We start from the raw sequence: 142,589 nt of genomic DNA, 5'->3' as shown, positions 1-142,589 counted from the left end.
GGGTTTTAAAGAAATCAAAGGTAGTCAAGAAAGAAGCTGATGGAAGATGATATGATTAGATACTATCACTTTTGGCAGAAGCATGAACTTACAGGAACTGAAAGAAGCAGTTATTGACAAACATTTTTAATATATATAGTTTTATTAAGAATTTTGATTATAATAAAATTTAATACAAACTAAACTTAAAGAAAGAAAAGAGAAAGAAAGGATAAAAAAGTACAGGGAAAAAGAAAAAAGAAAAAAAAGTAAGAATATAATAAATAAAGAGAAAAGAAATATATAAAGAAGTGTCTTCCAGTCTTCATCACAAGTACAAATTTAGGGATTCTTCACCCCTTCTAAGATTACAAACAATTATCTCTTCAACCATATCCATCCCTTATCTATAGGAAAATCCATAAGGCATCATCTTTTCAGTCCTGGTGTCAGCAGAAAGTCCATAAAGGGGTTGCCAGAAGTAACAACATATCTTGTTTTAACCTTGATCAAATAAACCAACTTTATACCCCTTCCTTTTACCTCCAACAGTCTTAATCTTTAGTTCATTCAAATATTGTCGTAGGATTTGACTTCTCTTCATTTCTTCTTTGTCCCATTGCACAGAGTTCTTCAAAGCTTTAACAAACCTCTTTTGTAACTCCACAGGAAAAAATTGTCCAGGTCACTCTCTTGGTTTATCATTTGTATTTCCCTTTTGAATTTTAAAACATCAGCCAATTTCTTTTGTAGATCCAATGAAACATCCTTTTCCAAGTCATTTTCTTGGCCTATCAGTTGCAAATCTACTTTCAATACCATCTCTATCTTGTCACATAAAATTTGTTCTACATCTGTCTTTTCTTCAATAACATCTTTTGGACATAGTCTATCCATAGAAGCAGACATCATTACTGACATTGTTGATATTGTGGCTACTAATTTCTGACTCCATTCTTCAAAAGTCTCCTTCAGTATTTTCATTGTTATAACATTTTGCATTTTATAGGCTTGCACTTTTTTCCCTCTACCTAAAATCTTTAGTCCCCTCTACTGTCCAGTTTTTAAATCATGAAATTGCTTATCTCTATTATGTCTTCCAAAAACCAAAACAGATCTATTTCCCATGAGAAGCTGTTTGTCCTTTATAATTAATTCCAAAGTCTTATTGTAAAAGTTTCAATATTCCAAATTTATCTAGACCCTTCATCCATTTATAACTTTCTAAGATCAAAATCTTATTTGGCTTTTTGCTGTTTATTTTAGATTCTTAAGCTTATAATTAATTTTTCTCTTGTTCAGGGTTGAAGATAAACTTACCTGATGAAGACTATTCAAACTTGTTCTGAAGGTCTCTAATAGCGTTAAAATAGTTAATAGACAATTTCTGAAAGTGATTAGAAAGTAGGTTTGTGAACTTAGTGTCCTTTAAAAGGCTTTGCCGTGGTTGCAAGCAAGATGGCTAATCCTTTTGTCTCCTGGCAGTCAAACCCATGGAAAACCACTATCCTGCATCCTCCTCATGAGAAGCAGTCATCCAGAGCACATATGGGCAGTCTCCCATCTTCTCCTTATCCAGAGAAGTTCCAAGGAACTGGTCTACTCACCATTTCCTTGATCTTTGCCGTGGTTATCAGTTTTGCTTTTGCAGAGCCATCTTTAGTTCGCTATCCCTCTCCTGGAAGTCCCTGACAGATGTTTTTTAAGAAAGGGTTCATGAAGACTCAGAAGCAACTGAATGATGGAACAGTTCTAATCTGACTAGGTCTGAATGGAATCCATAAAATATCCACTTGTATAGTCAATGACATATCACTGTATTCTTTTATTAATATATAGTGTGAATCATATCTATATACTCACTATATGTACGCACAAGTGCTTAAAGTTTCAGACACATCCAAATAAATAGCTTTTCTGGATCCGTATTGCCAGAAAAAACAAAATTACTTAATGACTATAAAAATCAACAAAATACTATGAACATCTCTTTAGCTCATAAACCACAAAAGTAAGGTCTTTAAAGAGTTTGTAGCCTTAAACTGTTTCTAATACTGAACTTGGAACCAATGGTTCTATAGGTTCAGTGCACTTACTGTGATAAGACAAGTGGTTTATTTATCCTGGACTTAACATAATATATAAACCCACTGTGGTTTGTAACTCTGGTTTAGCATGTTGTGCAAACTCAGTCAGTTTTAAACAAACCAGGGTTAAATTATGCTTTAATGTGATATATTAATACAGTCATAGACATAACTTGTTTCATGTTAGCCAGAGTACCTTTGTAATGCCAAGATATATCCCCCCAATGGTGCAGCATTCATGTTCCACATGTTAATTGGATTCAGATACTCAATGCGAAAACAAAGGAACCAACATTGTGACTTAGTTCAGCATAGGAGCTCAGCTGTAATGACATCGCTTTGGTTGTAGCTTGTGGTAATGGTTGTGAGCCAACAAATGATTGAATAGATCCCAATTAAAACTTTCGCAACAATTTTAAAAAATGTTTGGATAACTTTTTACATAACCAATCCATATCAATATAAAGGCATCGCTAATTGGTTTGCCATCTGTATTTACAAAACCATGCACTCAGGAGGAATTTCACCTGAAAACTGAAGGCTTACAAATACCATGCCCTTGTACTCTTCAGAAAGAATACCACAAACAAATACTGCAGAAAGCCACGGTCTAAGAATTAAGGCTGTATATCCTGTAGAACAGTTTCTGTTGGCCAGCGTGTTTTGAGCATAACTCTCACGGTTGGGGGGAAAAGACTGACCATGGACTATTTTAGATCTTAAAATCCTGCCAGTCACACAAGTTTTAAAGCTTAGGCTTCATATTGAGCCAGATAAAACAGCGTTTGAGCTGCTTTGGAAAAAATTCAGAGTTCAAGATTGTTCCTGTTCATTTCAGGTATTCTAATTCATATGCAGCTAGAATGGAACAAAAGGTATTACTGCAAACTGACTGAAGCATTACATTCCCATTGTATCAAATGTCAATACTGAAAAATATTTAGAATATAGATTAGGTTGTTGAATTCCCAAGGAGATTTAAGTCAAGGGAGACACAGGGGCAATATTGTAAAGTTAAAACAAAATTTTATAGGGTAAAGCAGTTTCGTAGTATAAATTCTCAGTTTAGGTGAGTGATTTTTTTCTGTTGCATGGGGAAAAAATGAATTCCTGTTGTCCAAGAAAACACTTTGTTTATTATACTTTCCTATTTGTTTAAATCATTTATACATTACTTTCCATAAACTACTTTGAAGGGGTTTACAATCAAGTTTCCAGACAATAATAACATTAAAATAAAGCCATTCATGTAAAGCAATATTATCTGTGCACGATTTGACAATTATTTGGAAGAAATGCTTCAGACTTGGAGCAGCCTCTGCTATTGGTAGACCACCCTGTCCTTTTTCAAGCTTCCATGTGAACATGAAAGAACATGCCAGCATCTCAAGAGGTGAACTTATTAAAGTTAATGGAACTCTTAAAGCAGCCACATCTTTTTTTTAGCTCACACAGAAGCCTGAAAGAGGCAGGCTGTTTAATTAATAGCACAGGATTTTTGCACAATGTCTGAAGCATTTCTTCTAAATTATCTTGTACATTCCTATAAAGCATATACATTAAAAATAGGTTCCCACCTATTTGAAAATGAAGAGAAAAATACTCCTCTTTTGCAAAGGGAAGCTCTTAATGAAAAGATAGGCCTTCTCAGAAGGCCAAAACAATGTATCAGTAGGTGCTTCTCAATATTGGCCAGGGAAAGAATGGCAAAGAGCAGGTGATACCGCAGAGAATTTCCACTTGCAAATGATCACAGAAATCCACAGGTTCTTCTACCTGAACGCCAATATTCATTTAAAAATTAAATCAAATTACATTGTAGGATGTAATAGAAAGATTGGAATCAAGCATTTAGCAAAACAACAAGAACTAATATGCAAGCAAATATTAAATGCTTATATCCAGGCAATTTCTACAATTTAAATTACATTGAAATGAATCAAATTTAGATGCAAATGTATGGATAACAATTCAGTACTATAGCCATGGGCAGGAAATTCATCCTAAAAAACATCTTAGGAGTACAATATGAGTAATTCCACACAAACATATTGTGCCAGTTTATAAGCAACTTGGGTCTCTAACCCCTGATAGAAGCTGACTTCAATACCTGAGACACTTTACTTCCAGCTATCAACACTGATCCAAATTGCAAATAATGTGGTCCTTGTTTTTGCAGTGGTGAACCTGTTTGTGAATGGTCTGTCTCTCTCTGCTTGCAGGAACACATGCTCATACTCTCCCCATTCCTCAGATTCAAACTGCCCTAGCAAACCCATTTCAGGACCAGGTTCCATCTGGGAAAACGTAGATCACTTTCTGAAAATGATTTTGGAATACCACTTCTGGAAAATGATGACTTGCCTCTGAATGATCAGAACAGTGTATTCTAAAGAACACTGGGATGTTGTCTTACCAGACCATGTAGTTTTGCACTCAACTACTGGCTTGCCTTCATGAGGTGAAAATATGAGAGTTCTGTCAATTTCCCCCTTCTCAACCCCAGAGCTAGGTCAGAGTCCTTGTGCAGCAGTAGAGAGCTACAGTATATACATTATTTGGGAAAATATAAGATCACTGAAATACTTTTAGTTTGAACTCATGCAGACTTCTTTCAAACCCTTTTCCCTTTTAAATTGCTTTTCCTTACTAAATGCATTATGCATTTAGAATTATTTTGGTTACCTTTTTCTTGACCAGATCAGAGTTTATGAAATCATTTTCTTATTCTGTATTATCATTCAAACTCTCATTTGAAAACATCATACATTCAGAGTCTAAAATAAAATTCCATTTGTGCTTAGCAACATGGTTTTGAAAAACTTTCCTTCTTTAGCCAGTCTTAAATCACATTCAAAATGGTCTTTCTTTTGACCACTTCATTAAAAATTCTCATAAATCTATTTCATGTCTTAAACTAGCAGAACTCTCTAAGGATAAGTGCCCTTAAAACACACATATACGCATGTTTCTGTTGCCTAAGATACTTCTAAATCAGTAGTAGAGTAAAAATATGTTTTAATTTAAAAAAACCTCAGGTTCTTATACAATAAATAGTTCACTATCTTTTTATCTTTTCCATCTGATTCACATGCATTCCTAGCACTAAAATTGTGCCCCCAAATGAAAGATATTTGCTTAATGTTTAACAACACGCTGGTTCATATGCACATATCCGCTTAAACAGTGTATGAAATACACAGTCTTCAAAATACATATTGAATTTCGACAAGATCAGCCTTCCTCTGTATGGTGGAGGTGCTGAACTACAGATAAATACAATGATACAAATACAGAGGTGCTGAACTACAGTTCCCACAATCTTCCAATCATCATGGCCAGTGACCATCCTGGCTGGAAATTTCAGGAATTATAGCTCCACAGATCTGGGTAAGAGTCAGGTTGGGAGAGACACTCACTGCTAATAGACGTATAGCTTTAATCTTACTCTGGTACTAGCTCATTTACTTAGAGCGATGCTGAAAAACCAAACTCCCCCCCACCAAAAATTTTTCTACTTAGAACACTGCAGGGTACATTCCCAATACTAACTGAACACCATCATATAAAGAATCTAGTTCTCTATTACCAGTCACTTGTATTATCCTTTTAAAACCCAGGAGAAAACCTTTATAAACTGATCCCCTTATAAAAGGATAATTGATGTTTCCTTTAATATGTTAATTAAAACTTTTACAAGAAGCTCCCTAGGCTTGTAGCTGAACACCCAGAGTAACCATTTTGGTAAATGTCCAGGAGATGAATTTTTAATATGGCTAATAAAATATAAATGATTAAAGTGTAGAATACTTTAAAAAAAACATGTTTATTCATTTAAAATTGTACAAACTATTGTTCAAAGCAAAGTTTTCCCAGTTTGGCTTACCATATTCTAAAAATATAATTTAGAGTTAAAATTTACACCAAAACAGCATACCAGAAATAAAGATCAATTAAAATGCCTACTGCAGAGCAAATGTTAAAATATTATAGTATTAAATCATTAAAAGGCTTAGGAGTATAAAGCTATTTCACTGGATGCCAAAAATAAATGCCAGGCACGCCTCCCTTAAGACAATATTTCAGAAATGGAGGGGACACCACTGAGAAGTCTCCTTTTGTAGATTATGTCTGTGAATGTAATATTCATCACTCCATGATGAATGAGAAAGACCATTTTCCATATATATGCCTAGAGCACTAATCTTCTATATCTAGGCCTCTACCATTAATTACATTCATTCATTCACTTTGTTAACCAAAGATCAGTATATATTTCTTTTTCATTTGACATTGTAATTTTTCCCCCAATGTACTTTTATACCAGATGCTCTGCCCTGTTACAGACTGGCATGTTCCTTTGTTATTCCTGTAAATAAAAGCTTCATCAACATACAGAGACAAGTTACTTTTAAACACTGTGCTAAAACATAGCCAGGTTTAATTAATATGTATTGACTAAGGCACAATCGTTGGGCTGATGCAGTGCTAAACCAATTTACAAACCAAATGCTTAGTTTCAAACATGGCAGTAAAACAAAACTCAAATGAACTGCTTTATGGCTTAACACAAATGTGAGAAACCAGGCATACATATACAGCAATACATTCAAGAGCTTCAAATGTACGTTGTTCTTTGCTGATGTTGATGCACAAGGAATTATGCAAAAGTACTTAAAAATAAGCGCTAGTGGTTCATATTAATTTCACTATTAAGTGGAATTTAATACCAAAATATTTGCTATGGCTAGCCAGGTGAAATACTTATTGCTGGTCATATTATCAATATGCTTCATGGACAGGAAAAGATCCAGTGAAATATATATATATATATATATATATATATATATGTGTGTGTGTGTGTGTGTGTGTGTGTGTGTGTGTGTGTCTAAGTTTACATGGGAAAACATTGCCCATAGCAAGACTGGAAATTTGGAAAGAAGCTAAAAAGAGGGGGGAGGATGAGAAACCTGTTCTGCAATTCTCTTTTTTAGGAAGGTAAATGAGAAGGGGTTTTTTTCCCCTCCATAAATGACTTAAAATTGTTTTGTTGCAATTAGCTACACTGCTGAATGCTTGTAGATCCAAGACTCAAAGACTCTAATATTAATGGTGGGAAATTGCTACCATGCTTATCTGGAAAACTTATTGGAAAAATATTTTCGGAAGTTGAACAAAGGCTCTTCAGGGATTTGATTAAAACTAATTTGGTCTCCCAGGGATATTGAGTGAAATCCAGTGGTGGACTTTCAGTGACAGAACTTTCTCAGCAGACAATTCTCAGTCCCCCTGAAGTCCCCATTCCAAATTTTTCTCTGAAGGGGATGCCAAGGGAAGAAGAATTCCCTCTTTCTGCCGCCTCTTCCATCCACTGCAACTGTATCAAAAGTCCCAATATCTCATGGTAAAGTTTCTACTCCCTTTTATCTCTATCCCTGACTTACCTCAGATTCCTTTACATCCCACCATGTGAAAAGCTGATGGATGTTTGAAAATACAAACATACTAAGACTAAAATAACATTTAGGGTTTGAGAAGTTTTGGGTTTGTTTTTAGTTCATACCACACTTTCACATGCTGATGTGAAAACTCCATAGTTTCAGATAATTTTCAAGAAGGCCCTGAAAACATGGTTCTTCCAACAACCTTGGGGATCTCATGGGGAGCCTATGCAATGGTTATACTGTGTTGAGAAGGACGTTCTCCCACAATCTTGCTCTTATTTATTAAGCGTTTTAATAGTTGTGATATTGTTTTTAATTGTTGGTTGTATGCCACCCAGAGTCATGTTCAGTGAGATGGGCAGCCATAGATATTTGTAAAATAGATAGATGATAGATAGATAGATAGATAGATAGATAGATAGATAGATAGATAGATAGATAGATAGATAAAATAATGACATTCCATTTGGGCTTCTGAAAGTTCTGTGTGAATTAAAATTTTTAGCATTTACATATGATTTATTAGATGAGCAATATATTTATAAATAACTAATATTATTGTGGCCTATTTGAGCACATTCAACTAAACTCAGTCAGATGTAGAACACAAACGTCTACAGCTTCGCTATATATTATGTGATGATAACCTGCTGCTGTCTAGATATTTTGGAGCCCAACTTCCATCAGCCTTAGTTAGCATAGTGAATGGCAGATGTTTGTGTTTGTGTCCAAAACACCTAGAGGTCATTAGGTTGGTTATATCTGCCTTCTGGGATGCTAATATCAATATTTTTACCATTTTGTGGCGAAGCAGAACATAATTTACACAATCATCTGATTACATAAATGCACCATTCTTTTTATGTTAGCTTTGCACCAAAAGACTAAGCTATCTATTTGGAATGAATTTATTTCACAAGACTTTTGGGGGAGTTTTCTATTCCGTTCAATTCAATAAATGTGTGCAAAAATCCAGTTCAAAGATTCAATTTTGCACAACCCTATACATTAGACAAGGAGATATGAATACTGGAAATGCATGGGTCTCAGTGGGATAGTCATCTTGGGAATATTCCAAAAAATAATGGTGTCCTGGATTTCTATGAGTTTGCTTCTGTGACATACATCTCCATCTGACGATAGAGTAATTCTGCAAGAGATGTGGGTACCATGTATGATAGCCCGACATTTATACATTCTACATGTGAGTGTCAGGCTGATATAACTACAGTAACATGCAGAAATTTAATGAACTTTTCACATAGAAGTGCCATCAATAAAGATGTATTTGATATTTACAACGAAACGACCTCTGAGACCAGCCAACTCACTTTATACAAATCAATTCAGTTAGTGCAATGAAGTAGCATGGAAATGAATTAGTAGCATCTAATTTTTCCCAAAGTGTTTAAAACTACAGAAAACTAAAAGAGATTGCTCATTATACAATATTAGCTTCATTATGGTAAAAAATGTAGCCAGTGTTTCTCATTAGTTTTAAAAATCTATTAATTATATAATTGCATCATAGCCATAAATCCAAAAAGAGGTTGTCACAATGAGAAATAGGTTTCCACTATTAATTCCACTATAATTTCACTATAAATTCCACTATTAAGTTCCACTATTAAGTGGAATTTAATACCAAAATAGTTGCTATGGCTACCATAGTCAAATATTTATTGCTGGTCATATTACCAAGCATTTCTTCCTCCATGGGCAGGAAACGATCCTGAAGAGCAGAAATAAAAAAATTCAATAATTCTTTTTCTGTCTTTTCCTCTTTCACTTAAAATACCTAAAAGCAGATTTCTTATGTGTATATAATGAAAATAGTGGATTAGGGTATACCCTTTTTAAACTCAAAAATCATGCTGACCCAAGGGATAAAATGTTATTAAGGCTGAAGCCGCCTCACTCTAGCTGCAATGAATTGTTGTAACACAGCACCGAAGTAGACAGCACACCCTGAACAGGTAAGTAGCAAGCAGCAATAAAAATAATGTGCTGAACTCTTCTATTCCATGAGGCTGCCCCAATTCCTCAATCCTCAAGCACACACACACGGGAAAATGAATTCCTGATTCCCTCCTTTTAAATTTGATGAAATGATTTCATCATTTGCTCTTTGTTTTGTTTTTTGTGAAAGTTGCTGCTTCCTTGCCAAAATCTGTTTAAGGGTTAAGCAACCGAAACAGTTTAAATCAGTTTTTCTCAGTTCAGCCTTGGCCTCTGATAGCCACCCGCATCTGGGCAGAATAGCTGGTCTTGATTTGAGCTACCAGGACTCATTATTGAGAACTAGTTACCCACCCAAAGGCTTAACCCTGAAAAGCTCTGAGCTTTCTGAAGAGAAACAAGAATACTTTTCATCCTAAAGCCAGTCAGGGATTATGGCAAAATCTGGCAGGTCAGACTGCATCACATCCAGACAATCTGAAATTCCAAAAACGTTCCGTTTAGAAATAATGTTGGGGATAGGATTGCCAGATCCTTCTCCTTCCTCATAATAATCCAAATAAACAGCAGCGTGCTGAGCGTAAAGTTTGCAAAGTGCTGGCAAAGTTTTCTGTAATTTCTGTTATATTGCTTTTCTTTTTCACTGTTTGCTATATTTATTGATTTTTAAAATTGTCATTAGGGTTTATTGTGATCGCTTTATTGTAATTTATTTATTTATTAGATTCTTTTGTGAACTGCTCTGAGTGACTCAGAGAGGTTCAGAAATGGAGCAATAATTAAATTAAATTATTTGTTATTAAATTATTCACTTAAAATTAAATTAAAACATCCATCTGCTGCAATTTTAACCAACTGTGATGGTGATGAAGTAATTTTAAGTGACAATAGATGGATAATTGATTTTCTTATCACAGTTTTTGCTCAGGCAAACACTTTTTCACTTTAATTTTTAGTAAAAAAAATTAGACATGTCATATTTAGTGCTTGGGACCAACGTTTACAGTGGATGAGTACACGCATTGTATCAAGCCATCACCTGATTTGTTTAGTGGCATGCTCAAGAGGTAAAGAAAGAGAAACAGACAAGAGGAAAAGGAAAGGGAAAGGATCAACAGGTTATAGAGGGAAAGTGAAGAAAAGACATGGAAACCAATTTAAAGAATCTTTTTTTAAAAGATAAAGTACAAAGAGATCTGTTTTAGACATTTTAATAATTTTGACCTGAAGGGAAAGGACTGAGTTTTTTTTTTTAATTGGTTAATCAATTACAATAAAACAAAGATCAATTTGGAGAGACTGACCCTGTCAGTTCAGAGCAGATGTTCAAACTACACACAACAAATCCTTGGATGGTGTATGACCAGCACATGTAGCAGAATATCTGCATGTAAGCATATTCAGCAAGATTGTTTCCCAAGGTTTCCAGCCTCAGAGATACAGCTGATTCACAAGCAACCCTCCATGCAGAGCTTCAACTGAGTCTGAATGAAGCAGATTTTGCTGCCATGTTCTTCCTGTCTCCCCTTCCTGTAGCCAGTCTGATTGCTTAAATAGGGCTTATTGATCATTTGGTATTCCTCCTTAACTGGCTCTGCACTCTTCTTTTTCTGTGGCAGTCTTCACCAGGTTGAAGGACTGGGACAGCAACTCCCAGAAGTCTCAGCCAGCACTTTCAAAAGCAGGGCACAGGCCAAAGTCCCATCATTCAGATTTATAGCTGGCTCAAGACACATTCTCAACATTCCAAAGTGCTCACTGTGGTCCCAATTCAACATGCTCCCTTATTAAAAAGGGATTTGCAAAGCAACTGATGATATAAGACAAATCTCCTAAGTAATTAGGAGCAGAGGAAGATTATATCAAGTTACATCTCCAGAACTGCGATTGGTTTTCTCTGACCAAGAGTTGTAAGGACTGACTAATCACTCTACGAAACCAATGGCTCTTTAGAGCTCCGAAGCAGTAAAGTTCTCACATAAAGGATTTGTTACCACACCTTGAGATAGCAAACATTCTTAGGTGTTGAAACAGGTGAAGATTTATTACAGAACAAAGACAAACGTGGATTAAATAATTCCTGAGGTGGCGGAAGTAACATGGGGTTTTGGGGTTTGTTTGTTTGTTTTTAATCAATAGCATTTTTATACTGTAAGAGTTAGGACTACATCAGAGGGTTGCATAATAGGAGTTGAATATTTTATGTTTTTAGGTAAAATTAGTCTTCCACATTACGGCAAGATATATGTTATTTCTTTTTAAAACACAGTAATTTTGTCCAACTTGGCATCTACTTATATATAAATTAATGCACACATATTGTAGATATTGTGCTCTTTTTAAATAGCAAGATATAATTGGCCACCATAGCTGAGAACTACGACAGCGTTTGTGGTCAAAACTTCCTTGGAGCCCATAAGAGACAACAAGTTGTTGCCCAAGATGTACAGTAGAATGTCCAAAACAAAACCTTTTCAGAACAGTAATAACAAAGGGTGAGCAAAATACTTCCCCCAAATCTTTCTTTACTAGTGAGCTTCCATCTTCCTTTTGTCCTAGAAGAGGGGATCTTGAATCCTTTGCTGCATTTCTGGTGTTCCACATGGAGTCAGGGATTTGATGGCATTTTGGGAAAGCTAAGGCTGCAGCCAGATGGAGCAATGATATAAAGTGGGAAGGACTTTTTCCCTTTCTTTTGATGGTAGATAAGTTTATTATTTTTAAAATTATACTAAGCCTTTATACAGTTTACATGACCATTTTCTGGGGTTTTCTACCTCAACATGATGGGGGAAAATGCCTCCAATTTTCACTATAGTGTCAGAATGGCCATGAAGGCTACAGTGAAAGGTCTGGGGACTGCATGCAACCATGGTTGCCCACCTCTGTTTTAGATCCTGCTTGAGCTGATCAGGTAGGAGTACCTGAACAAATTTATCTAGCCTTGGAAGCTAAAAAGATTCAGGCCTAAGTGGTACTTTGCTCTGAGACTACCAGGAATATCAGGGCCATAGGATAGAATGTAAAGTTTAAAATAAGATCCAAACACTTCTCTTATTTTGCCAAGAAAACAACATGGATAAATTTCCGGGGATCAAGTCTGACTTGAAGGACCCAGAAAGTAGAGTACCTTTGAAATGGACTTCCAAGACCAAGAATTTTTAGTATGTCTGTAAAACATTGTATAGCACTTTCTGAGTGTTTGGGATAACTTTTCACAATAAATGTATGAGACGAAAAATAAGTAAGAGGCATACTTTGGGGGTAAAGTAGATGTTTCATCTACAGCAAGGCCATGGGTTCAGTCTGTAGCATCTTTGGTTCAAAAAGGATAAGCTATCAGTTAATGTGATAGGTTTATGCTGGCAAAAAGAGAATCGCTACCATTCAGAGAAAATCAGCCTTCTTTACCTTGCTCTCCTCCCTGTGTATGGAACCACAGATCCTTAATTCCAAACCAGCATGGCAAATGGCTATGTTGGCTATGCGTTATAATAATTTAAATCTCACATGTTTTATAGGTATAAGGTAGGGAAAGTTGGAGCAGACAATAGATGCCTCAGTTAGAACTACCTCTAATATGTGGCTTCCTGGCTATCATAAAATGTTGGATAAACAAGATATATTACTATTATAGGACAAGAAGCATTGTTGACCAGTGAGAACCATAGAGAGAAGTAATGTCATGATCCATTTCATATTCCCCCTGGTTTCAGAGCTGTTTAGATTCTGTTCCCATCATATACTATGGTAACACAATGGATTGGATTTTTAAAATTCATGTACTCTGACACTATTTTTCCACCCTGTGATTGGACAGTAATCTTGTCAAATGCCTTTTGCATTTTACTAATGGTGCTTGATTTCTAAAGCTACATATGTAAAAACCACATGAGTTGGGCTGGAAAATAAAAATATAAAAAAGCCTCCTTATTTTGATATAGTAAAATCAAAACCATTTTGTACAAATGACTGTCAGATGTTTGCATTTTGTTTATACTATCAGATACACTCCTTGTCAGAGTTGGTACTTTTCAGTAAATATCATTTGTTTAGACTAGGAGAAGTTTTAGAGGGAGAACATTTTTTAAAGCCGTCTTTCAAAAGAAAATCCAGCCGTCTCATGCTTGCAAGTATTGAGAAATTACAAATGCTTTAGAATGCATCAAATTTAGTTGGTGGAATAATTTCATTATAGATACTTACAATGCTGAAGGCCAGTATTTAATATTAGGCACATGTAAAACCCACAGGTGGAATTCTGCTTTCAGATCAGTTTTCTTGGCCACAACCAACAAATTCCCACAGAAAATCCACTCCCCTACTCAAATTTCAGAGCTGATTTGTTTCTGCTGCCATCCTTCAATGTTACCAAATTGTTTGATTCAGTTAGGCAGCAATCTTACACATACCTTCCTGTAAATAAGCCTTGCTAACATTAAAAAAAAAAACAGTAACTTCTGAGTAAACATGCATAGAACTGCACTGTTAAGACCCTATAAATTCTTCAGCACATGTTATGGTCAATGCAGATATTATCATTCATAAAGCTCTGTAAAATGTGTTATTTTCCCACACAACGTTTGTTTTATTTGTGAGAATGAAAAAAACCTTGGCACAAAAATTAAATTGTCACAGGAATGCTGATGTGAGAATAAGTAATACCCATTGATACGAACAACATACTATGTCGACTGGATGAAGGCACAACAGGTTTAAGAAAGAGCATCAAACATTTCCTTTCTGGATCCAAAAGTGACACTCAGGAGACAAATAGAGAACGTCAGCATCAGTTCTGATTCTGAATTTTTGTGGCAGTCTTTTTGACACAGGAATCTCAGAGCACTGAAGCTTCTGAAGTGACAGGAAGAGAAGTATCTGTCAGCTTCCCATGCAGGTCTCTGGCTGGGACATTCCTTTTTCCCTCTTGGACACTTGCAGAGCCAGAGCAAATGTCAACTGTATAAGCCTTGCATCCCATCTCAGCTTCTTCTTAAAGCCACAAACTCATGCAACATGCCAGTAGGTATTGCAGGAAATGCATGTCTGAACATTCTGATTTTAGGGCAGAGGGAAGGACTTGGAGAAAAATGAGTAGAAAAAGAAGCAAAGCAGGGAATGTAGTTGATTTCAAGTGTCCCTGAAATAAGTAGCCTCTTATTTGGGTTCAGGCCTTCAAGTTCAATAAGAAAAGCCCAACCTACAAATTTTGGTGCTGTAAAATATGCATTACTGTAAGTAGTTTGGCCATTCATGAATAATCTAAAACCCATTTTCATCACAGCATTATGACAACTCTACATCCATCTATAGGCAGCTTTGATTTAAGCCTGCCTCTTCCGGTAAGCTTCCCAGCCAAACCTAAACCAACAGAACAAGGAGTGTGCAATATTGACCAGGTGCTTTGGACCTCTAACAAACCTGTCTTCTAAGTTAAAAGTCCCTATTTCTCAGCTATCAGTATCTCAGTACTGTCATGATCAAAACCCCAAACCAATTTGGTCAAGAGGAGTTTTAAAAGATGAGTTACCCCATCCCTGCTGGAGCTGTGTTGGACTAGTGTGATTCTGTCATTGCTTCAGCCTCAATGCACTCTTCTGGAAGGTAACCTGATTCTTCTTCCCATTTGTTCTCCATTCAGCCACCAAACCTCCAAGCTTCCAGGGAGTTCTTTCATGAGCTGCCTTGCCAAACATCCATCAACAATTTAGGCTGCATCAGAAATAGATAACAGAACAGGTGCACATCGTAAGGTGCCTTAACATCTAATGGTTACATACGTGTTTTTTTTAAAAAAATACACAAACCAAGCCAAATGCAATGTTGAAATGACTGAAAGAACAAGCTTCCTTCTGCAGTTAACTGAAATTAAACAGACACAGTGGCCACTTATGACTTGCAAAAAGAAAAAAAACGGCTTTCTTGCCAAAAAGAGAGGGAGAAAAGGGTATATATTTTCAAGAACGTTTAGTTAATTTATATATAGATGCAGAGAGGATGCAAATTTAGAAATAATTACTGCAATTTAAATATTGTAGGCAGAGAGTCATGTTAGTGCTAACTGTTGATTAGTACTCTGAGCAGATTTTTCAAGTAAGCTGTGGATTCATTTAATAGATTTGCCATCTAACCTATACTTAACTGTTGGCTAATCAAAATGGGTATTCTGCCACATGCTTGCTGAAGTCAAGAGATATTATGTCCACAGGATTCCTACAGCTGACTAATGAAATTTTCCTGTCAAAAACTGAAACAGATTAGTCTGGCAAGCCCTGTTTTTGACAAATCCAGTAGGTCTCTATGAAGCCTTGAAAGGATATTTTACTTTGACCAAAGGTACAATCAAGACATTCCTTTGAGGCTTCTCACCACAGATACTACCAGAAGCCATTTTATTGGCCCTTTTTTGATATTCTATGCTTGCTTCCACCAGAATATCCTTTCAAGTGAAACAGCCAGCAAAGCAGCGTTCTACCTGAATGCCTGAGTTGGAGGCTCTGAGATACAGCCCTTTACTGTTTGGACTTGAGGTACCTCTTTGAAATGAATCTCTACAATGACAGGTCTCAACGTGGCTCCGTGAGGTGAAGTATTGCCCCTTCACACCAATCTAATGAGTAAATTTCTTCACTACCACAGAATGTAGTCCATCTGGACCTGGGTCTCTGAACTTACTTAAAATCAGTTGTATTCCTTGATCATATTTCTGTTATGTTTAACCTAGGATCCTGCTCATTTCACCAGTTCTTCACAACTGCCAATATAAGCATATCTTCTCAAAGAAAATTTAATTATAATAACACCTGAATAATTCTACCTTTTCCTTGCTATTTCTTATGTGTTTGCCATCTTAACTAGGCTGCCAGTGTGCTGTTTCTTCTCTCTTCCTTTTGTTTTGAATCAATGCACAGCAGTCTGTTTTGTGGTTCTTAGCCTCCCAGCAACCTCAACACCATCCCTACAATTGCAGGTTACTTGTACCTGCCCTTCTTTCATGAGCAGCCCATAATAAAAAAAATACCTTTCCTTCCATTGTCTCCTTGCTTTATGCTAGCTAATTTTAGAAGAAAAAAAGATTTTAAAAATTGTTCTCATAGTACATTTTACACAATTTAACTTTAAATATGTATATCACATGAATACTGACTATTGTCCTCATCCTATTACATCATTCTCATCCCAACAGAAATCTCTCATATTGAATTAGGGAGGAGGAGGTGCTAAAAATAATAAATCTAAACAACAGCCCAGATTATTTTACAGCAGGGTTTTTCAAAATTGGCAACTTTAAGATGTGTGGACTTCAACTCCCAGAATTCTGGGAGTGAAAGTGCACACATCTTAAAAGTTACCAAGTTTTAAAAACACTGTTTTAGAGGAAGAGGAAAGATGTCTGGCTGGAGCCACATTAAAAAGTCACAATACACACACACAGATAACTGTGCTGCTCCATTGGGAGTGGGGGGTAGGGAATCTTCATATGAGCAGTTCCTTTATTAGGACTAGCCAAAATGTCTGCACAAAAGGATTGCAAGCTTTTCTGGTGCTGGTCATAGATGGCAGCTGTTTACCAGGCTTCTTCTTATACCACTATAAACATCACTAACAATGATGGAAAGTGCATTTTTGCATGCAAAACAGCTGCTTTATTTCAGTCAGATAACCCCATGGGATCAAAACCAAAGCTTTCATAAATATAACCTGTAGCACGAAACCACAAAAACCACTATTTGTATGAACACATTCATAGGTCATTTCTATATGTAGAAGTTACAGTATAGCTAGGAAAAACGCTAATGCCTGTAGCTATCAGAATGGCTCCTGGGAATGAAAAAAGCAACATGTAATTTAGAACAGCAGCCTCAGCCACTTTTATTCATTAAGTGCCATCTTAATTAGGCAGGTCTCTAATCATCACACCAATGGTAATTGGTGGTTCTACCAAATCTAACTATGTGTTTATGAACGAAGAACTGTAGCAACCACTAATAAAAGTGCATAATGTTCACCACATCAAGACTCTAGCTGTCTCTCTAGCCTTAACTCTTAGAACTCTTCCCAAGGTTCAGCCATAAGAGACTGCTTTGGAATGTCCCCACTCTTGAGGACAGTCTTACTTAAGAAGAGCCATTCACTTGTAAGGAGTTCTGTTCCTTGTATGGGCAATCTTTCACTTGAGTATGAATTGAATTAATACCTTCTGCTACCTATACTCTTCATGGTGCAGAGAGGTAGCTCAGCTGGTAGTTTTATATCAGAGAGATCTCTACAACCAGAGGAAGCAGGTCCAGTGTGTTCTCCCCAAAAGGATTTGAGCTTCTTATTCCACTTTGGGGTTTCCAAAAGTACCCTACTGCTCATACTAGCATGAGAAAGTTCTAGATCCTCCTTCATAGAGAAATCTGTGAGACCACTCTGCTTTTAGCCCTGACACTTTATATTCTTTAAAACTAATCTGGGCTGTAAAAGTCCAGACAACCACTAAATGGAAGTAAAGAATTAGAATTTTCTGTATCTCACTGGATGTCCAGATTTTTGCTACTGCTACAAAATGATTGTTAACTTTGTGGAATACTCCCATTTTAAGCCCATCTGAAGATTATCTTATATGTTTTTTGATAAACATGCAAGACTATTTTTAAATAGTTTAAAAATACTATGTATTTACATGTAACACCTCTGCTGCACAAGCTTCAGTGACTACCAGAAAGCTTCCAGGTTCAATTCAAGATGCTGGTTGTGACCTTTAAAGTCCTTCATGGCAGAGGGCCTGGCTGTCTGCTGGCCACCCCTCTTTCCTTGCCTTTGCCCACCTGGTAAGACCTGAGAGATTGAGCATACTCCAGGTCCCATCATGGAAATGGCATAATCAGATGGGAGCTAGGGGCACTTCTCTGTCATAGCACCTACCCTCTGGAATAGGATCTCCTTGGAGGTTCAAACAGACCTGACCTGGCTGTCCTTTAAATTGTCCTTGAAGACCTGGCTCTTTTCCCAGACTCTGGGTTAGGGGAGAATGTGACTTCTGAATGAACTATAATAAAGTATTGGGTATGTTGGCCTGGATTAGCAGCATATTTTATCTGTTTTATTATACCGGGTTTTGTTTTTAACTTGTACGCCATCCACAGTCATTATGCATTGGGTGGCCTATAAATTTTATTTGCAAATAAATTTATAAATAAAAAGCAAAGCAACTGATAATGAAGGAATGATCTTTGGAAAAGCAATTTAAAAGGCTTTAAAACAATAAGATTTATCATAATTACTACTGAAATACTTCCCTTGTTGCCCATAATGCTGAATTATGCTCTTGTGATCCACTATTTTTTTTTAATCTTTAGTGAAGTAATTCATCTTTTTAAAAGATGTGTTGGTACCTCCCAATTATTAATAATTTTTATATTTCTCATTTTATTCTCAAGGAATAAAATGAAATAAATATTGTCAGAACATTTGTTGCCTTATTTAGATAACAGAAATGGAGCCAAAGCAGGGCCAGTGAAAAAATGTTTTTAAGGAATCCTGAAATCTGTAGAAGTACTTAAAAAAAAAAAAAGGAACTAAGACACCCACGTTTCAAAGCAGCCTAGACGATAATCAACATGTATACTAGCCACAGAATGTTGCATATCAACTCAGTTGAAAAATATAAAAATAGAGGAAGATTGGAATGGCCTGAGAAAATATTTGGCTGAGTGAGTATTTTGAGTGGAATAAGAGTCATCTCAAGTAGGCACAGACGATGGGGTAGGACTGTGGCTAGTATACATGTTGCCATGGTTTCTACCAGAAAGAAGTCAATATGGCATTTTGCCAATGATAGCAATGTCCATGGTGGGCAAAGACATTGCTGATGTTGCACCACATAGGGTGTCACCACTGTCATGCTTCTGTGGTTCCACAATAGCACTCAGAACCATGCTGATGGCTAGAACTTCACACAAGATTTTGTCACTAGATTCAGTTGTTTAAAAGGTAAATGTAGAAATGTAAAATATCAAACAGATACTGGGGCATACCCATTTGCTACATCCTGTGTGTGTGTGTGTGTGTGTGCACTGTTTCTGAATTTCCTTTGCTTCTCTGGGTTGCAAATGTGTCATGAATATCCAAACATTTCAAATCTACAGATCAGATAAATGTATGGGCACTTGTGCCATGTATTCTGGAATTTACCCATTATGGAATGTGCATGTAACCATAATTACAAACACTGGAATGTCAGACATGTACTTGCCCACAGAAAATTGTTGTACCTATGCCAAAAAGACAGCAAATATATCACAGCAAAGCTGAATGACAGATAATGTGAAAATGATTATCACTTGTAATCTTATACACTACTGCAGTTTATTGGTTTTCATTCAGCTGCATGAATTCATTTTACTTATTTCAAATCAGTATTAGTAACACCAAGTTTGATACTAGTTTATGAAAGTTGTGGGGAGGGGCTGAAACCATAGAAAGAAAAGAAAAAGGGCGAAATCCAATCCTAGCCAATAACTAACATAGATCAATAACTCCAGAAGCAGTTAGTTTAATGTCTTTATATACAGGGGAAAATTTCATGGGTCTAAAAAGTGCTTTCAGTTGCAATAAATATATTCACAAGGAATCATAGAATCATAGAGTTGGAGGGGACTTTGCAGGTTCAACCTCCTGGCCAGGGCAGGAGTCTTCAGGCCATGTCAGACAAATGGCTGTCCAACCTGTAAGACCAGATAAATAAAAAGATTTATTTCATATTAAGCCTGCACAGGATGATATTGTTACTATTACAGGGAGTCTCTTGAACTCTGGTAGAAGAATTCAACCTATGGATGGTGATTGATTGCATTTATCAACTATTCTCAAAACAACAAACAGTAGTCAGAGATATAATTTAATCAAATGAAACCTTAGAATGAGGAAATAAAAAGCAAGCCCAAATGGGAAAAGAGCCACCATACAGGCTAAAATACTAATATTTTTCTGTGAAAGAGAAAACTGAATTCAAATATTACAACCATTAATACAACAAAACCATTAATACGAAAGAGGTTTTTGTTTTGTCTTGTTTAAATTCTCTTTTGGAAAATAAATAAATCTGTCTGGTGCCAAAGAGATGTATATATCACAGAACAGATTGTAGAAGGAGAGCCATGTTAGCCTATGGTTGCCAAACATCAGAAGGAGTTGGTAGCACCTTTTCTGACTAACACATTTTTATTAAAAAAGCATAAACTTTTGTGAGTATGGATCACTTCATCAAATGCTTCTGGTGAATTGAGCTACAGCTTACGAAACCTTATGTTTCTTAATAACATTTGCTAATCAGAATAGGTGCTCCCAGATCCCCCCCTGATCACAGGAGAGGGTATCGGTAGTCCTGATTTATCAACTGTTTATAGTTACGATGGTGATTAAAAAGTAACTTTACGACCCATTCTTGCATTTACAACCTTTGCAGATCTGTCAGAAAGCTGGAGCAAGATTATAAGGACAGTTGCAGTTTTACCTAGCAACTGCTTCACTTAACAACCAAGTTGCTGGTCCCAGTTGTGGTCACTAAATGAAGATGATCTGTATTCTATAACAAAGAACTCCAAAACATAAATAACTTTTTCTCATAGCTACTTCCCAAACTTTCAGTCAAGGGAACACTTGGAGGAGGGCTTGTGTTGATGATCTGCAGTTATCAGTAGAAATTAGGGGAAAGAGATCATCCTAAAATCCCAATCTCCTCTTTTCTTCTTGAGATATATATTTGTGACCAGGACATTCAAACAAGTAGGATAGTAAAACTGGCTGTATTTTTCAGCATGTATGCATTCTTTCTTTCTTTCTTTCTTTCTTTCTTTCTTTCTTTCTTTCTTTCTTTCATTCATTCATTCATTGTCACTTGTAACAAAGCATAAACTTTTGTGAGTATAGATCACACACCTGTTTCACATAAACTTATGGAGGATGTCTCATGACATTCTACAGAAGTAAGTTGGCTGCAATACAGTAATTGGTTCAAGGTCGCTCAAAGATTGCAACCTTTGTCCTTCCAGTCATTATTAAGATATAAAAACCACATAGCACAGGAGAGAGTGAATATCAGCCACAGTGATGGAGTCATCTTAGAATATCCCCGTTCCTGGGGAACACCCAGGCCTGATGACATAGCCAGGTCTTGAGGGACTACCTGAACATTAACAGGGATGGAATGAACCTCACTTCGGGGGGGGAGAATGTTCCATAAGGCAGGTGCCATGGCAGGGAACACCCACATCCTGGGACCCGCCAAGTGTAGATCCCTTACAGACAGGACCCTCAGCGTGCCTTCTCTACCAGATCTGATGCCCTTGCCAAGAGAGTTTGCAACTTGAGGTGGAACAACAAATGTCCATCTGAAAACTGAGATGCCTTATTTATTTATTTATTAAATTTTTGTGCCGCCCATCTCCCCCAGCAGGTGACTCTGGATGGCTCACAATTAAAACCAAACCTCAAAACAGTTAAAAATATAAATATCCACAAGAAAATACATCACATTTTAGTCAGACATTATGGCATTATTATGGCATTATGGCATTCACATTATTTCAATGTGAAATTATTTTTCCAAATCTTAGATTCCAGGACACTGAACTAAATGCAATTTATCTGATGTTAAGCATGCTTAATTTGTATTAATGATCAGGCAACTGGATTCAGTAGCTTCAGTGTCCCCTTCTAACCCTGTTATTCAATTATATATCCCACCTGACCCACTACAGAAAAATCCTAAAAAAGCACTTAACCAATCTGGAATCTTGAGATAATACCTGAAACCTTATGCTTCTTGCTATAGATTAGAGGACTGAAATTTCTCCATTTAGCTGAACTTGGCTGATTTTGAATAAAGCTAAGCAGGGTTGAGCCCTGTTACTACTTGAATGGAGACAACCAGGAAATCCAAAGGAAGTATGTGAGACTGGACTGAAAAATGTATCAGAAGAAGGCAATACCAAATCCCTTCCTTACAGATGCAGTGCAACTACATGGAGAACTCCATGTAGGGTCTAGGGATCAAGCTTCTCATGAGAGAGTCTTTATCTTAATTTCCAAAAGAAATTAACCTTAAAGCAGGTCTACATTCTATGGAAGTGTTTGTCTGAACAAGCATAGGGTTAAAAGAAATTGGAGGGCCCAGGAATGGTTCTGCAGCTAGACAATTTAAATGGTCTGATGGAAGCAGATGGCCATGAAGATTATTTGGTATGAGCAATATTCTTATATTATATATGCAGAAAAGAGTAAAATGCATTTTAAAAGTAAAATAATAAAATGAACATCTGTAACATTCCTTAAGGATCAACACTAGGTTTGTTTGCTATGTCCTTCATCACCTGCCACTGTTTAGAGGGTTATCAGAGGCTCCTGTATGATATAATTCCACTAACGTTGCAACTTTAATCCCCCAAAAACTTTTATAAGGCAACTTTAAGCCATCAAAAGGTTGCCCGCTGCTGGCTTAGGCTGCTGCATTATCTCAATTATTATGTAATCAAGCCATATACCAATACTGCTTCTGGAAGTATGACATGTCACAACACTTAGTCCCATCACAGCTTGTAGGGCAAGGGGATAAGAGGTGGTGGGGAACTTTAGCCTAATGAACACATTCCCAAAATCTACTGAAAAGATGAAAAGGCGATGGAAGCATTTAGAAAAGCTATTTGTACAGGTAGTCAAGCAGTGATGAGCAAAGCTAGAGTTGCGTAGTGGTAAATTTGTTAGAACTAGGACTGGAGTAATCAACGTTCAAGTCCCGTCTGAGCCATGGAAGCTCACTGGCTAATTTTGGGCTAGTCATTCTCAGCCCAGCCTATCTCAAACTTACCTCCTGACCTCCTTGCAAGCTACATCTAGATTTTAGACAAAAGGCAGAATATAAATTTGACAAATACAAAAATAAAGGCCATAGCCAAAAATCAGCTTGAAAAACTTGATGAACTTGAAGTAAGTGCTGCTGCTTCTCATCCCAAATATTCTTCAATTTGGCTTGTATGGCAGTTTCAACAGAGGGGGGGGAAAAAACCAATGATTTTTATATCCTGCACTTGAAACAGAGAAGTAAATTTCCATATAAACTCTCCTGTACCCTGGGAGTAAAGTCTGGAGAGAAAGTCTGAAGAGACAGCTAGGCGGTCCAGCATGAAGCAATTTATTTGTGGCATTTGGCAAGGCTGATGGACCGTCAGCTATGTGGTTTCACCTGTTGTTCTGGCTCACAGAGCACATATGCAGAAGCAGCAGGGCCATGACAGCTCTGAGGAAGCAGCAGCAGCTGCGGAATAGCTGAGAACGGAGGGGTGGATTTCTCTTCATCTCACTGTCCCAGTCTCTCTGGCACAAAGCCTACATTGCAAGGCTGTGCAGTGGAGCCAAACCCTTGGTCTGCTAATGTCTGAAAGGATTGGGACATAGGGGTGGGAGAGCATCTACTTTGCAAAAGTCCCTAACAGGAGAAGCCTCATCATTTACTGAACTGCTTTGACTGAATTGCTATAATAAACTTGAATGGCGCCATAAATGTATGTGTGGCATTGTATAAAGTCTACCTTTGGGTAGCTCTTGTGTCACATTTTCAGAGTCATTTCTCTGCTGCCAGCATAAGGCATCCTTTCCTCCTCCAGTTAACCACCTCATGCAGAGCCCAAACATTATTAGCATTGCCATTGAGCAGGAAGCAACAAAACATTACTCCTGTTAAGATGTCATGGTGTGAATAGTGAGGATATAAAAATCTACTTTCTTCAGAAATATATAGACCCGTGCTGGAACATATATCTATTCCAGGGGGAACACCTGGAGATTTATAGCATTGCATTGCTGTACTGCACAGGTAACAAAGTTGGGTTTGAAGAAGATTTGGCCAAGATCAGAAATCAGAAGGTGGAACTGCTCTTAAGGGATCCTTCTTAGAAGACACATATCAAATATCAGACCTAAAATCTGGAGCTGCAGAACAAAAAAGGAAAAGAAGAAAACTTTATTTAGAAATGTAATGAAGTGGATTATGACATTACAGAACCTAGCTCCCAAGGGGGCCTAATGAAAAGATATAACAGTTGCCTTGCCTTTCATACCAGTGATTGGAAGATCCATTTTGGCTCTTTTTTCTTTGCTTCCTTTTACTTATTAGCCAGTTCTGGCAGACTTACTTAAATAGCAAGTAAATTGTGAGAAATACCCATTATTTTCCCTAAAAAGCAATCCAAGGAAGCTGTGATTTGCAACTGAGGAACTGTAAAGGGGTGGGGAATGGTTAGCCTGTTTTTCTGACTGTTCCCCCCGTTAAGTTTGCTGCTACTGATGTAAACACATCAGAAGGACATGGCCTCTTTAAGGCTTTCCAGAAGTCCAATGTCATGCTCTCCTTCCTTAATCGTTCTGCTCAAGCTCAGACAAAAACATTGATCCAGGAGACCTTCTGGGACTTTTCAGGCTGGAAGGTCTTTCTTCCTCACTGTTGAGGACATTATCGTGACATCCATATTACAGGAGCCAGAAGCAGATTCAAACTACAAACTGAAAGCTCCTTTCCGGGAACATGGGCAGAAACAGATCACCTTAGCAACCTCTAAAGCTCCTCTAAAGGCTTCTGTGTCTTGCTAAACCAACAGCTCTCAGCCCACAACTCCTATTGCCTTTATAAATGATGCACGTATAAGGTTGCAATCCTAGGCACATTTTCTCATGAGTAAACCCAATTGAATAACTGCAAAATAAACATGTGTGAAGCTGTACTACATTATTTGTGATAACTGCAAATCTATCTAGAAAAATGCATGTTTTGAGGCTCTAATGGCCATCCACTAGAGAAAGTGTCACATCTCAGGTTGAAGACAAACCAGCAAAGCAGTACCATATTTAATGAACAACAGTCCATTTTCCTATGCAAATCTCAATAAATTGTCTACAAACCTGGATATAAACCAATGTGTTTTTTTGGGTGTGTGGCCAAAATATGTAATTCAGTAATATTTTACCAACATGATGCTGCAAGCCATTCCTTAAAAAGAAAAAGAAAAAATACCTTAGATGGTGCTGGCAATACTGATCATTTTGGGCCAAGTGGGGTTTTTTTTCCCCCCCCAAATTATTTACTTGTAGATATTTTCTGTTTTATTGTTACTTTCTTCAAAACTACAGCAGTGGGGACATAATGTTTATGGAACTATTGGTGTTAGAAAACAGAATAAACTTTTGCATTATTTCTTATATCTTAGTTTTAAGCTGCTTGAGATTTTATTTTGAAATACTCAATTGAAAGGTGGTGTCCTTGAACATATTATATGGTTTGAGGTTGTAGAAGATTTACATTTTGAGATAAACTTCTATCTCTCACTCTGAAGACCTCCAGGCTGCCACTTTTTCTAGTCTGAAAATCCCTGTGAAAGGATTTCTACATAGGGTCTTACTTTGGGACTTACTGTATTTGAAATATGGAAGGACAGAAGAGCTGCAAATGTTTGGAAAAACAATTGTATGATGAAAGGCAGGACAAAAGGGGGACTCCTGGACTTGGAGAAAGAAAATAACCCAATTATGGCCCAAACTTTGGTCTTATTGTAGAGGGCTGAAGGGCCAGGAAGGCACTTGATGGATGGCCAGGGCTTGCGGATAGCAGACTGAATATCTTGTTCAGTTTATTCATTATATCAGTATAATCACACTGTATTCATAACCACAGATTCTTGTTTCAGTCCTGGTTTACCCAACTTACTTTTATTTGTTGACTCTTTTTTGTCATGTTATCTCAATAATGGACAGTCACCATAGACATGGAGGGAAGGGGCCATTTAGACCACGGAGTCCACCCCTGTTCTATCTACAAGCCAGTGATTTCACTCAGTACAAGGTAGCTTCTAGTGTTCCTACATAAAACCCTCTTCACACAGTGCCAGATTGTTGCTCCCTTCCCCTCCTCCTCTTGATCTTCCCTCTGCTGCTTTCACAAATCTCTGGGCTGACCTGCTTGTCTCTAGCTTAGAAGGAAGTGAAGGGCGGCAGCACCTTGAAGGATAATAGTGAAATCTGAGACAGGGAGCTTTTGTCACAAGGCTGTTGGAGAGATGAATTCCCCTGCAGCCTCTCAGATTTCAGCTGTGTGGAGAGACATATTATGAGATCCCATCAGCGGTGACAAAGGTATAAGGATGTGTGCATTGGCGTTCAATGGGATATACATGTTTTCTGTAATAACAGTGAGGATCTTTGTTTCACCCTTAAAATATTGGGAAATTTCCTTTCAGATATAAAATAAAATAAGATGACAACTGCTGTAATAGTAAACATTTCTCTACATATTTTTGTTTTAGATTATTTATATTATTTTACAGTTGCAAATTTTAAAAATATGAACGACTTATTTGTACATCGGCATAAATGTGTCTATTGCAACAAGGGTCACATTCCATGAGCAATCTGCTGAAGACCACATGGTGGCTGGGATTAAAGCAAGCAAACAGAGGGTAGAGACAGCCCAAATAGGCTGGGGTTGACTATTTACTCTCTGATACCTCTTTTTTTTCCTGACATCTTTCTGTCCCAAGCAGCTGACTACAAAGAAGTGGAAGGTAGCTTTTGCTAATGGTACATCCTGATTTCTTCCAAATAACTTTGAATAAGGCCGAGGCCTCACAAAATTAGCCCAAGGACTGTATGTATTTTAGGACTGGAGGCTGCTCACCATAGTGCAGAACAATAGAGTTATATCCACATATACATTAAGCTTGTATTCCAGATTTAACTTGATTTTAATCCCATTGACATTAATGGGACTATTATGGCACCTGCTCATGTGCTGCTGCTTTGTAGATGCCCTCACATTTGTGCTTGTTAAAAGAATGATGCCAACTTAAGGCAATTTAAAGTTATCTCATTGTCACAGGCATCTAGATGTCAATCAGCTGCTGAGGGCATGAGAAGGGCCTATTAATAATGGAAGCTCTACTCAATGTATAATGCAGGCTTTTCAGTTCATTACATGGAGCTTGTATACTTCTGGGAATCACTTTAATGAAGAGATGTTTTGTTATGAACAAAATACTATTGAAAGATTAGACAGATACTCTGCACTGACCTTGCATTAATGTCTTATGATAACGTACATCAAATTTCTTGGGATAATTGAAAACAACTGTGTGAGTATGCGTGTGTGTGTGTACACACACACACACACACATATACAATACTGTGCAAAAGTTTTAGGCAGGTGTGAAAAAATGCTGTTAAGTAAGAATGCTTTCAAAAATATGTATTGTAATTGTTTATGTTTATCAATTTAGAACATGCAAAGTGAGCAAACAGAAGAAAAACCCAAATCAAATCAAAATTTGGAGTGACCACCCTTTGTCTTCAAAACAGCATCAATTCTTCTAGGTACACTTGCACACAGTTTCTGAAGGAACTCGGCAGGTAGGTTGTTCCAGACATCTTGGAGAACTAACCGCAGATCTCCTGTGGATGTAGGCTGCCTCAAATCCTTCTGTGTCTTCATGTAATCCCAGACAGACTTGATGAGGTTGAGATCAGGGCTCTGTGAGGGTCAAACCATCACTTCCAGGACTCCTTGTTCTTCTTGACGCTGAAGATAGTTCTTAATGACATTGGCTGTATGTTTGGGGTCGTTGTCCTGCTGCAGAATAAATTTGGGGCCAATCACACGCTTCCCTGATGGGATGGCATGATGGATAAGTATCTGCCTGTACTTCTCAGCATTGAAAACACCATTGATCCTGACCAAATCTCTAACTCCATTTGCAGAGATACAGCCCCAAACTTGCAAGGAACCTCCTTCATGCTTCACTGTTGCCTGCAGACACTCATTATTGTACCACTCTCCAGCCATTCAGCAAACAAACTGCCTCCTGCTACAGCCCAATATTTCAAATTTTGACTCATCAGTCCAGAGCACCTGCTGCCATTTTTCTGCACCCCAGTTTTCATGCATAGTTGAGTCACTTAGCCTTGTTTCCACGTCAGAAGTATGGCTTTTTGGGCGCAATTCTTCCATGAAGACCACTTCTGGCCAGATTTCTCTGGACAGTAGATGGGTGTACCTGGGTCCCACTGGTTTCTGCCAGTTCTGTGCTGATGGCGCTGCTGGACATCTTCTGATGTTGAAGGGAAGTAAGCATGATATGTCTTTCATCGGCTGTGGTAAGTTTCCTTGGCCAACCACTGTGTCTACGGTCCTCAAGGTTGCCCATTTCTTTGTGCTTCTTCAAAAGAGCTTGAACAGCACATCTTGAAACCCCAGTCTGCTTTGACATTTTTGCCTGGGAGAGACCTTGCTGACGCAGTATTATTACCTTGTGTCTTGTTGCTGTGCTCAGTCTTGCCATGGTATATGACTTGTGACATGAAACTGTCTTCCACAACCTCACCTTAGTAGTTTGGCTGTTCCTCACCTAGTTTTAAGCCTCCTACACAGCTGTTTCTGCTTCAGTTAATGACTGTGTTTCAACCTACATATGAAATGGATGATCATTCGCACGTGCTTGGTATAACTGGTTAATCATACACCTGACTCTAATCCTACAAGATCCCTGACTTTGTGCAAATGTACAAAGTGTGCAATTGTAAGAATTGATGCTGGTTTGAAGGCAAAGGGTAGTCACATCAAACATTGATTTGATTTGGGTTTTTCTTCTGTTTGCTCACTTTGCATGTGGTAAATTGATAAACATAAACAATTACAATATATATTTTTGAAAGCATTCTTACTTTACAGCATTTTTTCACACCTGCCTAAAAGTTCTACACAGTACTGTATACACACACACACGCATACATACATAAGTGTCTTGAGAAGGCAGTCTTGTCATTATCAGGGGAAATTGTTTTGAATTTTTTTCTAAGTTAAAAATATAATTGCTATTTCTTTATCACAGTTGTCTAGGATGGGGAAAGACTAGCCACACCCATGGATCACATGTGGTCTCCATTGTGCTACTTCCAGAATCACCCTAAATATTCCACTGAAATGCAGCAGAAATTGCTGAAGCTTAACACTTCAGTGTCCAGTTTATTTAGCAGAATGCTAAATAAAATCTGTTGAGATTTCAGATAGATTTAGCAGAAGCAAAATAGCAAGAAGCTACCCCAAAATAAACAAGTTGCCCTATTCACTTGCAATGACATTGTGAACATGGTATTACTCTTCAAAGAAGAGGCAGTGCCTAGCTAAAAAATGTTCTCTTTTCCTGTTCCAGATACTTAAGATTACTTACTGTACCATCCAAAATTCTCTTCCTTTCCAGCTTATTTCCACAATAATCCTCTGAGAAATACTAGGGTGAGAGTTGGTGACAGATCCAAAGTTAGCCACTCAGCTTCCTAGCTAACCAGAAATTTAGATTCTCCCTGTCCTAATCCAACATTAAACATTACACCATTTGAATGGTTTTCCTGCCATTGAAATAATCAAAATATTTTCCTCTTACTTCCATCTTACTTAGCATCCCCAAACTGACCTCAGTAGACATTTGGAGACGTTAGCACTCACAATGCTCATAGGGGCAAAAATCTAATTTATTCCACTGCACATCTCAACCTCTGGATTTTATTTGTTTGATGACAATGTGATTTTCCAGTATGGAGCCTAGTGCAAAAAAAAAAAAAAAATATGCTACATTTCAGAAGTGACTGTAGTGGTATTGGAGCTGCTTGTGATAGATCTGACACATGTAACCTTGTGTCTCATTTGAAATTGTGAAGTCTACTCTTGTAAGATGTTTTCCCACACATCAAATAGTAGATGGTGCAAGTGCTGATAATAGGTAACTCTGGAAGCACAAACTGCTTACATCAAGTTTGGTTCAAAATATAAATGTGGCAATCTGTTGGCGATTATATGCATCACGGGGTTCACTAATCAGGGAGCTCTACTTGGTCAGACCTCTAGCCATCAAGAAGACCTAGTTGCCCCCTGTCAGGAACATGCAGCTTGTCTCTGTATAATGTACAAACAGGCCTTGTGAATCTGGCATTTACTGTGGAAAATGCAATTTTGAAATATCAATATGTTTAACTCCAATTATGTCTATATAGCTTGTTAATTACAGTAAGAGAACCTTTTGTACTAAGAGCTTTAGGAAATCTAATCGTCATATTTCTGCTAGACTAAATCGCTCATTTTAGCAAGGTAAATCAATGGGGGAAAAAACTTCTGTAAGTACCATTGTCTGATGCATAAGATTTCAATGGTACCAGGAAGTGAATGGAGAAAAAAAGGGTAGCCAAAGGATTAGGTTGGATATTAGTTGAAGATTTATTTATTTACCAAAACTATAATTAGGAAATGGACCTCTCTTACAAAGGTAAAACTACAAACAAGAAAATGCTTCAAGGCATGGAAGAAAGTCTGCTTTAAAGGAAAAAAAAGTAAGGGTGGATTAGAAGAATCAATAGCTATTTTCAAACTAATTTCCCACACTCTGAATTGGGGATTACCCATTAATTAGTTTGCACCAGTTCCTTTTGAATGGCTATCATTCAAATGTTGATTGAATGACATTTAACTAAAGTGCAAAGATTTGTAAAATAAATGTGGGTCTATAGTTTGTGTGTAGTTTTGTGAAGCAGCCAAGAGTCCAAATGAAAAGGAGTTCAAAATGGCTCTCCAGCAGTTTACAGGGGAATTAAGCCAAGATAAATATTCATTTCATGATGCTGTGGAAGCTGCAGCTGAATCAGGACACCATTAGATTGCAAGATGGATAAAAGGAGCTGCAGAATGTAAACAAGTAGATGAAATCATTTGTAGTTATCTTTAACCTGCTAAACTGCAAATGTGTTGAGACTACAATTCTAAGAATTCCCATTCTGCATCTTTCCATTTAGGAACTAAAATTTCAACCCACTTGGACACTGCCAGATTGGAGTAGGCTGGTGTACAGCAGGGTCCAGGCATCTAAAGTCTTGGCCTTGCTTTACAAAGATCTCCCCAAATCATTACCAAATTGTAATTTTTAATTTGATAAAATAGAAAGGTCTATAATACATGGCTAGAGAGTTATTAACTGAATTTTAGTTAAATGTAGATGTAAATGGAATTAAATACATTTTAGTTTTTTTTCCTGGCACCATGAATTCCATTCAGTGGCCAAATGTGACCTTAACCCCAACCCCCAAAATTGCCCATTTCAGTATGCATAACATAAAAGTGAAGTGGTACAAAGTAAAATAAAAATAAAAATCTGGGTTTCCATGTACACTATAGTGGCCACTCTAGTTTTAAACTATATGTATTATAATTCTCCATGAGTTCAAGATGGAAATGTCCAGACCAGCATCTATTCACCCAAATTAATACTGTTTTTCATGAAAAGAGGACAAGAAGTTCCTGCTTTCTCTGGCCTACACCAAGCTGCTTCAGACTGGAAAACTGGTGCTCCAAGATTTCATAGAGTCAGAGCTGGAAAGGGCTATTGGAGCAATCCAGGCAGATGGCTGCCTAGCTCCACCTGAACACATCCAATGAAGGAGACCACATACCTCTCTGAGTAACTGGTTTCATAGACTATCAAACTGCTTTTACAGTTAAGAGGTTTTTTTCCCTCTAACATTCAGTCATAATCTGTCTTCCTGTAGCTCAAGTCATTATTTCATATCCTGTTTTCTGGAACAAGAGTGAACAGGTCCTGTTTTCACATGAACCATATTTTAAAGCAGAGCAGCATAATTCACAATTTTGGACATTGCACAGTTGGAATTAGTAATCCTTTGGAATGTGAACTCTAAATTTTGCAATCAAATTCTTGAATTTAAAAATGTGTGCAAGGCATATATAAATCATACAAAGAGTCACATGTTTTTGATGCATTTTACAGAAAAGATATTCAATGAAAATAGTAATGTGAATTTTCTTTTTAAAAATGCACAATGTGGAAACAAAATTAACTTATAAGAATCTGTAAAGGATCAGAAATAGATTGATTTGAAGTTCTATGAGAAATGTTACTATGTAAGACATTTGTGCATAAAGAATAAGGAATAATTTGCACTGGAGATCAAACAGTAAATAATCAAAAAAATCTTTGAAATACCACAGCTCTGAAATATCCAGCTATAACGTATTCATATCTTAAACTCACCTCAAAAATTGGCTCCTGATCTTTCTTCTCTTCTCTCATTTCTTGATTACACTTTTTAAAGAATGAAAATACATTTGTATACTCAATGAGTGAAAAGGTATTGAGGATTTTATGAGATTAGAGAATTGATTGAAATCCTATTACAACTGAATATATTTTACAAAAAAAAGAACAAACATTAATTAAACACACTTTTGAAACACAAAAGCATTTTCTTGAGTTTAAACAGCTCTGGAGTATCCAACTATCAACAATATTGAAAAAAACAATATGAAAACATACCAACAAAAGCCTTTGAAGCACTACACCTCATTTGAAGGAATGGGGCTGGCAATTTTGGCAATCATGCAACTTGATTGCTTCCTGAAAAAAAAGTAAAACAAATAAAGTGAACTAGTGCCCAGTACAAAGGGTTTACTCTAGCAGCAATAAGCCACTAGAATCTATTTTCATTACAAACTGAAGTATTTTGATTTTTCTCCCCAGAAAATCCAGTACAGTAGTTAAGTTGTCCCTTATTTATCACATAATATTGTTTGTGTAACAAAGAGAATATACTGCATTGTACATTATGTACAGGAGAATGAGTTTACTGCACTTAAAAAAAAAAGTAGGAAAATGAGAGCAGAGTCAGTGCATTCCTTACCTCATCTGAGTCTTCCTTGTCCCTTTCTAAACTTGTAACCATCCTATGGTTATTTAAAAGGAAAAGAACTAAAACTATGGGATCAGTGATCTGGAAGTTGGTTCTTTGTTCTTAGTTCCTTTATTGAGGAACCGAGCCATGAAATGGCTTTTATAAGGCATTTACATTAATTAATTGTCATTAACTGTGATGGACTCAGTCCTTAGACAATAGCCTGCAGATATTGGAAAACCATATGACCATTATGCTATCTTTTTTTTTTTTTACAGTACGAATACAGTAAAATGTTTGAATGAAGTCCAGAAACATTTTGTTTTACCTATCTTCCCCTTCTTTTGTATGACAGGTAAAATCCAATCTCTCTTGGAAAGAAGCCCTATCTGAAAAATCAGTGCCTTTGATCTGGATGTTCAAAGTCAGGCTTCTCTAAGTGCCCTCCAGATGTATTAGGTCTACAGCTTCCAGAATGTTAAGAGCTGTAAAGCCAACATCTGGAGGGGGAGGAAACATGCTGAAGGCAGTACTTGTTCACATGTGGTTTCCCCACCCCATGTTTTCTAATCCTCCAACTGATCTGGATTCCTGTTGCATAGCTGTACTGCCACGTGCACATGCTTCATCAATTTGATTAAGACTTTACATCATGCTATTTCATCACTCACTTATACTTGGTGAATAATTTCCTCAGGAAGGTTTTGCTTCCAGATGTACATGCAGCCATCCATCCCCATCAGTACAAAGGAAACACTTGTCTCTTGTCTGTCTTTTTCGCACCATTCACAGAAAACGATTAAAATGCTTTTCTTTCTTCTGTTAATTATGTTGAAATTCATTTGGCAAAGGGCTATAAAACCCTTAGGTGACTCAAATGTGTAATAATTTTCATTTAAGCCAATTTTTTAACCAACTTTTCTTTCACATTCTTGGTTCTCTGCATTCATCAAAGATGCTTTCTCTGTCTGTTTCCTGAAAACCATTTCTTGGTTCTGACTGGAAACATGGTGGGAAAAAAACTTCATAATTGATATGTTTATATGTCTCCTTTCATGAAAAATGAAAATTAAATCACAGTTTAGCATTTATTGCCTACTATATTTAGAACTGTGTGTCACGAGGATCATTTTTCCCCTTCTGAACCTGCCTGAAATCTGTTACAACAGATCTTTCTCTGGTTTGTTCTACCATCATTAGTCAGGAATGACCCAATTTGAAATGTCCTTTTAAAAATTGTCCAGGCCTTTTAGATGCTGCTTGAACCTGTGGTTCTAAAGTTTTTAACAGTGATTTTACTGTTTTGCTATTTAATAGTTATTCAACGTATTATTACGAGGTTTATTCTTTTTTAAATGCTGAGTTTTGGCCACTTTCAAGGCTGAACAGCAGGAGATTTAAAATATATTAAATCATTTGTGTATTCCAGAGAGCGTAACTGAACTTACAGCCCAGTCCTATCTCTAACCCTTAGACCAGTGTTGTCCAAACTTGGCCACTTTAAGATGAGTGGACTTCAACTCCCAGAATTCTCCAGCCAGTATGGCTGGCTGGGGAATTCTGGGAGTTGAAGTCCACTCATCTTAAAGTGGCCAAGTTTGGACAACACTGGCTTAGACTCTTTTTTCTAACTCAGGGATGAGCAGCTTCTTTTCTGTCAAGAACTTTACTTCCTCAGGTTTTGTACATCTTCAGCAGAGCCAAAACGTAGTGGTGTAGCCAGAGATAAAAGTAGATGTGGACATACTGTACTTTATCTTTCTGACACCCATTTTGTTTATGAGACCTATTTTTGTTTTTCTTTTCTATTTTCTTTCTTAATTCGTTTTTTTCTTTCTCCTTATCAGCAGGCTTTAAAGGATGGCCAAATTAACAGAAATATGAGCTACCCTTTTATAGTAGTTTATGACATTAGGCAGAAGACTGTTCAGCTGCTATGGCCTCAGAAGGGCTGTCCACAAGGAGTCATCAAAAAAGTCAACATGACAGCTGGGTCACAGTCCACCCATTTTTTATGTGTGTCACATATTTTCTCCGGGTTGTTCAACGAAGCTAGTTTGGCTTGGACCACTCCTACCACAGTCCCTTGCCTTTAGCTACGCTGTCTGGAGCTGATGGAATTTAGCTGAACACATCTGGAGGATACCAGTTGTCTACTAGGTTAGAGCCATCCATCGACCATTCACACTAGGATAGAACCATTCAACAAAATGATTATGAAACCTAGAGTTTCATATTCCTAACCTCTGCAGACTTGTCCTGAAGAGATCCCACCTTTTAAGATACTGCGACCAGCCAATCTGTTGAAGATTTATTTAGAAAAGCCTTGGGCCCTAGCCTGTGCATACTGTAGGACCTATTCGTTATTATATACCAGTGAACAGCTTACAGTAATTTCAATGGAGCATGCATCATTTTATATTCATTTTACACAACAGGAAGTGGGAAGGAAAAGAAAAACATGTTTCTATACTGCACTCAAAAAACTGATCATTCTTACAGATTTTCATTTTACATCTACTGTATTCCACCCTTGGTTTACCTTTTTGGCAATTGTTACCAAAGGGGCACTTTAGAACATCTGCAGGCAATTTTTTTTAGGCAGTAGTGATTCATAAACTTTTATTTCAAAGACATTTCCTACAAGATCTTGAGCTCTGTGGGACCACATGAATTTCCCCACAAAAATCCTTGGTTTCTTTCCAGAGTTTCTTTCCTGAATTCTGTTGTCTTAGGGATAAAGCGGTTTTGCTTCAACTCAGTCATTGTGAGCTATTAAATCAAGCAGCCCAAACAATTCCTTAACAGTTTTGTCAAGCTTCCATGCTCTTTCCTTCCACCTCTTCCACTGCATTTCTTGAAATAGTTTTGAATGTAGTTTTGAACTCCATTTGTGCTGGATTTGAGACTCAGCTTGTACATGTGTAAGATCATAATAACCTTTTGTCTATGACATCTACTAAGCTGAGAAAAGTGAGGGGATACCTGATAATGCAGGACTAGGTTGTTCAAATTTCCTTTCCTTTGATTCAAATATCAGTGTCCATCCAAATCTATTGTCAAATGAGATATGGCTAAGGCACATAATTTTTTCAGCGTAATACCTTATTTTTCCTATGTAATGATTACACAATTCCAGCTACATTCAACGAGTCTATGTCAATGGATCATGCTTCCATTTCCTGTGCGTGGAATATCATATAACATCCAGTAACATGATTTGCAGAGATAGAGACAGTACTGTAAATCCTTTACTGTCTCTGTGTGTTTAACGCTTAGAATTAAAACACAGGATTAGGTATATGGAGAAGTAGGCCACTTTGGAAACAGTATAACTAATTTCTGAGAATATGTGCAAAGATTGTAATTAGCAATTAAAATTAAAGGGTATGTTCATTATCTATTAAAGATTGAATCTCTTGATTATATAAAGGCATTTTTAAAAGAAAAATCAAGTGTTGTTCCTAGGTATCAGCTACCCAGCCCTTTCAGGAGTTAGAGTTCCTGTCATCTCCCAAACTTAAATTAAAATTTAAAAAATTATAAACTTCTTAAAAATAATAAGAGTAGCTCAAACCTCTAGAGATCCCCAAATCTCATGAGGACAAAAAAGCCAAAATCTGATATGAGATTTCAGAAGGTTCTGATATTCTTGCATGAAATCTCATAACCAGCATCACTTATCACAAATAGTTTAAGGAACTTTCTTTGTTGATATCATAGAAGCCTTCTTGCAATGCTTTGAGTTTTTATTTTCTCATATGCTAGATCAGGAGCAATAATAATTGGAACTCTTTGAAAATAGTTTACACCTACCTCAAGCTCAGGAATAAGAGGATGCATATTTTGGAGAGGTGGAGGAAAAGTCTTGAGTGCAACTCTGTGGTCTTTATGCCCTTTAACGCTGGAAGATTCAACTATGGTTAACCCCAGATGTTGTAAATGTAAGAAGGCCATTACTAAGTTGTTTAATATATGCTGGAACTCTAAACCTGTGCCCAGCAAAGTGGCTTTCACAAATACCCAAAGCTAAAGGGAATGTTATCTCAGCTCTGTGCTCTTTGTTGCTTCTGTATAACAAGGCATACTAACACATTCCTTGTTGTGTAATAACGATGATGAATATGCAGGGAGGTTCATGGAATTACATTGTGTAGACTATGAAACAGCAACAGAAATGAAGCATACTTGTTGAGTTGTTGGTGGAGAAAGATAAGAGGAATTCCAAGTTCAAGTGTTCTAAAAAGGTAGGATTTAAAACTAGAACTCAAGAACACAACTGAATGGTTTGGAACAAACTGCTGTTTTCATAATCCACATAGACCTGATTGCAGTAAAAGGATCTGTAACAAAGACTAGCAAAGAGAATCAGCAACTTTAGCCAGTAAGAATACAGATCATGTCTTGATGAAATATATACTTTGCTGGGAACTCTTAGGAAACATACTCCTCCAGTGAATCAGATCATAATGACAACCTTTCTGTGAAGTAACAGTTACTTAGTCAAGACCAGATGCAAAACTGTAGCAAGAGTTACCTTCCAGAGCTTTTGGAATTTAGACAAAACTTAGTCCTAGGAATGGTATGATAGCACATTGTGCCACTGCATTGTTAAAGTTAGGGAATCTTAGTCAATTCAGTGCCCTGACAGTGATTTGTCCAAGGAAGTGACAATGAAGATTTGCAAAGAAAAACAAGATAAACATGCAATAGAGTAAAGATGATTGATGGCCATGTTACTTTAGCTCAATGGTTCTTAAACAGATCCAATTATCCCTTTTCCCAGTCTCAAATAATGTTATTACACCCCCCCAAAAAACCAGACCCTGCTGTTTTACACAGGCATCTTGGCAGCGGCAGTCCAAACTGGATCCTTGACTCACAAACAAGCAATTACAAATTGCTCCATTACCCCCAGGATATGCCCAAAATACTCCCTTGGTCCCCTTATAGGTAATTATCCCCAGTCTAAGAACCACTACTTTAGTTGCATAGGTTAGGCCTTGAGTACAGATTTTGTTTTCCCAAAAAAATTCCCCGCAAGTCACTCTACTTCCTTCAGACACACATATATACATACCACTCTGGATCAGAATCATGGCCTTGTGCAAGAGACAAGGAAAGCAAGTGACCATCATGTGCATCATAATGCCATAATGCACACATCATTTTGATGTCATCCTGAGCACAACTGGATGCCTCTAACCCTTTGCATAAAGAATGGTTTTAAAAATTGCTTGTTATTTACTACAATCCTTATCTACATCAGGGTCAACTAAATGGATCTTCTCTAACGCTGTTGCCCCATCTTAAGGAGAACTTAAAGAAAGGTCTGTCATTAAGATCCTTAGGGCTGGTAGAAATGTATGTCAGGAGAGATCCTTCTGATAATTTGCCCCTAAGTCATTTAAGGTTATAACAGTTAATTTCAATACTTTGGATGGTTTTACCCCAACCCTTTTCTTGCATGGCTAGCTTTCTACCTACAAGGAAAAGATCTTTAAAGAAGAACATTCTACCTGAAATGGAACATCCCATTTCTACCAGTCAGAATTCTACAACCTAAATTTGCTATACATGTAAAGCCCTTTTCCTCATAGAATTAAAATGAGAAACATGGTTATTTCAGCTCAACAGTGATAAGGACACTTCAACAAATTATTTTTGACTTCATTGTGTTGCTGTTACCTTTTCAGCAATTGCCTTGCCTTCCTTATTTCTTTCCATTTCTCACTGTTATGCCTTGCTGATTATTTTGATGCCTGCCAAATCCCTTTTTATTTTTTCATTTCAGCAGGAACAGTTACTTCCACAGATGGCCTATGATAAGCTGAAGAGTGTCAATTAGAAACTGAACTTGGAGAAATATGAGCTCTTTGGGAGTCAAAAAGGGGGGGGGGGCAAATTTTGGCTTAGAGAATTTCCATTGAGAAGCAAAATGGGGATTGCATAAGACTGGTAGATACCTCAGCTACCAACAGCAACACAAAATTTTGTATGGTTTTGTCATGCATCAAAATAAAGGTTCTGTGGTTAGCCAAGGGACAAAAACCATTACAGCAGATGTAACAAGAACAAGAACAAGAACAAGACTTTTTAGGTAATTACTGAATAAAATGTGGGATTTTAAAGCCTTTTAAAAGTCTACATAGCCCTCAAGTACTGGCTTCCCTGTGTATTTCAATTAATTTTCTTATGATATCAAGATTAACTAATGAAAAGACCCATGAAAACTAAGTGGCTGCTCTCACCAAGCAAAGAAACACATCATCACACTAGCCAAAAGCACAGGCCAACATTAATAACCAATGTACATTGCTGTTCAGGTTGGACATTCCTCAACTTCAACTCCCATAATTCTCCAGTCTCCCAATGATTATTTTTGATAATTCTGAGAATTGAAGTTTACACATCTGCAGAATGCCTAGGATGGGGAATGCTGCATTAAAATAACCTGTTTTTCTAAGCCATATGCTGACAGCTGCAAGAGCAAATTTGGCACAACATTGGAAAAGAGGAACCTTGCCGACAATATCAGATTGGGAGATTAAAATTGGAGAATCTGCAGCAAGGGCAAAATTGACAGGATACAGTATATCCATAACAGGTGTTTAACCAAATTCAAGAAGGAGTGACTCCTTTACATACAACATATTACACAGCAAGGCAGTTTTAGACATTGGGAATATGGTTTCTAGAAAAAAGTTATGAAACCAAGTAAGAATAACAAATGAAAGCACTTAAAGAGAAACTAACAGCAATCTTTAATGTTCAGGGTAAAGTATAAATGTCTAAATTATGGTTAGCGGTTTCAGAAACAAACAGAAGAGAAGGACTGAATGTGTCACTAGAAAGTTTTCCAGCAATTATTTTTATGCATGCTTGGTAGTTGTTTCTTTTTCTTCTACCCTATTTTTCTCTTTGTTGCTTTTGTATTTTATTATCTTAATTTTTTTTTTTCTGGATTGCCGTAATGGCTTCAGTTCTACACACAGTTAATCATACACAAATAGACTAAGTGAAATACTCTACAGTACTGCATAGCATACTAATGCTATACTATAGGCTCTGTAGTACAATATAGAGAATGCCCCCAAAATTACATGTAACACAATTATACCATCCAAGGAAGAATAGTTGAATCATGTAAGCTTTGCAGTTCTCTGGTTGGTTTGTTCGTTTCCTTAGAAGAGTTGTGTAATTTGGGCTTCTGCATAAATAGGCACTGATATGGATACCCAGATTACATCACAAAAGTCCAAAGTTAGTACAGGAACACCAAGTTCCAAAGGGGGGAGGTGGATAATGTGGTTGACATTAAGTAAATATCAGTTGGGTTCAGTACCTGGAGAAAGAGTTACATCCAGCCAGTCAGTTCCCATGGATTCAACAGAACAACTGGTCTGATCAAATTCGGGAAGTGTATTCATTACCTCTGGTCCTTCTACATTTTCTTTGTACTTCAAGCCTACACCAGTGTTTCTCAACCTTGGCAACTTGAAGATGGGGGGACTTCAACTCCCAGAGTTCCCCAGTCAGCTTGCTGGTTGAGAAGGTTGAGAAAGGTTGAGAAACACTGGCCTACACACTGCCAAGGTTGAGAAACACTGGCCTACACACTGTCTTGGTTGTTGAAGGAGTAAGAACCTGAGCCTCCTGAATCCTAGTATGAATTAATTCATGTTTTGCACTCCTCCTCCATGGGAAAAATCAAAGTGGTCCAGATAAGTACCCAAAGTAGATTTTGGCTGTATCTACCCCTACTCAACTAGTTCACTGAACCCAATGACTGTAGCTGATTTTAGAGGAAATCATTTGTACAAATCATCACTCGTCTCTATACCTGGAAATAAAGCTTGTCTAAGTAAGCACTCACTTGACTAAAAAGTAATAACAGATAATCCTGAAATGTTTTTTGCTGGCTATTCCATGTGCTCCTTTAACTTTCAGTCTGAGAACATCTGCATGTAATGCACATATCAAAACCTTTCTTCTTGTTCACATCCCAATGTAGTTTTTCTGGAATTGTCCCGTTTCGGTGGGACTTAATCCCAAGAAAGTGTGTGCTGATTTGAAGTCCTTGCTGCTGTGGCTGTTGTTATTATTCCTTCTTAAACCAAAGAAGTGGCACCAGAATATTACTAACTTCTCAGCAGCAGCATGATTTTAGCTGAGCCATCTAAACTCTCACTCATCAGGACAATACTGAAAGCGAGCGACGATGCTACTCTCAACAAGGAAATGAAGTGATTCCCATAGCAAGTCTCTTGTGCTTCCTGTATTTACTATAATGTGACACATGTTACCTGAGGATTGCTGAGCCCATTGTGAAAGACAAAAGTCAAAGAGATTACTATTCTCTTCCCCCTCTGTGCCTCCTTATTGGGAAGGGTGGGGGCTTGTAACCACTACATTAATATAGGCTACCTTTCGAGTCCCCAGAAGAGCTCAAGGAATGGTGCAATTTTAAACACCAGACATCTTTCCACTTGTCTGCATTTTCTGTGACAGCAGCAGTGTCTAATGGTGTGAGGTTCTGGCAGTTATAATGCTTTGATATGTACTTTCCCAGGCTTCAAAAGAACAGAGAGACAATGAACTCATGACTTCAGGGCGAGCAGAGCCAGCCAAGAGATGTAAGAGTTCATCTTCTTTCTTTCAGTGTCTCTGGCAGGAGTTGAAATATTTTGCGAGGTGAAAGAGATGTACGACAGAGAAAGAGACTTGTTAGTGGTTTCTGAGGTTGCAGGTTGGATGCTTCCGGCAGTTTTCCAGTCTGCACAGGTTTGCTGTTATTGCCACAGGTAAATCAGAGGACAGCTCTTCATCAGAGTTGGAAGACTTATAAACTATAAAAGGCATAGAAAGAAGCAAGTAATTAAACAGATCCTTTAAAGCTCCCTGGATTTCTTGGAGTCTTCAGTCAATAGTTGAAGAGAGAGTGCTATTCTTAGAAGGATATTAAAATCTTGGCCAATGTTTGTATGTATGGCAGGTACTGCACATCTTATTGATTGTTATCAATTCGTGTTTTGTTTTCCCAAATAATTACTTGTGGCTTTCCAAATCAATTTGCATCATGTTACTTACCCCACAAGGGATTGTCCCAATGGGCATGTATGTATATATGGTTTTCCAAGTCTTGGGATATTGGTGAGTCTCAAAATGTATTTGGAGTTCCAGGGGGAGGAGGGGAACTAGGCAAATGTAAATCCTGTTGATATAAATTCCACTGGAATTAAGTTTAGCTTGTCTAGATGAGACTCTTTCCAAGTTAAAATCCTTAACTTTATGACTTGTTTAAACTAAGATTACAAACTTGAAAGTCTATTTTTCTCTGGATTAAGCCCAAGGTGCCAAATGGCACAAGTGCTTTTGGGATGATCAGTAGACAGAATGCCATTGTCCTCTTGGTGACAAATAAGACAACCAAATTGATTTTTAGGAGATCAAGATGGAGGGTAATGTTCATATTTTAGGGGGAAAAGGAATAGAATATTAGACGGTGTATAATTAGGTGAAATATGCAGCTTGTAGCCCTTGCTTCAGTTGTCTTGATTTTTTTTTTAAATTTTTGCACTGTAGGTGCTTTTCCAAAGGGTGTTTCTGGCACACCTTGTGGTTGTGTTGAGACAAAGATTCTGGGACTTTCCCAGCAGCTTGAGCAAGTTTAGTTGGGAACATCTAGCATACCTGGAAGATAGCCAGGCTGGGGGAGAATAGACTAGGTGATAGTGGTTTCAAGTCCATGAATCTGTAATATAGGAAAATGATGCAGATCAGTTCGTCCTCCTCTTCCATACACACAACAGCAGCACATTTGTATTGTCCTCCTCCTCAAGACAGTTTTCATAGGGATAATCTCATTTTATCCTCACAACCAACTCTGTGAGCTAGGTAAGACTGAGTTTATGCTTGCTCCAAAGTTATCCAGCTTCCTATAGCATCACTTTTGGATATTTCTTGTAATCCAAAAGGTCATAAAACAAGAACAGAACACAGCAGTGTAACAATTATTTGCCTAGAGGATTCTAGTAGGTCAAAGACAGTGTGATGGGGGAGTGGATGACCTTTTGCTCCAAGTTAAAGAAAGGATACAGAAGATGCCTATCCTACAAAGCTCCTAAATTCTGGAGAGAGTGCTGATTGGAACCTAATTCTATTTATTCCAGGTTTGGCATTTTGTCTGCTCATGGTCCACACTGGACAATGATGTGGTTAAGACAAGAGTTAGCATTGCTTCTTAGTACTAATTCCCATCAATGTAACCCTGTTATCATTATTCCTGCAATAGAATGCTAAATCTGGACAAGCCATAACCAGAAGTGTATTGATAAACTAGATGGAGTTCATAAAACAGCAACAAAAATAATCATATTAACAGTGAGATTGGTTTATGTGGGTTGATGAAAATCTGATATAATTTACTTTGACATAGTATCAGAGCATTAAAACCTGAGATGTTAATTTCACTTTCTCCTGAGTAGGTCCTTGTGACAATATATCTTTTTAAATAATATATATAAGGGTGAAGCCAAGTTGCATGTATGTCTTTAAAGGAAAAAATAAGAAAAGAAATAGCATTTTATTAAATTTAGTTTGTATGACTAGAAAAGCACAAAAATGGGATAGGGAATCAAAATGTTACATGGGTGGAGTAAAATTAAATCCTTTTTGTACTGTATTTTGCACTATGTGGTAGTGATGGTAATGATTATAATATTGTACATGGAAGTATGTAGAGAAAAATCAGCAAAAGAATTTCCTGCACTGATGAGTTTACGGTCTAATTTTATTCCATTTATACAGATGTAGAGATTAGCCAGACAGAAGAATATTGTCTGATCACATTATCCTATCAATGAAAATATACTATATGCACACAAATGCAACATCGACACTTCTTCACTGCAACCATATTTAAATGTGAGAACTATTACTTATGTATTGCTTTTTTCTTTCTTTCTTTTTTCTTCTTTTGTGCCTTCAAGTCAGCCTTCATTCCTGGTAACTGCCTGGACAAGTCCCTGCAATTTTCTTGGCAAGATTTTGGAAGTGGTTTGCCCTTCCGTCCTTCCTAGGGCTAAGAGAGGGACTGGCCCAAGGTCACCCAGTTGGCTTTGTGCCTAAGGCGGGATTAGAATTCGTGGTCTTCCAGTTACAATCAGGAAACTCAATACAGCATACAGTATGCAGAATTCCAGTGCCTCTACTCCAGGTTTTGGCCAACCCATAAGTCTCCAATGAAGAAAGATAGTTGCCTCACCTGTTGTCGAATCACTACCTAAGCAATCTAGCTGATGAATCAGGTCCCTATAGAGGAAAATGTACAAAGAATAGATGGAGATTATTATTTGACCTAATAAAGTGGGCTGGAATTAAGAGTGGAGAAATTGACTCTGAATTGTGCACAGAAAGCACTAATAGGTTATAGAAGAAAAATTGGACCTCTGAGCAACAGAAATTATTCTCAGTGGCTACAACATCGGTGCTGAAACAACCATTGCTAAAAGGGAAATAATGCTATCAGAAACCATCATTTATACCCTTGCTACTTGTTCACGAGTAAAATATTCTCCACCTTAAAAGTTAAATCACTGTGAAAAGATCATAAAAAACTGTGTGGAAATAATATTCCAGGGAATAATAGAAATAGTGTGAGATTTAGGGGTATATGCATTTGTGAGACTGACCTTTTCTCCTTGACGGCAGCAGCTCCTATGATGCCATAATTACAAGGAGAGGGGAGCAAGGAGAGATTTGGTTGTTGATGAAACCGTCTTTTTCTACTACTACAACAACGATGCAAAAACACAAACAGAGACAGAACAAGAAACCTCATTTGAAAAAAACACTTTTTTTCCCAAAAACTATTTGAAAAAAACCACTTGTTTTTCAGGGCTGCCAGACTTGATTACATGGCTCATTGACAAGGTTAGCATCTTCTGGGAAATATGCATTATATTCTGCTTATGCTAAATAAATAAAAAGTCTATTGCATATAAAATACATCATGATATAAAGAAATTGTGGATTATACCAAGCACACTATCTGCATGCACGGAAGTCTAAAGTCAGGACAAGACCCGTACAAATAGCATAAGGAAAAGATCATATTTGGAAAGGTTTAAAAATTATGAGACAGCAGGTAGGATGAAGGAGGACAGAAGAGCTGAAGAACTACAGACAGGCTAAACATAGAGACTAATGGCATCTGCCTTAAAAGTCAGGCAAAAAGACAAAGTTATGGAACAATCATGATAAAAAATTATAGATTTCAGAAAAATAAAGCATTACTTAAGAAAGAGCAAATGAGGCATAAGAAAACAGCGACAGAATACATCTGAGTGTCTCTTTTTCTCTATTTTCCTCCAATTAAAATTTAAAAATAGCAGAAGAGTAAGATACAAGCCAGTAGAACAGCATTCCTCCAAGTGCTCTGAAAACAGAGTTTGTGGAGTGATAAAACTCGTAGGCCAGTTACTCATGTCAAAATCAGGGTGCCATCATACCACTCAACCTCCACTCCGCCCCCCCCCCTTAGTTTTGTCTGAGACTGCAAATGTCTGAGACTGCAGAGCAAAAACATCCACTAAATCTCCAAATAGTGTTGGAATTTGATACTTGAATCTCAAATAAATGTGAACATTCAGTTCAAAGATTCAGTCTGAAGAGCTGATTGAATTGATTTTCTTTTTCAAATTAAGTCACCTCTTCAAAGCTTTTAACAATTCTTTTTTTAAAAAAAGCTTCTGTGTTGTACACCCTTGGTGAGGACCAACTTGAACATGCCCACATCTTTTTCATACAGGCTTCATTGCTTCTCTGATGGTGATTATGATTGAATTGGGACCACACACATTCTCAAGGAGATGATTAGGTGGCTCGGTGCCAATCTCAGAGGTTCCCGAACTTTCTTGTTCACAGCACCCTTAGTATCTCAGTCATGTTTTCATGGCATTCCTAGCAGTTCCCAAACTATGCACCATGAAACTTTTCCATTTATTAGGTATCCCATAGTGTCCCTGTTCGGTAACCACAGTCCTATGTACAGTAGTGAGTCTAAAAGAATCAGGCTGCCATTTCCCAGCTTTTAGGCATCTCAAGAGCCTGGTTTGAAATGGAAAAGACCCTTTTAGTCATTTAAAGAACTCCAGTAAGAAAGAGTCTACCCATTTCCATGCCATTTGTTCCATCATAGAATTTCTGTCTTCTTAAGAAGTTTGTTCTGATGTTTAGCTAAATTCTATATTTCAGTGACTTAAACCCATTAGGTTTAAAGCTGCTGTCAAAGCCTTGGCCCTCTTCCTTATGATGCCCTCCCAGTATAAAAAGTGCTACCTGTACTCTCAGATGTCTCTTTTCCAGAGTAAACATAACCTCCTATTTTCATTTCCTTCCTTCCTTCCTTCCTTCCTTCCTTCCTTCCTTCCTTCCTTCCTTCCTTCCTTCCTTCCTTCCTTCCTTCCTTCCCTCCCTGGACTTGATATTTGTATCCTCAACTACCTTCATCTTCTACCTCAAAATCTGTTGCAATTAGTCCTATGCTTTCCTTCTTGAAGAGTGGTGTTCAGAATGAGATGCAGTATTCCAGATATTGAACAGTGGGGAAATTAGTAGACATGAGAGATATATTGATTTAGCTCCCATCTTTCCACAGTAGTCATACTCTCCCTCCTTCAGTTTCTCTTCTGGGAGAGAGGTTGGCTTGAAAGAGAATGACAAGTCCATAATCACTCAGTCACTTTTATCATCAAGTGGGGATCATCTCTTTGTCCCCAAGCCAAGTGCTTAATCATTATAAAAATCCACAGATCTAACACATTTCTTGCTAGATTTCAAAATAAATAGAATCCAATACAAAAGTATCCTTGGGCCACATAATAAACTGGAGGGGCAGAAAGTGGGGAGAGGGTGTGTTGTATAAAAAAACATATTAATAGAAGTGTATGAATTGGCAACAATCTGCATAATAATGAGGAGTTTCACTCCATAAAGATAAAGCACCTTCTCTTGACATGGCATGTGCTCCCGATCAATGAAGTTTTGAGATGGGTTTGATCTGATTTGATCAGCCTCTTTGCTTCAACAAAAGGGCATGCATAGTATCCCCTTTTGTTAATTTGCCTGAAGTAGAGTGGCTGCTCCAATCCAATGGCTTCTCTACCTTGATAGTATTCTCCAGTATTCAAAGTTTCCAAACAATCCAGTAAAAACCCAGACTTTCACTCAACTTTTGAAAGCAAATTTAGGGTATAAAGCAGTAGTGGCTGTCTCTCCAGTTGTCCTTGAACCCCTCACAGTGTCCCTGTCTCAAGTGCTGTTGCCTTAAATAGGGCAAAGAGCAGAACCTGTGCCTGGTGTTAACGTATGAAAGATTGGCCAGCCCAGTTGGTTTGGAGGATAGACTGAGGAAGGAGCACTGTCTGGCTTTTGCCTTAGGCTGCAAAATGTCTTGGACCCATCTGGTAAGAGTCACTGAATTGAATGAAGAGGCACAGCTGCAAATGGATTTCATCCATCATAAATGGGACATTTTAAAATATCTATAGACCTCCCAACCCTCTCTTCAGTCTGGACAAGTGTTATTTCTTTCCTCCTTGTCCCTTAGCCTGTTATACCGCAGCATTATTTTCTCCTGTTCCCTTTCAATTTGACATCTTGCAGAAACATTTATACCTCTTGCATTTCCTACCCATTTCAAAGCAGAGGTTTCAGCTTCTCCTATTTTTATGGATAGACCTGTCATTTGTACATAAAAGATGTGATGACAAGTAAATGCCTACGATAGTATAACCTAAGAGGTGAAGATCACTTGTTTTATTTAATGTTTCTATTTCACTTCATGGAGTGTTTTTGCTTCACTCTTACACTACCTGACTACCTAACATAATAAAATTACAGTGTCTGGTTTCTTAATCATCTCCAAACTTTCTTCCTCTTTCCCTCTTTTTTGTATAGCTCCTTTTGTTAACTTTCATATATTAAGCTGCTAATAAGCAAAGGGAATCTTTCAGAGTTTCAGCACTATTTTATTACATTGGAATAATAATGGATGTAATAAAAAATAATTACTATTTATTAACTATATTAATTATTACAATGAATGCAGGGCACCCTAACTCTACTATCACTTATTTCCTCAATCTGCATTCAGAGGTTATTTCCTGAACCTCATCTTTCTTAGGAGAATCAGAAAAGACAGACAAAACAAAGCCATAATCATGCATACATAATATGAAATGCCAGTTCCATTGACTCAGACATCACAATGACAGGTTGCACATTCAAAAGCCATTTGGCTATGTTTTCAAGAGGGTGCAGGAAATACATAAATTACAAGATACATACACACATAACAAACATTATTATTTTGATTTCAGTAAGGCCACAGGAATCCTTACATGATGACATTGTCATCTCTCATTCCTGAGGAACCCTCTTCCAGTTCACATAAAAAACAAGTTTCAAACCTGTTTTCTATCAGGGTTTCCAGTCAATCATAAACTTTTGGAACTGTAGTTCTGTGAAGGAAACAGGAAGGTCTATCAGAAATTCAGCCTAGATAAGTGACCAGACTTAGCCAATCTTGCCTGATTTCTAAAACTTAGTCTATTTAGATGGACTGGGAATTTTTAAAATATGCTGGAAAAAAACAAGGGCAAACTACTTTAGTCTTATTACCGAAGAAACTACATGGATGTATCTGTGAAGTCACTAGGAGTCAAACCTGACTTGAAGGAGACTTTACAATAAAAATATGTAATGTTAATGTAATTAAAGCTACACTTTTCAAGGTTCCTTGAGGAAAGTGTGACAGCAGACTGTTTTCAATCTTGTTTAAAGGCAGACTATCAAAATCCAGTGAAAAAAATTATTTAAAAAAGATCCATTAAATTTAAGTTGGGAGAATTTAAGGTCAATTAAATATACATTGGCAGAAATCACAGTTTCTCTACTGCCTTTCCACTGCTCTGTCACTAACTGGAGAAGGCTGTATGTATTAAGATGATAATTAAAATGACTATAGATTGATAAAGGTGTAGTCTTTATTTGCAATATTTGTGAGGGAGTTTCAAAGTTGTTGGATTTAAAAAAAAAATAGATCCTACAGTGACACAGCAGTCTAACCATATGGTGTCATTATTCAGCCAACACAAATCTGACACTTGGTGAATTTATTATGTTTTGCTTTGCTTCTGGTGCCTGAAAGGCTTTGTAACGATCCTTTCATAGGGCCTGTCACAGATGTTGATGTATTTTCCCTCCTTTGCAGCCCAGGTTTTATTGTGGAAACTGATACAACTTCACTATAGAATTTCTAGATGAATTATTCACGCATTGCAAGCTTTCTGCACAAAAAAGGCTTGGAAGAAATCCATCTCCTATTCAAGAAATAATTTCTTTAATTCTCTTTAACAACAGAATCTCACAGAATGTTTTTCAAGCATTTTCTGTTGTCACGTTTGTCATCCAAATATTTTGGGCAACATATTTACACACGAAAACTAGTCAGTGCTTCCTTCCCCACCCATTCACACACGCAAATATACAGATTCTCACCCTAAAGTACCATTAAGGAGCTCTGCAAGAATGGGGTAGGATATTACAAGAGACAATAAAGATGCCACACAGGCCAAATTCTCATCCTTTTCTTTGAGCTTGTTGTTGTAATTCAAACTCCAGCAGTCCTTTATGATTTATTAGGCAATTCCTGAAAGATCTCAGTTGTTGTAGATAAGATATATTTTAGTACCATGTGCAAAGATGAATTTTTGGCTGATTTTGATGGGAGAAGCAGGTGAACTGATTTTTATGGAGTGTAGGAAGATTCATAAAATTCATTTGTATTGGTTTATTACAATATTTTATCATCCTATTTAAGGGCTAATAATCATCAGCTTTGACAGTATATGCTTGAAACATGAAAATGAAATGTATAACTCCAGAAATATAGTTATGCCTATTTGTGCATATCAGGGTAACCTCTGTCTAAATGTGCTGGAAGCGTGCCAGACAGAAAGTTTTAACGTGGTTATGACTCACAACCATTCTTTAAAAAATAATATAATAATCATGCTGAAAATAAATTGATCCTATCCTTCCTCCCTTTATTGAAGCTTTCAAATCTTCCATGTGGGCTGGCTTTGGATTACATATCCCTAGCGGAGCCATGCAAATGGGTGCTGATTTCTAGCACGTTCCAGTCGGTGATACTTTTGGTGATTTTTCTGCTGTCCATTAGAAGTCAGTTATGCCAAAACATTTTAAACAAAAACCCTAAGAAAGACTGTAACTTTTGCGCCTGGGCATATTTACCTCAGCACTGGTTAAAGTGGCCTTTTTCCTCCCGTTGATTCTTCCAGCTGTAATAGGAAGAAGGAAGGAAGGAAGGAACAGTCAGCTACAAAAGAAGCAGGGAAGGCTGCCTGATCAGGAAGTCCATCATGAACATTTATGCATTATATATTCAGATGTTCTTCTACATCTGCTGAATGCATGGTAGCTTTGTTATGGAGTCAGCAGGTGCATTTGCTCTCTGTGTACCATGCAGCTAATAAATGCATAGTGCCTTTGAGAAAGGTATCTAGAGGTCAATCAAGGTGTTGGCATTTGTGCACAAAGCTCTAAATCGGTCAGGAACAGATTAGGTAGTCCTCAGGTTATGATGGCAATTGGGACTGAGATTACCACTGCTAAGCAATGCGGTTGTAAAGCACAATGTCACGTGACCACGTGGCTTAGCAATGCAATCCCAGCAGTCCCGGTTGCCATTGTCACCCCAAGACACACAGATTGTTAAGCAGGAAGCAGCAGGAGTCCCAGACAAGAAGAAGTGGGGTGCTGTGGTGGGTGGAGGAGACTGAGGGAGGGTCTGGGAGGCCTGGCACAGCCCATACGTGAGCTGGGGGAGGCTGGGGAGAGGGGTGCTATAGTGCTGCATAAGCGCAGGAAAGCCAAGGAGACTTACCAGAGCATCTTCATTGACAGCTTCCCCATTGACTTTGCTTGTGGGAAGCTGGCAGGAAAGATCGCAAATGGTGATCACGTGACTGCAGCTCCCTGCAATATCATAATCGCGAGCCAGGCACCCAAGTGCCTGGATCGCAATTACATGATCACAGGGGTGCTGTGATGGCTGGAACGTTGAGGATCAGTTATATGTCTATCTTTTCAGCACTGCCATAATTTTGAACAGTTGCTGAATGAATGAACTGAATAGCTGAGGACTACCTGTCGCTTGCCTAGCATCTTCAGTTACATCATTTTTCCCAGGCAACTGTGACCTTGCAAGAAATGCTACTTTCCACTCACAGGTTACAGCGTGCAACTTTGTAAAAATACGGAGACAATTTTTTTCTGTGATAGCCTGCAGGCCCAACACTGTATACCAGCAAATATTTCAAAATCAGAAACAGGGACGTGGTTATTGCCATGCATTATGTGAGGCACATTTCTTCCTCTTCTTTGTAACACCATTATATGGACTCCTAAGGCCTAAAGAGAGAGGTCCCAGGAAAAAGACATTAGCTGAAGAAGTGTTAGCCATTGTGAAAAGGATCATCAAAGCAGGAGTATCCAAGCAATATATCTTAGCATGCTGTTCGTTAACCGGAAGACAGAATTCTTAAAGATTCTAGATATTTCAGTGCACATGATGATATTATATCTAAACCTAGAACTACAGCTAATCATGTCCAAATAAACCAAGAATGTAAGACAACTATAAATCATGGATTGTGTTTAGCATATGAATCCTAACTTGTTTATGTGCTTCCAGGTTCAGAGATTACAAAAAGTTATTCATATTTGCCTGGTTTACCTGTCACTTGCAATGGTGTCTACAGCAGCATCTGCAGCAAGGTAGAATCATGAAAAAAATTATCACACAAATCTGATCCTTATGTACTTACATCCAGATGACTAATGCAAGTGCATACAGTAAATCACTGCATTTGTGTCACGACATCATGATGTCCCCCTCCACAAACACCCATGCTCATAGGAACAGCCCACAGTTTATACGTATTTAGTGATTCATCTTGGCTTACCATTTTGACAAACCTGTCAAACACTTTATCCCAGCATCTTTCTTTAAAAAAAAATCCATAACTATACATTGGATAGTTGGATTCAATTGGATTCAAAAACGTTTATTCTCTTTTACCATACAGCTTAATATGCTAGTCCCTTTGGTTCCCATATACTTGCTTAAATTCTTCAAATTCATATTTTGTATCTGCCCTGAGGTAGAAGAAGAAAATAACGATTCATTTTAAAGCCACTGGCTGTGTTTGCCCAGTGTTTTTCTTCCTGGTTAATTAAGCCCCAGCTTCTAGCAGGAGCATCCACTGGGGTGGGGGTGGAGGGTACAAAAAAAATCAAGATAGCCTAACCCTAACCCTAACCCTTAACCACACAACTGGAACCATTTTTTGCCATCACCACCCCAGCAGCCATCCCTAGTTTCCAGAATTAGTCTGATTTTGGCCTCTTCCTCTCTCTCTTAAAAGATGCTGGCTGGGGAATCCGGGAGTTGAAGTCCACACATCTTAAAGTTGCCAAGGTTGAGAAACACTGCTCTAGATGCTTAAATTTGCCTTGCTGTGTAATGTGTAATATATATGGAAACCATTCTTGCTTAAATTTGGGTAAACTTCTGTTGTGAATATATGCTGTTAATGTTGCCTTTACTATATATTCTCCAAGTTTAAGTTTTCAGTCTGATATCATCAGTAATGTATCTCTTTTCCAGTGTTATGCTAAATTTATCCTCGTGGCCGTGGATTTGTATCTTAGTAAATTATGATCTTTTTTGTTAAGGTGCCTTGGAATTATGCCTAGTAAAAATATGGTTTCATTTCAAATTTGATTTCTAAAATTCTCTGAATTATACTGTGTATATCTTTTCAGTACTTTTGAGGTTTTTTTACATGTCCACCGCATATGGTAAAATGTTCTTTCTGCCTCATGTATTTCCAGCATTTAGTACTATATAATTTGCTTATTTTGGCAATTATTGATGGAATTGTATACCATTAATAAAACATTTTATACCAGTTTTCTCTTATGACTTGGGGTAAATGTTATAGATTTATGCCATAGTCCTTTCCATTGTTGTGTTATTACTGTTTCTTTAAAGTTTTACCATACAATTTTTTTTATTTGTTCTGTCTCTATGTCATATCTAAGTAACAGTTCATATATATGCCCAAATAGATGGTCTTGATTCCATATGAGCATTTCAAATTCTGACACTTTTCTTGGAGCTTTACATTTCCACAGGTCCCACCTCCCTTATTTAGCAACATGGCTTTGGTGGTTGTCTGGCTGCTAGCAACAGGAAGTAGTCAAGAACATATCTTGTGCTCCACAAAGACTGGGACAACATCCTGAATATTTGCACTCACTGGCTTTGGATCAGTATCATTGTTTCCTACCTAAAACTCTGGCCCCATAATTTTTCCTGAATTCAGGAGCCAAGCCCATTCACATTCAGGCTTCTCTGCATTCAGACTCTGTCAGCAACAGCGATCAACTGTGATAATCTCTGGAGAATCCTGGGGCAAGTTTTTCTCTCTTTAAAACTAGTGAGTATCCCAACCAACTTGAGATGGTTTACAGGATGAGTCAACTTTTCAACATTTATACTTTTATGTTGGCTCTCCCCAGCCACTAACTGTTCCTAAAATTGCTCTATTTAATGTTCTTATTTTGTAATGTTGTTGTTATAACTGTTGTAAATTTGGAGGGATTTTTATAAGAACCATATAATACTAAGATATATGCAAATATTTTTAAAGAAATAAAACAACAATAACAATTTACTTGTACTTCTGGCATAAATGGCCATTACTTCTGAGTCACTGTGGCTTGGACTGCTTTGTGTAACAGCCTTGCTGGGGAGAATACTTGCGCAGCCATTCGGGTCCCGTACATTCTACTTATCAACCATCTGATCAAAACCAGCTGCTTACATTAAGAAGAGGTCACATATGCCTCTCCATTTGGGAATATGCTTCACCATATGTTCCTGGTGTGAGGTTTAGAATTAAAACTCATGCCACAAGGTATGTTTTCAGTGGCTTTTTTCCCCTGCCCTGTAGTTTCAGTTTGAAAAACTAGGAGAAGATTCAGACAATCCACCTATTGTAAACCAGTGAAACAAAATGGATGAAAGGACAAATGAGGATGCTTTTTGGAGTCCAGATAGAGATATCAGAAAAATGGAACCAAAACAATGTCTTGTTCTTAATTGGCACAGGGTGCAAAGGAAACACCTCTATGCCATATGTAACTGTGATAGGCATCAGCAATGGCTAAGTTCATGGACAGATCTCCTTATATTAGAGACACCACACAATACTAAGACATATTCAGCAATGCTGAGTTAACACATCATAAAAATCCAAGCCTTCAGATTGAGTGTTTAGAATGGAGGGTGGGGAGAAGCCTTTAATGTGCCATTTAGTAAATGTTTTCTATCTAAAAGCTTGTTGAGAAAATGAAACCGCACATCAACACAACCCATGAGGGGAAGAGTGGCATTTTTTACAATTGCATTCTGAATAAAGTACATAAATTCCCCTTGTGATTCATGTAGATTATTCAAATCTGTTCCTGCTAAAGTTACTCATTCTGTCTTGGGATCTATCTGGAAACTGAGAGACAGAGGCCTACAGATGAACCGTTAATCCACAGACTGGTTCAACTATGCAATGTGCACTTAAGCACAGCAAATGGCGCTGCTGTCTCTGAATCTAGATGCACCAATTCTCACTAAGTTCACTATAAACTAGAGGTTCCAGTGTCCTGATGTGTGTGTAAATATCTATGAACAACAACACCAACCTTCTTCATACATATGTTTTGTAACTCACATGGGGAATGTTCTTAATCTATACTGGCCTCTGGATACAGATACATTTTCTGTGGCCTGGTTCACACATGTTAAGCTTTGGTTTGCTTAACCATGGCATAACTCAAAAGTAGCTGTGTTATATTAGGGCATAAATATTGTTTACAAGCCACAATGGCTCAGTTCATACAACACAGAAAGCCACAATTAGGCTAGCCTAAAACCAGCACTCTGAACTGCATCTGGAAACCTACTGGCAACCAGTGCAGGGCTCACTATATTGATGTAATATGACTATGGAGATTCTCATTCACCAATAAGTGGACTACTGCATTCTACCACAACTGCAATTACTGAATTGTCTTCAACTCAGAGCACTGCAGTAGTCCACATATTGCTTGATTGATTTCCATATTTTACACTAAGGTCCTGTTGACCCTCAGACTGCAGATGCAACAATCAGTCTGCAGAATCATGCACACATCAGGGTCTATTCTAGGCATGATAGACCTTAACATTGGATGGTTAAAAGAAGTCAGTTAGCATAGATTTTGATAATCCATTAGACTGACTCTATTACAGTCTGATGGATCATCAAAATCTATGCTAAGGTAGCAATGAAAGGAATTTGCCAGCATCTATCATTTGCTGCTGAATCACTGATACAAGGACATATTTTGGGGAAAGATGCATTCAAAAAAGGGCATATTGGAAACCTGCAATGTTAGTAGTGGCTATGTCTTTTATAAAGCATACTTTAGAGAAACATGCATATAAAACTATGTCTATGAGGAAGAGGTGCACACGGAACTACATTTCTTAGAAAAAAGGGCAAGCACATTTCCCAGCTGTATTTTTATTTTATTCAAAAATATACGATGAAACAATTATGCATAATACTATGTGATACTGACATGGAGCAAATCTGATACATACTAGCAGAATCCAATAAATCATTCAGCAGCCTTCTTTTTCCTGTTTATGTTCTGCCTTTCTATCTATATATTACTAAATCTAAATTTATCTATACCCTTTTTATCTATATAGTACTAAAATTCTCATTGTGTTTATTTGCTTGTCTGTTTGTACCCTCAAGTTAGCCCAAATGGTGCATTATACCACAACAATTTTTGAATCAAGGTACCTAAAATCTGCTAACTTAAAGCATGTGTAAAAAAATCCAAGACCCATTACTCCTGTGGAATTGAAATTTCCACAATGTTCAGACCAGTTTTATTTGCAAAGTTGTGGCTGTTGCAGTGTCCCCACAGTCACATGATCATGATTTCCAATGTTCCCTGCAAGCTTCCCACAAGCAAAGTCAATGGGGAAGCTGGCAGGAAGTCAGAAGTCACTCCCGCTTCCACTGCTTTTTTGCCCACCCATGGTCATTCTGTTTATCTGTTTAGGTAAGTAAATATTGACTTATTATTGAAGTTCATTTGGCACTACAACTATTTTTCTATTTATGATATATCTTCTTCTTAGATGGTCACGGGACCATCCAGCATTGGAGTAAAAAAGATATGATCGGCCTAAAATTTAATGTTCATTCTGGTCACATCAGATTGCACCACCTTTCTCTCAAAGGATGGCCCAATATCTAGTATAAGATTATAGGACATGGCTGCACCTAGATAATTTTGTGTGATCATGAAAACCCAAGCAGATTGAATCTGGTCAGTTCCTGGATATAAGATGCCCAGGAACTCAATAAACTAGACTGGGAAAGCAAAAAACATCCTCTCCCAAAAACAGGCATGTGTCCATTAAGTGATCAGGAATCAAGCCCAACTAGAGAGAGACTTTACACTTAAAACCTAATAACATACAGCTACCTGTTGTATAAAAGAAATCTTTTTTCCCTTTCTCAAAGCAACTATTGTTTACTTCAGTCTTTGGCTTTTCCTCAGTAAAATCCCAACAATGTTGAGCAATCCATAAACATTGTCATCAGTAATGGCAAGTCTTTTCTGCCACAGAAGACACTTTCCACTTTTCAAAGAAGTACTTTAAAAGTCTTTGGAAGATCTGCTTACAAAATGAAAGCTATATAACTGTTACTTGAAAGAATCTTGATAAAATATTGGAGGTTTTTTTCCTTAATTGAAATATATAACTAGGATAAATAATCAAAATGGTATTTCATCCTAAAAGAAGAACTGTGTTTACTATCAAACATTATTTGGCAGGAATCATGGAAGTACAAATCACCAGTGCCTTTCCTTTTTAAAGGGCCATTTGTTTAGGGACAGTTTGAAGACCATGATTGAGAAAGCAAAAGTGGATCCAGATGTGGATGGCTCATACCCAGGTGTGGATAGCTGGGTCTATCTTGCAATGAATCCTTTCCCATACTTCAGGAAAACATCACCTGGACATGATTACACATAGAAGGTTAAACCTGCTACAAAGTAACCCTGATTTCTCTTTGATCTTTTAATTGTGAGGGGTGTCACTTAATTGTCACTTGGACAGAGCACAATGTTTTTCTTTTGCTGCTCTGTTTGTTCATTAGAAGTTATCACAAACTGTAGGTTTCTAAAGCCTTTAAGCTAAGAAATGGGTCCAGCACAATTAAAATATGCATATAGCAAAATGAAGAGAGACACATATATGGAAGGTCATCTGACTACCTTGTTAAAAGAAAAAAATCTGGTAAAAATAATGTAAACAGATGGCTACATGTGACCAAAAGTATTTTTCATGCAGAAGATGATATTACTTTAACAGGAAGCTCCTGTCTGTAGACTTGGACTAGCATTTTTTAAAAAGAAGAAAAGATGTTTGCACAATAGTCTCACAAATAACAAGGCCATGTTAAAGTACTATTAAAGCCTAAATGCTTTTTTAAAAAAAAGAATGTAGGCTTTATAAAAATGTATGTATGTATGTATGTATGTATGTATGTATATATATATATATATATATATATATATATATATATATATATAAATAAAAAGTCTTATTCTGAAATCTTTATACTGTATATTTAGCAGAATGAGATGCAAAGGAGTTAAAAAGTTTATTTAATATTTGAAAATGTACAAAAGAAATACAGTTCTTCTGCTTTATTTAATTGCCTTGTAATTAAATATAATTCCATTTTCTATACCTATTGCTGCAAAGAATTGGTGAAGACCTTGTGAAAGCTGTACTCACTAAATCAAAGTAAATGTCACCAGCCATCACTTAATATCTTAATATTCCATAAACCTTACTTGATATTCATCCTCTTCATTCCTTGTTTACAGCGATGCCAATGCAAATACTTCATGGGCAACATGGGAGATCTTGTGATTGGATTCAACATTTATAAAGCTATTGTTTGTGTAGGACCATGGGACTGAGAATTCTAGGAACTGTAGATGCCCAAAACATCTGAAGGGCAACTGTTGGAGAAGACTGATACTCTGATCTCAGCAACTTCTCTTGAAAAGGTAAGTGTTTGAGGAGACATTTATATTAGGAAGTGGCAAAGTCACTAGCACAGAGAACTGCTAGGCTGGACTCTGGGTAGAAGGAGCATAGCAAAAACATCTGGATAGAACTGTGGATGTTTTAGTTTCTTCTGAATATACCTCCTGGTTTTATGCTATTGTAATGTATGTTTTAAAAAAAAATGTATTGTTTTTAATCTCAATTATATATTGGGGAGCTGTGCACTACTCGGTGTCGACTGACTAAAGCAGCCTATGTTATTGTTATTCTTAGCATTAGCATGGCTTGTTTTTGCATTGCGCTCACCTACTTCTTACAACAAAGCTACCAATACATGAAGTGGCAAAGGACTTTGTTTATCAGCTGGCTTGTCACAAAGCCTGATGCTGATTTAGGCTCAGATGAATGCAAGGCTAGCCCAAAAGACATGGGTATAAACTTCTGGAGGGAAACAAGGCACACTTCCACCACCACCACCGTTCCCTGAAGGGACCACACCCCAAATGAGTTACTGTTCTAGGCTGAGCTGCCAAGCCAACTGGTATCATCAGACTCCTGCAAGCACCAGTTTGACAAAGCAGATTCAGTAGGTTGAGCATCCTGGGTTACCTTTAGATATTATGTATCCCAGCAGGAATGACTGAAACTTCACTTCTAATGTTTTGAATTTTCACCTGTTTTAGACAGCGATCACTTGATTGCAGCGCTCCCCCAATCCAGAAATGACAGGTTTATGCCCTTGCCAGAAGATATACATTGGGACCCTAAAATTTGGATGATCATGTTAAGCTTTTGACCTGTTTTGAGGGAACATGAGACACTGGGAATAATTGGAATGCAGTTACACAGTTCACAGTGAAATTCCACAAAAGAATTAGCCACAGCCAGAGAGACACAGAAAAATGGAAGTGACATTTTGTCCAGAAGTCAAAAGCCAAACAAGTTTAAGTTGTAGTTTCAGATGCTGAAGACAAAACAATGAAAGTCACCTTCCAGGTAGTGAAAAGTTAGGCAGTCAGAGTTCAAGGCACATCTTGATTTTAATAATGAAAGCCGGAATAAGTCTTTTCAGCTATTACCTTGTCTAAAATGGAGAGCTTTATATACAAGCTGAAATCATAAGTACCCAGTCCAAGCTACATGCATCATGACATCACAACTCCACCCTTTCTATATGTGTTGTGATGTCATGACACATATTTTATCACTTGATCCCATCCCCATCCAATCTTAGGGCGGTAGCTACCCAGTCTTACTTAGGTAAATAAGCCAGACCTGGCTAAAGGAGTTCTGGGCAGATCGTTTCAGACATATAGAAATAAACATAAGACATATAAAAATATATAGGAACAACAAAAAAGCTAAGAAGGAAACAAAAAGACCAAAACACATCCTCTCCAGCAGCCAACACCCAGATAAGCAGGAATTAACACCAGGCAAACAAGTAGAAAACAGTTACCCTAATCAAGGAACTATCAAGGAGAAAATCACACCCCCACCAAAACTGGCAGGGCAAGCTACTATATATAAACAGAGAGCAAACCCCACACTTACTCACACTGATGATGTCACCTAGTTGGGTAATGAAACATCTGCAAGCAAACCATCAAACTCAGAGAGCACCAAGGACTCCACAGTTCAGTCCTGAGCTACAGATATTCTCTTCTATTGGAAATAGTTTCAGATTCATGGGGATTCATTCTGGCCAGGTCCTGTACTAGGACCTGGTTCAACTGGTACAGAGGGTTCAGTGAGATTATCTAACCTATCTTGCTCCTGTTTGCCACATGAGGCCATGGCACATTCTTTTTTTTTATAGCTACCAACATCCCTTTTGCATGGATTAAATATGAGCTTGAAGAATGTGTTTTAGTTTGTACAGAGATGATGAACTTTCAGAACAACAGTTTCCAATATTTATTACTATTATGAACTGGATGAACTTAACCTGAAGTTCTTATTCTGTTTATATTAAGGAATAATGAGACTAGCAACTCAAAGTTGTAAATTTAGCATTAGTTCTTGCACCATACTTTGAAACTTGATTACTTTTGCTATAATCCAGTGAGGAACTGTTCTTCTTCCTGAAAGTCACATTTTTAATCCAGTTGCAGCATTTTAGTACTGGGTTTACATACATATGTCTGACTTCCCAATTATAGCCTCTGAATCATCCGATGCTAGGGCAAATTCCTGATTTTATGCAAAACTCATTATTTACCAGTAATAGGAGCCAAGTCCTAATTCCCTATGGGGAATGTTCCAAGTGAATCTGTTTTGGTAATTAAACAAAGCAACTTACAACTTAAACAGCAAAGTTTTTCAAGATAGTTTCCTACAGAACAATTACAGGAAACCTATTTTTCTCTCCTTGTCTCTCCAATACACCACAGTGCTGTCTCTTCACTTCCTGTTTTTTCTTCAATGTCCCCCATTCTTTTCCTTTTCAGTTCCATTTGTAGTCCTGTCTTTTAAGGGAGAAGTCTGATGGGAGGCTGTGAATGTATGAATCAGGGGCTTAATCAAGAGCAACAGGCATATGGTGGGCCAAGTTTTGCACTCCAATGTTTCATATTACAACTAATCCTAGCCAGGTCATCAAGGTCTAAAGACTCATCTGCATATCCTACTTGCTTCAGCACAAGGGCACTCATTAACTGCCTGCCTCTTCGGAAGGGACCCTCTCACTGTGAAATTCTGGACCTTTTTGGTTGCTTGTTTAAAGGTTTAGTGGACCAATGAAAGGCTGACATTCATTCATTCATTCATTCATTCATTCATTCATTCATTCATTTATTTATTTATTTTACAATTCACCAGTGAAATGCTGAGATTTGTTTGTTTTTACAAGTGTATCAATAGGCCAATAAAACATATTTTTCTTTTTTCTTTAATCAGATTCAATTGACAAGAGTTCTCCTGCTTTCCCCTTTTAGCCCAAGGGCCAGGGAGAATGGTAATGCTGTGGCATTTTTTTCTATTTAGTTTCACCAGACAGCCAGTGGATGGGTTGGACGGGAAGGCATCAAATATGAAGGGGAGTCTCAGATTCACTCATGTAAAAGAACTGATTGATATGTGCTTTCCTAAATGTACGGAACCGGTAAAGAAGAAGGCAATCCACCCATCAGGGTTTGCTGTAACCAGTTCTGAACAGAACACCTGGCTAGCATCTTATTAAAACTGAAGAATGGACTAAAATGCAGACTGCAGGCTCTTAAACCAGCTTTACTTCCTCCTGATTTCAAGATAGGCCAAAAGCAGTTTATGGCTGCCCTGGAAAAGAGCCCTGCATGCAAAACAAAACTTGAACCAAAATACTGCAAGCCAACTGAGAACTTTAAACAAATCATTGATGGAATAACTTCATACTCCAAAAAGTTAAAAACATATATCTTTCATATCTGATCATCACGACTGAGCAGATAGTTGCTTGTCCCTCCCAATGAGAGAGGGGAACATAAGGTTAGGGCAGGTGTTGCATCAGAAGGGAAACCTCAGATTTGAAAAGCAAAGGACCACAAGTGTGAAAAAGCAACGGTTTTAATACTAGAGAGGGCTATAGAGATTGGAGGCTCCTGAAAAGGGATGTTATTGTTGAAAAAAGTATTCCTTTTGCACTCTGAAAGTGGAGGAGAAGAAAGACACAGGGGAATCCTGGAAAAGAAGACATCAGAAGTTTAGAGGAAAAGTAAAATATCGGGAGTGGTGGGGAAAGTAGTGATGACCACTTCTCGGAATTTTATTCTGATATATCTGTATTTAGTGATATGGGAAATACTATAAGCAAGCCTGAGCTTTCAGGGTAGGGCATTAAAAAAAAATCTAAATAAAGACATTCAAGACAAACAAGCTCACGTACCTTCTGGTAAAGGTAACCTCAGATTGGCTACAGTTCTATTTTTGCAATGTGAGAACACTTTGCATTGTTATGCAGTTCCTTTTTAAGTTCTATATTAACGCTGGTAATGGTGCACAGAATCTCTTTTCGAGAATAGTGCACTTTAAATATTTGTATTCACTGCAGACAAGAAGTCTGTAGAATCAGCATTTTAGCCAATTAAGCTTTAATCAGGACAGAATGTTAAAATATACTAATTGCAGCTAACCCATTGGCATGTTTTGTCTTCCTTGGTATATCATTCTACATTCCTTCATTTCACTGCTTACTACAAAGTAGAACAAATGTATACACTATTGCCAACATCAAGATTTGGAGAGTGCAACTCTCAGAGCTAGTTTTTCCAAATCTTTCCTCTGGGATTGTGTGATGTTCACATCAACATTTATAGTGCAATGCAGAAAAAAAGACCTGAGGCGTTTGACAGGCTCTGTCACCAAGTTGGAGAACACAACACTACAGTCTTATTCAGTGGCTGTCTTCTTGATGGACCTAACAGCACAACTGGAGGCATCCATAACCTGAAGTGAGGGTCAATTATAGGCAAATGCAAACCCCTCAAAAGAGATGATACGATATGTGGGAGCGCATACAAATCACTCTTTCTGACATAATAAGGCAACTGCATCTTTTCCCAAGCTCACACAGCACCTTCATAAGCAGTTCCCAGTTATCTCCATCTACTTGTGTAGGTATAGTCACTTCAGTTCAAAGCCTTGGTAAATGTTATGCTTAAAATGCAATTAGGAAAAGTAAACATCAGTTTCCATGCCCTGGGGCATCTAAATTTAAATCTAATTTTGCCTAATGCTTTATTTAGGACAAGACAATGTCAAAATATCTGCACATTTAGAATAATCATGTGGGATAGTCCTGTGACAAATTTATCACTGCAGGTATCATTCAGGGCTCAAGCATAACTTGCAAGAGGATGAATACAGTATAGACTTTTGGGATATTTCCCTCAATGATACATAGAGCATTCTCATTGCCAGCCAATCTCATGAGTCATAAAGGGAAAGTTTCTATTTTTAATTATAAACTTATATTTTCTATATTTATGAAATTGCATTCTGGTCTACATTGAGGCTGGTTTGCAAATACCCTGCTAATTTTCAGTATAATATTCTGCCCATTAGTTTTTGAGAGTCCATATAGAGCAGTGTAAATGGATCTCAGAATCTACAGTACACTGGCATATTCTCTCTGATTCAGAGAAGGGCCAGAACTCTCTCTTTAGAATATTACATGAGACTGTTACTGTAGTGATCTTGGAAAATGGACTATAGTAGAACTGGATGGGGAGAATCAGTCCTTCTGGTTCCGTATCATCAATCATGATAACATTCTGGATCATCTGGCAGGTGTGGCTTTGGGGTATTCTTTTTCAGTGGCTCTGGTCCTTCTTGTTGGGCTACAACCAGAAGATGTTACTAGGAAAGTACTGATGAACACCTAGGCCACTGACGTATGGTGTCCCACAGAGCCCTAATTTGTTTTACATCCTATTCAAATTCTACATGAAACTGCTGGGTGAGAAAATCTGGGGTTTTGAAATAGGATTTAGCTAGTATACTGGCAATACCTAGTTCTACTGCTTTTTACCATCCAGATCCAAGGATGCAGCTGATATCCTTCAATGTTCTTTAAATTCAGTTAGCCAAATGTCTTCAGGCACATGATACAACTTGGCCCAATTTCTCTCTTTACAGTAATAATGTTGCAGACGGGCTACTCTCTTTTCTCCATCTTGGGTCTTCAGGTCTCAGTCCAGTGTCTCCTTCTTCATGTTGGGGCCTTGAGATGCGTACCTGCTTCCCTCTCTTTAAGAAATAAATAATAGAACAGTAGAAATCACTTGGAAAAGGTAAGAAAGAACCATTTTAAGCTCTGCTTAACTATCCATTTGCATGCAGGATCTAGCATGTAATAATTCTGAGTATGTAAATCAGCTCCCACAAAGAGTTATTCATTATCATGCATCATAAAATAGGGTTTCATCTTTGGGGAATCAGTATAAGAGGGGATGTTACACTTTGGCCATAAGCTTAAAGCTCAACTGCTTCTTTCTCTCATCCTGTTTATTTGAGGGGGACTTTGTGATGCAGATAAATCTTTGGATTTGTGATAGCTTTGCATTCACATTTGCAGAACTAGGCAAGAATCACTGAAAAGACATGCAGATAAAAACCCCTAGTTTCCACTGCTGACATTGTGCCAGAAGTTATCCTAGCTGAAGATGAATGAAGGTTCCTGAATAAAAATTAGCCTTTAATTTCTGTAAAGCAATTCAGTTGCTTCAGAGAAGATCTGGTTTGCTGTCTCAGCTGCATACCAGGTGTTTTCAATTGCTGACTAGAAAAAAAGTGCAGAAATACTGTTTTGGCCTTCTGAGAGCAGTTAGTGGTGCCTTAGAGCAATGTGACTGGTGTCTGTTGGAAGCTCTCATTCATCAGTCTGTGAGGAGGGTATCTTTTGTCACTATAAAATGAACATAGGAGCACCACTCTAAAGGACTGGTAGAAATTATTCATATACCACCTCACTATACCAGGCTTACAAACACTGAGCCGTGTCAAATAAATTGGCTATATATAAATTGGGACTGTATCCTAGATATAATTTCAAAAATAGTAGTGACCTATTTATTTTATTAGGGAAGTATGCTGATGGGTGTGGTAAATGTTATTTTCACAATGGTGATATTATTCCTAGTGCTGAGAGCATGCTAAACAGTCTAAATACATTTGGGGAAGATTTTAGCTATTTTACACATTTGTATTTCAGTGCAGCACAGAGATTGACCACACAGAAATGGATTAATTTAGCACTCAAGTGAGTTACTTTGATCATAGCTCTTCATGTTTTCAGTTCTAATTAATCCCCCCTCCCCTCAAAAAAATAATTGACTCAAATCAAGAAAGAAAAAGCCAATAGCAGGGTGTATATATGTAGACGGTGCCACTTTTCCAGATTCAGTCTATGGCATATCCAGCAATTAAGAAGATTAGTCTGAACTTTTTTTACAGCCAAGAGAATAGAAACTGACCACCATAAATACTTTGAGTTACAAAATTAGTGATAATATAGCCCTGAAAAATGGGTACAGGACCTTCCTATAAAGACACTGGATGGAGAAATGATAGCATATACAATGATAGCAACAAATTGCCTCCTTTATGGTGATCAATTTCCATTCTTCTCTTGGCTGTAAAAAAGTCCAGTCTGCCATGGTGTAGACACCTGACAAGTGAAGAGCAATAGTAGATCTAACTAAAAGAGGGATAAATAAGCAAAATTGAGTTAAGAAAGTTGAACTGCAAATCTATCTGTCTTCTGAGACCTATAAAAACCTATTGTTTCTGTCATAAGAGATACCAGATTTGGGGGCTGCAAAAATCTGGACTACCATTAGATGGCAACAAAGGAGTAGTTTTTATGTACTACTTTGCTGCTACCAAGTGGTTATCAGAAACTATCAAACCATATCAACCACTAGAATTCAGCTAAGGGCTTTTAAAGTTTGTCTCTCAGCCCCTATCTAGTTTCAGCTGCAAATAGTTTGGTGTATTCTTGAGACTTTTATTCACAAGTGAACCTTTGCTTACAAATACCATTACTACTTTGAGCTATTAGGCACACATTCCTTTGCTAGGGGGCTTCATGAGTCTGCACCTTCAAGAATCTATGCTCCACAGCCTGGGAGGTAATCTGGATTCCCTTCTGGTATAGAAGGAGGTTCTAGGATGAGCCAGGAACCTCTGCAGGGTGTAGAATATCTCTGGAGATAATTCTATGACAGTCTCTCCCTAGTTCTTGGAATCTTTGTAATTAATTCCCAAGGTTTAATTCATACCATGGATTTTCTGTTCTGAACATCTAGATCCACTTGAGTTCTGAGTCAATGGCAGGCTGAATACTATAGATTTAGTCCTTCTCAAGGGTTCTAGGTTAAAGTGAACTACAGCTACTTGAAGGAAGGAAGGAAGGAAGGAAGGAAGGAAGGAAGGAAGGAAGGAAGGAAGGAAGGAAGGAAGGAAGGAAGGAAGGAAGGAAGGAGAGAAAGAGAGAAAGAGAGAGAGAGAGAGAGAGAAAGAAAGAAAGAAAGAAAGGAAAGAAAGAAAGAAAGAGAAAGAAAGAAAGAAAGAAAGAAAGAAAGAAAGAAAGAAAGAAAGAAAGAAAGAAAGAGTAAGAAAACATACTGAGCCCTCAAGTTCCAACTCTATATATAGTTCTCTTTACACAAATTACATTTTGTACATGGAAGGCCAATTGTGCTGTACGTCTTTGATCACAGTGATCAAACACAGGCCCCCATCAGCTTTCTTTAGTGCTACTATTCTTCATGTACATTCTCAATATTTTTGTCATAATAGCTACCAGTCATTCATGCTGACAAAAAGAAAAGAGTTGTAGCAATTAAATATGTGATTGAATCCAGACACTTAAATGGTAGTCTTCCTTAAAGTTTACATGTGGGCCCAATTACATGGGTATAAACCCATATATGTACATACATGTTTGTGTCAGTGCAGTATCCATACATCAGGAGCTCTATTGTTTTTTTCTAGGAACTATGAGTCAAAAGGAGATGACAGCACGTTATATGCTCTGCAGATTGAAAAAGACATCTGTTGCTCATTGTTTTAGCCCTGTGCTGCCAAAGCATAAATATGAAAATCAAGAAGGTAAAAAGGCAAATGATTCTGCCAATGACTGAGAATAACACTCCTCCCCACCCCCCACCCCACCCCACCCCCCACCCCCTTTTTTTTTTGCTTTGGAAGGACAAACTGTTGCTCTTGAAAGATGTCATAAGACTTGTGTTATCACTTTGAGCTTATTTGAAATACTAGTATTTCTATTTCTACAGTTGTCGTGCTGATTTTCTTCTTTCTGATTTAGTTCAGGCAAAGACCACTCAAGGATCATTAGCAAAGGCACACTTACCTATGTATGCAGTATTGCAAAGCTAGGGGACACAACTTGCTAAGGGAAAAAGTAGGAAAGTTATGTTCATGTGAGGAAAAAAAAGATTCCCCATCAAAACAGTGACTGAGGAAAGGGTTCCAAATTGCAAGTGGAACAGACCAGTCAAACATATTTTGGCTCCATAGAAGAATGACAGTGGTGTTTGCATTCCAAGTATAGCAGCCCAGGTGACTGATTCATATTTCAACACAGACGATGGGAACTTATTTTTCATTGCATGTTAGACGGGCAGGGGAAGGGGATGGTATGATTCACCAGCTATTGTACCTTTAAGTAGTAGCTCCCTACTTTCCACTGTCATTTAAAACAACTATTACTACTTTATTCATTCAAAGATCCGCATAGTCAAAGCTATGGTTTTTCCAGTAGTAATGTATGGCTGTGAGAGCTGGACCATAAAGAAGGCTGAGCGCCGAAGAATTGATGCCTTTGAACTGTGGTGCTGGAGAAGACTCTTGAGAGTCCCCTGGACTGCTAGGAGGTCAAACCAGTCAATCTTAAAGGAAATCAACCCTGATTGCTCATTGGAAGGATCGATAATGAAGCTCAAGCTCAGGTACTTTGGTCACCTAATGCGAAGAGAGATCTCTTTGGAGAATACCCTGATGCTGGGAAAGATTGAAGGCAAAAGGAGAAGAGGACGGCAGAGGATGAGATGGTTAGATAGCATCACTGAAGCAATGAGCATGAAACTGAGCAAACTCAGGGAGGCAGTGAAGGACAGGAAGGCCTGGCGCAATATGGTTCATGGGGTCACGAAGAGTCGGACTTAACGACTAAACAACATTTTTAATTTCACTTTTATGGATGCTTTGTTTCAATTGTGGTCATACAAATAACATACAAATAATAAACTAATTTATTATGGATAGCTCCTGACAGTCATGGCCAGGAGAGATGAACAAGAAGTAACTAAATAACTACTTAACTTGAAAGGGGGAAAGAAAGGGAAAAAAACAGATTGAAAAGACAGAAACTGGGGAGAGAGGGACTTTGCTAACGGGGATTTACTTATTGGAGTCCTATCCATTAAACAGATATTTCCAAACTTTTACTGGAAATGTACCACTACATTAAAACCTGCATGGAATTAGAGTTTTAATTCTATTTCAGCTAACTGTAGAGAGGAAATGGCCCAGCAAAAGTAGAGAATTATTGTAGAAACAGCCTTTGTTTTTGGTAGCCTCTATTAAGTTACCCTCTCCCTACCTGTATTGTAAGGATATGGCCATGTTAAACAGTGGGGAGTTTTTTAGGTGAGCCCTTAATTGTGCATTTATATGCCCTCAAACACTGGAACTAGACAACAATGCTTCCTCTCCCACCAACTCTACTACCACTATTTGCTTTTTCCACCACTACTTCTGTCTTTTTCTTTCCACAAGGAAATAAATCAATGGAAAATTCCTGGACTGGTGAAAGCAGCCTTCTTGTTTCTGGTCCTTTTGAAACCGTTTATTAAAACGAAGTAGAGCTATAAGGGCATACTGAAACTACGCACATAAGGTGATTCAAGGCGTTCTTTCTGCACAGAAACTCCTGGGAAGTTGCATGTAAGAAATCTCTAAAAATATAGCTCTTGGTTTTCTCACAAAACTGCTTGTTTCATAGTTTTCTTCAGAACTAGTGTATAAAACGATGCATATTTTTTATTGTAGATTTATTGTAGATGTGCCAGAAAATTTGAAAATGTGGGCCTGGGCAGCAATGACCGGGATGGGGGTGGGGGGGACATCATACATTCTCCTTAACCCCTGTTTGCCCTGCATATCCAGTGTTCCAGGGCAGGAAAAAAATCTTTCCCTACTTTTTTTAATCTTAGGTTGTGCATCAGGATCGAATTAGAGGGTTAAGTATATTAAGAACTACTGCAGAGAATACATAATTTATTCCGAATGCATAGAATTTATGTTTTCCTTTTGGCTGCAAAATTTGGCATATAATACAAAAAAACTGGACCTTAGTTTTGAAACATTTCAAACCTCATAAACCAAATGTGCAAATTAAGGTCATATTCACACTTACCATTTAAGCTGTTCCTGTCCTGTGCTCATGTCAGCTTGAATCTAAGCCAGTTTAAGAAAATCCTGAGACACTTAGACAACAGCCTATGAAGTATTCACTCTGCAATGTAGCCACATTTTCTTCTTGGACCATTCCCCTGTGTGCTGTCCCATGCACACTTAAGTAAAATTATTTATACAAAGGTAAAGTATCAAATATGCAAAAACGTGGTTTGAGTTGTCGTTGCCATCATGTATTTATTCATATATATATATATTCATTACATATATTTCATATATATATATATATATATATATATATATATATATATGAAACTTTTAAACAAGAAAATAAAAATTAATACAAACTAAAGAAAAGAAGAGAAAAAGAAAGAAAGAGAAGGCAAAAAGTGCAAGAAAAGAAAAAAGTTAAAGAAAAATAGGAAAGAAAAGATACAAAGCAATGACTTCCAATATACTTCACAGCAGTTAAAAGTACAAATATATTTTAACCTCTCTCTCTCTAAAGTTACATCATATTACTCTTCTTTCTATAAATTATCCTGTCTAATCATCAAAACCATAAATCACAAGTTATTTATTCATTCTATGTTAGTAGTATTTTTGTGTTTTGATTTTTGTATGGGGATTGTTTTACATTGTATTTTTTTTTTATGTGAGCCACCGAGAGTTTTGATTGCAACAGCATACAAATACGTTTAATAAAATAAATAAATTCAGTCCTGAAAGATTTGTAAAGTCAAACAGCAGCCATCCATATTTAGTTCATCATCTGGTGTGAGGATTTTAAGCCAAAGACATCTGTATTCAGCTTTCCCCTTTAAATCCTTTTCTGCAGAAGCCAAACATAACACAATGAGTGAACAAAGCGCTGGCAGCTGATTAACATCTGTTGGTTTGATTAAGATCATAAAGATGGCAGATTTTCAAGATCTAATAATTTTGGCTTGCTTTGCAACAAAGGAAGACATTATGTAGCTGGCTTGCTCTGGCTGTAAAGACTCATATGCCTTACATTCATATTTCACACCTGGAGTAAGGGGGGAACCCAGGCTGCTCAATTGTTTGTGGAAATTCCCTTTTATGTTAGACCAATAAAATATATTAGGAGCTTTCCAGCTACTGTCATTAATACCATGGAAACTGTAGACTAGCATGCCTCATGTCATGGGGGGGCTGTAGTGTAACATTTTTGCTTGTAAATTGCAAAGAAACCAACTGGGCTTGTCTTGGGGGATAGGAGAGACTTGATCTTCCCTTGCCAGAGACTGCAGACTAGTCTTTTCCATTTTCATAAAGGTTTGGCAGACAAATCTGCATGATGTTCTCTTCTCATTTTATCTGAACTGAAAGTAAATCATGTGAAATATGGAATGGCTTCTTGCAGATCACCTTCATTCAGTATCTAGTTAAATGATTTAACTCCCCATCACAAGTTATGGCAACCAAGGTGGACAATTTTAAAAGGGAATTCAATAAATTCATAGAGATTCAAGTGATAACTATGGCTACTAGTTATGTGTATAACCTTCCTCCAATGTCCAAGACAATGATATCCTATCATTGAATATCAATTATTGTGGGCAATAGAAGGAGATACTTTAGGAATAATTACTGTTTAAGGGCTTCCCAGAACATCTGCTTGGCTACTAAAAGAACAGAATGCTAGCTTTGTACTGCTCCAGCAAGACTCTTCCTATGTTCTCATGACTCAAGTCAGACCATATTACCAAACAATTTTCATTTTATAATATTTGCATATTTATCTTGACCCAGTACATTCCTGAAGATGAATAGCAAATATATTCATATTACAAACTATGAATCTACAATAGTTCATGAAAAAATGAGGCAGCTAACAACAAACATCAGTTTGAGACATTTGAGAGTCATAAGCCTGTGCATGTTTCCAAAATGATTTGAAAGAAATGCTTTAGATCTAGTAGAAGCATTGCACTTTGCTACTGTTCATTAAAACAGCTTCTCTTTCTTCAGGTTTCTGCAGGAGCCTAGAAAAGAGGCAATGCCATAAGAGTCAATTAACTTTAATGAATTGACTCCTTAAAGCAGACACATCTTTTTTCAAGCTTGTGTAGAATCACTGTTTCCAAATCATGTTTGAAATCTGCTCAGCCCTAGACAATGGACATCTGGGAAAGTAAAAAAAAAAATATTTTTGGAGGGCACTACACAAAAGGTGACATAGGCTGCCAGGTCTACCTTCAGATACCGTCAGGGGTATCAACAGGATGTGGTGAAAAAACTGAAGATGGCAGCTGCAATGGTGGGACCAAAGCTCTATAAATGCAACACATGTAAAAAAAACCGGCAAAGCTTCAGTTGCACCATTGCAACTGCCATCTTGACTTTTTGTAGCATACCCTGTGGACAGCCCAGGATAAATGCATTCATAGCTGTGGCACCATCACTGTTTCCTTTACTGTTGCCCAGCATCTTTCATAAATCGGCTGTAGGCCACTAAAAAACAGCATTTCTTCAGGTACTTCCCAAATAAAAATCTGGGAAGAATAAGTAAGAAGAAAACATCAACAGTTTTAGCTAACGGCTGTTGAAAACCTACAAGATTGTTAAAGATCAAATAATTGCCTTTACTTCTGCAAAAATTTGGAAAGGACAGCATGAATTTGTGATGACAACCACATGCTTATGAAGTCGTCTGAGGGAAAAAATATTGACAAGGCTTTGAGGTTGGTTTGCTTGTTTTCTACCAGGCCAACAAAATGCAAATCAGTGTTCTGTGGTGTGGGAGTGTATTCTGCCCCCATTAACACCCTGTCCGATTCTGCTGCTGTCCTTAGGGCTGATAGCTGTTCCACAAGCAAGTTTTTTATAGCACTCCAATCTGAAACTTCCCATATGGTACTGTTCAAACACAATTGGACACACTCTGTACAGTAATTGCACAGCATACTTTTTCTTAATTTATTTGATTCTAAAGGGATTCCTTTTGTTGTTGTTTCAGAGCTCTAAAGTCGAGCAGCATCTGTTTTGTACAACAACAGATTGCTCTGAAAAAGAGCCAAGGTTGTCTCTGAAAGATCCTGTAGATCTGGAATTACTGGTATAACTCACAATCCAGAGCAATAGGCTTGAAACTGAACAAAGTCATTTGCATGTGAATAAATGATTCACAGCAGTTCCTACCCCTAAAGAGGCAAATCACTCTTCAGCTTAAAAACTGGCGTGTCTGGTTGGTTGGAAAAATGTCCCAGGGAGGCGGGGGGGAAAAAGAAATGGCCAGAAGCAGATCCCTTATTTACATATCAATGGTGGCTTGAGAATGGTGATAATGATATATAATTTCTAACATATATCAGGCTTTAACTTTACATTTATCCCAAGATAGCTATTTCCACTGAGAAACTTTTTTTTCTCCAGCAGCGGTCACCAGGGCTAAAGCCATCCCAGCGATCCTGATCAAGGGGGTTGTTTCCCCACTGTTAATATCAGCAAGGAAACAGCAGTCTCAATATTTGTTATCAGAAGCATGCATAACTGTTTGAAAAATTGCTTCCAGCATGCCATTCAAAGAGCAAGTACAGCCTTCATCCTGGAAAAGTTATGTACCTTAGTGTTGCTCAATTTCCCCTATCCTTTCCATCAAGGAATGTGTTTGGTAGTAATGTAGTTACAGCTCCCAGAAATACAGTATGAGACGTATGATATGTGATCTGTAAAGATCTAAAGGGAGAATGCTACTGCAAAGTAGAAAGACTTGTACTACAAATGTCCTGCATTTTGAATTAGTGTGCAAGATGGATACCTATGGAAATACTTCCAATGGGGGAACAGCATACAGCACAAAATAAGGAAGCCAGGTATGAGAAGAATAACTTTAGAGAATCCAGCTCTGCCTTGGAGTTTGTGTCAGCTATTTCTGTTGTGATGTGATGTGCTTTGGATGGGCTTTATATGTTTTCAACCCAGTAACAGTTTGTTGCTTTCCAATACTCCACAAAAAGTATGCTGCTGGACGGCAAGTGTGTGGGCAGAAACATAAGGAGAGGCTTTAGTCAAGCCTCCGAATTGATAGCGAAACATGTCAGAGCCAAAAGCAAGTATAGCTGCCTATAGGCTTTTGATGATAAGGAGTCTCCTTGTAGGTTGTACGCTACTACACTACAAGGACAGAAGAGAAACATTTGCATGAATGACCTCATCCTACATTTAATATGTAAGTACAAAAGTATAATAATGATAATTTAAACATCTCATCATAATAGAAAAGACTGTGATTAGGTACCCTGCTTGGTTTGCTGTTCATATCCTGTTCACAGAGGGTTATGCTTCTCCACATAGAAGCATAACCTGCGCCTTCTGACAGGACTTGCCTTCGCCTCCGCCTTCTGACAGGACTTGCCAGCCTGAGTCTGCTTTCTAGCCAAATAGGTAGCTTGGAGCAGCTGGTTATTAGATAAGATCTAACAACAACCCAGGAGTCAGCCAAAATACCAAGGAGGTTCCAAATACCAGAGAGTGCAAGAAAGCAGCAAGGTACAAACTGGATCTGGATCCAACTAGTGCAAGGCAAGATTTCAAGCAGCTGCTCATAGCAATACTCAGTCCTTTCCAATGATGAAGTTTATCTCAGAAGTGGTAACATTGAGTTGCATAACTTAATTCAGAATGCAGACCTACCCAGAAGCTGTTCCAATTGCTGAATAAACCTGGACTCCCAAAGATTCCTTCTTTGCAGGTGTTTGCTTTGACATACCTCGGCCTTTTGAGTATACATGTAGGGGACTGTCATTCTCATAGGCTAGAAGGCATCCTGAGACCATGACTTCACATTAACATCTGGAGCTCCAAGACTGTGCTGGAGGCACTCTCTAAGCATTCATTGACTTCAGAACTTCCTCAGGCTTGTCCTTGTCCTCAGAGGATGAGTCCCCTAAGGCCATGACAATCCAGATGCTAATTGTCAAAGAGCAATTTCAAGATCCCTTGTTTCAATTCAACTTTCACCACCCTAAAGTTAAAAGGAATCCTGTCATGGATTCTGGTGGTAGTGAATTTATGTGCTTAACTCCCAGCAAATCCATAAGAGATAATACTATAGGTAGTCCTCGTTTAGTGACCACAATTGGGACCAGCAACTTGGTTGCTAAGCAGAAAATAATGTGACCACAATGGGCTTAGAACCTTACTTCCCATTTGGTTGTTAAGCAAAGTGCTGTGGCCACTAAGCAAAACATCACATGATCGCGACTTGGAATTTTACTTCTGCATTCTCTATTAACTCTGCTTGTTGCAAGCCATTTGCGAATGGTGATCATGTGACCACAGGATGCTGCGACAGTCATAAATGTGAGGATTGGTCACAAAGCTATTTTTTTACATGGTTGTAACTTCAAATGGTCACTAAATGAGGCAATTGGTAAGTGAGGACTATCTGTACCAGGAAAGAAATCCAGTTAGCATTTGTATTTTCTGGGGAGGATCTGGAATGGGAAATGGGAAGTGAAATATACTCTTTGAATCTATGAGCTGGTTGAGAATCTTCTGTCTTCTATTTTACAATGTCACATGTTTATTCTAGGAATAACAGAAGAAAAGATTCTCTGCAGAAAGCACCAGGCTACTGTGAGCATGTGAAATATTTCGCAGTTTAGAATACAAGAAAGCAGTAAAAAAAGATAAATAATACAACAAAGTAGCACATGCTGTTTTAATTCTTTACTTTGTGCAACTTTATTGATTGTAAACTTCCTAGGTTTCGAGGAAAAGATGGGTAAAGTTGAAACAAAAATACCCTTGGTAGCAGTATCTTGGATCATTTCAGACATTCAGATTAAAGTTATGTGTAGTAGTCAGTAATACGCTTGGGAGTGTCTTGTTACTACCATAAGAATGTTATTATAGTTTGATGAAGTCTTCAATTTGTGAACTTAAAATTATTTCTTTTATTTGGTAGAGGGATTACAAGAGCCAAACTTTAACTGTGTCAATGTTTGTACATGTGAATGCTTTGCTTGTAACTATGTTCATTACAGTACAGCAGTCCAGATATGTAGAAACTAGACTGAATGCATAGTCTTGCATACAAATCTTAACAGGGACCAGATGATGGAGGTAACAAAGCAACAAGAAGGTAGTGGGCCACATATCACACCCAACAGAAGCAAATTAGTCTCCAGTACAGGCAAAGCTGTGGCCCATAAAGGAACCAAACAAGATCCTCGCGTAGCTCTCTCCAGAGTTTAGAGGAATGAAAATGGAGAGCTTAATGAGTGTGCTGTTGAAATGGACCATCAGGCACTGATGAAGCTGACAAGGTAAAGCCAGGGTCATCTCCAATTCAATCTGCATCACCTTAAGTGCTTTTGAAGGCCATGGCAGCATTCTGCCAAAAACACTGCACAAGAAGCCTAGTGCATAAACAATTTAACAGTAATAATCCTAGACTTCCCTAGTTCCATGGGCAATTTTTGTTGTTTTATTTGCATTACTCCAAAAACATGTGAAATGTAACTTTCTCAAATGGTTAGAGGGGCCCCATTGCAAATATCCTTTGTAGTTTAATTTAACAAGTTAAACCAATACAGACAGAACCTCTCAGAGATCTGTAGAATCCAGAACTCTTTCTGTATTTGAGAACCCTTCATTATAATGAAAGTGTAAAATGATGACATGCAAACAGAATAAGGCAACAAAACAAACAAGATGTAAGTAGCAAATTTTTTAAAAGAATTAGCAAGTACCTAAATCTGAGTTGTCCTTTGAGCCCAGGCCAAATTATTCCACTGTTCCCCACACTGACTGAATAGAGAATGCCTTATACAGGAAGAGTTTAAGATGGATAGCTCTAACTGAGGCTTATTTTTAACCAGAATTTAACCTTTGTCAGTTTTAGAATAACTATATAGGGCAAGTATTTGAACCTCGCTCTTTACTGACTCTATATTTAATTAGCATTTTCTGGGCTTGGCAACTCATAAGACATTTCTTTGAGAAAGAGAAAGAGAAAAAACAAGCTTATCGTTTTCTTAATGTTAATATACCAGAAACACAGAGAGTTGTAAAAGTTGTATTCTGTAATATGCATCATTTTCTAAGTTAAATGAATCTTTGATTGCTTCTAATAGATGAATATCTATTTGTCACAAACCTAAGATTGAAAACTGCAAAAGAGTCTCCTCTGAAGACACATTGCTCATATAGGCTTGTCAGATTAAGGTAGAGATAAGCCTTTCCTGTCTTGCTCCCAAAATGTGAAATGAACTCCCTTGGGAATTAGGCTGGGTCTCCCTTATTCACTTTTGTTGTCAAGGTACATTGCTTTAAGCTGATTTTGAATTCTTTTAATGATTATTTTATTTTAATGTCGTCATTAAATTGCTTAATAATTAATTGTGTGGCTTTTACATTTGCTATGTATTTTTAAGTGGAATACAAATCCAGTATACAATGCTACTAATAATAAATAAATAAAGCATCTGTAAATAGATCCAATGATGCTGTCAGGTTCAGCCCAAGAAACTCAGCGGGAAAATTCAGGAACAGTTCAGTTACTTTATTAGCTTACACCTATTAGACAGAATCTTGCCAGACTAACTCTAACCCCCAACGACAGCAACTAAACACTCTGAATTACTTAGGGTGGTGCCAGTCTCCTTCTCTTAACTTTCACACGCTCCAGCTGAGGGCTGAGGAGAAGATGCTTGAGATTCCTCTCTCCCTCCCTATGACTTTGGACCTCTGTGCCACAATCCTCCTCGCTCAAGCCTTCCATCACAGATGCAGTCATATTGATATGGATAAGGTGGGTGGACATGAATCAGGTTATCATGGTGTAGAATTGATATATGCTTGTATCACTCTAAAATGGGTGTTGGCAACTTTCTACCTTAAGGACGACTTAATGTGGCCCTCAGCCTAACCTCAGAACCCATATGTTGATGAACTACAATTCCCATCAACTTAGGCAACATTGATAGATGACAGGGGTGCTGAGAACCATAGCTCATAAACATCTGGAGAGCCTTGGAATATAGGTGAAAAAAAGTTCTAAATTCCTGTTCCTTATATACTGTAATTATTATTCAAATGGTTAACACTTATTTGGGACTGTTGGGATCTCCAGTGAGGCCATCACAACTCTACTCTTTAAAATGTCATTGTGAAGTGGTTTGCTATTTACTGAAATATGCATAATATCATTTTATTGTTAGGATCAAAGTAGAACATTCTGAAGCTTAATAAAGTTTCAGATAGGATCATGCTATATGTGTGATGGAATAGAATTATGAAGGCCAAGCTCAGGGAGATAAACATTTTCTTAGCTCGCCAGAACCGCGTGGGAGGAACAAGAGGATGAGACTGGCACCTCCCTGAGGAATTCACACTGTTGTGGCTGGAGGACTTTGGGAACTGGGGTTTTAGTCTGGGAAGATTCTTGCTAGAGGTTGTAGCTAATAAACATAGTTGGACTGAATTGGCATTGTCTCTTGGAGTTCCTTGGGCTAGGCCTGACAATATGACAGCATACTAAGCATATGGTCCATACTGCTGCACCACACTTAGATAAGCCAGCTCTGAGTGTCTACAAAGATCTTTATTTATATTACTATAGTGTCCTTGCTTGCAGTAAAATTTCAACAAGTATTTAATAAAAAAGAGTGCAGTGAATGCCTAAATTTAAGGAAAAGGAAGGATCCTCCTAGACATCCTAAAGTGTCTTTCTGCTCCATTTGGCTTCAGATTGAATTCATTTTCCAATATATTTTATTAAATTAAAACATAAATGTATGTTCCTAAGGGTATTTATATGTTTTGTACAGCAGTAAAAGCATACCATGCAACACACAAGCACATATGTTTTTGAAATTACTTCTGCATTGAGACTGTCTTGCAGACACATTTGCCATTATGAATGGAACTATGTGTAATACATTCTAATGGAAAAATAAGGATTATTTGAACATATATTTTATTTCTGTGACAATAATACAATAAATATGCATCAAGTTTTATCTGACATAAATTATGCTAAAGACGCAATCCTATGAAGATTGATGTGGGACTAAACTTGCTTCTAAGTCAGTGTGTATGCTTGGAAATAAACTGGAATGAATACATTAAAAATACATATGCATATAAGATGATTGTTAGATTTCAGTGAATTATGCATTTATCTCATCATGAATTTCAAGAGACTTACTTCCAAGTAAACATGCAAAGGAATGGGCTATAGATCGAAACTGAAGCAAAATGCTTAATGCATCCACAGCCAGTTATCAAATTAAATTACATGCTAAGTACTGTTCAATAAAAAGCTACCTAGAAACTAGAGATAACCTTCTTCCCACTAACTGTACCAACTAATCACAAATTTGGTTTTCCAACTGCTGATCACTGTTGCCAAAATACTATTCATGTACTGTATAGGAGAAGGATTTCCACAAGTTTAGGGAAACTTCAATTTTTTCTGGAAAAATCATTAAGAAAAATCCAGTGGGGGATGAGAACGGAACATGTGGACCAGGAAAGAGAGAATGTAAAACTGGGATACAGTAAGAAATGGAATGGATTATCCTGCAAAAGGCCCTCATTTGTATTGTTATTTATTTAGTACATATATATCCTACATTTCTTCTAGAAGGAAAGCTGATATACATGGTCCTAATTCATTTGTATCTTATCTTCACAAAAATCCTGTGAAGTGGGTGAGGCTGAAAGATGGGGGTTGCTAAGTTCATCCAGTAAGCCTCATGGTTACATGGAGACTTGAACCGGGATCTCTCTAGACCTCAGCCAACACTCCAACCCAATGTTTCTCAACCTTGGCAACATTCAGATGTGTGGACTTCAACTCCCAGAATTCCCCAGCCAGTCATATACAATAATAATATTTATGCTTTCATTTTAGAGTCTTTTTGTAATTATTGTTTTTATGGTTTTATTGTATGCCACCCAGAGTCACATTTCTGTGAGATGGGTGGCATATAAATATGATAGATAGATAGATAGATAGATAGATAGATAGATAGATAGATAGATAGATAGATAGATAAAAATATAGAGAGAGGACAAAGGGAATAGCCTTGAAGGACAGGAGGAAGAGCCACTACCAAAGCAACAGTCAGATAAGCGGGGCTTGAGCCTGGGCCAAGAAAATAACATGACTAAATGTCTCCCTGCTCCCTAGTTCATACAAATATTAAGTGAGGGATGGGGAAGCACATTCAGATTGACAAGATTTTGTTACTATAGCTGTTGCAATAAAAGTAGTCCTGACCTATATGCCATGGGTTTCTTAGTCTGGTCTAAGGACTAAGAATATTTGACTCTTGGCAGTTTACAGGAAAACATAATACAATAACAACTACAGTAGCAATGCTTTACATTTGTCTTAAAACCAGAGCATATAAACAAGTCTACAGTGCTGTCTCAACTAATTTTAAAAGCCCCCCACCCACCCTAAGAGCTCAGAAAACATGCTTCTGAAATGCCAACAGAATCAGAGGAAGCCTTATGTCTAGTGGTAAATTATTCCACAGCAAGGGGGCCAAAATGGAGAAGTATCTTTTCCTAGCCTTGGCCCTTCTAAGTTCCTGGGTAGGAGGAGTCTACCAACACTTTTTCTTGAGTTTCTTTAATCAGATGGGGTGATTCTGGCTGAAAGAAGAGGCGGTCCTGCAGGTACCTGGCATTAAGCCATGGAGGGCTTTTTAGGTTAAAAACGGTGCTTTAAATTGCCACTCAGAACTTTGCTGTAGGCCCTCTTGTTCTCTTCCATTCCACAATTCCTTTTACCTATTTCAGAAGGTCAGAAGTATATTTTATTTCATATTGCTGTACCAAAACTGTCTTATTTAAAGTAATGGTAACTGCTTTATTTTTGTCATAAAATAAATTTAATGTTTGATGTTTGAGCACTTTTCCAAGATGTTCCACAGCGATATGTGCTCTAAATTTGCTATTATGGTCTTTCTGAAAAATGAAGTATGCTGATGTAAAACTGTTGAATCTACATCCTCAAGGTGGGTTTAATCATGCCAATCCTGTACCTAAAGATGACTTCTTGCTTAGGGTTACCAGGTATAGGCTGCAAAGGTCCAGACAACCACTAGATGGGAGTAAAAGGGGTGTGTGTGTGTGTGTGTGTGTATACACACATACACACATATCTTGCTAAATGTGAATTTTAAATAGAATGGATCTTCATTATCTAATGTAGGATTAGTGCGAGGGAGAACAACCTAACCATTTTGAATCTTGTTTCTTAACACTGACCTCAATTTTTAAAAATCTTCCAAATTGCTTTTAGAGCAACAAAGAGTGGGGTGGGGGGAGAGTCGGGGGATGTCTTCAGAAATCAGAAGAGAGAAAACTCCTGCAGCCTGAGGCTGGAATCTTGCTTTCAAGAGGAGCCATTAAAGAGAAACCTCAACCAAATCTTCAACTCTCAGGTGACGAGGTATAAAAGTCATTTCTGCACTGTTTGATGTGGAGTCTTGGAATAAGTTTAATTTAATAATGGAGATTGTACTTGTGGTTCACATGTTGCCATCACCACCGTCTCCTTTCATGCTGAGCCTTGTCAGTGCAAGGGAAGGTACAGCCTATACTATATGTCACTCGTCAGCTATTGACAGTGGAAAGAGCTGATTAAAAGCCTCTGGGGTTTGCTATGTTGCTGATCTCACAGAGTGCTCATAAACTTATACATCTCTGGAAAACTATCATGTGTTTTTAACTTCCTGAAGAATTCTTGTAAAATATAACTTAACCACATTAGCCTTTGTCCTGTGCTTTTATTCCACTAATGGACAAATTGGGAGGAGGCTGAGAACAAATGTGCTATTAATTACCCAGATGGCTTTTTAATAGAACCTTGGATTATTGCTCAGCCACGAAACATTGTCCAGAAATTTCTTAATAATGCCAGTGAGTGCTGCATTCCTTCCAAGAGAATAAAGCTGCCATTGACCAGGAGGCTAAGCTATGTCAGGTTAGTTTAAGAGATAGCAGACAAAGACTGAGTATTGTGTAGGTGGAATGACAAGCCATATCCTAGCTGTCCAGCTTCTTCAGCAATGACAGATTTTCTAATTTGCTACAGATTCTCAGAAAAGTGGGTGGTCAGCTTAGGGGAAAATCAACAGTGCTGCTATTGATAGTGGGTGGGAGAGACATAATTCTGAATTAACCTGAATTGATTTAATGCAACACAGAGCCTTGGTATCAAGATAAAATTAGTATTAGTGTATTAAATGGTAGGTCAGAATGTTAAGTTTCACTGCTGAAAGATCTACATGCACTAAGTCAGAGCATAATGCAAACAGGTAATTCATATTAAATTAATTATGGATGCATCTTTATTCCAAACAAAAACAAACAAATACTAAAAATGCTTATTTTCCAAGGAAAAAGAAACATGAGTAGATATGTTTATAACTATTACAAACAGCAGGTTAACAAAATAAAACAAGCTGCCTGTTTCTTCTTATATTTTAGGTTATTATTTTGTAGATACTGTAACATCATGACAAAGATAATTGACAGATCCTTACTTTTCCCATTTTCTTGAATACTCCTGCCAGAGAGAGGAAATTCCATCACTTCCAGATCATTTGGAGGACATCACAGTCCTCCAAATTCCATGTTAGCTGGGGATGATGGGCATTATAGTCTAAGTATAGAAACATCCAGATGCTGTTGAATTATAATGCCTAGAAACCCACTTAACCTGGGCAGGGGCAAAAGATGCTAGGAGTTATAACTCAGCAACATCTAGTGTACTACACATGGGAACAGCACCAGATGGGGGAATTACCAATGAAAAATGCATTCAAACCAGCATGCTTGTGGCTAACTATTTCATGCCTGCTCTTCCACAAAGTCACAATCTTTACAGATTTTCCATATCTATGTTTCCCTTTCTGGTGTCCATTTGTGTAATTTTCTGCATTTTCTAGACAGTGTTTTACACACCTATTTTCATTAAGAAATTAAGACATTATTATTACTACTGACTTGGCAATAAGACACAAGTGGAATTTACTTCTAAGCAGACATTTGTGGGATTTCACTGGACCATGTCCACCCTTGGCCTTCTTGTTCCTTTCCCTACCAACTCTGTCCTCTAGAACTCAAATGTCCTCCGTTGTTCAGGAAATGTGAGTACAAAGGCATAGATAACAATGACAGAGGCAGCATTTTAAACACAGAAAAAAAACTGCAAGTGCAGAGAAGAGCTGAGACACTTGCCAGCATGAAAAACCCACATTAAATTTGTGAAATTGACAGGATGCTGCAATAACAACAGATCATGCACTGCATGATCTCCTTTCAGAAGGAAATCCCATGAAAATCTGCCAATTTATTTTCAATTTAGAAGTTCAAAGAAGCAGTCAAAGTGAAAGAATGGAAAGACATAGAATGTAGGGCCACCATTTTTGAATTTTCCAGAAAGGGAGAGAGAGTTGTCTTACCTGATACACATTCTGTGTGGAGGGCAGGAAGGGACAAAGAGGACTGAGGCTTTTTCTCTGGGCCCAGTTGAAGTGCAATACGTCACTCCTTGTATCTCAGCACAAATTGTGCTGCCCTCCTTACCAGTCCTTATTCTGCCTCAGCAGTGAGACCAAGGAGTCTCATTTAATGCAGGAGAAATAGGACAGTGATTGATGGGTTCCCCAGTTTCTTTCCTCCTCTTACCAAGCACTATCTGCTGATGTGCAAAAGCCATCACCAATCACTCTCCTGAATGTGTGGTGGGGTGGAGTTGGGTGAGATCCTTGGAATGGCAGTATTAGCCCCATTCAAGTTACCCAACTGTCAATTCTTAGACATGGAGGAATAATTTGTCAGACTATTTTCAGTCAAGGATGTAGGGCTTTTTTGCTAGACCTCTGTTCTAACCTGACCAGTCACAGGAATAGAGGAGTGGCATGGGGAAGAATGGGAGCAAGCTCTCCCAATGCTCCTCTGTGGCCTGTGCCAAGGGTATGTCCTCAACTTGTTCATCTGGCACTTTCTGTCTTACAGTAGAGGACTACTATAGTTCAAGGTGGGGGCTGAGAAAAGAAAGGATAACTATAGAAAATTGGAATACCAAAGAATAGTTTAGAAACTCCAAAGTCCAGGTTGGAATTAGGTCTTAAAGGGGATTTCAGCCAACAGGACAGGAGACATCAGGATCCCCAGTGAATATTCTGGAGCAGTTTGGAAGAAATCAGCCCAAGCGTTTTTGTTTTTGTTTTTTCTTTTTTCTTTTTTTGAATAAACAGCAAAAGGGTGATTAGAACTTTGATTTTGGAAAGTTACAAATGGACTAAGGGTCCAGTTGGATTTGAAATAAGATTTTGGAATTAATTATAAGACTCCTTCCCATGGGAAAATGCTTTTGTTTTGAATTCTTTAAAATAAACATGATAGGATGAGGCTTTAAAGGTTGGACACTAGAGGGAACTAGAAGGAACTAAATATTACAATTAAAGGAGAAGATCACTTAAATTTGACTTATTAATACAGAATGAAGCAACATTGGACATATTGAAGGATATTTTTGAACAATGGACTTAGAAGTTAATTTTAAGAGTGTCTCTATAGATAGATTGTGTTTAAAAGATGTTATGGAAGAAGAACAAGTTTTTCCTGACAAGATTTAGACTGATCTGAAAGTGAATTTTAAAATGACAGGCTACAAGAATGATATGGAAAAAGATGCTACACTGGACATAAAAAAGAAACCAGCTGATGTCTTAATAACTAAAAGGGATATACAAATAACAAATAACAAACAAGGGATATATAAATAACAAACCAGAGAGTGACCTGGATAATTTTCCTATATTGGGTTTACAAAAGAGGCTTGTTAAAGCTTTGAAGAATTTTGTGAGAAGAGACAAAGAAAAAATTAAAAGGAAATCGAGTTCTGGGACATTATTTGAAGGGACTAAAGATCAAGATTGTTAAAAGTAAAAGGAATATAAAGTTGGTTTATTTAATCAATGTTAAAATAGATATGTTGTTATTTCTGGTAACCCTTAATGGACTTTTGCTGATCAGGACTGAAATGACAAGATTTTAAGGATTTGTTTACAGATAAGAGATGAGAGATGGGAAGAAGAGATCATTTGTTGTATTTTAAGAGAAGGTGATAAGTTACTAAAATTGTTTATACTTGCTGTGATGAAGGGGAAAGTCATTTCTTTATATATTTCTTTTCTTTTTCTTTACTATATTCTTATTTTTTCTTTCTCTTCTATTTGTCTTTCAATTTTTTCTTTTCTGCACCTTCTATTTTTTCTTGTCATTCATATATATTTTTTAGTTTGTGTTAGTTTTTATCTTTGCAATAGTAATTTTATAAAATTACTATTATAAAAAGGAAAGAGAGAAAAAGAAGGGAAAATCCTTCATTCCAAGGGACCTGTCCTATATGGGTTGGAGAGCAGGGTAAAAAGCCTGCACTGGAGGTATTCCAAGGACAGAAGGCTGGAGATGCTAAGCTTTCTCTTCCCCAAATCAGAACTTTTTGGCTCTATCTCTCCCATTCCAGATCTTTGCTCCTTGGATCTTGCTCTGCTCCCTCCAGCTCATTATTTACCTGTCTAGAATGAGCCACTCCCCCACTCCCAAACCACACTATGAGAAGTAAAGAAACTAATGAACTCATGCTTACAACTGCCACTACCAAAGCATATGCGAAGCAAATATGTGTGATTCCTCCTATCCACAATCATCCTTCCCTTTGCCCAACCCCAATATTGTCCTCTTTTCAGGCCAGGCAGTGGAAGAAATTAGAGAAAAAAACCGCAAGCTTTCAGAGAAACTTCAAACTAGCAACATATTCTCATCAGCCCTGGAGCTAATCTAAGTTAATTCCCCTTTCTTTGAGTTAGTGGAAGAGAAATAACAAAAAGGATAGAACAATAACCTGAAAAGAAGAAAACAATAATAGGTGAAACATAGTACCTCACTTATTTCTGCCTTGTCAGGCTTTTATTATGGTGGATCTTCCAATTCCAATTCTTCCCCTCCACAGGAGACATCTTCTTCCCAGGGTTTAATCTTATTAATGTACACTTAATTCCTCCCTTGTTTTTGTGCTATTCTGCGTCAGCTTTCCATAGTTTCTACATGCATTGGATTGCGAGTCCAAGAATCTTTCCCCACTGCTGAGTTAAAGTGCTATCCACCCATCACTGAACTGGCAGAAAACAATACCAAGTATGAAATTGCCAGTTCCTAGTCTGCATTTATTACTTCTGTTTTGCTTTGCTTCTGAATGATGTTGCCCTGACTATGGACATGCAGTGTGTTCCTGATGTCCCTGTGCACCCGTTGGCTGGACAAACTTCAGCCAGTCCACTGCAGCATGAATGATGCAAATCCAGCTAGAGAACTTTGTCTATCATCTCAAGGCTCTTTCCTGTGTGCCTCCTCCTATACCCCCTTCTGTCATAAGTTTTCCAAAACACATCAGACTCGTGCAGAGAGCTGAGTCACAGGCAGCACTAAATTTTTTCTCCCATTTTTCCCTTTTTTATATAGGCAACACATGCTGACTTCCTAATTCCTCTGTTCTTTTTGGGAGGCAAAAGGCAGTTTGGTTCCATCACATCATGCTTTAAACTATTTCAGTTGGTTAATTTCCTTCTATTTCACCAGAACAAGTAGTTTTGTGACATTTGATGCTTCACTATTTTATGCAATTTATTTAACACCCTACCTTTAGTACAAAAGCACAAGACTTGATACATATGTTACCTCCTCCCTCCTCTCTCATTCCCACCCCTCAAAAAAAACCAACCCCTCTGAGATAAGTTGGGCTGAGAGAGTGTGCCTGGCCCAAGTCACTTAGTGAGTTTCCATGGATGAGGGTGGACTAGAACTTGGGTATCCCCACTTCTAGTCCAACACCTTCACTAATACCATAGTCAACAGCAGAATGGTGGCAGATGAGGCTGATGGGGGACCAGAGAGGAGGGAGCATGCCCACATCAGCCTGAAAAGGCCAATAAACATTGCTTTATTCCTATATTCTACCAGTGACTTGATGCAATGGGTGATAAAGCATACCTTTACACACTTTGTGGCTGTTGTTGGATGCTGTTGACTTAAGAAAGCGAATGCAACTTTAACACTACTTCAGCTAAGGATAAATTAAGCTTGTTTTATTTATGGGTTAGGGACCAGATGAAGGCAAGGCCATGGCAGAAAAAAGATACTGCCAGGGCATAATGGTTCATAATTAGATGCAAATAGAGAAATATCTCTAGAATTCCCAGGGGGCATGCCAGTGGCAAGATATAACTTGAACAAAAAAATGGAGTCAGTTATTTGGAGAGAAAACCAATCACTTGCTGATGCAGAAAATGCACTGCATAGTATTATAGATTCTGTCTATAATTACATAACAAGTAACTGCTTCCTATTTACATGTTGGCCTTGTAAAGGGCATCCATCCAGGGAGAGGGGTCAAAAAATCAAGATGGTGGCCACAACTGCACAGTCAAAGCTCCCCACATTGTTTATCTATGTCATGCATGCACCGCATGTAAAAAAGGAGTGGGCTTCAATCAAGCATTCATGGCTGCCATTGTGTCTTTGCTGACTCCCCCACTCCCCTTGGATGGCCCTGCTAGAGGTTTTTTAGTCCACCACTCTTCCTGTGCCTACTGTGATGCTGAATGGCAATAAGGGTTCCTTTTATTTTTTTTCTTTTAAGCTATCCCTCCCATCTATCTCACAAATGTGGCTGCCCCAGGCAACATTGACTTATACCCAGTCCATTACTGCTCAGAACTATGATGTTCATGCAGCTGATTCCAACACAAGCATCAACAGCTGTGGTGGGCTTCCAGCAGCCAATAAACTGCACACGGCTCATGGCCCTACTTCTACCCACAGCAATTGGATTTAAAAAAAAAAACCCTCTCCAAGATGATAGCGGAGGCTCTTTGCAATCCTAACTGCAGCATGGAGGATTATTTGAGGATGGGTCACAGTTAAAGAGAGAAGAATTAGTTATTATTTTATAATACCTTCTGATAACCAAAGTGCACAAAGAATTAGGCTTGAAAAAAAGCACCTACTGGAGTCATTTGAAGACTATTTTTGCAAGTATTGCTATATAAGGGAAGGGTGGAGAGTGAAGGTATGTATGTATGTATGTAATGTATGTATGTGTATATATGTATGTGAGTGTGAGTGTAGTTTCTTTAGCCAGTAGGTGTGGATCATGTCCGGGCCAGGTGCTGTCCAGCTCTTCATGTTCTTGACCTGTGGTTGGATGTCTGCTACTGTGTCGGTGACTGGTTCCTGTTCTGGGAGATTGCTGTGGTCTGCTTTCGGATCCTGCAGCCACTTTGCACTGGTGTTATGTGTCTTCTCTTTCTCCCATATGTTCTTCCAGTACTGTTCAGTTTCCGCTGCTGGTGGCTCTGCTGTTACTGTGTGGTTGCACTGCAGTTGGGAGTATACCTTGGATGGTTCTTTGGAGAAGAGGGCATTTACCTTCTTGGCCTCTGCTTCTCTAGTGTATCTCCTTAGCCTGGCAACCATTGCTGTGAGCCTTTGTTTAGCAGCCTCTAGGGCTTCAGATGGAGTCAGGCCCATATATTTTTTCAGCAGCCAAGTCTTATCCTTAATTTCCACACCCTTCTGTAGTTCCACCAGCTGACTGACTTCTCTCCGAGTTGCCTTGATCTTAGCCTTCAATCTCATTTTCCGGGGGGGTACGTACTGCTGTTCTTCCTGATCATGTTTCCAGGATTACAGCGGCTGTAGCATATACCAGTTCATTGGTTTGAGTTATGGTGGTAGTAGGGATTGTCTGGAGGGCTCTATTGGCATCTTCTAGCACACTTATCTGATGGCACTTCTCCACTGAGCCTTGGTAATCAGTCTCAAGGGTTGACTAGCTAGTTTATCCATGAACTTATGGCTCATATCAGCTGCTGTGCTGTGTAATGGAGGGGGTGGCAGTGGCATTCCAGCTTCAGGTGTTGGCTGCACATCCAGTTGTTCTTCCAGGTCTGCTTGAGTCCAGGCTGTAATGTGGAGTTGGTCTATCTCAAGTTGTGAGAGCAGCTTCTTCTTCACCATGTTGAAGCACTGGGTAACTAGTTGTTTCTCAGTGAGTGTGGATGTAGGCCTTCTGTCTATCCATAGTTCCCTCATATGTTTCATATACCTCCTCTCATCAGGTCTACTGTTGTAGTAGCATTCCATCAATTCCAGGTTCTCTTGTCTCGCCCATGTATGGTTTGTTCCAGTAGCCCACTTATCATCAGATTGTCCTGGTTCCCCAGCATCTGACACGAACCTCGTTAATACGGGCGACATCCGAGCCGGCATAACTCTCTTAGTTCGTGTCACTCTCATATTTGAGGTAGGCAGGTAAAGCATTAGTGGGGTCTTTGCCCAAGGTAGGGTAGGTACCAGCCAGGATTTGAACCCGTCTCCTGCATCAAAGGCGGTGCTCTAACCATTACACCATCCAGCCACACACACACACACACACACACACATATATATATATATAGGCGAGTATATGAATGTATTTGTTTATATAACAATTATATCCCACTTCACCCTGCCAACTTTGCTTTATGCTTACCCAGTGTTGGTATGCAGTACCCAAAAGGTTATCCATGATGGGATTTTGTCCAGTGCAAAAGCTGCATTAACTCATTTATCAACACATACTGTGGTCTCCCTGGCAATCATCTCTCTCTCCATACACATGCCCAATTAGAATACAGAAGCCCAAAAGAAGTCTCTTGGTAGCATAATTTTTTTCATGTCATGCACATAACCCAAGAGATGACAAGTTTAAACTAATTTAGACAGTGACATGATAAACACATTTGTTTGAAATGTAAAGGAAATTTGATGTTTCTTGACTGAGGACAAGGTTTGGGTCATGTTAAAATCAAACACTTCCGCTTTTCACTCTGCAGCAGCAGCCCCCAACTTTATACCCAAAGATGCTTCTGAGATACAGAGAAATTCTGATGGTGTCACAGACCATTCTGTAAATGGCAAAATAAATAAACTTGTTTTTATTTTGTTTTAAAAAAGAGAAATGATTTAAATGGGAAGACAGTATCAAAGCTAACAGACCCAGTAGTTGCCAAGTCTGACATCTATCTCAAACTTGCTTAAGATGTATTATTATTGGTTTAATTGTCATTGTAGTAGTAGTAGTAGTAGTAGTAGTAGTAGTAGTAGCAGCAGCAGCAGCTGTTATACGTCAACCATCTCCTCTCTTTCTGTATATGACAGGGGTGGGAGGAGTAATTTTAATTTGGTGTCATTAACATTTCAAAAACAATTGCATTTCTTCTGTTTCCTATTTTCCCCCCCCCCTTTATTTTTTTTAATCCTGCTTCTTTTTTTTTTAATTTGGTCAACTGAAGGCAGTAAACATACCTGATATTCCTGCCTCCTATTTCCCCCACAACAACAACCCTGTGAGGTGGGTTGGGCTGAGAGAGAGTGACTGGCCCAGCCAGCTTTCATGCCTAAGGGATGCCTACAACTCCCAGACTCCTGGTTTCTGGGCCATCTCCTTCACCATTACACCAAACTGGCTCTCATTCTTCAGTTTTTGGTAACAGACATGCCTTTTTGATTAAAACATATGAAGATGAGGTATTATGTATTCATAAAACACAAATATTATTTTTTTCACAGTTATACAACAGTTCTATTTGATGTATCTATAGCTACAAAGATCAGAATCGTGCCAAACATGGTATTCCCTGTGATTCTCTATTGAAGCGAAAGTTGGACTTTGAAGAAGCGAGATAGAAACTGTATTAAGACAGAATCTTTGCAAGTCTGCCCATGTTTTCCCTTCCCTCCCTCTTATAACCTAGGGAGTTAGGGGAAAGCCAGACTGTGTCTCTTTCTAACACCTTCCTGCCCCCCTGGGTTCACACATGCTTCTTCTGCACCTGTTGTTGCCCTAACCGCTTCTGGATGCCTTCTCCAAGGTTATTTCCATGGCTTCTTCCATCATCTTTGTTTTGTATATGGCATTTATTCTAATCATCCTGTAGTGCTTGGACAAATACAGTGCATGAAGTTGGAGATGTATGATTGAAATAACACAATTTGCAATAAGGAGGGACCATTGATATTTTTCCTCACCTTATTTGGCTAAGGAACCAACTAAAAACAAGCCAGAAGGGCCTTCTTTTAGAGGTACAATTATCCTGTGACCCACAGAGAGAGCTGGAACTGTGCAAATATTCAGTACAGAAATCATTTCAAAGTTTACTTAAATGAATTTCAGAATCAAGTTGATCTTCCAAATTAAGCTGATAAATCATTTCATATGACTGCATTAAATAAGATGCCTCTAGAACAATTCAGACAGTCCGTACATTCCTGCACATGTGCAGAAATAGCTTTTTCCAAACTAATTCAGCAATCCTAATTAACCAGATTCAACTACTCAATGAGGATGATTTTCCAGATAGATTTGAAGAATCAAATTAAATTAGATTGGTTTTCCAAATCTGATTGTTCAAATTGGATTTTGGCTCACACTGGTCTGTAGAGGGGGCCTCACTGAAAGTATAACTCAGGACTGGACCAATATACTTCACACAAGGAAGCAAAGATTTTGAAGTTAAATATGTACTGTTATTATGGCACCCCTGATTCCAGCTAACACAGAGCAATGGAGAAACAATATTGATTGACATAGGATATAGTGAAAAGAAGGTGTGCCTTGTGATCTCAGTGACTGTCCTGTCCCCAAGTTTCTTGGAGTTTATTAAATATCCCAGTTGAGTCATACATAGCTTCCTTTTTCTGAATCAGACCATGGTATAGTGGTTAAAGTCTGGGGTTACAACTGGAGAGATCCAGAGTCAAATTCTAGTTCAACCACATGACCCTATACAGGCTATCTTGAGCTCTTTAGAGAAAAGATGGGGGTGGGAGTGAGAGTGGGGGTGATTGTGAGGGTGTTGTTTTTGTGTGTATACACACATATACACAGAGAGGGCAGACTCCCTCATCAGTAGGAGAGTTTTCTAATCAGCATACAGTAGAGGCGTGGGTGGGGGTTGCATTCCCTGAGTATCACAAAGCATATATTTAACTTAAGAAAACTTAAGAAAATTTTTCCAGATTTAAGGCCTAGTATGCAACTGCAAATGGCTTTATTACAAAACAAGATTTTTTAAAAAAGATGTGTGTACTTCTTACATTGTACACTGTTTCAGGAACTTGGAGGCCAGATTTTAGCATGCTATCAATAACTATACATTTCTGTAAAATACTTAGGCAATTTATCTGTCTATCCGACAGCTACAAGATTAAAAGATAATATCCAGCAATAAATGCAAAACAAAAAGCAGCCTAAAACTCAATTAAAACCCAGACTTTGAAGGAGAGGATCAGTTAAACCCAAAAGAAGCTCCATGAAACACAGTTGGAATTTCCTTCTACATAAATATATTCAAAAGTGCTCTGTAAGACTGCAAAAATCTACTATTTTACTCTGTATGGCTAGTGATGAAAATATTTGTGTGGCATTTTCTTAGGTTAAATTTGATTCCCTTCACATTATAGTTTGACATTAGAAGAGTTAAAAAAAAAAAAAGAATTCTCAACTGAATAATAGCTGTATACTTCCTTTGAATATAAATGAGTTCCAGTCCATTGTATCTGTGTGCAACTTTGGTGCTTTTTAGAGGGAAACAGGAGATTGTTTTTAGTTTCCCCCATCTCCCTTGAAGGCAGTGACAGAAGGCAAGTTAAATGATGAATGTTCACTTTAAAGTACTCAGTATATTGGGTTTCTCCTCAGACTCATACCTGGAGTCTCTCTGGGAACCCAAAGCAAATGCTAGGAAATCAAGCAGAAAATGAACCTTTACAAGAACTCAGGATGATTCCATTAAAAACAAAGGAAGGAAGCTATATATTGTGAACTATCATTTTTAATCTGAGGGTCTGAAAGCAGGGCCAAACTGCATATGACACCAGTGAAATCTATGGTTCAACTTTTTAAAAAAAATTCTGAAAAGCAGCTTTGTTGGTACGCAATATGGATGAGAGCCATGGCGCAATGTGGACTCGGCTCTCTCTCCATGTGCCATGGAAGGGAAAGCAGAGCAGAACTTCCCTGACTCTTGCTTTATGGGCTGTTTCAAGCAACAGTCTTTTCCTGCTCCTCCTTAGGGGAAAAAAATACTGAGAAATCCAGTCATTTATCTCGTGAATCACATGGAATATGGCCTGTTTGATGTTTTCATGCAGAATCCATAAGGGATTCTTTTTTCAACCTTTATGTCTAGGGTTACCTTTCCCAACCTGGGCATTAGGCTTTCAGATGTACTGACAGGGAATTCTGAGACCTGCAGTCCAAACGTATCCGGAAGGTACCAGGTTGAGGAAGGCAGAAATAAAACACCCCACAATCACTGCTCTGTATGATTGAGCTGCTGTTAGCAGCAAGAGGCAGGGACATCTGCAACTAGTCATGATGAGGCCAAAATAACAAAATGTAATATCCCATGCAAGTTTGCAAGGAATGGCGTTTGTGTTGTGACACTGAAACACAGGTGTTGTAATTTGTTACCCTCCCCATGGACCCCCATGGCAAGGGATGATTTCCCAGAGTGCACCTCATAGAATTTTCTTGCAAATTCTGCAAAGTTCTAGATTTGTAAAATTCTGCAAGGTCCTAGATCTCAAATCTGACATTTTGTTCTGCAAGAAGCATTGGTTTTGCACTTATGGGACAGTTATTTTGCTTGGACACAAAAGCAGAAGGCAAGCTTGGTTTCTTGTGGCCAAATTGTTTTGCTGTGAACTCAGACTCTTCGATATCCCCTCCTGTAGACCTATCCTAAACCTGAGAGAGTGTAGACAGGTTATCGAGGACCACACAGTGTTTGGGTAATGGGCAAGAATCAGAGTGGGAAGATTCAAAGGGAGGCTGATACCATATGTCCATGCTTTTATGTTTTTTTCTTAAACGTATTAAACCAAATTATGGCTCATACAACAGTTTTACACCATGAGAAACCTCTTCCAGTTTTTAGCATTCATACATCTGGCAGTGCACTCAGAAACCCTTGAAGGGGTAGCAAAAAAAGGAGTTTGGGATTGCATGGTCTCCACTCTTCCTAAAACTTTAAAGCAGGAATGTGATTAAGACAAGTTTTATCACATAACGTGTATCATCCAGATACTTATCCCAAGGAGTGGATTGGTGGCAGACCCTTCTTCAGTTTTCATTCAGTGGCCAACCTACAAAACAAAGTTGCCACCAGTGTGTTAAGAGATTGCTATGATTGCATGTACAATTGCATGTTGCAAAGGCCTTATTACCTTGCATTCACCGATGACAGTCTCTACAGTGTCTCCTGGTCCTTCCTGGCCTTTTCTGAACAGTCGTGCCAAACACCTGTACAGGAGGGACAGTCACTAACTTTTGTAAGTGCACTGCAAAAAGCAGAATCTGTGCAGTATCCACTGCAGGTACAGTCACAAAGACATTTCTGTGCTCAGACCTGATTTGGTACTTTGCTCAGAAAAAAGGCTTGGCCGCCCAGCTAGAAAATACCTGGCTGATGTAGTCTCAGCATCTTTTCTTGTTTCCCCTCCCCTCCCTTCCCCTCCCTGCCCTTCCCCCTGCCTTTTGGACATATTTTTGTAATTGCTTGTCCTCAGGTACAAAGATGCTTGCAGGAAGTCATTAATCTTTCATGAGCGATTCTGCCATTTCTTAATGCCGAACAATAAACCAGCTCAGAGGGGCAAGCTTGCTCCTGTCACAGCATGCTTCAAGGGAAAAAAGGGAGTTTGGGGGGAAGACAAAACTGATCCAACAAGAGAAGAGAAGAAATAATGAAATGGTTGTATTAAAGAGAGCAACGAGAAGGAAGAAAAGCAAAGTACAGAAAAAACAAGCCCTTCAGATTTGTTCTTTTCCTCTTCACCCCCAACTTCATTTTTTCTACTTCTGAAAACAGATCAGAATCAACCACATGCACACGCCAAACCAAAGTGATGTGGCTGAGCCAAGATTCCCGCCCCACGCACAGCCAGAGAGACAGGTTGAAAGAGCTCAGCCCTCCGTCCATTTTTTTCCAGGCTCTTGTTTGCTTTGCAAAGCAGGTGAGATGAACTAAATGCAGCAAAGATGCCCAGCTGGAGTCACCTATCGGCCAGCTGCTCACGGAAGGGCCACCTGTTATTAAAGAAGAAAGGGAGCAGCAAGGGGGTATTACAGGCACTTCCCAAGACTCAGCTCACTTTTTTTTTTTTTTGCCATTGTTAAATGCTCTTGTAGCAATTTTGCTCTAAGTCCTTCATACGTTTTCAAAGAACTCCTTTATGCATATGGCTTAATCTGGTCATAAACAACACACAGGACTGGGAAAAAACAGACATGGCTAGTCTGAGAGACCTGGAGAAGAGGGCCTGTCATCCCAGCCCCAAAGCAAAAGATCTTTACCTGCTCACAGTGATCAGGGCTGGCCCTGCCGTTAGTCAGAATGAGGCAGCTGCCTCAGGCAACAGACCTTGGACATCATGAGAGGGCCAAAAATTGTTCACCCTTTCATTTGTTGTTATAGACATTTAATGTAAGCAAATATAAGCCAAGGAATACAGCCAAACAAAGCTTGATGTGGGTGGGAAGGGATGGCTTGTGCTGCTTATGTCGGGCAGCCTTAATTGGAAAACAATATTTAGATCAGGAGGCGATCCCAGGAAAATTCCAAGAAGAAATACAGGTGGAATTGCCAATAGTGATGCACCCTGGCATACTTTCATACAGTACATGATGCTAAAATCCAAACTAGAAAAGGGAGATCACTCCTCAGATCTTTCTGGGTTTTCTTAAGAGGTTAATAAAGCTACTGGGCAACCAGGGTGGCCACAGAAGGGGTCAACAAAGCCAAGATGGTGGCCACGAATGCATGATCGAAGCCTGGGTATTTTGCATTAAAAAAGGGGCAGGGCTTCAATCCTGTGGCCGTGGCTGCCATCTTAAATTTTTTGACCTGTTTCTGTGGATGTCCCTGGAACTACTTAATGCAGAACTGGGCCACAATCCTTCCTGCATTCTTTTTGATGGAATACTCTTTTAAGCACTTTTGTCTCATCATTTTTTTGTACTGCTATCATATTTATAGAATAAATGCACTGGAAAATGCCCTCTCGGACTGCCCCTCCACCATGACCATATATGCCATTTTGAAAATGAGGTAAACCAATGCAAATGATGTCATAAATCACAGTAGACATTTGGTCTGCAGCGTTTAAAGGCCATTGTAATCATGTTCCTGTAAAATGAGAGTTCAATGTACAATCCATTCATGATCTGCATCTAGGATTTTTAGTCCAATGGCGTACTTTAATTATGGTCAACCTAATGCGGATTAAGCATAGAGGAGGATGGGGGTTCCTGAAGCTGTTGTAACTGTGTCCAACGAAGTGTGCTTGCTATTTCTCCTCAAGTGGACAGAGAGGGCCAGAATCTGCATCCCTGGCTTCACTGGTACAGTTATTGAATGACTGAAGCATTGTAGGACATTTTAGAAATCATCCAGTTCAACCCACTGCTCAGTGCAGCTTCTGCAATGCAAGATGGAACTATACCATCCTTGACAGATCGGCACCCAGCCTTTGCAAAGGTACGTTCAATTAGGGCAGGGACCACCACATCCTATGACAGGCTGTTGCACATTCAAACTGTTCAGTCAGAACGTTTTTCCCAATGTCAAGCCAAAATCTGATTCGTTTCCATTTCTTCCATTGAATTTGGTCCTCTCCTCCTCCTCCAACTTCAACTACTGGTAAAATTAAGGTTCTTAATTAGGAAATGATGTATTATGTCTCCCTTTTCTTGCCTTTTTGCATAATGTGATTTTCCCTCCTTTGTCCTTTCTGCCCTGACTTTCTCCTTTTTGCAGAAATTGTCTCTAACCCTGACAACAGTGTTAGAAGGCAGGGATGTGATGGAAAGAGCACTATAAGTTCATTACAATCCACATCCATGCCTCCCAGAAAATCATGAAGAATGTTGTTGTAAGATTGGGAGACATTTATATAGGATAGTATTAATGTGGAGCCTGGAGACTCCCTTAATACTGGCAAAGTTGCCAAATATCCCTTTTATTAAAACGTTGGCTAAAGTACTCAAGTCTTCTGAATGGCTAGGAAATCCCCTACACTGATTGTGTCTTCTCTCTGTTGCAGTTATGCAAGATGTAATCTAGGCATCTGTGCAAAAAGAAGAGAGAGAGAGAGAGCAAGAGAGAGACAAACTGAACATCAGGTGGGATACAGTGTTGAGGAACCATTTGTCCCATGTAATTTTTCACCATCACCACATTCCAAGGCTGAGAATATACACATATATCATTGCAGTTGTTATTGTTGTTCTGCAGGATGAAGACTACTCAATCATGCTGGTCTAGTGCAGGTTATTTTTTAACTTTCCAGTCTAGGACTGAGTGAGAATGACTGGCCAAAAGTCACCCAGCCACTTTCCATGCCTAAGGAAGGAATAGAACCTGGAACTTTGGGCTTCTAGTGCAGCATTTTAACCACGACCACCACATACAGAGAAAGAGACATACATACATGAAAAACCATATGACTGCCCTGCTTAGCGATGGCTGTTCCAGCAGACCTGGTTGCCGTCATTAAACAAGAACCATGCAGCTAGTTAAGTGAGGACCTCATATGACCACAACTTCCAATTTCCTGTTGCTTCCCCTTTGACTTTGCTTGTGGGAAACTGGCAAGGAAAGTTGAAAATCATGATCACATGACTGCGGGATGCTGCGACAGCCATAAGTACAAAGTCTGGTCATAACTACCAGTCATTCAGGACTTCAGGACCATGAGGACCACCTGTCCATAGGAATTCACAGGAATTACTGTATCATCGCAGTATTATCCACCTTTATGTAAGCTTTATATGCTACTATCCTAAATAAATTTCTAGAGACCCTCCAAAAAATTCAGCCAGTACCAAACATGTCTGCAAGAGTTCTGACAAGGGCATGCACAGGGGGGCAAGTCAAAAATGACAAGATGGCAGCCATGCCTATTCAATCAAAGCACCACCCCTTTTTTACATGTCTCATGATGCATGTACAAAGGGGTAGGGCTTTAATCACATAGTTGCAGCCACCATCTTGACTTTCTTGACCAACCCTGTGGACACCCCTGTTAACTGATGTTTATTCTTGAGGTTCTTTCTTGCTTTCTCTGGAGGTCTTAGTGTTAACCAAAAGAACTTTAGATAGCTTGGAGTTCACTATTTAAAAACAAGGGTGTTGTGTAAATTAGGCAACAATGTAAAAAGTCTTGTGCCCAAAGTCTGACTGAACCAAATAAGCATGAGTACGTAAAAATTGGGAAGAAATTGTCATCCATAAATTGTAGTTATGTATGTCAAGTTCTATTAAGCAGGAACTAATGAAAGGTGAATTCTTCCTTTGTTCCAGTATTTTCAATCCAGTTAGAGCTAAGCCCAAACTTATTTTTTTTCCTATTCTGCCTGGACAAGTTGGCTGACAAGGAAGACTGGAGCATGGTCCAGCCAGGCACTGGTTTTCCCTGTGTGTGCAAACCTAAAACTTGCCTGGCCTTTCCCTCCCTTCTCCAGACAGAATAGGGGAAACTATTCCTGGGTGGGAGGCTTAGCTCTAATGCATGTTCAAATTTAATGAGTAGTCCTTATGAACAGGATCAAATAAGTTTGATAACACCCTTGCTTAAAAGTGCTAAAAGCAAGCTATCTCCCCTACATACCTACCTTTCCATGTTTTAGACCAATGTTTCTCAATCTCAGCAACTTTAAGATTTGTGGACTTCAACTCCCAGATTTCCTCTGCCATGTGGGGAATTCTGGGAGTTGAAGTCCACACATCTTAAAGTTGCTGAGGTTGAGAAACACTGCTTTAGATTCATTTATCCATAGCCATAGTTTGTTTTAACCATACAGCAGTGTGTTGAAGAAGCCATAATGCTCTAGTTCACCCATAAAGCTAAATCATGGTTTATAAACCCCTACAATAGTTAGGTGCACATATCAATCTAAACTAAGCCCAAACCAAATAAACAAATCATAGTATGATTTCACACAATACTTGAGCTCAGCCCAAGTGTGGTCTCAGCCTGAGGTTCGCAAGGTAATAACAAAATAAAGGGCTTGTTTTAATAATGGTCCTGCAATTCTGGGATGCTATTTTCTAGGATGCTTGGTTCACATCAATTTTATGCTAAGATTTTGCTATTCTCTTAGTCTTTTTAAACATTTAAGTAGATAAACATTTAAGATCCATTTTGGTGCCTGATTGGGTTTTAGCCTCATTACATTTCTCCATATTGTGCTTTATCTTCTTCTTCTTCTTCTTCTTCTTCTTCTTCTTCTTCTTCTTCTTCTTCTTCTTCTTCTTCTTCTTCTTCATCTTACTACTCTACTGTATAATTATGGATTGGCAGCTCTTCTCCCTCCCCTGTTTTTATACCAAGTTTTATTATTCATTATATTACATTTGATAATTATAAATATTTTATTGTAAATGTTTATTGGCATATTTATTGAAAAGCTCCATTTGCTGAAGCTGGCATTTCTTTAAAAAGCTATTAGATCACATTTTAAAGATAATGACATCATGAGAAGGAGAAGCCTGCAAGATCTACAAAATGAAGATCCAGATCCAGTCAAGTATAGTTTGAGGAATACAGTAATTTTTTCCACAACCCAATCCTATATTAGCCTATTCAGAAGTTATGCTACAATATTGTAACATCTACCTAGGAATAAGTCTTACTGAATTGAAAAGCATTTTTTTCCGAGTAGACCTACAGAGATTATGCAATTTTCAGACAACTGTATCCAAGATAAATGCATCTCAACTCCTGTAGAGTTCCTCAACAGGAAACTCTATTCCTGTTAACTATATGGCACATCCATGTCCATATAGTTTTATTAGTAAAAGGATGGAAGTTGTTTTCTTTTGCATTCTTCCTGGAGGTTTTTTTCAATTTCCTGGTCTACCTACAGCCCTGATAGGTAGGTTCAGCACCATTCCTTGATGATCACAAGTACTAAACAGGTCCATTCTTCTTTAACTTCTGAGCCCAGGCAAAACTTCCTACAAAGACAAATGGGGATAGGGCTGGCAGATATTAGCTGCAAAACTCTAATCTATTACTAGGTGGCAGCAAAACATTTTCTCCACCTCAATGCTGCCATCTAGTGATCATACAAATGGTTGCAGTCTAGGTTTGGTAATATAGTTCTACCCATTTATCTGGGAATAAGGGCAAGTAAACCCAAGGGGACTTACTTCTTACTGTTGAATAAAGCTACCTCTAGATCAGGGGTGTCTGCAGGATATGATAAAAACAAAAAAATCAAGATGGCAGCCATAATGGTGGGACCAAAGCTCCACCTATTTTTGTGCACAAAAAAACAAAACAGGCAGAACTTTGATCTCACCATTGTGCTTGTCACCTTGACTTTTCTGACCATACCCTGTGGACATCCCTGTTCTAGACTAACAGGTTTCTGTAGTAAGACTGTTATCAAACAAAATAATAAACCTAGATCTATGTGCTATCAGTGAGAAGATGTGCATTGAGCGAATATCAAACTTTACGGTACTTTGACTTCACAGGAGCTAACATTTCATTCCATGTGACCCAAGTAGGCTGTTTTCAGACTGGTCTTCTTGTGCCTTCTAGAAAGCATCAGGGCTTAGTTAAACCTAAATATCTGCCAAGAGGCATTGAGTTCTGAACATATCTTTTTTTGAAATCATTGGCATATTTCAATTGCGGTAGTTTTTATTGTGGTAAACGACACAGAAAATAAATCCAACTTAATGGAAACAGACAAATTAAAACTGCAATTCTATACATACTTACTAGGGGGTAAGACCCATTGAATCTAATAGAAATGACATTTGAGGAGATATTCATGGGAATGGGTTGTTAATATTACTTACTGTTTAACAGAAACACTAAATACAATAACATTTTTATTTATTTATTTATTTATTCATTCATTCATTCATTCAATTTATACCCTCCCTTTTAACTTTGATGAGCTCTTGCTTGTACTCGGATATGCATCTTGGCTGAATTTATCCTTTTCAAAAAATTAAAATATACATAAAGAGACACAGCACAAAATATTTTAGCTACTGAAATTTGAGTAAATCAGTTATACTGAATGGTATCATTTCACTACCACTGCAAACAATAAAAAATGTATTTCCACCACACAGAAATATTGGTTCAGTACTTTGATTCTACTTGGGCAAAACATTGTACCACTGTTTTATAAGTTGCTTCATTGTTGCTCTTCGTGCTGTTTGTGCTAACTGCTTTACTAGTAGTTACACAAGAACTAGAGAAATTAACATTACCTCTTTTCTGGATTCCTGTGTGCTTAGAAAGTAGGAAAAAGGAAGTTAAAAGCAAGCTGGCAACTAAAATAAGAATTCACACTGGCAGTATTGAGAACATTTGCTGAAGTTTTGTGTAACCTTAACAAGACAAAATAAATAACAAGACATCCAATATATTATTTTGATTCAGGATTCATATGCCTCTTATTACAAAAGGGGAGTAGATTGAAAAGCATGGGGCTTTAATTCTCATTGAAATTTTGCCTTCCATACAACTACTTAAAATTTAAATGTCCTGCTCTCTGTTTGTAGCTATTTATGGTCTGTTGCCTTTTGTATCATAGGAGGGCTTGGAAAATACAGAATACTATTATGCAGTTAAGATTATGTACAGTAAAATTATGTACTGTACATACACCATAACCTGCTGGCAAGAAAAGAAGGAATTAAAAAGTTAAACTGATCTTTCCACCTTCTAATTCTCCTTAAGTATAAATTTACCTAAGTATCTGTATTAAAATAAAAGCTTTCCCCACTTGCATCTTGGCACTATACAAACCTCGCCAGCAACATCATGATTCTGCCATGTTGCCATGACATTGTCTTCATCTCACCAAACAGCTAGTTTTGGGTGGCCCCTGTTCAACACAAGTGTGTTTGGTCCAGACATGGATCAAACCACACAAATCTTGGGGCAGCCATAGACTAAAACACACCATTCTGGGCAGAAGTGTTGGAGGATGTGGCATTAACAGGAGGATGTGGCAGCAAGAGGGAGATGGGGGGTTGGCAACAAGTCTTTGTGTTTGTGCAACTGTTAAGTCAGGCTACTAGATCCAGGCTGCAAAAATCCAGACAAGTTAGAACTATTTGTATTTATTTGCTGCCATCTAGTAATCTTGATTTTTGAAGCCAGATTTGCTAGCCCTGACATAAATCCCTTTAACATAATTTTCTGTCCCCATGTGGGGAAAATGATAAATGTCATAGTTACAACATCAAGCCCAGTTCCATTTCACAATATGTTCTTCCTGCTGGTTGGTGATGTCTGGAAAAAGGAAGGACAGCAATGCTAGACATTCCCACCAATGATATGAAATAGAATGTGCACCACACAGGAAATCAGAACCCCACCATTTATCTAACAAGGGGAACAATGGTGGGAGAGGCAAGACAGGGATCAACTACAGGAATAGCAATTTTTATGCCATTTGAATGGGGGATAGATGAATTGTACTTTAACTGACCACAGCAAAAGGTCCCTTGTCTAAGAGAACAAGGAAACAAAAGGAAACCTCCTTCTCCATATGAGAGGTGTGCATGTGTGCGTCCATGTATGGGGGGAGAGAGAGGGAGCAATGATAAAAAGTCTCAGAAAGAACCTTAATAATTTGTTCTGGTATCTGTCAGTGAATCCTTCTTAGAAGAAAACACAGAAGATAATGTTTTTGTACTTGAAAAACTCTATTAAAAGGGAGGGTGGTCTCGTGATCTTCTGCTAAAGAAGTTATTCTGGCACTTGAGGATACAGAAGGGTGAAATGTGTACAGCACAAGCTGGGGTAATCCATTCCAGATATATGTGTAATGCAGGAGATGGGGAGGGGGGGACAGGTGCAAACAATTCAGCCAGCTGTCAGTAAGTTCTAGTGATTGCTTTTGATAGGTTAATCATTAGTTGATCCGTGTGCAATGTTGGCAACATCACTGTCATAGCTGTCTGCCCCCTACACATCTGTAACCTTTTCTAGGTGCTTCTTGATATGAGTAGGAGTCCACAAAGCCCTGACATCATGGGAAGCTAAATTAGGCATGATTGCTGCCATGTCTGTTTTCCCGCTACAAAACACAGAAAGCTGACAAATGTCAATAACTCCTAATTCCTCACTTGCCACTATTGCTTTCACATGCCACACAAGGTGTGTAGAAAGAGACAGTGTCTTCCAAGAAACACAGGTCATAACAAAATAGCTTGTGAATCCAGGAATAGAAAAGAAAGAGACAATCCTGCTTTTGCAGCTACTGAAATAATTTTAGTGTGAGCACATTTTTCTAGTCTACTGAGCATCCAATCATGTATCAGTTCACCAACAAGTGGCTTTCACCATTCCTTTACACCAAAGGTGGCCAGCACTCATTGTTATGGGCTACTCCCATCTCAAGATAGCAATTCAAATCTATCCCATCTATCCCATCTATCTAGCCTGCCCAGAAGATCCAAATCACTTTGAAGCGTTATTTGATATTACAAATCACCATCAGTCAATTGCAAAAGGCAGCTTTACTTGGAATAGCTTATATCCTGCAATGATACCTTTAACACCATCAAACAACATCTGCCTATCCCAGGTCCTGGGGAAGGACTTGATAGGTGGATAAAAATGCCAAATCCAGTCTAAACATCTGGCTGACTGTGTGACCAACCTTAATAATAATGTATTAAACTTGTATGCTGCCCAACTCTTCTGGGCGGTTCACAACAATCAAAGAAAGAAATTACAATCAAATCAATAAAAGATAAAGATAAAAGATGGGAAGCACAGTGAAGCAAGAGATCCCATCCTCTCTCACCAAAGGCCTGGATGAAGAGCCGGGTTTTCAAGGCCCTTCTAAACAACAGCGGAGTGGAGGTCATCCAGATCTCAGGGGGAACCTCATTCCAGAGGGCAGCCGTTGCTACAGAGAAAGTATTCTTCCAGGGGCCTGATAGATGAAATTGTTTAATCAAAGGAATCCGGAGCATGCCAACCCTACGAGATCAAATCAGTCAGGCAGATGTCTTCTCCTGCCTTCTGGGAGGTTGGAGGTTTGCACTGGAATTTACAGGGCACTTTGGGAGGCTGCAATCTTCAGCCTTCCTCCTACAAGGCCTTGTGAAGGGGCAGCAGATATGCCTCCCACATAGCCGCTCCCTTCGCCAGGGAGCCACTGCTGCCTCTCCTGCCTTGCCTGGCAACTGAATGCTCTGCGCCCCACCAGCTCGTCCTACTGCGCTCTCCACAGTCTGCAGGCTATCACTTCCTGCACTGGCAGCAGAAGATAGGGCTCCTCTGCCCACACCGCTGCCCTGTCTCCTGCCTTCTCCTCTTTTTTTTTTTTTTTTTTTACTTTTGACAGTACTTTTTACTTGGTTGGACTTATGAACAAAACAGACTTACGAACAGCCTCTTGGAGTGTAACCTGTTTGTAAGTAGGGGACTGCCTATACGTAGCTTTTTTTTAATACCTTTTAGTCCCAGAGTCCTGGAGACTGTGGCTATCAATAGTTACTAGTAACAACTATACATAACCTCCAGTATCAGTGGTATTGTGCTTTTCAATACTCACTGCTAAAAAATGTTAAATGTGAGGAAGTTCTTGCACTCCTGTCTTGCTTCTAGCTGGCCTCTCTGTGAAGAGAACAACCAAAAGGCCTTTCTTCTATTCTTCTAAGTTTGTTGCTCAGGGAGGATCCCTGCTGGTGATTTACAGCATCTTCTGCTCATTGTTGTGCCAAAGCAACAGTAATGAAGATGGGCTTTCTATCACCTCTGTGGCAGCTGGATGATGCTAGAAGATGCTATGTCACATATGGGAAAATTGCCCTAGTTTTTCAAGACCAAATATTTCTATCCTCTTATATTCTATCTTCCTATATAGGTGGCAAACTCAAGAAGCAAGAACCATGTGGATTTTAGAAAGGCATCTGCAATGCCAGTCAAGGTAAAAACACAATAAACCACCATCAGTCATGAGATATTGTGGCAGGATATAAATTCAATAAATAAATAAATATTGCAAAGGGAATTCCCAGGCAAACATAACGCAAGGCAATTAAGGCAGGATCGGTTGGAAATGTCCCCTTCTCATGGCCCCACCTCAAGGCTGGGCTGCCTCTTCTCATACCACTGAACAACAACACCTCAAGGCTGGGCTGCCTCCTCCTCCTCCTCCTCCACCCCCCCCCGGTTCCCACAGTCTCTCACACTTCCAGAAATTTCCTAACCAAAATAGTCAAAGAGCTGACGAAAAAAGAGTCTAGATTTTAGAATTACAAAAGTAGTTAAAACTGCATCCTCATGCCCATTTATATGGAACCATACCATATCAGAGGTAGTGGATCACATCTGAAGAAACAAACAAAACAAACAAAAAGCAAAAAACTATTGTAATGTGACAGCTGCAGGAAGTGGCAACAATTATACCTCTCTTTAGTTCAAAAATGGAACACTCAGATCAGGTCCATTTCTGGCTGTACAATATATCACACAGTATCCCCCTCTGTGCTAAAAATTCTTTGCAGGAACCAGCAAGCATGTCCCCATAGGTACCTGACATAAGCCAAAATGAAATCATACAAATGACATAAATTGCACAATTCACATAACTTACATAATGATGTCACAGCATGCATGAAGTCATTTCACACACACTCCAACACCACAGAGCCTCACACATATCCCTTTCTCTGAAGGTCTTGTATTGTAGTTCTTTGGGTTTATGACAAATTCGGTGTGACACAATGTAGTAATTGGCTCAATGTAGGTGTATATGAGAGAAAGAAAGGGGGGGAGGGAGAGAGAGAAACTAGGCAAGTTGTAAGCTTATTGAATAGTAAACCATGACCTGCAGAGTCCCCTGAATTCTACAGTTCATGCATGTTCATTACGTAGCAATTTCTGCATTTCCTCTACTTCAATCAAGTGTACCTGCAGGCTAAGACTTGGTAATTTCTTGCAAACTCAATCCCTTGCCTATAGAAGGGTATTCACTGATGTTCATGGGGTCTATGGACCATTCCATAAGGGACTGGCTGGAACCAGCTGCCCCTCAGCTTGATCTTTCCCCTCAGATGAGTCCTTATCAGTGGCGATTCCATGGCCACATCAGTGTTGCTGAAAGTACCTTTCCTCCCCATTTCTTTCTTCCCTTGGTTTGTGCCTATAAGCTGTCCTGAGTTGCATTTTGCTTTAACCATGTTAAACTCTTAGTAAGAGTGTCAAAATATTCAGAGCAAATAATAAACACAATTCTTTTTTTTTTTTTCCTCCTCCCTTTTGCCCTTCCCTACAGTTAGCATTTAACATGATTATCTGTTTATCTCTAGGTCTACAGTCACTTCCACTGCAGTAGCAGCAGCAGCTGTGCTGCTGGAGAAATCATGGATTCAGTTAAATTCTCCCCAAGCATCTCGAGGCCTTCAGGCATGCGCTATAAATTTAAAGGCCTAATTATAGCCGTGAGCAGCAGGAATTACAGTTATGAAAAGCAGGAACAAATGGGCGAGGAGCTCAGCAACTGAACGAGATTGGCGCTGGCCTCCCTCTCCCCTCAGGCACATGCCTTCTTGAGGGTCTCCGGTGGTACATCTGCCACCCTCTAGCGAAGGGCACCCTCCCAAAGTCACCCAGCAGCTCAATTTATAAACCGTCCAAACTGGAGAAGGGGCAGGCCCTTTGATACAAAGCATCTATTTGTCACAGTGATCTATCTTGTGAAAAAGTAAACACAAAGTGACACGACTTCCAGGGAGTTCTACATTTTCCTGGTTAGAATTATTCACAGTAGATTCGGAGGCTTTTGTGAGGGCATTTTTAAACATATGCTTTTCGACTGAAAGAGGAGGCAAGCGCGCTTTGGAATGTTTCTGATGCAGATTCATTTTTAGCCTGGTTGGAATGATTTCATCTCACGTTTGGGTTAAACTTTGATGGTTCAAAATGCTTAAAGTCCAATACCCTGCCAGGGGCAAGGGTGGGAGGTGGGGAGAGAGAAAGAGATAGAGAGAGAAGCAATGTGGTTTTCAGAGACCATAAAGGTTAATCTAAATTATCCTGGAGATTAGCTCTGAGACAGTGCATGGTTCCACAAACATCACTGCTGGTGTCCTGAGCAGTGATCTGATATGCTTTGCTTTTGTTAGCATTTGCAGGGAGACTAATCCAGAAAACCCAAGAGAGGTGAAGACATAATTTTATAGGTGAAGTTGTCAGTCTTTCTTAGTGAATTAGGGGCACAATTGACACTGGAACAAGTTACTGGTCAAATTGTCCTATAGTGGATCTTATCAGAAAAACAAGCCCAGAGGTTTGAACACTGCAATCTCAAAAGAAAGACAAGGATTTGCTTTCTGAACATGACATTTCTGCTTCTGATTTTCTAGTTAGCTGAATAATTATTCTATGAAGAGCCTGAAATAATTTGGCAGCAGGAAACATTCATGCAAGAACAAAGACGGTATATGTGTTTATAGCTCAGTCTTCTTGGAAAGAAAGCAACTTTGTAACTCTCATGAATATGATGATCTTGACCATATAGAAGAAGAGCCTCTGATCAAAAACTTGATTTATCCACATGCCTGACTAGGCTTCCCCATTCTGCACAGAAGGAGAATCAATTGCTTTTAACATTTCTATAGATGCACAGAAGTGATTAATATAGCATCGTGTTAGGGCCTAAATCAGGCATCTACAGCCTTTTCAGATAGCAGGTACAACAGCAGCAGCAGCAGGAGGTAGACAGAGAGAAGGACACATACCTAAATCTGACAAGATTTCAGTGATTAGACACCCCAGAACTTGTTTGGTCTCATGTGAGGACATTTCCACCGTATGAGATATTGGCATTCTTGAGATTTGAGAGTTTTTCAGTGTTCATATTTAATTTGTTCACTTTTGTTGTTGTTTAGTCGTTAAGTCGTGTCCAACTCTCCGTGACCCCATGAACCATATTGCGCCAGGCCTTCCAGTCCTTCACTGCCTCCCTGAGTTTGCTCAGTTTCATGCTCATTGCTTCAGTGATGCTATCTAACCATCTCATCCTCTGCCGTCCTCTTCTCCTTTGGCCTTCAGTCTTTCCCAGCATCAGGGTCTTCTCCAAAGAGTCCTCTCTTTGCACTATGTGGCCAAAGTATTTTTTTTTTAAAAAATTGGTTCTGTGGATTCCATTTGGGGTGACTGTAGTTTGGTGCTTGCAAGCATCACATTGCCAATTTCTAGTCTAAACTCCTCACCACTGCAAACCAGTTCCTCTGACCTACCCATCTATTTTTTCCTAACACCACCAACATTTCTCCAAATTTATTCTCTGCCTAATATTTTTAATTGCAATGTACATAAATAATTATGATATTTAAGGGGATCTTTTCCCCATCTCTCTCATTTATGGATTCTAAGATTATAAATTAGAAGTTAAAAATATTTTTTTTATTTATTTGTTTGTTTGTTTATTTATTTGTTTATTTATTTGTCTGTACCAGGTCTCAGACTGTGGGTTGGGACCTCAGGGGATCAGGAACAACTTAGAGGGCTTCACAATTTTTTTAACACCTGATCAGTTTACAGGCAAAGTGTGAGTGCTGTCAAAACTGGACTTTGCTCCTCATTTTACCAGCATAAAGCTGTAGTAGACACTTTCACTTACCATAGTGTTGGAAAACTAGATCAAATTGCAATTATTTAAAAGAGAGAGAGATGATAGATAGATAGATAGATAGATAGATAGATAGATAGATAGATAGATAGATAGATAGATAGATAGATGTGATTGGTACCAGACTAGTAGCATTAATAACTATCTTATCTTTTGTACATTCTCTTTTGTACATCGTGTTTTAATGAAGGTCAGTTATTTTATTTTTAAAAGTCTATTTTAATTTGGAGTCACAGCAATAGCAAGAGAATGGAGAAAAGAAAGAAGAGTCACAGAATGAACTCAGATACAGATGCAGATACAAATATATCTTACCCACCCCAACATCAATATGTTCATTAATTTTAATATATGGGAGAGTCATAAAATGTATTTATTGTTTTAGGGAATCACAGTACCATAAAGTTTGAAAATCACAGATCTATACTCTTTTATTGAAAATCAAGTTGCTATCTTGGTTTTCTATGTATTGATTTGTTTTGCTGAAATTGTTATGCTAGACTATAAAGTACTGTGTTTGAAGACTGGTGCTGGAGTTTATCATCTTAAGAATTTGCTGTTATCAGTATTATAACAGTATTATAACAGCATGTTTTTGCCTTTCTCCACTTCCTGGTCTGCTGCTATGCCAACTGATTTTTCAGTGGCAAAGGCTGATGGCTTTTCAGTTGTCTCTCATAAGTATTCCTGGGATTTTTTTTTTCAGGCATCCAGATAAATAAATGCAATGTTAAAAAAAAAAAAAAAAGAACATGGGTTACAGGGGAATTGGGAGGTTGAAATAATTTATTTTGCATACATTTAACTCTAAGTAAGAGGGTGGTTTTTGCAGGACATGCTGCAACTTGGGCCAGAGCAGTGATTTTCGCTCCTTATGCACTGCACTGCCAGGTCAACAGTCATGAAGATATTCCCAGATAATGTTCAGATGCTTTTGAAAGTCTTGGAGTAGAAGTGGTGATGGTTGTGGGAACAAGTGTTGGTTGTGACCAAAACACTCTATAATTTAGGGTAAGTCTATCCAAAATATGTACTCCCTTATATGATCCAGTCCGGGCTTTCTATCTGCACAAAAGTTCCTATTCTTGGTTTTTCCATCACCCAAGGTATGCGTGGTGGGAACTGAGAGCCTTCTCAATAGCTGTTCTCTGATTCATGTTCAGTTCAAAAGAATGATACTGTGTTCTACCATCAAATGCTTCTGCTTGTGAATTTTGACAGTTGTTTCCAAGTTCTTTGTAACATTTAACACCTTTTATCCTGATTTTCAGGATAAAAATCCTCACAAAGCAAATTTCAATTTTAAAAAGACAAGATACAGGCACTCTAAAAATAAGATTTATGTATATATGTTTTTATTTTCAGACAACTATTATATCCCAAACCAGTACATACAAAGAAATAAAGACACCTCACTCTCTATCTGCCTGCAGAGGGAAGATGGGATGGCCTTGAAGGACAGGAGAAAGAGCTGCTACCAAGGCAACGGCCAGATGAAGGGGGCCTAAGCCCGGGCCAAGAAAGTAGACAAGCCTTTCACAGGAAGATAAAGGGAGGGAGGGGGAAATTTACTATAACTTTACAATAAAAGTAGTACTGACCTACATGGCATTGGTTTCTTAGTCTGATCTACCTTGAAGTGCTGATATCACTTTTAAAATAAAACAGCAAGACAGCAAGGGGTGGGATTATATGAGTGTGTGTGGGGACGGGTGTGTGTGGGGGGCAATGATGATTGTGCATTATGACATAATCATGCAAATGCCAGAACCTATATTTGCGTCAGAAGTCATATTGGAAGTACATAGTTGTAGCATTTGCATGATGGCATTACCACGTGCATGCCATCATTTTGGCATCATTGTGGTTTGTTACAGATGCCACTGGACCAGGAGCTGAGGCAAAAAAAGGAGAAGCGATTGGTTTTTCCAGCCTGAAATTATGTGGGGAGCTCAGTGGTGCCACCCGTGCAGGACTGTGGCAATACAAATCCAAGGCCTCACTCCACAGATAGCAAACACATCTGGCTGACTTGGATATTTTGAAGTAACTTAAGTAATATACAGTACTTCACTAGCTCAGAAAAAAGTTCCAAATAAGACTACGAAGGCCAGAGTTTAAATTTACTTAGCCATTCGACTGGATAAGCCATTAGCTGCCATATATACACCCAGTTCAACCTGAACTTATCTTCCCTTTCTAGTGTTCTTCCTGGCATTGCAACTGTAGGTTTTTTGGTTCCCTAAGTGATGAATGAGACTGGCATGAATTACTCATGGACATCTGCAAGGGGGGGACAGGTGACTCCATGAGGCGGGTGAAATCATCATAGCTGGTACCAGATGCTTTGACATTACCTTTCAGCATTCCCAAGGCAATTACCATTTTTATGTTTTATCTGGCAAGCAGGGCAGAAGCTATTTCTTCTCTGATATTAGTGGACACATTTGTCTACTTTTCAAAAGATCCTTTCTGAAAGCAGGAAACATCCTGCAAACAAAGCATGAGCTGTTAAGTAGTACCCTTCAGCTGTCCAGCTCTGGAAAAGTTCAACTTCACATTATGGTAGGATTAAAAGGACAACCATATACACCAGACTTCATTATGACCACATTCCCAGGTTATATTCAGGCCTAGAATAAGAAGGTCTAAAAATTATAATGGAATAGAACGTAATAGCAAGAAGACATCTGTTCCTGACCACAATAATGCCCAATGATGAAACATGTCACAACATTATGATGCTCACGCTGCCCTTTTGTACTTCTTTCACAGGGAAGTGCAAAACACATTTTTGCACTTGCCCATCCCTGCTCCCCATGGTCCCATATGGGAACTAGGCCTTCAGGTCATACTGTACAAAGCCTATTCTGTGACGGCTGTTCTAGGTTTCATTTCTGGGACCACATTAAGGTGCTGATCTTTAGGGCCCTAAAAGTTTAGCCTGAGGTTGTTGTATGGACCACTGGCAACATTGTCAATCAACCTGAGACCAGCACTTTTGCTCTGATTTCTGATTTCCCAATAAGAAATGGTGAGTTTAAGAGAAGTGCCCTTTTCCATTTTGTGAATGCCCACTCCTAGCAAGTACATAAAGCGTTCTCTTGGCTGGTCTTTGCTGAGTCAAGATTAAATGGTTACATGCAAACAATAAATTATTATATATGCCTGAGCCTGAATTCTGGGCAATATACTGTATGTAAGCGACACTCCCATCACAGTGGCTGCTTTTTAAACAACATCAGGTCATTTAAAATGCATTGTGCTGTTCTATTCTGTTCTTTTAAATCAAAGCACAGTTTGGTGTAGTGGTTAAGGCACCAGGCTAGAAAGCAGGAGACTGTGAATTCCAGTCCCACCTTAGGCAAAAAAAATGGTTGGGTGACCTTGGGCCAGCCACTCTCTCTCAGCCCTAGGAAGGAGGCAAGGGGAAACCACTTCCAAAAAAACCTTGCCAAGAAAACTTCAGGGACTTGTCCAGGCAGTCACCAGGTGTCAGTACTGACTCGAAGGCACACACACACACACAAAAGCCCTACTGTCATAGTTGCATAGAAAAACGGAGAGCACAAGATTTTCTATAAGCTTTCGAAAGAAAGAAAGAAAGAAAGAAAGAAAGAAAGAAAGAAAGAAAGAAAGAAAGAAAGAAAGAAAGAAAGAAAGAAAGAAAGAAAGAGAGCAGAGGAAACTGAAACTTCTTGTTGTCCAGACCTTTCATTTTGCAAACTTTTAATGCACCTGCCAAAGGACATGAATCCCAGTGCTTAAACTCATATATACTCAAAATATGTGACAAATATTCTCTCTTCCAATTAATTCTATGGAGAGTGGAAAGAGTGACTCTCTTGATTTTTAGTTATGGTTTTTGAAATAACCTGTAGGTTGTGTCAAAAAAAAATCAGTCTTCATTTTTCAATCCTACTGATTCAAACTGAGGGATAAAATGGGTTTGTGTATTGTGTTTTTTTTCAAATATCAGTGCAATTCCCAGGTATGGAGTGTGGAATTCTTGTGCTTACCTTAATTACAAGGTGGGCAGGGGGAACAGGAGAAATCCTGTCTTTTATCGTTCCAGAGATCTCTCTGGCTTCCCATGCCTCAATTAAATCTCAAAAGAAGACATCAGGAAGGTAATCATCCCAGAGCACTTTTTGAGAAATTGAATTATATATTTCCACACACAGTATTAATAAATGGTAAAGCTTTGGGGTTGATATTTTTCCCCCAGTGGAGAGAAAATAAAGGCCATGAAATTAAGATGTTGTTGTCTCCTGATACGATATGACCGTTGATGCTCCAGAAGCTAGATTATTTAAATGATTTCTCTGTGGAATATATGATTTGGTTACATAGCTTGAGTTTCCTCATTTTAAGCTCTACTTCACTAAACTAGTACCTTCCAGAAGTGTTGGATTTCATCTTCCATGATTCTCAGCCAGCTGATTGGGAATTATTGGAGTTTAAGCCAACACATCTGGAGAGCACTAAGTTGAAGAAAGATGAAGTAGAGCCCTCCAGCATACTGCAGCATTGATTACCACCTTTGAAGCAGTCATTATAAATAATTAGATGAAACACTGGTTGATTCAGATAATTAATTCTTTTGTCTCTGTTTAGTGTTTCCAAAGTATGAAGGAACAAGCCCTTTTCACAGAATTGTGGGGTCTAGCATGATCCCTTTTATACAGTAGGTGATCCTTCACTTGCTCGTTCTTGGTGCTTAAACGTTTAAAAAAGACATCTTATCCATTATTAAGTTTTTGTGAATGCTCCCTGAATTTAGTTCCTTTTCTCAATAGACATTACTAAAAATGTAATTTAGTGCTTGCATTTAGTGTATTCAATTTTAGGTTAATTGTAGGTGAGCATGAACAAGCAAGTACAAGAGCAATTAAAAATTATGATAAATGCAACCTGGCTTGTCAAGGTCAGTGTAGAAAAGCACCAAACGATATACCCCACTGCTAAAGCTGGCGTGGTTTGTTCAGCTTGGTATATTATTAAGAAAGCCATGAACACTCACAGCAGCATTTGACCTTTCAGATGGCATAGTGTGTGCATATAAAATGCTGAGTTAGAAAACTGTCAGATAAAATATAGAGATGAGATAATAGTCAGAGAGATAATGTTAAATGGGTTCCCAGTATGCTAAAATGATCAGGTTTCTTTGAAATGGCATGTGACCTCACTGGGATATCAGTTTCTTTTGTGCCCAGTGTTGTTTGTTTCAGGATGTGACACACACGCAGGCGTAGCGCCACCTGCTGTAAATGCTTTGAAAGGCTGGAGCCTGGCTGGTTGGCTTTTTGGATACCCGAGCGCTTCACTTCCCCCAAAGTAATGGCTTTATCTGTGAACTTCAGCTCTGGTTCATCAGAATCTTTGTTCTCACCTCTTGTTCATTCTTGAGATGAATTACACAGTGCTGTTCTGAGTCATATGAAGACTTCATTCTTTAAGGACACAGACCTGAAATCTGTCTAGAGGGTTTGTGCTGCAGGGTTGTTGTTGTATAATTTGACTAATACACCCTGGTGCACATCCTTTCAGTCCGCTGCTGCATTAAGAGAAACTGGGAACCATGTTGTTGCTGCGACACAGGCATCCTGTCCTAAGGACTGAATGCAGGAAGAACAAGTTTTATCACCCTGTAGGAGGAAGGGCTGCACGCGGAATATTGATTGGCACTGGTGACATCACTAACTATCCAATTCCTCTCTCCCCAGATGCTTCCCAGCTGAAAAGGAAGGAAGGAAGGAAGGAAGGAAGGAAGGAAGGAAGGAAGGAAGGAAGGAAGGAAGGAAGGAAGGAAGGAAGGAAGGAAGGAATTCAACTCCTTAGGCATTATTAAACTTCTAATTGCACAAGAGAGTTATTACGCAAAGAGTGCTTTAAGCCAACCAAGTGTAGGGAGAGTACAAACTAGCATGCAAATCAATGGTTTTTGCAGAAACAGATGCACACCCTCCTGTCAACTAGGGAGAGGGAACAAGAAGAACCATGGAGAACCCAGGCCAGCAAGCTGGACTACAACCCTTCAACTCTGTCTACTATACTGTTCAAAATCACAAGGGACTGTGTACTAGAATATTGGGGGTAATTTGTGCTCTGATTCTTCCTTGTAAGCTAGGCTTCACTTTATGATTCCACTTTTTCAGTTGAGCGAAAGGGGAAATTATCTCTCCTTGGCTAGCTTTCAAGGGTTGAGCTGAGATGTCCAGAAATGGTGCACAGCTTTTTCCAGTGACTCTCTAGATGCCATCTTCTGGTGCCTTTTCTGAGAAAGTCCCACAAGTCCCCCCCCCCCAATCAATTGCATTTTGCTGTGATGGTCTTTTTGTGGACAAGAGGTGCTTCAAAACTTTTCTTTTATTCTTTCCATTAAAACTGTTACTATGTCAGGTCTAACTGGATTTGCTGTTTCTCTGGTAAAGTTAGCTCTGCCTCCAGTGATATATGCCTTAAGAATGGAACCACAAAGGGGGAGGGGGGCGGGACCCAGTGCTGCACATAATTTATATAACATTTTTCTTTTCTCATCACATATGGGTGGTTGGCAGAGAAATAAAAATGTTAACCGCAGAACAGTAGATTCTAGCCAAAGTTTGGCTGTAGCTCTCTGGGAAATGAATTTGCTGATGAGTTTTTTTTTTCTTCTTTTTCTTTCTTTTTAAGCTACCTGAACTGTGACTTTCCTTCATTCACAGCATTGTTTAAGACAGTTTTCAATAATCTCAGCTATAAGATCCTTGAACATCTTCCTATCTTGTTTCTGCATCTAGCCACCCACAATGATGCATGTATGCCCTCATGTGCACTTTTGGCAAATTGCATCTTTGTTATTTCAAGTATAAACTGTGTATGGAAACACAAAACCCACAAATTCAGAGCTGCTTAAATCCAGGAAACAAATATTATTCTTGCTGTTGGCTTGGAATTAAACAGCCTAGATGTAGAAGGTGATGCAAAGCTAGTGAGGAAAACAACATCAAGTTGTAAAGTTGGTTTATGTTTTTCCAAAACATTGTTTACTGTATACATTCTTCATATAACTATGGCACCCTTAAGTCCTTATGTGGAAGAGCCATACCTGAGTGGTAGGAAAAATATTTTGAACAATGAAGGTCCAATTTTCAATCTGTGGCATATTTCTACTTTAAACAGTCTTAGTTGTAGACCTGCCAAGATCTTTGCTTGCAATTTTGGAGAGGCTACTAGGAGTGGGTAGAAAGTAGACTAGCTCTAAAAGCAGATCTCTGGATGATTCACAGTAGATCAGCAAGGATTTCTTGTTCCCAGTTATTTAAGAACAGCCATGACAGAAATAATTACCTTTCAATCTCACCTTCAGTTAAACTAAGGGTTGAAGTAGGAATTAATTTTTATCTGGAAGGACACCAAGCTTGATGAAGTTATGGTACTTGAATCTAATTCTTGAGCTTAGAATTAATACATTACAAATATATGATTTATACATCTATTAGTGAATATTGAGGAACTAAAAAAAATAGATGTCACAAGGAGGGATTCACCCCACCACTGGAATAAATGGTCTGACATATTTTAAGACAGTTTTATCTATTTACTTACTCAAAAATTACCAAATACTTTACTGTAGGATCTATCTGAATTAAATATGTGCCCTCAAAGTGTCTACCAATTTAAAGTAGGGCATCTTTTTTTTACTTGTGTTCTTCATTTTGGGTAGCATCAGAAGGGTCATAAACTGAATCTAAGGGACTATTTGATTCCTTTCACCATCACTGATTAATAGACGTCCTGGAAAACATAATATAGCTTGTCCCTCTCCTTCCAGATAAATATAAATGTGACCACATTTAGCCATTGAGTGCTGGGCTCCAGTTGTCCAAAGTAACACATCAGCCTGGAGTTTTCAACATGAAGGTTCAGAGCTACATTTTGCTACTCAAGCCTTTCTCCATTTCCTCTCAGGGAACCATTCATCATTGATGGTGACATATCTCTGGCCCTGACTTCAGTTGTCAGAGAATTTTTGTCATTTTCTAATAGATCTCATAGGAGTGTCTACATGCTTTGAGAAATGAAGAGGTTTCGCTGCTTTAAAATGAGTAGCTGTGAGTGCCAGAGTGTGACAAGCAGAAATATAAGAGGAGACAGGGAGGGAGGTGGACCAAAAAAAAAAAAAACCCACTGTGGAAAATGTCCAAGTTCCATGTAAGAAGGTTTGCTGATTTTTCCGCTTAGCAAAGATTCCAAAGTATTCCCCTCCCCTTAACTCCTATGCAGCTGCTGCTGAAAGATTTGAAAATTTCTCTCAGTGTGTGAATTGTTTTGCTGTGCTTTCCTCTCCCCTCCTACAATATAACAGATTTTATTAATTTACATTTGGAGTGTCACCTCCTCTACCTATAAAATTTTAGGAGCAAACACGAACAATATTATTTCTTATGGCTTTTAAAAAAAAATCTTCTGAAATAAATATTCCATCAAAGACACTTTTATGTCTCACAGTGGCCAGTCTCAAATGTCTTGCCCGATATCATGTTCAAAACCTGAGGCACGATTCATTTTTACAGTAGATTTTCTCAATCGCAGTTACTAATCAGATTAGTACTGCTTTTGTGTCTGACAAGTCATTAAGGAAGTTGTGTGGAAAGCTAGCCATTGTTTTTAACTGTTTGTCTCTGAAATTAGCTTTCTAAAAACAATTAATGGTAAGTTAGGCTGCCCCTATGAAGACAGCTTCTAAGGAAATACGGGGCCCTTTCTCCCCCCCCCTCCCCCCCCCGACTCCAATAATGCTATATTCTGAATAGAGAGCAAGCAGCAGTGAGACAATTCTAATGTTCGGGACGACCAGCTGCAAGCCATCATGTTTTGCAAAATGTCACTTCTTTCCTGTTCTTTCTTGCTCTCAGCTCTCAGGTGTTCATAGATTTCACTTCTGTTCAACATTTTACTGTTGAAAAGCCACCTATGATCCTTCTTAATGAACGTCTCGCAGCAATACCTAACCCTCTCTAAAGCACATTAAAAAAAAAAAGTGATTTGGGGACAATCTGTCTGCACCATCATTACCAGATTCTACTGTCTTTGTCTCTGTTTTATTCCAATCAGGGGCAGATGTCCACAAAGTTTAAAGGCTATCCTTCCTCCATAGATCCCTCTTTCTGCTATTTAAACCAGATGACAGGGTGTGCATGCATAGCTAGCCTTTGTAAAGAAAATCCTCAATAGAAAGAGAATAAAAGCTAGTGGTTCCATTCCACTGCTCCCTACATCCCCACAATTTGCTTGTTTGTTTGATGCCAACATAATGCGAGGCCTTTTAAATCGGAGCAACTTGGCTGTCGAAGGAAGGAGGAAAGCTCATAGCTTCCAAAACCTTTTATAGTGGATCTTTGAAAGTAGTGGAGACAAAAATATTACCAGAATGGAAGAGTGTTGTTCTGCCCAGCATAGAGCATTAACTCCCCCGAGGATAAAAATTAAGCCAAGGATATGCAGAGCTATGGAGAAAATTGGAGGACTGTAGAAATTTTGGACTTTAGATGAACCACATTCCAGGTGATGTCCAGACATTTTTAAGTCCCACAAATGAATCACTTTATTGGGGAAAATTCAACTTTTTTAGATGCAGGAAGAAACTAACAGAGAAGCCACAATTACAGTTTAGACATGGTTGAGCATTGTATCATATGGTTGGCATGCAAAATTGTGTTTATCAAAGCACTCTAGTACCATTCTTGTAAAGAAAGGCTCTATAGTTGGTTCATAACAGAGTGGGTTTTTTCATGATTTTTCTTCTGCCCCTGTTAGAATTATAGAATCGTAGAGTTGGAAAGGAGGTCTTCTAGTCCAGCCCCCTACCCAAGGCAGGAGTCCCTCATTCCATCCCAGACAAACGGCCTTTGCCTGAAAACCTCTAGTGATGGAGCACCCCTGACTCCAAGAGGCACGCTGTTCCACTGCTTAATATCTTGTCCCTCTCCTCTTCACTTCCCCAACCTGTGACCTTTATGAACATGTGACAGTTGATTAATTGACCTTTGCACAAAATTTTTGTTTGTTTGTTTTATAATCAAAGATCTCAAAGTCAGGATTTTTTCAGGCTACAGAAGTAAATGCAATAGCAGTGCAGATGCTCAGTTCCATGGAAGGGAACTATATGGGAGAAGTTGAGCCAAAGGGAGAAAAGGACAGTCACTGCTGGTGTAAAACCCATTGCCCCCCCCTCAAAAAACTTGATACCTGACTGTATTGATCAGATGACCCGCTGAGATAACTATGGATGGAAGGGAGGAAAAGCATGAGCTGTCCACTACAGAAAGATGACATCATGTAGAAACTCTGTATAACTACTACAATTAACCATTCCCACTGCACATTAAAATGTCTGTCTCAACATAGCTAATGAATGATACAGTAGCTCAGTGCAGACATTTTCTGATAAAAGTCCTTAGGACAAACTTGCATGTATAAGCAAAATCGTTCCAGTAAGTGTTTGTTATAACTAAGTTTTGAGTGATCTTTTTGATACAAAGTACTTTTTTACAATAACAAAGCTTTTTTGATGTTCTGGTGAGTACAAGCTACTCAATAAATTAATAAATCATTGTTCCTTCCTGCATGCATCAACCCTTTAAAAAAAAGGAGGGGGAAGAATAAATGTTGAAAGAAGCTTCAGTCAGCAAGTCAGTTTTATCAATACATATACAGTACAGATATTGTACTATATATAGCTAGATATGGACACCAGTTCTCATCATAAGTTAACATAACCAATAGTATTTTTCAAGCCAATTAAAATGTATTTATTATTTATTTTGATATATGTTATCCAGATTTTCTTCCAAGGTGCTTGGGATGGCTTTCATGCGTGGTTGAGGTGGCAGCATGTAAGTGGTTGGGAATTCTATCAGCTGTAGTTCCAAAACAGAGAATACATAACTAACCTTGTACATCTGCTAAATAGAACATTGGCTCTGCTATTTGGATAGCTGGTAAGTTTTACCTTTAGTTTATTCGTTGAACAGACATTTCAGGTGAGTCCCTAGAATTATTTAGCAGCTCTCCATCGTTCTGTCATTGTCACAGATGGCACATGCAGGAGTGCCAAATAGTTCTTCATCCAAGATATTCCTGATATAAAAATAGGACAACTTGTTCCAATTTTGGGCCATTCAGATACATTAGGTTTCATTTTCAGAAGTAAAACAAAGGCATTCGGGATCCTATACTGTCTGCTTTGAAAATGGGAAAGAATGTAGAAGAGACTGTTACTTGGCGTGTTAGGGAATACATAAGAGGAAGAAGTTGCATAAAATAGCCAAAAAAATGCAGACAAGGTCCAATGAAAGAAACAGATTAGGTAATAGGTTTGCAAGAGAAATGGGAAGAGAATCCAGTCAATGACAACAACTGCAACATGAAGAACAGAGCACCAGACATAAGACAGCAAGTAAATTACTCCAGGAATAAAGGAAAATTAAAGTTAAAAGTCCGAGAAAAATTATATGACAAGTTTAGATAATTAAAATCCAAGAATGCATTAACCCTTTTTTGAAACGTATCTGGGGAGCAATATAATATATGCAAAGAAAGTGCAATTCCAGATACTACCATTAGAGACATTAAACACACTGAACTACACATTTCTGTGTTAAGGAAAAAAAGTGTTCTATTTTCATTTGTCAATGAACAATATAAGTATCTCTCTTCCTACATGACACAAAACATTACATTGGTAATTGCAGTGTAACTGCAACCCATTACACAGTGTAATTATAGCCTTAACTTATCTCAGCATCTCTGAAGAGCAGCAGTGCAAGCAGTGTTGCACAAAGTGAACAGCCTGCAGTTCAGATATCACGGCTCAGGAATCCCAAGAATAAAATATCCATTGGGGTCCTTTACAATTCTTGGAAATATACTGATTGTGTTGGACCTAGAGACTGGAAAATTCTAAAGACCACTTGGCTCCATTTTCCTCCCTGTATGTTTTCCCTCCTCCATCAGTCTGATTCTATTTTATGGGGGCAAGGAACATATTTGGGATTTGCACTCTACTTCCTAAGAAGTTTACTTTGGAGGTATTTCTGCAGACCTTGGGAATCTCCTAAGCCCACTGATGGGTGAGTGTGCTGTTTTGGCTACCTAAATAATTAAAATAAATAAGAGTGCCCCCATATGTATCAGGGCTCAGACATGCAGCAACACCATCTGCTTTCAAAATATGGACACTCTTCTCTTCTCTTCTCTTCTCTTCTCTTCTCTTCTCTTCTCTTCTCTTCTCTTCTCTCCTCTTCTCTTCTCTTCTTTGTGTGTGAGGGCTTATTTTGGCTTAAATGTTTGTAGAAGGACTAAGTGTAAATATCCCCATATATTTAAATTCATCCTGATGTTGTATCTAGGCATAGAATATCTCATTTTGCATATAAAAGGCTGAGTGCACTGTCTCACTTGTAGATTTTTGCCCAGCTGATTGAAGTATCATTAGACAAAGCTCATAAATAGCTATTAAATAGCTATTAAGAGGTAAAAGCCATGGAATTCTCAGAAGCAACACTGGGGAACTCTGGAGACAGATCTTGAATTGCTCTGGTTTATCGCCCCCCCCCCAAAAGATCAGCTTTTATAACTGGCTGATAACATTCTAGTGATGTGTTACAATAGGTAATAGGACAGCTCAAGAAAACATAAGTTATGGGCAAAGATGACTCATCTTTCTCTTTCCACACACATCAGTCCACTGGAGGGGATTACCCATGTATAACAGCAAGAGAATCTCTTCTGCGATTGGACCTAAAACTAATTTTATTCCTTATAATACATCCTGTGAGACTGTGATTCTCTAAGAACAGGAATCTGTTTAAACATCAATGCTGTGAGACTTCTCATTTATTTATATGTATAAATAAATCTTACTCATAGAATTAGGACTGTTCTCAGTGCTTCATTTTATTCCAACAAGGTGTTTTGAAGCTCGTGAGGGTGTGAACATAGCACCTGGCTAACAGCTTTAAAGCAAGTGAAAAGATGTGATTGCTTTAAAGTTTTAAAGCACTTCACATGTGTTTTTGTTTCTCTGAAACACCTTTTCCAAATTAATTCTGAAGTGCCACCTGGTTATAGCAAAAATGCAACAGTTTTCAGTCCAAACTTAGGTTGAACTTAGCCTCTGAAAGGCATTCCAGGGCTTGTAATTCAGAAAGCTGGCAGGCAATAATAAGTAAGGACTGGAGGGAGTAGCTAGGACAGAATTTTAAATTGATTAAATTTAGTTTCAAGTTCAGTTGGTTTCATTAATTAAACACAGTACAGTTATTACCTGTGGATATTGTTACTTGTGTAGATAATCATTCTTTCTGTCACATTAAACATTACAATATTGGAGAAGGCTATGAAGGTTGCTTTCAAGGCTTTGTGAGAAAGAGAATCCTGGAGAAGATGGACATGTGGCCTGATCCAGCAGAACATTTTATATAAGCATAACATGGCTGTACCGACTGAGGATTTGTAGAGTTAATCCAATGCATATGAAAGTCACCATGCTAAGGAACATTGTAATACATTTTGGAGAAATGAAACATTGCTTGGATAATTTCAAAATACATAAGGAAATCAGATCATATGGAACTATGCTGAAGCAATCTTAGAAGGAGCACTGCTCATGCCACAGGTAATAGCTGTAAATGGAAGAGATAGTACATTGTACATTATTTGTGTTTACCACCTACCATACCATGTAAGAACTTGTAAAATCTCTTCGCACAAGATTCATCCTCATGTCCACCTAACTACAACATAAATATGCCTTGCAAACCATTTTAAAATAATCTGTCCTTATGACATTGTCTTCATCTCATCCCTAGCCTACAGCTGAGGAGCTTGAAGTCATCTTTAGTTATTCCAGTTTTAAAGTAGCATTTTCTCCTGACACCATATTTGCAGTGGACAGGATCTGGCACACTTAATTGACAATGTAACTGATGATTCAGGCAGAAGCTGGAATCTGCCAAGCTCTTATTGGCTGTTCCTGGCATACTTCCTCCTCTCCAGTCACTGGGAACTGGCACATTTTGACTTGAGCTGCAGGAGAGACCACATACCTGGCATCTGCAGAGACATCTCTCTGCATAATGCCTGACCAACGCTTTCTGGAGAACTTGACACATCTTACGCAGGATCTTTATATACAATGAATTAACACTGTTGTGAAAGAACACTGGATCTATTTTTTAAACATAGCTAAGAAATAGCCAGAGGAAAGACCAACTGCCTTGGTTCCAGGTTTTAAAGATGGCTAAAACTACAGGCCTAGCCCTCTGTCAAAATTCATCCCTTTCTACAAACCCAGCCACACCAGAATGACTGCTGGTTGGTCTTTTCCACAGTAGGTGACATTTGGCGGAAGCAGAAACGAAACTAGGGAGTCCATCAATCATTTTCCTTAATTTGTCCTACAGTGAAACTCTGAGGACAGAACCACTTATTGCTGTTGGTACAGTGGCAGAATAGGGCTCAGCCATCATGGCACTAAATTTTATGCCAGCATATTTTTCTGCCAGCTCAAGGACTTGTAGACTCCACTTTAGTGGTGTGCATTTAAATAAAGTGGCTGTCACTTTAGTAGTGGGATCAGCAACAAGTTGTTTATCAGCATTTTGTAGTGCATCGCTACTAAGAATAAGAGCTTATTGAAGAGTAAATTTTCTTTCTTGCTTTCTTGCTTTGTGATGCTGCTTCACATGCTTGCAGTTATTTTGATAATCCACTACAAAATAAAAAGTGTTTCTTACATTTAATCACTCAGAGGAATCATATTAGCCTGTGGTGCCAAAAGTGCACCTTTATACTGTACCTGTAGATAACTGCTATGTAAATCTCTAACTTTGTGGGGGAGCAGCTGGAGTGTTTTTAACTTTCTCATCTGAGCTATGTTTTCCTAATGTAATCCCCTTTCCTTAGAAGTAGTGAGTCACACAGGTGCACCTAGATGCCCCCAACCCGCTATGTTAACCACAGCTTCTATCTGATCACATCTGTTGGTTTTAGTCCCTAGACAGCTTACTGTTCTGTACTGGCACAGCAGGATATAGAAATGAGACTCAGAACTTCCAGTTGTAAGAAGTGAACACATTATCACCTTCTACTGACCTCCCTTTCCCTGGTGTGGGGCAGCAGGAGAAGTCATCAGACCCAAGATTTTGTGAAGCAACAGAAGAAAAGAAAGGGACCTTTTCCAAATAGGAAGATGAGAGGCCTGATTTGTCTCCAATCAGAAGGACTCCTTAATTAGTTAGACAATCCTATCTTGTGTCAGTCAGAACTGAACAGTTTCTTAAAGCATTCTTGCAGAGGATGCCATGCCAGCTTCAGGAACATGTGGTGGGCATTTAAATAAAATGTGTGCCCAGGAAGGCTCCCGGGCTGCAAAAATCCAGAAAGTATACTGCCTGCTCTGAAAATGGGAAGGTCTGTAGAGAAAAACAAAGATTGTTCTGTAGCATCTGGAATACACGAGGAATAATTTGGGCACCAAAATAACCAAACTGTCAACAAAAGATTTGGATCAGGAAATACTTTCACAAGAGGAAATATAGAGCAAAATCCAATTAATGACAACAATAGCAAACCCCATTCCATTCTAGCACTGAAGATGTTACCTAGCCAGGTAACGAAATGTTTGCAAGAAAAAAACCAAGCTCAGAGAACCCCAAGGACTCCACAGTTCAACCCTGAGCTACACATATTCGCTTCTATTGGTAACAATAGCAAAGTGAAGAACAGAGTAGACAATGTAAAAGAGCAAGTGAATTAATCCAGATACAGTGACTTTCTACTCCATCAGCAAATTATTCCATATTTCTTTCTAAAAAAAAAAAAAAAAAACCCTACCAAAAATTCATTAGAAATGGAAAGTAGAAGAAATTCAAGGCAGAATAAGAAATGGAAGATGAAAAAGTCTTCTATAAAATAACACAGGTCAATTTCATGATAATTTGGCTTCAAATCTGCTTTGGAAGCAAATGGAGCCCCTCCTGATCCATCCAAAGCGTCACTGGGCATTTCCCCTCATGGCAGATCCTGGCCTCCTCCTGTTGTGATGATCAGATTGGAATTTTGCTCATACTTGTGTAAGGCAATTTAAAGGTTTCAAAGTGCACATTTTATTGAAGAGGTGCCTAATCATAAATGTCAGTTAGGGTTTTTTCCTTAAATATTTCTATATTTAACTAAAAGCTGTCTTTGCAAGTCCATTCCCCAGTGAGTGCAATAGTCACAAACAATGCTTCCATGCCATATGCTCAAATATAACCACATAGTGTGACTGGAAATTTGGAAAGGCCAACCCAAACAATGTTCTACATGCTGTTCAGGGAATTAATTTTCACAACTGTGCCCTACCTGGCTGTTGTGTTCGGTGTTATATAACTGAATAAGTAATCACGAAAGCAAGGTCAGTTCCACTGGCAGACTGGGTAAACATTCATCTCAGATTAGGGACAAGGGAGATTTTCCTTATGGCAGCTCCTTCACCAGAAAAGAAAAAAAAAGATTAGTTTGCATATAACTGGTTGAACATTCAATTTACTTTGTAAATTAAAATTCCCCAGTGATCTGACTTAATGCCTATTTGGGATAACTGAAGCAGCCATATTTTGTATCCCATGTCACAGTCTATACCCTGGCCATAATTTTCTTACTATAGAACTTGTAAATCCTTAAGCATGGAGGAGAAGTGGGGACACGTGGCCACCAGCTCCCAGCATTGACAGGAAGGTCTGAAGAGAATTTGCATGCGGCCAAACATTTTATGATCCTCCATATAATTCTGAACAATTGGTACTCCTGACTGCGCTGTTAACTGAACACCATTATACATTTCTCCACTGACACAGTGATATCTGGAGGGTCCTCATCTCCCCTCCAAACTTTGAATGTTATAATTCAACAAATATATTTTTTTTCCTACACTGCCTATTTCTTGGTATGACTCTTAGAACAACAGTACACTCAAATACCATACTGTTGGAATTATTAGCATTATTATTGATAATTTGTCCCTGAATTAAAGTGCTACAAAAGACCATTTGCCAGTCTCCCCTCTTTTGTTGTGGCTGATCCAATATAATCCATTCCAGTTCAGTTCCTATTCCATATTTTGCTAGATGGACATATGGAAGAGTGAGATTTTTAATTCTTAATTAAAGCTCCTAATGAATATTGGTTCTGTCTATTTTTGATGTAAATGTAAAGTGTATGGCTATTTCTAAAACAGCCTTTCTCAATCTGATACTCTCCCCAGTTTGACAAAATCTATAGTATACCTGAATCACCCTCCAGATGTTTTAGGGAGTGCAACTCAATCCTCAGATGTTGGTCATACTAACTTGGAATTCTGAGATTTGCAGCCTCTACCACATCTGGACATTGCCATCTGCACTCTGTGGGTAAAAGACTGGTCTAAACATACTGAATTCTGCATTGAGACTGGAGCTTTAGATTAGATAGCTTGTTCTAGTATTATTTGAATATTGTATTAATATTTTCTTTCTTTTTTTCTTTTCATAGTAATTTTATTAAAAATTATAATTACAATGATAAAAAACTAACAAAACAAAAAAGAAAAAATAGAAAGTGCAGAAAAGAAAAAGAAATTAGAAAAGAAATAGACAAAAAAAAAGAAAAATATAGTAAAGAAAAAAGAAAAGAAATATATAAAGAAATGACTTCCCCCTTCATCACAAGTATAAACAATTTTAGTAACTTATCACCTCCTCTTAAAATACAATAAATTATCTCTTCTTCCCATATCCCATCTCTTATCTATAAACATATCCTTAAAAACTCGTCATTTCAGGCCTGGTCAACAAAAGACTATTAAGGGTTACCAGAAATAACAACATATTTATTTTAACCTTGATCAAATAAATCAACTTTATTTAACAATCTTGATCTTTAGTCCCTTCAAATAATGTCCTAGAACTTGATTTCTTTTCATTTTTTTCTTTGTCCCCTCTCACAAAATTCTTCAGAGCTTTAACAAGCCTCTTTTGTAAATCGAATAGAGGAAAATTATCCAAGTCATTCCCTTGATTTGTTATTGGTATATCCCTTTTAATTATTAAGACATCAGCCAGTTTCTTTTGTATATCCAGTGTAGCATCTTTTTCCATTTCATAACTTGTCATTTTTAAATCCACTTTCAGATCAGTCTTAGTCTTATCTGGTAAAACTTGTTCCTCTTCCACAACATCTTTTAAACACAGTCTATCTACAGAGGCAGACACTTTTAAAATTAACTTCTGGGTCCATTGTTCAAAAATATCCTTCAATATGTCCAATGTTAAAATACATTGCTTCATTCTGTATTAGTAAGTCAAATTTAAGTGTTCTTCTCCTTTAATTGTAATCTTTAGTTCCTTCTAGTTCCTTCTAGTGTCCAACCTTCAAAGTCCAATCCTATCATGTTTTTTTTCTAAATGAATTCAAAACAAAAGCATTTTCCCATGGGAAGGAGTCTTATAATTAATTCCATAATCTTATTTCAAATCCATCTGGACCATTAGTCTGTAACTTTCCAAAATCAAAGTTCTAATCAACTTTTTGCTGTTTATTAAAAAAAAAAAACCTTGTCGATCCAAAGGTTCCTGATAGCTGAAAAGCAGTTAACAAACAATTTCCAAAAGTGATTAGAAAGTATGCAAACCCAGTGTCCTTCTGAAGGTGCTGACTATGGGTTGAGCAAGATGGCTATTCCCTTGTCTCCCAGAACACTGGAGACCACTGTCTTGCAGTCTTCTAGCAAGAAGCAACTGTCTGGAGCACTTGTGGGTGATCTCAAGTCCTCCCTTTGTCCAGAGAGAAATTACAAATAGCAGGTCTACTCGCCGGCTCTTCATTCCACCATAGTCGTTGGTTCCGCTTTTACGGAGCCATCTTCAGTTCGCTACTTCTTCCCCAGAAGTGAATATTATATTAATATTTTCAATTCTAAACATTTCCATGTTCAAATTACTAGGCAATTATTATCTTAGAACTGCCTTGGGGCATGTCATGGACTAGGCCTAACTTGAACTTCATTCCGAAGCAGGGTCTATCAGTACTGCAATAGTGTCAATAGGCTTGTGCAAAATCTGTAGCATACAAGGAGTAAGTTTTGAATCATACAACCCTTCACACTCAAGTAATGCTATGTATGTCTATGAAACCCAGTTGCAAATGCAAATAAATCTATTTTCATTGAATCATATTTGTTCTTCCTCTTATCCTATCTTTGTTATCTGATCTTAATTACCCATAAATTATTTGGTCAGTAATTTATGTTAAAAATGGATTGCCACATTCATGCCAGGAAAAAGAAAAAGAAACAAACCCAGGATTTAGAGTACAACACTTTAAAAAAGGAAGAGAGATACATATAGTATCAGTAACCACTGCACAGAAGAACTCAACGCCCTAACGATTCAAAATGAACTTTAGCCTTCCAGTGATCACTCTTTAATACTTAAGTCTTCATAAATTTCCATCTTTTATAGAGTGTTTTTGATGGCAGACAATTCTTCGCTGAAAGTTAAGTGCTCTTTTATATAATCGTATAAAGCAGGCTTTGGTTTGAATGGGTACATTACATTGACAAATGTTTATTGGAAAGCCAATTACAGCATCATAAATCAAGGCTCTCTGTCGCACAGGGGGTAAACTCACAAGTGCCACCAGATGTCACAATTGAGCCCAGCAGGGTAATTCAACTAATTCCATGGAATCCTGTCCCTCATCTATAGCACTGACAGTAGTCAAAACAGGAAGAAATAGTTTATTATCTTTCATTTAACTTATTAAAATACTTGTTGCAGGATGTCATGGCTATCCTGGAGTTCAGGGGGAAAATGCATTTGTTTTCAATTTGCAGATAGATTAAAATGACAAGGTCAAGCGCAATCCACTGGCAGACTAGCAGCTGAATTTTAAGATGGACACGATTGTGCTCATGCAGCTGAGTGAAATCTCCCAAGTCTTTTACCATTCTAATTTTGCAATGGGCAGCTTGTATTTGAAATACATCAGTTAACGATATGCATGTTCATGTTACTGTTTAAGTAGACTGATAATAACTGAACATGATCAATAAATATTAGAATACTAGAATCAGTAAACACCGAACGAGGACAGCCAATCAGGTTTATTGTTCTAGGCAACATTTGCAAGAAATGCTTGTAAACTTTACTGCCATGCTGTATTTACCTATTCTTCTCTCTAATAAATGAGCCCTCAAGTGGTGAAATCAAGAAATGACCTGACAGAAAGCATATCTTGTGAGTTGAATGGTCTAAACCACAGATGCATTTCCAAGTACTTTAATGATTCTCAGGAATCTTCCATTCTGATGAGCATAAGAGAAAACCTTGTCCCTTTCACCAAATTCATTTTTGTGATAATCATAAAATAGGCAAAGAGAACAGAGGGAAAAGCCTACTCTGCTGATTTCTTTTTTTTTTTTTTTTGAATTACAATGGAAAAAATGTTGCTGGGAGGGGGCCTAAAGTGTTAGTAAGGTAGATCACATTTGTTTACAAAGCACACAAAAGCATTCAGGAAGGTTGGGATTTAACTGGGAATCCATCTTCTTGGATTATTGGTGGATTTTAAAACTTGATTAAGTGTATAACATTTTGCATTTTTATCTTTCACAGACATACTTTGAAATTATGGGAAGGATTCAATGACATTTTAAATAGACAAGACAGACAGACAGACAGGCAGAGATAGATGATGGATGGATGGATAGATGATGGAGGCGGGAGGAGAGAGAGAGAGAGGGAGGGAGGGAGGGAGAGAGGGAGAGAGAGAGAGAGAGAGAGAGATTTTTCCCACAAAATGTATTGCTGGCTGGATTCATACAGTAAGCTAGACCACTTTACTGAATAACAATTTATTAAATAAATAACAATGGGCTTGGTTCATATACAATAACTTGTTAAATCATACAATATAGTGTTTTTTTGTCCCATGATAGGCAAAATCAAAGAAACGCTATTATGGCTGTAACATTTGATAATATGTAGATCTTCTGCTCGAGTTCCTAGAGTATGTCATAGATCAGTGCTTTTTTAACTTTTCTCTTTCAGGACCCTTTCCCACTTTTAAAAATATTTGTACGGGTTATATTGATTGATATTTACTGTATCAAAGATTAAAATTGATGCATACACTGCCACTACAACTGGTCATGACCGATGATGGGATTTTAATATTGTAGTATTTTTCACCATAGGCTGGCAAATCATTTTGATTTTGTGGACCCCTAAGAGGGTCTTGGGGGACCCCCTGGGGTTGTAGGACCACACTTTAAGAAACACTGCCATAGATAACTTTACTATGTGCTATATCATATTTGATATATCATATTTTGACACAAAACACTCTAAATACAATTCCTATTCATGCAGAAACCAAAGGTTTAATAGTAATAATTAGTTTTAGTATCTGCTTAATTATCTAACCTAATAGAGGCAATCCAGATCCAGAACTAGTTTTTATATCGTGTAGCTATTGTCTGATGGTGTTTGCAAACATGCAGTCAACACTCTGCCCCTTTCCATGTATGTGCAACTTTGACTTCAGTTTTGCAGTTTTAACAAGTATAAAATCAACTTGAATTTCTTCGTTAAAAATAGCTTTGTTCTTATTGTAAAGAAATAATGATTCATACATCTAGATAATATAACTGTAGTTTGGGAATATATGTGAAATATCAATATTTAACCATGTGAAATCCACCTAGTGCACCATTGTGACAATTTATGGGATGGTAGGACACACAAGTTTAAGAGAAATGTGAATTTTATTTAAGTTCCTACTTAAATGTTTTATTTTTCTAACATTCTGTTTGCTCTTTGTAAAGCCAGCCCATGCAGATTGACAATATATATCCCAGGTAACAACATAAAATCCGAAGATCATGAATACATTTTAAAATATCAGATTCATTAAAGTTTCCATAAAAACAGTGATAAAACTAAATAAAAATTCATGAAGTTCATAGCAAGACTTTGGGCCAGTCACACTCTCTCTTATGACACTGTGGTAGATATAAAATTAGGACAGCTGCCTGAGAAGAGGAAGTTATAAATGTAATTGATACTAAATGCTGTAATGAACAATAGAGAAATATACCCTGTTCAAAGCACTTTGCTTTATTTTTACTGTTGAAGAAAAATATAGTACTCATTCTTGCAATCCACACATTAAGAGGCAAGAATTACTACTGACAATGTTGATCGGTCTATGTTCCATCCTCCCCATATTTATTTATTAGATTTATATTTTGTACAACTCAAGGAAGCATGCGTAATGCTTCCTTCTTTTATTTTCCCAACAACAAGCCTGTGAGGAGGGGTTGTCGGCTGAGTGGGCTGAGAGAGCGGGAAAAGATCTGATGAAAATAAATGGATAAAAAAATACACTGATCCTATCTAAAAGTCAAGGAGCAAAATAGGTTTGAAAGTCTGTGCAATCAGACTTTTAAGCACCATTCCAAGTTTTGTTATAAAACATACATATTTCAGTCTACTTTCAGAATGTATATAGAGCTAGGGTTATCAGATCAAGGTTGCAAAAATCAGTGGGAGCAAAGAATTAAAAGTTTCCAAAACTATGTATTGCCATCTAGCGGTCATACAGATTTTTGCAAACCAAATCTAGCCATCCTTTATTGTATCAGAAATTTACTAATTCTGCAGGGTTCTTTTCTTTCTAGTCCTGGTCCATCAACTTCGTCTTGTGTATAATAAACATTAGGATGAAAAAAAGCATAATATATAATAAGAAAAAAAATACCTAATACAAGGGAGATTGCAGCTGCACTAATCAATGTTGACAAATATATTTTTTCATCAAATAATGATTTCCAGAACCTACACATACACAGAATAATTAAAGTTACAATTATTCGAAAAACATAATAGACAAACTGAACAATTACTGTGTTTTCTCCCTTGATATTAAAAAAGGTAAAAATGAGAATGATTCCCACAATCATTCTGTAAACATATTCTGCTGCTTTAAATTTACAAAATTCAGTGTTTTGCTTTATCACCCAGCTTAGATTCCCAAACCAAAGCAATATAAGCAGAACAATAGAACCTGCAATGCTCAGCATTGTGACTAGCACAATGGTAAGTATCCAAGAAGTTAATGTCATCAGTTTATAGAAAAGATATATTAGTTTGCAAAATATCCCACTAAATTCATTCTTATCAGGCAGAGATTTTCGTAAAACTATCTGATAGCTCACTGTTGCACAGGAAATGCTGCCGAAAGACAAGGCAATGGAAGCATCTTTAAAAGAAAACAAAAATAGGGAAGGTTAATTCAGGCAAAAAAAGTTGCAAATTTTTATATTAAATACTTTTTTAAAAGGGAATAATATAGAAAGACAAACTAACTAGATAGCCTGCTATCTCCACCAAGTAACCTGTACTAATGTGATCTTCCAAAGGGGTTAGATTTTCAGCCATAGTTCATGTTGTCTTGAGTTGATGACTGACATTTATGATTATTAAAATTTATTGGCAACCTTTCAGGATGACAGTGTTCCCAAAGCAGTTTATAGCCAATATAAAAGTAAAAACAAAAGCAAAAGAAACTGAGCTCATATTGAAAAACAGTCGTTAGGTGCCTCTGTAGGCAGAGGGAAACTAAGAATTAGTTCCCAGTACAATAATCTCCTTCTCCAAAGAAAAGATTGCCAGGCATCCACCATGTTAAGAGTGTTTATCCCAGGTAAATATTTTTTAAAATTAACCAAGGCTTTATATTATATTTTATTACTTTTAAAGATAATGTTATTACATTTTGCAAACCTTAATCTTGATCATTACTGTAATACAGGTAGTCCCTGGGTTAAGAATGCCCGGTTTCTGGATGACCCATAGTTAAGAACGGAGCCTATTGTAGCAAAATTCGAGTTAAATACACAATGATTCGGGTTAAATATACAATGGTTCAAGTCCATTACACAATACTACTTATATAGTACGATACAATAATACTGTTCCGACTTTCATACAAATTCGACTTAAGGACAGACTCTGGGAGCGGAACTCGTTCTTAAACTGGGGACTACCCATATTGCAGAAAGCTGTTTTTTAAACAAGTCAGCTGCTTTGCATTTTTAACATGGATTAGACTTACACTGATAAAAGGGAGAACAGTCAGATGCCATCACAATGTGGATCTGAAGGATAAGCTGGGCTGTGCTTTCCAGGAAGGCTTTAAATAGCTGGAGCATGCTTATATCAGCCATTTCATTGATGCATAAGTTATGAATGTTGTCGGTGGAGCTGTTTGATTGAAATACAGCCTGAAATCCAAGTTTCAGTATGAAGCAGTATCTGTAATGAGAAAAAAATCACTCTCTTTAAAGTATAAGGCTAGATAGAGAATCAGACATAGAACAAACTTCCAGACTTATTTACTTTTTTAATGAAAAGCAGGCGTAGAGGTGAGAGTTCTAAGAGGGCCACGACTAGGAGAAAAGGCTGCTAAATCTTTTCCTTCCAGCTGTTTTTCTACACAATCCGTCCCAGCCCACAGTCTTTTACATGTTAGGGAAGAAAATATCCACCCACAGTCTTTCCTTTCCTTCAAATATAAATATACCTGCTTTTCATTTTCTCTTTCTTTCTTTCTTTCTTTCTTTCTTTCTTTCTTTCTTTCTTTCTTTCTTTCTTTCTTTCTTTCTTTCTTTCTCTCTCTCTCTCTCTCTCTCTCTCTCTCTCTCTCTCTCTCTCTCTCTCTATTTCTCTCTTTCTCTCTTTCTCTCTTTCTCTCTTTCCTTCTATGGAAGATTGATATACACCTCCTCTGTAATCTAGTTTGCACTTTTATTACCTGAAGAATAGAAATATGACAGCCATACAAATCTGTTCTGCTTACCATTACTTTTACTGAATAGCATTTCAGGCTGGGTGGAAAATATTTCATACGAAATTTTTCATAGAAAATTATCCTAAACTTTTAGAGGATTGGACTTTGTTTATTCAGTTGCTAGGAAGATAGGGATTGTATACACAACTTCTACTTCTTTCCTTTAAGCATTAAACCCTGCATGCTTCCAGCAGCCAGAAAATTTTTAATTTTTTGTATTTTGTTATCTATTTGTTGTTAGCCACTCAGAGTTATTTTATATAATAATACAGGCTGCCATACACATCTTTTAAATGAAATAAAGTCTTCACACAGAGGGTTCTATTACTACAGCAATTCCTGGTATAGCCATATGGCGATTTCACCACTCCTCCCTACCCCATCGAAAACATTTTATTACAAGGAAGATGAATTAGCTAATCTGTGATTGATGCTAAGAGGGTTGAATGAAAAATAATGCCTCCATTGCTATAAATCACCAACAGATGGCAGTACTGATGTGCTAGAAGCTCAGACATGTTTTTAGCATCTGTTCTTTCATTTCACTGTGAGAAAAAGCTGTGTTGCTATTGTTTGTGAAATTGCAGCCTGTAGTAAGTACTCTACGATGTGTCTTAAGCAATGCTCTGTGATTGAATTTTTGCCTGCTGAAGGAGTCCTTCCAATTGAAATTCACTGCCAAATATGGGTTGTTTATAATCATGATTCATGGGATTCATGATTACCATGTGTCACTTAGCCAAAAAATGTAAAGACAGTGATCCAGGAAGACCTGATTTGTGTAATCAAGAAAAAAGTGGATGACCTAGGATAGCGACCAATGAGTTTCACATAAGATAGATTGATGTACTGATTAAGAAATATTCGCAGATCACTCAAAGGAACAATGTTGTCAAGCTTGGCATTTCACAACATGTGAGTGACATTATTGATGTCTTTCAATATTGGAAGGTTTGTTCAAGATGGGCTCCTTGCATACTAGCAGCAGAGATGAATGCTTCAAGAAATTGAATTTTCCAGCAATTGTTGTCATGTTATGAGACTAAAGGTGAGGAATTTCTTCACAGCATCATTTCAGCTGATGAAACATGGCTTATTACTATGTCCCAGGAATGACGCATCAGACCATAGAATATCATAAAGCTTCCCCTACAGAAAAAAATTCAAAACCAGGCTTTGGCAGGAAAATTGATAGTTACAGGTTTTTTGGGATACAGATGGTGTTGTTCACATGAATTTGCTTGAACCTAGCACCACTATTCACTCAGAGCACTGTGTTGCAATACTGAAATTTTTGAAATAACTATGAAGCAGAGTTCAGAAGCAGAATAATTAAATTATGATGCAACATGACAATGCTAGGCCTCACACTTCAAGAGCCAAGAGGCAATAGTGAAGTTGGATCTCACCGTTTTACTCCATCTGTCATACAGTCCAGATATGGTGCCATGTGATTTCCATCTTTTCCCAAAATTGAAGGATTACCTTGGTAGGCATCTGTTTGACTCAAATGGAGCAGGGGAAAGGACTGTCAGGACTTGAACAAAGAGACACAGTGTAGAGTTCTTTTGTGACAGCTTTAAGAAGCTTGTCCAACATTGGCAGAAGTGTGTAATGAATGGTGGTGATCATATGAGGAAGTAAATATAGATAACAAAAGAGTTCATATCAAGGATTATTTTCCTGTTTCATTTACTAAAATATCCCTATTTAAATTTATGGAGGTGGAGGCACTACTTTTCATTAAACTAGGAGAATGAATTCCTAGTATGAATTCCACTAGGAAAAAAGCACCATATTCAATCCAAGTAGATTTCACGGTGGAATTATCTAATATTAAGGCTGAGTAGTGCTTCAGATTCTGTTCCAAAAAGTGCTTTGGAGACTGTAGGGTGTGAATTTAGTACCCATCTGTAATTCTTTAAACTGTCACATTTTACAGGATTGCTCAACAGTTGTACAGAAAAGACACAGCTGCTTTGAACAGTTGCAGACAGGTGAGATATTCATACTCCTGTGCACTCTGAAACCAGTTTTCAGACTCAGATTCAAAGTGCTGCAAAGCTTAATTTTTCATTTCACTCAAGAATTATCTAAGGTTATCGGATATATTACTGTATATCCGTACACAAAAAATCCTGAGAAGCTTCCATTTGTCTTTCTGATGCTATATATGATAAATAAATAAACAAACAAATAAAATGCTCCATATCCACACTGTTGATCTATCTAATGGCATCATCATTCATTCAATGAAGATAGCCTGTTATTTTCTACTCCACTCCTTCCATATCTGAGCAAGTCCTTTTTCCATCACAGTTGCATGTTAAGTAAAAATCACCCTCCAAGATGTCAACACAGATGCTACAATTTCCATCTAAACTAGAGCAAAACTTCTCATTTATCTCCATTAAATTTCATTTTCTATGGATTTTCTCATTCAAGGAAATGAATGTTGCAGGCACAACTGTAGATCATCGTTTGAACTAATACTGAATGTCATTCATGCTGGAGTGACAGAGGGTCAGTTTAGAAACATTGATATGCAAGAGTCAGCTAAACGAAAGACAAAGCTATCAGAAACATCCAGAAATATTGAAGCAATTAGTGATAGGCATGAGATGAGAACCACTGGAAGTGATACTCTCATTCCATTTGCTATATTTGCTCACTATATTTATTCAGAATCTTTAAAAATAGAATCCTATATAAGTGTTTCCCTATGTTAGATCTTGGTGATCATGTTGCACAGAAGTTGGAAATTTGTAGAACATCAAATTGAGGGACTTCGGTTAAATTAAATCATAGTATGTGTGTGCTGCATTTAATCACAACCTATCTTTCAAACAGACAAAAGCTATTTGCCTTGCAGTAATCTTAAACTAACAATGGTGACTTAAAACAGACGGTCTCCTTTTTACTGCAAGGATTAAACAGCAGCTAAACAACAATCTCTCATAGCTGCTGTAGGTATAACCTGCATTAGAGACCTTGCACTGGCCAGCGGTTGGACTACATGGCATCCAAGATCACTTCCAAGACACACACTCTCCCATCCATCCATTCACACATATACTTACACACACCTTGCATCACAAGACTTGAGATTCAGTTTTTGTTTTTACAATCCAGCTGCTAAAGGCATATTGTACTTTTTTTCCAGTTAGTATATAGAACTGTTGCCATCCAGTAATAGAATTCCTCCTGCATACAGAAGGGCCTTCGTTTATTGGCAATGGCAGACTGAAATTATTTCCGTTAAATAGTTCTTATCTATTATATCCAGCACAGGGGAGCTCTGTAATGCAAAGTACTCAGCATATGCATGTCTCCTTGGAAAATATACCTTAATTCTTTATATTACTGTTAAAATTAGGGCTCATAGCAGTTTAACATTCTTATTTATTCTTAGCACACATGGATTTCCAAAGCTGAAAAGATACTAAATTTATTTTAGCATTTTCCATAGCACTGTAACACCACCAAAATCCCAGTTCTCTAAATAATGCATCCTTGAGGCTATAAAATAATATCCTCCAGAACAAAACTTAAAAATGAATAATAGATTAAATATTTCAAGACAGATTAATTCATTGCCTCCTATAGAACTTTTGCAATTCAAATCTTGAGTATTTGGTATTGGGAGATACAGAAATTATTTCTATTGTCAAATCATACTATACCAAGGAATTAGAAATGAAAGACAAAATGGCAATTTTCAGTGTGTTCCAGTATGTCCTGAAGATGTCTCTTGCCATTATATCAAGATTTTCCTTTGGAACAGTAATAATGGATTCCACATCTCTGGTCCAGCACTGAAGGACACTACAATCTATACCAAATTCAGAAATAAACCTCACTGAGATCAATCAGTTACTCCCAGTAAGGTTTGTATCCTGAAAATAACTTTTTCACCAGGATAAGTATACTCAACTACTATTAATTCATAATTATAAGGAAGGTTCCAGAAGTTCAATATACACAAAGCCTGAAACTTTCATCAAGTTTTATCCAAATGTTTCTGTTTTCTAGAAAAATGCAATCAAAAGAGATTTTACTCTCCCCTGCTGCCCTCTGAGCAATTCCAAATCTGCTCCAGAATATTAGGAATTCTCCAGACCAGATTTGGGAAGACAGAGGAATGCAGGGAGAAATGAAGGCTATTCGTGCATGTCCACCCACAAGATTGTAAATGCATTCCAAAATATTTGACAACTGTATTGTTTGTTCATGAGAATGTTGCTTACATTTTACTCAATCCATTTTTAAATTCTTACAGCAGCCTTCCCCAAACTAGAAGCCTTTCAGAATCCACTTACTTGTAGTCTGTACAGCTTCAGACTGAAAAACAGGGTGTAAGTTTTGCTCTGTGGCTACGGGTGTTAAACTAGGGATGGCTGAGGTTGCTAAGCCCAAGTCAGATGGTTTGAAATGACAAGTGATTTCTGTCAAGGTTAGGAAACAATAGTATAAGTGATGAATCTGTTCTGATGGCATCACAGAAGACTGGTATTGCTGATCAATTTGTTTTCATTGGGTTATTCCTATGCTGTTGTTTGATAACTCTGCAACAGAGTCATGATATATACATTGGTTCCTGTTACTGCATCTCTAAGCTAGGTAAAAATCCTGTTCCATTTCTATTTGCAACGCACACTAAAAAGGTTGGGTGTTCTTCCAAAAAAAAAAAAAAATGCAACCACGCTGTGTGACATATGACTGTTGACTAGGAAGCATTATGGTTGCTAGTGATTTTAATGGTCTGTTATTGGGGTGGAATGCCTCCTTTTCTCTGTACGTGCTGGATGGTTGCCTGGTTGCCAATAGAGAAACCACAGATTGAAGTCTGATCCCTACATCAGAATCTGCAAGCAACTAGTACTGTTAAGGGCCCCATGTTATCATGCAGGCAGGATTTATTTTGATTAGGCATGCTTCCAAGAGGAAAGCTCTTGCATCATAGGTAGAAACATCAGAGAACCCAGCTAATACAGAAAGTAGGAATAAGAGCACTAAATCAGCAAAGAGGTCATGCCTTTCCTCCATTCACACACTTAACAAATATAGCAATAGCCAGCTTTTCACTGTTTTACTCAGCGCTGAGACAGCTGCAGTATTGGGTTAAACACCTTTCATCACACCAGGGAAAAAATAGGCTGCACATTTCTTTGCAGCTGCCAGAGTGTTGACTATATATTTTATGACATTTCAACAATTGGCTTTAATTAACAATGCTCAAAAGTACAGTTCTTGCTCTCTCTGAGCATTTTTAGAGTGTAGGGGTAGAATTTTCATATTTTGTAATAGAACAGCATGGCAGTAGCAGATAGATAGACAAAGACTGTTTATCTGAAACTCTATATTATACCAGATGAAAGTGCCTTTTTCTTCCACAGTAGGAACAACGTTCCTTTAATAGAAGATATTACTGAACAGTAAGAATGCATCTGTGAAATAATAAACTAAACATCCAAGAACTGATTCCTGTTCCTTTGAGAATGACTCCTGTGCAGACAGAAACAATAGATACCCCATTAATGGTTTCGATTTTACTACGCAAAAGAAACAAAATGTCAAGATAGAACTGCTTTCTTATGTCACATGGATATGTATTTATCCTTCTCAATAACAAACCCTGCACTATTTTCTGCTTATAAAACAATCAAGAACATTAACCATCTGACTCTAGCATCTAAGCGTTGTGAAATCCAGAAAAACAATTTGAGTAAATCAGGCTGTTGTACCATTTATTCACATGAGCCTCTGAGTCTCCAAGCTGTATAGCGGTCAGACTGACTAGCTTACGTAAATGCTGATAAATTCACAGCTGAGAAGCTTAGAGGTTACCTTTGGATTTCTGGCAAGGAATCTCATAAAGTAAGGTGTTTATTGTACCTAGGGAGAAGTTGATGAGTTGCATCTGATTCCACTTCTTCAAAGCTAGATAAATATAAATTGGCTTATAGGTAATGTATTAACATATAGTTACATGGATTTTAATCGTTTACTTTTCAACATTTTATCAGCTTACAGAAGAAGTAGATGAATTCTAAGAACAATAATGTAACAACTGGATGGATAAGAATTAAAAAGAAGTGCAAGAAATAGCAGATGTAGGATTTTGTGGCCTCTCAGATGTTGCTGACCTACAGATTTCTGGTACTGTATAGTAACACCTAATATCCTCTGCTTGTGTATTAGTGCAACAAACCCCTTTATCTTTCAAAGGTCATCCACCATACCCTGTTTTACTGGCCCTTTGGTGGTTTTCTGCACATATTGCAGTTAATGCATAGAATCCAGTTACCTTGAAGTAAAGCAACCAGCTGAGACAGATTGGTTCTGCATCTACACTTTGTGAAAGTGAGCGTGTCACCTTCACTTTGAGACCAAGGCAGATCACATTGTCTTAGATGCTCAAACTGAAATACCAAGTGGATTGTGCCTCCTTTACACAAGCCATAACATGACATAAACTATCCTAAACATAACATAAACCATAACATGACATAAACTGTCTCAGATGAAGCAAGTATTGATAGAAACCTGGTTCATACAGGTAGGAATAGTAATTTAAAGTCTCAAGAAATTCAACAAGTAGTCACATGATGTGTTAACATTACCACCATCTATAAAAACTCATTTACAGCCCTTATGCATATAGTATCTCTGTTCTAGGTTTAAACCTTGGCACTTACCTTATAAATATTCCACCACATAAGGAATGTAATAGAAAAAACAACCAATCAAGCTTTTCAACATCATCTTCTTTAAACCAAGTGTAACTGAAAAACTGAATAATTATTGATGAAAACAGTCCTGTGAACAGTATTAAAGTACCCCTCAAATACTGGCCTTCACACAAAAGGTTCTTTGCCATCCAGAGATCTGTTCCAACATCAGATATATAAACTACAAGCCCAAAAATAATAATAGCAAAATCTCGTTTAGTAAATATTATTTTCTGTTTTTCATGACTGACCATTTCTTTGCAGGTAAAAAATTTCAAAATGTCTTTCTTAGTAGAATGAAACATGGTTTATGTTGGTCAAAACAGCAGATCAAACTAAAAAGTCACATCCACAAGTATGTTATGAATTCTGTTTTACCACTAAGAAGTCGTTGAAAAAGTAACAGTGTGCAGCGTAAAAGATGCTGGTAAGGTTCATTCTTCCTTATGAGTCCTGGAAAGAATAAATAATTAGTAACTAGGTAATTCAGGGGTTCATAAAAACCAATTATCAATAGCCTCAATAACTGTTAGAGAAGCAACTTGTGGAATGAAAGTAAAAAGTGGATGTGACATCCTGTGCATGTTTTAACTGAGTTCAAGAAGACCCTTCCCCAGAAGGAAATACATCAACTGAGTAGATGAAAAAAGGAAGAAAACTGGAGAGTTTTCTTTTCTATTTCCCTAAGGCATTACAGTGCTTGGTTATATAACTTTATTACAAAAAACCCTACATTCTCTAAAAAAATAAAAAGGCATCCCAGATTAAAAGTAAAGCACACATGATAGAAGTATTTCTCACACAATAGGAAGGGCAGGAAGATTATGCATGTTGCGGTATATCTATGCACTGCCTTAAAACAAAGGAAATATTTTTATTATTCCAAACTACGTTATGAATAGACAGCAACATTTTATTTCTATATGCTGAGGTAGGATTTATTTAGCAATCTAGATTTGCAATTTATTAGCAATAGCAATTTATTATTTAGCAATATAGATTTCAGATGTTAATGCAGGTTTTAAAAAAAGTTTTATCTTTATGATTCCAGAGAGCTGGGCATTTACTCCAAGTAAGCCACATTATGTATATTCCCCCTTGTAACATTACGTAATTATTGCCTATGTATTTATACCAACTGCCTCACCCTTTGCTTAGAAGGCTGGATTATTACAATGTTCTAATGCTTGCCTGACATTATGTAACTTGGGTGCTAACAATTGCATAAAAGTTTATACTCGAATCAATCTGTTAATTGTTAAGTACTATCAGACTGTTTTTGCTGCAACTACCATGCAGAAGAGAGTCAGTCTGATGTAGTGGTTAAGGCAGCAGGCATGAAGCCAGCTGGGTGAACTTGGGCCAGTCACTCTCTCTCAGCTCTAGGAAGGAGGCAGTGGCAAACCACTTCTGAAAATCTTGCCAGTATAGTCCAGACAGTTGCCAGGAGTCGACTGACTTGAAGGCATGCGCGCGCTCACACAACCCCATATAGAAAAGAATTGCATAAGTCTCTGCCTTCTTGCCTTAAACATTCTTTGAAACGGGATTGCCACTTCTGCCAGCTATTGTTTCAGGGTCTTTGACCTGCTACGTAACTTGATTCTACCGCATTCTAAATCAAACAGTTAAAAGCTCTTTGTGTGCATTCTCATACTGCTATGTTGCTTACTGAGTGAATATAGTTAATGTTGAGTAAAATGTAAGAAATGCCCACTTTGAAAGTAAATTATTATGTGTTATTTCTATCTAATCTTGCAGGTCATTCCAGAAAAGTTGAAAGTGAAACCAACACTTGGAGAAAAGAATCTGCTTTTGTGGATGTTTAAGCTCCTATCTAGAATTATTTAATGCTGTGGTGAACATTTATTGAAAACCAATATGAAGATGATTCCATAGAGAAAAACAAAAAATCAAGGATCAAGCAAATTGACCAGATGATACTAACCACAGATAACTTTTCTGGATGACATAAATATAACTTTCCTTTTGGTCAATTAATATTTCTTCACCTGACTTACACCTATTGAAGTCAATTTATTAGGTCTTATGCTATTTTCTAGAATGTCACAACATAAACGCTTTAGATACAGCCAAGGTGATTAATTGGTTTCAACAACATTGTAATTAAAAAAATTACCTTAAAACTTGCCAGGTAGATACACATTTTCAGTAGAAAACTCCACAGAAAGAAACTATTAACGTTTTGCATAGCTGGACTGTGATCCTCTACAGTCTACACCCAGAAGAGGTTTGGGTGTGGGCAAAATGTAAAGTGAAACTCCAGTCACCCACAAGCCACATGATTCATTAATAATCTTCTAGTATTTGTACAGTGGTTTAGGCACTAGGCTAGAAACCAGGAGACTGAGAGTTCTAGTCCCGCCTTAGGCACAAAGCCAGCTGGGTGACCCTGAGTCAGTCACTCTCTTTCTCTCAGCTCTAGGAAGGAGGGAAGGGCAAAGCCCTTCTGAAAAACCTTCCCAAGAAAACTGCAGGGACCAGTCCAGGTAGTTGCCAGGAGTCAACACTGACTCAAAGGCACCAAAAATAATAATTAAAAAAAGGTATTTAGATAATCATTGCTTTGGTTAAATTATTCTTTTTGTAAATCATTTTGTCTGACTCCAAGTGTCTGTGATAGCTTTCTTAATTCTTGCAAGAAAATTGATTTAAGGTTTTTCTTACTTTTTCTGCAAAACAGAT

At 38.0% G+C, this 142,589-nt stretch overlaps 1 protein-coding gene across 5 annotated transcripts; it reads right to left on the bottom strand.

The window, feature by feature from the left end:
• Positions 1–89,614: 89,614 nt before the first annotated feature.
• On the bottom strand, positions 89,615–142,133 carry XKR9 (XK related 9). 5 transcript variants are annotated; one of them, XM_088130693.1, is made up of 8 exons: positions 142,024–142,133; positions 139,851–140,336; positions 132,418–132,617; positions 125,550–131,562; positions 124,627–124,752; positions 93,774–93,849; positions 89,850–93,692; positions 89,615–89,689 (listed from the first exon to the last, which is right to left on the bottom strand). In XM_088130693.1, exons 2-4 carry the CDS (start codon positions 140,186–140,188, stop codon positions 130,934–130,936), a joined length of 1,167 nt encoding a protein of 388 aa, XP_087986819.1. In that variant the 5' UTR covers positions 140,189–140,336; positions 142,024–142,133; the 3' UTR covers positions 89,615–89,689; positions 89,850–93,692; positions 93,774–93,849; positions 124,627–124,752; positions 125,550–130,933. The 5 variants fall into 5 exon arrangements, with proteins under 5 accessions (XP_087986819.1, XP_087986818.1, XP_087986820.1 ...); XM_088130692.1 differs by having other exon boundaries at positions 89,615–93,692; XM_088130694.1 differs by having other exon boundaries at positions 89,615–93,692; positions 131,062–131,562.
• Positions 142,134–142,589: the final 456 nt, after the last annotated feature.

This window comes from Python bivittatus, unplaced genomic scaffold, assembly GCF_059951505.1.
Source record: "Python bivittatus isolate LINGU-HERP-01145 unplaced genomic scaffold, Pbiv_v1 ctg000840_np1212, whole genome shotgun sequence".
Taxonomy (NCBI): domain Eukaryota; kingdom Metazoa; phylum Chordata; class Lepidosauria; order Squamata; family Pythonidae; genus Python; species Python bivittatus.
This window is presented reverse-complemented; position numbering and strand designations above follow the sequence as displayed.

Excerpts from the sequence above, each read along its gene's own strand:
- XKR9 (XM_088130692.1), bottom strand. The coding sequence starts at position 140,188 with ATGTTTCATTCTACTAAGAAAGACATTTTGAAATTTTTTACCTGCAAA. Across the intron at positions 132,618-139,850 it reads TGTGGTGGAATATTTATAAG|ATACTGCTTCATACTGAAAC; the intron begins GTAAGTGCCAAG and ends TTCTCATTACAG. Across the intron at positions 131,563-132,417 it reads CTGTTCTCCCTTTTATCAGT|ATGCTTCCATTGCCTTGTCT; the intron begins GTAAGTCTAATC and ends TTTCTTTTAAAG.